Source organism: Puma concolor, chromosome B4 (assembly GCF_028749965.1).
Source record: "Puma concolor isolate L17-30 chromosome B4, mPumCon1.1.hap2, whole genome shotgun sequence".
Lineage (NCBI taxonomy): Eukaryota > Metazoa > Chordata > Mammalia > Carnivora > Felidae > Puma > Puma concolor.
In genome coordinates, this window is record NC_141673.1 from 68,826,193 (window position 1) to 68,970,371 (window position 144,179).

Here is a 144,179-nt window from a genome sequence, read left to right on the forward strand (position 1 = left end):
CAATAGATGAAAAATATGTTGTGGGGCCCTATAATTTGCAAGAATATAATTAAGCTGTTATTGTTTAAATATGCTAGGTAAAGCTGGAGTCAATTTATTGGTAATATACTTTTGAGGCTTAAGCAGGTGCCAATGCCCTGGGAAGCCAACGGTTCCGAGTTTGCCAAAGCCCAGTGGGGAGGGATGAAGGACTCTCGAGAATCTAATGAGGACACAGTTGTGTTGTTTTTAATCTAAAAATCTATCCTGTCACTTAACGGTCCTGAAGACCCAGATTGGCTATTAGTACGGTCACTGTGAAGAGAAGATATTTCTGCAAAAGGAGATCGTTGCTGGCCATGTTAAAAAGAGAACGATGACTAACAGAGTCTAAAGAAAAGGGATTTGCTTTTTGAAAGCAAGTATGTGACACACATGGCCAGCTTACAATCAAGTTCTGGCACTTGAATCTGGAAACCTTCAAAGCAAAAAGTATGCACAGTTCTGCTCTTGTTAACACGTTCCCCCCGACCCCTTTCCTGCAACACTTCTTCCTAATCTTCAGCAGGCTTTCCAGCCCCCTACCCAGCTCCGTCTCCTTTCTGAGCAAATGACCTTGGCTCCTACCCTTCAGTGAAAGCAGTAGCACTCAGGGCCCAACCCTCCCAGAGTCCCAACTTTTGCACTGACGTAAATAGGTGAGTAATTATTTGCTTAATGTCTGCACATCTCCCCTGCCCAGTGGCAAGCGCCCTGAGATCAGGGATGGAGCCTGTTCACCAGTGTGGCCAGCACATGGTCCGCCTGGGGCTCAAAAGGTATCTGTTGAATGAATGCATGAGTGAATGAATGAATGAACACACTTCCTTCCCCCTCATTTATCAGTTTTTGTTTTAAAAACAAAAGTTGTGCTTTTTCCATAATACATCCTCGTGGTAAAAACCAAACCAAACCAAACCAAAACAAAACACGCCAGAATGGTACAGAATCAGACTGAAGAGAAGGCTGAAGTCACCCTCCTGGGGAAATTCCTCTGGCTCCCTCCCCACCTCCCCGCCAGCCTCAAAGCTCACCTTCCCCTGCACCCAGATTTCATCCTCTTGATGTGAGCTCCCCCAGGAAACCCTTCTCCTCCACGTGGACGAGTCAGGGAGTGGGGCTTGGCAGGGCCTTTCCTCAGGGTGGCCAAGAGTTGCAACAGCTGAGGGTGAAGGCAAGTAGTGCGGCCAAGGGGAACAGTGGCCGGGCGCCAGGGAAGCTAAATCAGTCATCAGATCTTGAGGGTGAGAGCAGGCTAAAGAAAATAAGAGGCAAAGCAAAAGGTCAGGGCAATGCAGCAGGAGGTCAAGAATGTAAGTGCAAGCAGAGGCCAAGGGAGAGGGTCCAGGGCCATACGGATGAATGGAGGAGGGAGACCAAGAATGCATTTTCTTTTACTTTGGGGTGTACCACGGGGTTGACGACGGCAGGCCTGGCATTCTGATGCCTCTTTAGAACTGCAACCTATTCATTATCCTCTCTTTCTCCAGGCCACTGTTTCCAATTCCTTTCTCAGGCTGTAACGATGCCACGCCTCCTCACCTAAAAACAAAATAAACAAAAAACCCCTCTCTCAACCCTGCCACCCCTTCAAACTACCCCACCCGGTCTCTCCTCTGCCAATTCGGGACACATTTCTTGAAAGAATCTCCCTGCCTGTATTCCTCTCCGCCCACTCACCGCCCAGCTCAGTTGTTTCTGCCTCCCGCACCCCCGCTTTGGTGAAAACTGGGCTTTGCCAAAGTCATCCTTGACCTTCGTATGGCTATCATTAGATACAGAGAATGTGGTTTTGTTGCCATCCGAACTGCTCTTTGGAGCTCTGACCACCGCCTCCTCATTTGGCCTCTCTGACCTACCCCAGCCTCCCCGCCCCACCTCCCCACCCTACTCTCCTGGTTCCGCTTCTCTGTCTCTAGCTCATCCTTTCCTTTGTGAGGCTCTCCACTCATTTTTGTCTATAGCTGCCTATGGACATCAGGTAACACTGCGTGATAGACAGCCGGCTGTGGGTGTCGGCCCATCCTAGATCCGTTAACACGGTGAAGCTGCTCAAGCACCCGGCCTGGAAACGAAACCTCTTCTGCATTATTGTCCAGGATTGATTGCCCTCCACCGATTTTCAATCCTTTATTCCCACATCGGCTCGCCACCTCCTTTTTCTTACAAGAAAGCATTCTTTCCGTCATTTTGTCATCTTATTATGGTTTCCATTCACTGAGCATTTGCTATTAGGGTGTTTCACTCTCACTAATTGATGCATTAAGTTGTTTCTTTAGTCTGCAAATATTTACCTACTCTTACTATGGTACAGGCGCTGTGGATGTATCATTTCTAGTGATTACAACTCACTTAGAAGATAGCATATTGTCGCTTGAGAGGCTGACACTGAGGCTAGCATTTGTCACTCCTGGCTGATGCCCCAAGAACACTCAAGAGGTACAACAGGAATTTGGATTCACAGCTCTTTACATTTCGCTAAGATACCAAAAATTAATAGTCTATCTCTCATCAAGCATCTTATGCCAGGAGCTTTTCTCTCCTTTATCTTATTATACAAGTGGTATCATTAGCTTATGGCCTGATGTTATTTTTGAAACACCTCATTTATTTTTTTTTTTAATTTTTAATGTTTATTTATATTTGACAAAGAGAGAGACAGGGTGCAAGTGGGGGAGGGACAAAGAGGGAGAGTGGGAGACACAGAATCCGACCCAGGCTCCAGGCTCCAAGCTGTCAGCACAGAGCCTGACGCAGGGCTCGAACTCACGGACTTCAGATCATGACCTGAGACTAAGTCAGACGCGTAACCCACTGAGCCACCCGGGTGCCCCTTGATGTAATTTTTGGAACAGAGGAAGGAGAGATCATAGCAATGGACACCCTGACTGCCACAACATTATTATCGGCATTATCATGCTTGTTTCCGCATGGTCCCAACGAGGCTACCTATAAATCACATAGCTTGAGATTCACTTATTTATTCACGTCCTCACAGATCTTACAATATATTTGTAGGGGATGGAGAGGTGAGAAGATCAATTTTAATCAAATAAACAAGAGAGCATATTATTATATCTGAGAAAAGTCCCAGGAGGAAAAGATACAAACAGACATTAAAGAAACTTGACTCGGATTGGGGGGGGTGGGGTCAGGGAAGTTTCCTAAGGACATAACATGTGAGTTGAGATCTAAGTGATAAACAGAAGTTAACCCCATAAATTGGTGAGTACTTCATAAGGAGGGAACAACAGCACATGCAGAGGCTGTGGGTAGAAGAATAGGCATATTGCTCTCTCTCTCTTTTTTATGTTTATTTATTTCTGAGAGCTTGCGTGCTAGCAGGGGAGGGGGCAGAGAGAGTGGGGGGATGGGGAATCCAAAGTGGCCTCTGTCCTGACAGCAGAGCCCATTGCCAGGATGGAACTCATGAGCTGTGAGATCATGACCTGAGCCAAAGTGGACACTTGACCAACTGAGCCACCCGGATGCCCCTAGGCATATTGCTTTCACGGCCTAGTTGCTGGGGCATAGAGTGAGGGTCACAGAAGAGGCTGAGAGGAGTAGCCTGGGCCGGACTACCCTGACCACGCAGCATTCTTTTTCATCTTAAGAATCAAAGTCCAGGGGTGCCTGGGTGGTGCAGTCGGTTAAGCGTCCGACTTCAGCCAGGTCACGATCTCACGGTCCGTGAGTTCGAGCCCCGCGTTGGGCTCTGGGCTGATGGCTCAGGGCCTGGAGCCTGTTTCCGATTCTGTGTCTCCCTCTCTCTCTGCCCCTCCCCCGTTCATGCTCTGTCTCTCTCTGTCCCAAAAATAAATAAACGTTGAAAAAAAAAAGAATCAAAGTCCAGCAGGATGGGGTCTTACCAGATTTGTGTTCTGAAAATCTTCCTCTGGCTGCTGTGTGGAGAACCTGCTGGAGGCCCCAGGAAAGAAAGAGGATAGTTGGGAAGCTATTGCTACAGTGAGAGCAGGAGATGACACCTTAGACTAGCGTGGTGGTCACAGAGGAAGAGAGAAGTCCGTAAGTGTAATACCTATTTGAGGAGGCAGAATCAGTAGGACGTGCTGACAGAGTTAGAGAAGTAACGAAGAATAAAGCGCCACAGTTATGTAGGTGTCCGAGATGCCTAATCGCATGAATGATGGTGCCATCCACTGAGATGGGGAAGAGCAGTTGGAGGACATCACGGGTTTGCTGGGTTATGTTAAGATGGAAGGGTCTGTGGCACAACAAGGTGACCTCTGGATGTACAAGTCTGGAATTCCAAAGAGAGACCTGGGTTGAAGATAGGAAGTAAGGAGTCATCGGTGGAGTAATCAAGCCACGGCGTGCAGGAGACAGGCAGGAGGGGCTGCGGGATGAGAAAAGGTTAGGATGGAAACAGCCAGAATCCACCATCCAAAGGACTCACTTTCCCGTCATTTAAAAGAAAAACATTCTCTGAAGAAACTTAGCTACTTCTTAAAATAAAATTTCTCTTAACCAAATTTTAAAACACTAACATAAGTAAGAAGGTTACAAAAAAGAAAGGAAACCCTGCACCTATCTGGTCCCAAATGAATCCGTAATGTTTTATTTATTTAAAAAAAAACCCCAAAGCATGCAAGATATTGACATTTGTTTAAGTCGAACAATGGTTGCTTGTTATATGTCTCCATAATTTTCATAGGAATGAAATATTCCATAATGAAACAAAAACAGTAACAGTGAAATTGTTCCAGGAAATAAAGCCGAAGCCAATAAAAATTCAGGCCAGAAATTAAATACAAGAAGCAGGTAAGGGAAAATAAAGGATTAGAGATATGGCCAAGAAGCCCCTTGGCCTCAGTAGGAAAGGTGTTGGCCTAACCCAAGAAGATGTGCCCTGAAAGATTCTGCTGATACGTGTGTAGGAATTTCCAACATTATAGAGACCATAACACATAAAATCTTGGTTCTGTTTACATTTCAGGATAATGGGAAGCAAGAAGTTGGCCAATACTATTTGTTTGGGCTGCACATAAAAGTCATTAGTGTGTTTCATGAATAGATGGTACTTTTGTGAGCCCTGTGTATGCAAGAATATACTTAAAATTTGGAAGCGAACTACGTCTGAAATAAGACTAGTGATTTATAAGTGATCTCTAATCAGAAATGACTTTGGTCGTATGATAGGACAATGAACCACTGTCCCCCTCACCTATATCACCTACTACCACAACCACCACCATCTCCACTACCCCCAAGAAAAGGTAAGGGAGGATTGTAGAAGTATATCACCTTTAAAAACTTACTCTGGCCTTTATATTAAGGGATATATGGCTCAGTAATGAACCTCTTCTCACAGTACCTAAATGACTACAAACCCCATTGTTTTGGGAAACTATGCTTGAGAGATGTGGAGACAATTAGAAAAAGAAAGAGGCATAGCCGTAACTCTCAAGGGTGGTGTTATTTCAAAAGCAACTGGGTATGGAGTGCTGTGCCTAGTCCCAATTTTTCTACTGTACTCCATGTTGTCAACCCTACCTTGGACCATCCTGTTGGACTCGCCCCCATGGGGTGACTCTAGTAGTAGATAACTCAGACTTAGGAAAATGATTAATGATGACTGGGTCCCCTGAACTACCTGCTGGGGAAAGGGAAGGTCCCTAGGGTGAGGGCAATCCCTGGAGTATTGAAGGGACAGCTGTACCATCGACATTTGAAGAAGGGAGCCCTCCTCCATGCTTCATGGGCCTGAGGTGGAAGATCTGTTACTCATCGTGTGATGGCTATGAAAGGTTTGATTTCTAGAGGAATCTTTTATTTCAAAAAATCACAGTTAGCATATAGTTGTTTTCCCTTTATATGCTCTAGCTCCCTTTTACTTTCGCCAAGACTTCAGCAAAATCTGATTAGTCCACGTAACTGTGAGTAGTGACGTTGTAGCGGGGCAAAAGAGGATAGCCCCAAATGGAAGTGTTTCTTCACTTTTGGTAACGGGTTGAATAGTGTCCTACAATAACTCATGCCCCCCTGGAGATTCATCATGTGATCTCATTTGGAGTAAACCTTTGCAGGTATACCTAAGGCAAAGATCTTTAGAGGAGATTACCCTGGATAAGGTGTGCCTTCAATCCAGTGACTAGTGTCCTTTATAACAGACGGGAAGGAGGAAAACATACAGATGAAGAGAAACGCCTATGTGAAGACAGAGGCAGAGATTAGAGAGACCCATTAGCCAGGAACAGCAAGCATGGCCCACAGGCCTCAGAAGCTAGGAGCGGGCGTGGAATTCATTCCAGAAGGAACCAACCCTGCTGAAACCTTGATGCGAGACCTCCAGGCTCCTGAACTGTGAAAGAGTAAATTGCTGCTGTTTTAAGCAACCTGCTTTGAGACCATTTGTTAGAACAGGCCTAACTACCTGCTCCACAAATGAAATGAAACTACCACACCTCCACAAATGCCCTGGCGAGGGTGGCAACATTTGTTTGAGAGTGACTGGGGTCCTTGAGTTTCGGGCTGTAAAGAGCAGGAAAGCAGGCAGTGGCCTGGGACCGAGAGCAGAGGACGACAGAGGAACCAGTGGAAAGTGAGCAGCCAAGGAGACTGCTTAGAATGGACATAAGTGAACTCCCCCCACTTGCCCACCATGCTGGAAGGAGGGGAGCCAAAGGGACCAGGGATACCTGATGCTTGAGCTCTATCAGAATCCTCTTCAGGTACAGGAGTGTCCCTGATGTCCTCGACTCCTCCTCTCTTCTGACGACCTTCAGACTTCATGCACAGTGGGGCCATGCATCTCAATATGTCCACGTTCGTGTCGTTCTGACGATTACAAATGACGTGGGCTAAAGCAAGCTTAAATTCCTATTAAGGGCACACAAAATGTCTTGGGTCTTGCCAGAGGATGAACTGTCAAGTGAAGCCCCGTTTTTCTCATTTAAAACAAAAAAAACAGCTTTAAAAACAACAACAAAAACAAAACAGCTTTACTGCGATAATTCACCTATCATGCAATTCACTTAAAGTATACCATTTCATGGGTCTTAGGATACTCACACATTTGTGCAGCAATTACCACAATTTTAGAGCATTTTCATCCCTGCCAAAAGAAACCTCCCCACCATATCCGTAACCCCCACCCCCATCCACAGCTGTCCCCTCACCCTCGCTTTCTCTCTTTTCTGGTTGTGGATGGCCAAGCAGACAGCCCTGAGGGTAGGTGGCAGCCGCCCTTAAGAAGAAGGCAGCTTTAGCATAAACCTCATACTGCAGGAGGCAACACGGAGACACAGAAAGCTTTTCAAATCAAAGGAGCCAATTATTTAAGCCAATCTGAATTGCATTTTCTGTCACTTGTATGTAGCTAAAAGCATCTTCACTGATATAATGACTAATGATGAAAAGGGACGAAACATAGTAAAAAAGACGCAAGATTTGGATTTCTTGTTTGGCAACTCTTTTTTTTTTTTTTTTTAAGTAGGCTTCACGCCCAGCGCGAGACCCAACGTGGGCCTTGAACTCATGACCCTGACATCAAGACTGAGCTGAGATCAAGAGTCAGATGCTTAACTGAGTCAGCCACCCAGGCGCCCTTGGCAACTATTTCTGATTGTCTGCCAAGGGCCGAGCACTTTACACGCATACTCTGGCCGCTTACTATCAATGTGACGTTAGGCGAGTCCTACCCTTTTGTACCTCTGCTTCCCCGGCTCCAAAGGAAGGGATAATGGGAAGGGAGGGAATGGACTTAATTATTTTTAAAAGCCTCTTCTTGCTCTGTTGTGTAGACTTCATTTCAAAAATGAATAATATCACCCCTCAAACATTGTTAATTCAGTCATCCATTCGTTAACTGAAAATAATTGGAAATCTGCAATGTACTGAGATTAAAAGGATACATAAGACACGGTCCCTGATCCTAATGAGTCCATAGTTATTAGGGAGATAGATATGGAAGCAACTAACTGTAATGAGTGCCACGAGTGATATTAAAGATGGAAGTCACGAAGCTTGGTGGCGTCTCCGAAGGGAGTGCGGGTCAGGAAAGGTTGCAAAGAGTACTGCAGCGCTCAGTACTCAGTACTCAGTACTCAGTACTGCAGATGAGTAACAAGTTTAGAGGCAGAAGGTGGGAAAGACAGCAAGCTATTTTTATAGATGTAAATGATGTACATAATATGAATATATATTACACGAACATATCTAATATAAATATAGATAAGAGACAGAATAGATTTAGAGAAAAGACTTAATTAAAAATGCAAATGTGAGAAAGTATTGGGAATCAATGACAGCAATAGGAACAGTAATATTAGAAGACCTAATGTTTACTGAGTATTTACTACATCAGGCACTATTTTATTCCATTTTAGGTACTGTCTTTTTCTCCCCTCACATAACCTCATGAAATACACCACCATTCCCCTAATTTTACTAAGGGAAGCACAGGGAAGTAAAGTCACTTGCTCAGTTAGAAAGTGGTGGCACCAGGCTACAAGCCCGGGGGGGGGGGGTACCCAGAACCCCTGCAGTGCGCAGGTATTCACGTAGGATTCCCCCAATGAAAGACAGGCAGACACCGGAGGGGAAGATTCTTTTTAAAAGTTTTTTTTTAATTATTATTACATTTCTTTATTTTTGAGAGGCAGAGAAAGACAGAGTGCGAGTGGGAGAGGGCCAGAGTGAGAGGGAGACACAGAATCCGAAGCAGGCTCCAGGCTCTGAGCTGTCAGCGCAGAGCCCGACGCGGGGCTCGAACCCACGAACCGTGAGATCATGACCTGAGCCGAAGTCGGACGCTCAACCGACTGAGCCACCCAGGCACCCCTGAAAGATTCTTTTTAAACTAATAAGGTGTATTTGATCCAACAACCAACGAAGGAAGAGTAGTATTTAGAAATAGTTGGAATGTGATGGGGTAAATAATATTGAAAGGATAATATCAAAGGCATAGGCCAGAGATGATAGAGGCACTGATGAATTCTCCTGGTGCAATGTGCTGTGTGAGCCTTGTAACATGGGACCTGGAATATGGGACAATAGAGCTTTTATCTCATGAGGCAGCGTCAGAGCAGGGTGGACAACATGCAAAGTGCTTGCCCTGGTGCCCAGCACATAGGAAACAGCCAGTGAACAACTATAGGTTTATAGAAGTTCTTGCTACAGGATGCTCTTCAGTAAAATCAGCAGATTTAATGAGAGAATGTACAGAAAAAGCCCTTTGGGGAAGGATACAGTGCTCTTCAGAGACGGTTTCATTACTATGACTGATTAAGTGGCACTTACAAACTAGAAATCTTGTTTTCCACAGGTGTTCATTCACTTCATTTATCAACAGAAGCAAGTCTCTCTTTTGCAGTCGTGAATTTTCTCCTTCTAACTTGGCAATCACTAATTGTAGCATCAAGATGTTTTCAGATGTAGCTCCATTGTCAAGTCACTAAGCAACCGATTAACTATACCTGAACTATTTTTTTATTTAAAATTTTTTTTTAGTTTATTTAGTTTTGAGAGAGAGAGAGGGAGAGAAAGCAGGGGAGGGGCAGAGAGAGAGGGAGGCACAGAATTCGAAGCAGGCTGCAGGCCCTGAGCTGTCAGCACAGAGCCCGACGCGGGGCTCGAACTCATGAACCGTGAGATCATGACCTGAGCCGAAGTCAGCACTTAACCGACTGAGCCACCCAGGCACCCCACATACCTGAACTATTTTAAATAAACCTGTCCGGTGAAGACACATTCTGGTAAGTGCCCCTCAAGGAGTAAGAAAAAAATATTCCTCTAAATTGAAACCCAAATTCTTACATTTTTGCAATGAAATATTGTTCTGTGGGACTCTGGTCCAATGGGAGAGATTCCTCTGGGGTCTATGTTAACCTTTCGTCTGTCAGCAAAACCACGCTGCCGTGAGTTTCCATCTTTCATGATTCTTTAAGACTCAGGTGTTATAGACTGAACGTGTTTCCCCAAAATTCATCTGTTGAAATCCTAACCCACAATGTGATGATAATCACCTTGATGATTATGACCTCATAAATGGAATTAGTGCCCTTATAAAAGGGACCCCAGAGAGTTCACAAGCCCTATTTCTGCCTTAAGAGATCACACCGAGGAGTGGGCAGTCTGCGACCAGAAGAGGGGCCTCTGCTGACACCTTGACCTCAGACTATAAATCTCAGAAATAAATTTCTAGTGTTCACAAGCCATCCAGGCTGCGGCACTTTGGTATAGAAGCCTGCATGAAGGCGTCAGGTTAGGACACCTCTCACTCCCTCCTCCCCCAGGTGACATTCAGGGTCTGGTTCTGGGCATACACCTTAAACTTAGCACGCCTTGGAACCTTGAGATGTTGCCAAAAAACCCTGTCATTTCTATTTTCACTTATGAAGAGCAGCTGCTTTATAGAGAGAATAAAGTTAATTTGCAAAACCCTTGCCCATTTTTAATAACAAAAAGGAATGCAAAAAAGAACGTAGAGGATAGCACATAACTAAGTAGAAACAGATGGTAGTGAAAACAATGTCACTCTAGAGGAACTTAAAAAAAAATTTTAATTATTTTGTTGGTAATTTGTGTTATGGAAATTAGAATAACAAAGTTTTTAATGTGAAATTAAGCAAAAAGACAAATTCACCCAATGTCTCTTTCTGCATGTCTAATACATAAAGTCATTAGAACTTAACATCCTAAAAATTATGGTTTTTCATTCATAAATATTCATAAATATTTATTGCCTATTTATCCTAAGATACAGTGTTGGATGTACCACCATATAAGCCTAAATTGAATAGAGGACAAATAATACTATCTGATATGATACAATGTACGACATGTAATGTAATACATAACATGTTATAGCATTTGTTACATAATGTATATTATGTTATTTACATGATATATACATATATACACTCATATACATTTATACATATGTATTACATATTATATACATATGTACATATATATGTATATATGTGTAAATGCAATCTATCAAAGTAACAGAAGGAGCTGGTTCCTTTCTTTTAAAGTGCCCCAGTCACTTCCAAGTAGGTCCAAGGGGACACCTCACACGTTTCCACAGACCAATCACTGTGGTCTGCCTCAGTCAACATCCTGTTCCTCCTTTCCTCCCCTGGTACCCACTCCACCATAGGTGTTCAAGGAGCCATTTGGAAAGCTCAGAGGTCATCCTGGCCCACATTCACAGTGTGGAATGAATACCAGTGTCTCTCAGGGCCCAGATTTGCAGGGGTAGTGGTGGAAAGAAGGGACTTCTCTGTTCCTTGGGTCCTGGGCAGGAACAGAGACCACACCAGCCCCCCTGTCCTCCTCCTCCTCTAGCTCAGCCTCTAGCCCTTAGGCCATAAAAGCCTCCCCTCCACACACATACATGTTAATGGCAGGAAATGGGACAAGGGGCAGGATGGAAGAAGGAGCTGGGACCTGGAAGCTTCCAGATTGATAGCAACCAAGCCCAAACCATGACTTTATCAACTGCTGAACCCATGCTTGGGATATGTTTCAGCACGGGAGAAAATAAAAGAGTTAATACCTATCCTTATCAAACTATTCCAAAACATACAAGAGGAAGGAGAACTTACACATTCATTCTATGAGGCCAGCATTGCCCTGATACCAAAACCAGGTAAAGACACCACTAAAAGTAAGAACTACAGGCCAATATCCCTGATGAACATGGATGCAACAATTCTCAACAACATACTAGCAAGCTGAATTCACCAATACGTTAAAAATATCATTCGCCATGATCAAGTGGGATTTATTCCCGGGATACAAGTGTGGTCCATTATCTGCAAATCAATTGGTGTGATGCATCATATCATATCAATAAAAGAAAGAATAAGAACCATATGATCATTTCAATAGAGACAGAAAAAAGTATTTGATAAAGTACAACACCCACTCATGTAAAAATCCCCGACAAAGTAAGTTTAGAGGGAACATACCTCAACATAGTAAAGGCTATATATGAAAAACCTACAGCTAATCTCATCCTCAATGGGAAAACCTGGGAGCATTTCCTTTATGGTCAGGAACAAGGCAAAGATGTCCACTCTCCCTACTTTTATTCAACGTAGCACTAGAAAGTCCTAGCCACAGCAATTAGCCAGTAAAAAGAAATAAAAGGCATCCAAATCAGTAAGGAAGAAGTAAAACTCTCACTATTTGCAGGTGATATGATACTATATATAGAAAACCCCAAAGACTCCACCAAAAAATGGTTAGAACTGATACACGAATTCAGCAAAGTTGCAGGATACAAAATCAATGTACAGAAATCTGTTGCATTTCTATACACCAATAATGAAGCAGCAGAAAGGGAAATCAAGGAATCAATCCCAATTGCACAAAAAATAAGATATTTAGGAATAATTCTAACCAAAGAAATGAAAGATCTATACTCTGAAAACTATAAGTCACTGATGAAAGAAACTGAAGGTGACACAAAGAAATGGAAAGACATTCCATGTTCATGGATTGGAAGAACAAATATTGTTAAAATGTCTGTACTACCCAAAGTGATCTTTGGTACACAATTAATGCAACCCCTGTCAAAATACCAACAGCATTTTTCACAAAGCTAGAACAAACAATCATAATGTTCATATTTGGCTATCCCAAATAGGCAAAGTAATATTGAAAAAGAGAAGCAAAGCTGGGGGCATCACAATTCTGGATTTCAAGTAATAGTTACAAAGCTGTAATCATCAAAATAGCATGGCACTGGCACAAAAATTGACATATAGATCAATAGAACAGAATAGAAAATCCAGAAATAAACCCCTAATTATAGGGTCAATTAATCTGTGGCAAGCAAGAAAGAATAGCCAATGGGAAAAAGACAGTCTCTTCAACAAGTCATGTCGGAAAAAATGGTCAGCTACATGCAAAAGAATGAAACTGGACCACTTTCTTACACCATACACAAAAATAAATTTAAAATGGATAAAAGGCCTAAATGTGAGACCTGAAACCATAAAAATTCTAGAGGAGAACACAGGCAGCCATCTCTTTGATATCAGCCATAGCAACTTCTTACTAGATGTGTCCTGAGGCAAGGGTATTAAAAGCAAAAAGAAACTTAAACTATTGGGACTACATCAAAATAAAAAACTTCTGCACAGTGAAGGAGACTGTCAACAAAACTAAAAGGCAACCTATGGAATGGGAGAAGATATTTGCAAATGACATATCCAAAAAGGGTTAGTATCCAAAATATACAAAGAACTTATAAAACTCAACACACACACACACACACACACACACACACACACACACACACAATCCAATTAAAAATGGGCAGAAGACACGAATAGACATTTTCCCAAAGAAGACATCCAGATGGCTAACAGACACACGAAAAGATGCTCAACATCACTCATCGTCAGGGAAATGCAAATCAAAACTACAATGAGATACCACCTCACACCTGTCAGAATGGCTAAAACCAAGAACAAAGGAAACAACAGGTGTTGGTGAGGATGTGGGGAAAGGGGAACTCTCTTTCACTGTCGGTAGGAATGCAAACTGGTACAGCCACTGTGGAAAACAGAATGGAGGTTCCTCAAAAAGTTAAAAATAGAACTACCCTACAATCCAGCAATCACACTACTGGGCATTTACCCAAAGAATACAAAAATATTAATTCAAAGGGATACATGCACCCCTTTATTTATAGTATCAGCATTATTTACAATAGCCAAGGTATGGAAGCAGCTGAAGTATCCATCGACTGATGAATGGATAAAGAAGTTTATAACATACATTATACACACACACACACACACACACACACACACACACACACACACACATATATACACCCACACGCATATATATTTAAGAAACAAAACAAACAAGCAAAGGGAAAAAATAAAGGAAAGACAAATTAAGAAACAGACTCTTGGGGTGCCTAGGTGGCACAGTTGTTTAAGCATCCAACTCTTGCTTTCGGCTCAGGTCATGATCTCATAGTTCATGGGTTCGAACCCCACATCAGGCTCTGCACTGGCAGCACAGAGTCTGCTTGGGATTCTCTTTCCCTCTCTCTCCGCCTCTCCCCTGGTCTCTCTCTCTCACTCTCTCTCAAAATAAATAAACAAACATTTAAAAAGAAGAAGAAAGAAATAGACTCTTAATTATAGAGAACAAACTTATGATCACCAGAGGGGAAATGGGTGGGATTAGGTGATGGGAATTAAAGAATAAAAACAAAACACCCACAAAACTCAGAACCTGGGATTGAGGTGTGACTTTGTCCTTTACACATTAAATATTGCAGAATATTGCAACACATCTTTCCTAACATACTACATGCTGCAATATGTCAACATAAGTTGAAGCAGAAATGCAGGGAATGACTGTAAATCTCACTGCCAAACTGACTTTACCATTTTTGTTTAAGGTGTAAAGGAACTCCTGTTTCTCTTTCTGTAAATGGAGGTACTCAATGTCCCATGTTTGGGGTTTGTTCCTTACTGACTCACTCAGATGCCCCCTCCAGTTTATAGTCAGACTTTTTATAAGAACCAGAACCTTTTTTCCTCGTGAACTCTTCGTGGCAAGTTGAACTAACAGATCCCTCCCTCTCCCGCCTCAATCATTAGCAGAGGGTCCTGTATCAAAAAGATTCCATCAGGCTAGATCATTCCTTCCAGACAGCAAAGGGAGAGGCCACTGACAACTAACGTACTATGAGGTTTACTGCAATGCGGCTGAATCAAAAGCACTGTATTGCGGGTGGGATGAGATTTTTTATTCTTCCTAAAGAATCAAGCAAAAGGAAAAGTAACTCTGGTCATCCCTAGGTGAGTAAAGCACGTCTCTGAGACGTGTTGATTCACAGGGGACCAAGAAACAGACCGGCCCACCCATGGCTCTTACTGGCAGGGGGACAGAACTGGAATCAGAATCCCACATTATCTCATTTTGGAGAGAGGAGCTTGTCTGCTTCTGGAGAGGAGTCCTTCTCGCTACCCGAGATGGATCTGCCCCTCCGCTCTCTCAAGCGCACCAGTTCAAACGCGGGCATGGGCTTCGCATGGGCATACAAATATGGTAAAGTGACTACTGTCTTAAGAAACAAAAACTTTCCTCACACTCATCCTCAAGAGTCATTTCCTCAGGGAAGTCTTTCCCTGCCCCCAGTGCAGTCTCTGTCGTTTTATATTTATTTGTGTCACACGTTGAGTAAAACGTTTTCTCTTGCCAAATTATAAACTCCACAGGGATTATGTCTGTTTGGCTCACAGTTCTGTCCCTAGCACCCAGCACCAAGGGGGGCACCCAATAAATGTCCACTAAATCAGAAGATGAGCAGATACAGACAGGACTGGGTTTTCTGAGGGAGGAGACGGAGTCACCAGGATTGAATGGAGGGCTCTCTGTGCACAGGCAGAAGCCAGAGGGGAGGAGTGTCTCCAGTGAAGGCAGCAGTGGAGAAGCTTTGTGTCAGGGCCTTCCTCTGTACAGTCAAATTTGTCAAAACTTCAGCCTTCAAACTTCCACTTCGGAATACTCTTCTGAGATGTGCCTCACTCTTCAGAATTTAACATGTCTACATAGTCCTGTGTTTGTGGCTGTTGAGTGCTGGCCAGGTAGGGCTGCCTCAAAGGGAAAGGCCCAGACCTCCTACTTTGCTGAGAGTCTCATCAGAGAAGGGACTGGAAGGGCACTGCCCCACTGGGAAGAATGGAAGGAAGAACCCTCCCTTGGTCAGTGGCCTTACATGCAGTGACACAGAAGATGATCTCAATATTGAGTCTTAATGTCCCATGTAGGTCAGGAATATCCTCCTTCCAGAATGACATAAGATAGGTCCTCAGTAACGCCAAATTTTAAGACCAATAATTTCCAAAGTCATCTTCATGGTGGTATTTTAATTGGAAATGCTTTTTGATAAAAGCCCATTCTTTCAGTAAATTATTACTCAACTTTTCAACTTCTCGAAAACAAAAACAAGGGAAGCATCAATGGATTTACCCCTCCGTTCATTTATTTATTCAGCAAATACATCTTGACAAAACAGCTACAGAACTTACAGTCTCAAGAGGAACCGTGCAAACAACCTATTCTTCAATGAGAAAGAATGAAGCAATACTACAGCATTGGGATGGCCAGATGCTAGAGGCCAATGCAGAAATCAGCACATAATTCTGACCTCTTTCACACCATCTCTCTCTTTCATTTGAGCACCACAAGTTCAATGCTTTCATGGAACTTTGCAAGTTTTGTTTTATTTCAGATTCAGTCTTCTGAAAATTAGGAAGTAGATTAATAATAGTTTCCTGCCATCCATCTCTTCAGAAGGCAAATAGGACACTGGAGTTTTGTTGTGGAGACAAGGGAATAAAAGAACACCCACAAGCTATTCGTTTGTAGAATGTAGATCACACAGGACGCGAGGATCAAATAGTCTGCCCTTTTGTACTAGGGATGAGCAAACAGGCCCAGGGGAATAGAATAAAATTCTGGGGTAATTATAAGAATTCTTCACTGACAAATGATATGACTGTTATCAGCACTTTCCATTTGAAAAGGGGTATGTGGTATGACGTAATTAAACTTTTTAAAATAATTCTATGAATAGGTACAAAGTGTTATCCCCAATCACAGATGAGAAAACTGAAGGATAGAGAGGCTGATAACTTGCCTAATTATCGTACAACTAACTAATAACTAGTTATTAGCTAGTAAGTGTCAGAGCTGGAATTCAAACCTAGGGAATCTGGTTCCAGAAATCAGACACCAAGTGTTTGGGGTGCCTGGGTGGCTTAGTTGGTTAAGCGTCTGACTCTTGATTTGGGCCCAGGTCATGATCTCACTGTTTCATGAGTCTGAGTCCCACATCAGGCTCTGCATCAACAGCATGGAGGCTGTTTGGGATTCTCCCTCTCCCTCTCTCTCTCTCTCTGCCCCTCCTTCACTCTCTCTCTCAGAATAAACTTAAAAACAACAACAACAACAACAACAAGTGTTTAATTTCTTTAACTTCACATGTTCTGTCTCTTTTAAATTTGGAATTTGTGCATATATTTTTGTACATGTGTATATTGGACTTTTGTACATATATTTGTACATATAAATGTATTTAATGTGGTAAGTCTCATTAGACATGTCTGGGTTTTGGTGATAAGTCCTCTCATCTGATTTTCCCAGATAAAGCAAATACGAAGTGAAGACTGACATGACTAAGTTACTAACTCTTGGAGGAATGTCACAAAGGGTAAAATTTGCTTTTAGAGTAATTTGATATCATTTTCTCAAAGCTGTCATGCTACTGTGTTACCTGGCAACATCAAATCAATGTCGATCTCTGCTCAAACACCAGTTGTGCAAAACATGTCAGCATCGCTGGTAGCCTGGCAGATTTAATCATTGTCTCTCTGAGCACCAAAATTATAGTTGGACACCTAATCATCGTGCCTCTCGACTTTGGAGAAAAAAACAAACAGAAAAGATACAAATTATCATTAGGGACAAATAACAGGTGATTTTACTTAATAACTCTGAAATAGACAGTGTTTGTTACAATATGCAAATCACAGGGCATCTTTCATTCATTCTCTCACTCGTTCGACCTCTAGCGACTGAGTACCTAGGTGTCCAATGCAATGGAAATGCCATGAACACAGATAAGAATGAGGTTGGCTGCTGAGGAACTCAAAGTCTAATGGGGCCAAATAATGTATTATGATCTATCTCTGGAGCCCAAATGAGGGCAAGTTTAATCATGGCACAGAATGAGGAGAGCTTTGGAGTCACGTATACCTGAGTCCTAATTCGGATTCTGCCTCTCGCAAGCCACTTAACTCAGACTCAGTCAGAGAGTTTTCTCATCTGAAAAGTGGGGATAAAAACATCCACCTCACAGGGTGGTTGGAAGTACTAAATGCCATGCCCAAACATGCTGGTTCTCTTTTTCTACCCTTCTTCGAACTCTATCCCACTCCCACCCCATGTCCCCAACCTACCAAGAGAAAAGAGAACTGGAGGAGTTGAGAAGGGTTTCATTCACTTAAGTGACGACATTGAACAGTGAGTAAAAGTGAAGTTGACAGGCAGAGCCAGTGGCAAGGGATTCCAGAAAGTGGGCATAGCGCACTCAAAAGCTCTAAGGCATGGAAAACCATGGTATTGGTGCTGGGGGGTGGGGGGCAGTAAGTGGTTTAGAATCAGGGCTGTGTAGACAGGTATAGTTGATTGGTGCTTTGAGTGTCAAGTTGGAAAAGGAAGGTGGTGTGTTTGGTAAATACAACTGGTTGGGTGTCCGCCTGTAATGCCATTTCCAAAGGCTGACTTCCCTGGGGCTGGGGTCGAATGCTGACCACACAATGCACAATTCTCTCTGAGCTGCCCATGTGCAAATATGGGCTCTGCTCTCCCTGTCACCTCCTGGATGGGACCTTGAGTCTGGTCCCTAACATCCCAATATTGGCCACTAGACTTGGGTCTTCTAGGATCCTAGATCTAGTTTGATATTTCATTTTGAGATCCAGATGCTAGTTGTTTCATCAAGTGCGAAACTGAGATGGTAAGTGATCTATTCAGGTATCTTCTTCCTAGAGCCAGTAAGAAATAGTAGCTCATTTAGAGAGCATAACACTAAAAAGAAACTCAACCACAAATATAATTCCTGGTATTACTCAGTGTTTCACATAAATAAAATTCAAATTCATATAAAATAATGTCATTATAAAGACATTAGAATTTACAAAGGCTCATGCAATTATGCTAAAGAGATCATTGCTTTTATAGTAATTATTTTCAAAATCATAATAGTTTTGCTAAGCATGCCATTTAGGGTTGACTACATTGTAGGCAGGAAAACAGTTATCAGTCTTAGAAAAGAAAATGCTCAGAAGTAAAGGGAGGTGAGCTGTGGGAGATATTGAATTTGAAGCCAGTGGTTCATATTCCAGTCTGTCAATTATTAGCTCTGTGTCTTTGGACAAATCACTTAACCTCATTTCCCTTTCTCACTGAATGGGGAAAATAATACTTAGCTTATTTTAGTATCAAGTGCCATAATATACATTAAGGTGCTTCATAACGTAAAGTCAGTTTAGAATCATAATAATTATTAATTGGAAAAACAATCCATATTAAAAGTCTACTATCAAAGAAAAAAAGTTTATACGCGTCTACTAAAGTCGCCGCTATCAAACTTCTCAACAATAGTCTATAAACCAAGGAAATTTAGAGTCTTGCCACGGGGTGTTTGGATAATAACTGTGTTCTATTTCCTTCCTCGGGCATTCATGTGTGCTAAAATTTGGCAATGGGTATACTCTGGATCATGAGACCTGAGAGATATTCCCCCCAAAGGGCTCTAGTCATGGAAAAATACTGCATGCTCCATCCCAACCTAGAGAGACTGATTAAAACTTCTGAGGAATCCCACAAGAACTTTCACCACAATGTTTTCGAAACTTATGGGAGCAGAGAACTCTGTTTTCAAGTATTAATTTTGGTTCAAAAGAATATATTTGGGGAGTATTTCCCCATATAGACTTTTCTTAAAAATGAAAGAATTCCCGGGGCGCCTGGGTGGCGCAGTCGGTTAAGCGTCCGACTTCAGCCAGGTCACGATCTCGCGGTCCGTGAGTTCGAGCCCCGCGTCGGGCTCTGGGCTGATGGCTCAGAGCCTGGAGCCTGTTTCCAGTTCTGTGTCTCCCTCTCTCTCTGCCCCTCCCCCGTTCATGCTCTGTCTCTCTCTGTCCCAAAAATAAATAAACGTTGAAAAAAAAAATTAAAAAAAAAAAAAAGAAAGAATTCCCAACAAAACCAATAACATTCTTAGGTCAATATGATTTCAGAGCAGAGAGTTTCCATCGAGTGAGCTTTGTCCAAATGGTACTAAATGCTATCTGCCGTGTAAGTTTTTCTTGATTGCAAACATTTCATTTGTCTCCATCACTAGGTGAGTTTTTAGTGTTGTCTGCAAATAACAAGTCAGGAAAACAATGTGCCAAGAAATGTTCTCCATTTTTCAGGAGACTGAGTCACCAAGAACTTAAGTGACTTGGCCAAGGTCACATAGCTTGTAGGCGGTGGCTCTGAGATTTAAACCTAAGCTAACTGCTCCAGAGCCAGTGAATGATTTGACGACAAATCAGAATGTGTTTTACACTGTGGTCCTGCAGGTGTATTCATGTCGCTGGCGAGGGCTGCTTCTCATTGTCTCCAAGACTGGTTGAGAACAGACCTCGGAAGATTGGCAGGAAGATTCAACAGAGCCGTCAGTGGCTCAAGGTTTGGATTGTATCAGGGAAGATAAAGCGTTGTCAGTTGTCTCGTACCATCCAGAAGTCGCTTTGAGCTCTTCGTAGACTCTGATGATGGACCGTAGCTACAAGAGACGACACACTTGGGCCTTGTTCAGCACTGCACCGATTCACAGCTGAAGGCAGCTCGTTTTACCTCAACCCACACCTGACATTAAGAGTTTATATAGGTGGCTAACCCATAGGACTCCAGCAAATTCGGCAATGAAACACCATTTTTTATCTTTTCTGTACTGAGATATGGATGCCAAGAACTGAATAAGAAGCAGTTCATTACAAAGTCGAGCAGTGATACAAACTAGTATCTGCCTTACAATTGCGTGATGCCGTCTTCATCTGGTTGTCTCTGAAAAGGCCTGTCATTTTAGAAACCTTAGGCAGAGAGAAATGTACGTCCGTCTTGATCTCCCACTAACCCTCTCTCAAGCCTACCAATTTTGACAGTTCAGTAGCTTTACAAATTATGCTTATGTTTATTAAATAAGAATCAGCGGAAAGTGTGGTAGTAAAAAGATAATGTAGTTTCAACAAGTTTAAAGGGACCTGAAAATTATTCTGATGTATTCAAATTTCCCGGAATGGAAATTTCTTGTTATGACAAACTAAGGAGGTATACTAGGTGGGCGATCAGGTGGGCGATCATCAGCTTTCATAAAACAAGGATTTTTCTAGATACTGATTTTTATGTATGTTTCGTGTCCAACACGGCAACCCCAGTGAAGGTATTTGCTGCATTATCCTTCTGTTGAATTTGCATTGTTGCGCGGTTTTAGTACAATTCGATGTGTCTGGCCAGGTCAGAAAGCAATTTGTGATGCCTCGTGAGTTTGCTGCACTGTGGAGTCAGATCGCCATTGAAGAATATCTTTTTCCCCAAAGAATGACACATGAGTACGAAAATAAACACAGGGCTATGAACAAATGGGTTACAGAGGCCTTCTTTGAAATAAGAATTTTGCTTACCATCAGAAAATGGCTTTCACGTGAACGGTTTTCCTTGAAATGGCAGGTTAATGCCTTTAGTGAAGAGAATTAAAATTATAGTGCTATTTATCATATCCTAATTCCCTCTCCATATATACTGAGGGTTATGCTTAAATTGAAATCCCAGAAAAGAAATTGCCATGAAGATCGCCACTCATAGTTAAATGCTACCAAGCTACCCCACCCCCCCCCCCCCCCCCCCCCCGCTTCACTGATGCATGAAGGGGCTTTAATGGTGACTGACGGGTTTTTCATTTATACCCCTTCCTCCATTTTCCCCCCCTTTTACGTCAGGCTCAGGTTCGACATCCCCAAACCTGGAGGCAGTTTAGGGACACCTACCCGAAAGACTTTTTTCCTGACTTCGAAGGGAAAATCAACATGCATTTCTGCATGTAGGGCAGACTCAACAAATGCAACCTTGACTATTGAGGAGACTTCATTACAAAACCACAAACAACCAAACAACAACCGCGAAAACCCGAACTCACACCAAGGTATTCTCCGCTGTCAGGGACCCAGAGAGAAGGGAGCAGGGGCCAGCGGCTCCCAGGCTTCACTCTTGCGGGACAGCTGGACAACTCAGCCCACCTGGGAGGATGCTTCTGTTTACATCTCAGGTTGCCGCCTGGCGATTGGTGGCTGGGCTGGAAGGGAGGGTCCTCAGGAAAGGCGACACTGGGGATGCTGCCCCCTATCACATGATGGAAATTTCCACTCTTTAGAAAGGCGAAAAGAAAAGAAAGGAGGGTCTCTCAATCCACCCTTTTCCGATACTTCCCCCGGATCCCAATCGGCAGAAGTAGAAAACGACACAGGTGAGTGACACTTTTCTAATCTCTGCTAGACTTAGAGACTTGTCAGTGTGCGAACTGGTGGCTGGATCCCAGCCGGTGTTGGTGTGGGTGCGCGTGTGTGATTGCGCGCACAGGGACACGCACGCGTGTGTGGTCCGTTTGCTCAGCCTTCTGGGGCTTAGGTTAGGCATTGCGGCTCTTCGTAACTTGTTTGTTGATTGACCCTAATTCTTCTTAGGTTTTCTAAAGGATCATGCTTTGGGTGGGTTATTGCAGGCTAATGACCGATTGACTAGAAATTAAGTAAACCAGGGCATACAGAGGTAAAGGGAACTAGCTGGGAAGGCTCGTGTGTGTGGCTCTCTTTGCAAGAGAGGTGGCGGTTCCAAGGTAGCCCATTCCCAGCAGGCGGGAGGGGTGGCTGGGGCTTGCCCCCCCCCCCCCCGGATTTCCTAGGCCCTTGGGATTTCCAGTTGGGTGTCCAGCGACCGCCTTCCACAGCGGTGGCCCTGCCACCAGCCTCGCTCGAGTCGAGTCGGCTTGCGATCAGTGCTGGCAAGTGCTACCCAAGTCGCGGGGCCGGGGCCGGTGTCCTCAGGGCGGGGACATTGGGTGCTGGACCTAAAATAGACCCGTTGTCCCTGACAGCTGGGCTGCCTGGGCCAGGCCAGCACGGTTCCCTTGGTGGGGGGCTGTGGCCCCAGGAGGAGTCCCGAGAGTGTCTCCTTGAGGGGAGGAGGAAGGCGAGAGCCTTGCTGGGTCTGGGGGCCCTGACTGCGGGCGGCAGCGGCGGATTCGAACACTGAGGCCGAAGTTCCGACGGAGGTGTCCAGCGCCCGCTCCAGGGGACCGGGAAGCCCGGGGCGCACTGGAGTGAAGGGAGGAGAGGTGCAGAAACGCGGAGCGCGAAAGGCGAGTGGAATCGAGGGGACGTCGAGGGGACATCAGAGAGAGGGGTGAAGGCGAGAGGAGATAAGAGGCCAGAGCCCCGGAGAGCGTGAGGGTTGGAGGGAAAATGGAGAAAAGAGAATGAATGAGAAGAGCGAAGGGAGCGCACACGCAGGGAGCTCCTGGGGGTGACCTGGGAGCCTCGGAGTCCGGAGTCCGGAGTCCGAGAGAGGAGAGAGGTGACCGCGGGGACGAGCGGGCTGTGTGCTGGGAGCGGCACGGGGAGTGGCTTTTCACAGGCAGTGGCACCGGTGGGCGCCGCGCCCCGGCCGCTGGCAGGGGTGGAGGTGCCGAGGCACGCGGTGCACCCCTCGGGGCCCCCAGCTTCTCTTAGCGATCCAGCAAGGACAGGTAGGGAGAACGCCCCTCCGGTGCCGTGAGCACCGGGAGATGCGTACCCGCCTGCTGACTTGGTCAGAGAAAGCGATAAACTAGGAAGCCCAGCCTGGGAGGCTTGGTGGCTGGTGTGCCAGGGTGGCACCGGGCAGTGACGGCGCAGTAGTTGGGTCCTTGAGAGACTCGGCGAGGACCTAGAGATCCCGAGCCTCAGTTCTAAGCCGAGCGTTTAGAGACCTGGTCCTGGTTTCACCAGAGGACAGAGTGTGTCTGGAAGTCAATTTCTCAGGGCAAAAGTGCATCTCTACCTGTCTCCGGGCATCTTACACCCTGAGAAAAGAGGCAAAGGGGTAGCTGTGGCCCTGAAGGTATAAGCAGACCCTGGCCGCCCAGGCGCGTCCCACAGACACCTATTCGCCAGGGGCCCCTCCCCACTCCTCCCCCCACCCCGAGTTCCTGGGCCGGCTTTCTTTGTTATGCATTTGGGAGCGGTGCAGCTTCTCACCCCTGGGGAAGGAAGGAGAGTTGGCCTGTTTCCCAGTTTACTGCTTTCTTATATTCGTATTTGCTTCCCGGCAGCGCAGACACAGTCATTATGACTGAATTGTCTTACGTTGTAAAAAGAACACGCTATGCCTGGATCACAATCTCCAGGGCCCGGTAGCTAGGGCTCTACTTTGGGTTTGGTTCAACTTCGGTTATAGCCTTTTATAGAACTTAATTTGGGGGTGAAGTGGGGGGGATAAGCCCCACTGCAAACAAGTCCCTAAGGAGTCATCGAGGTTGGTAGACTCTCTCACTTGGACCACAAGAAGTGTGTGTGCGTGCACGTGCATGTGCACATGTGTATGTAGCTTCGCAAATGCTAACACATGAAATCTACAGAAAATCCACAGTCTGGGTAGAAGTTTGTTAAGGACAGAGAAACTGAAGACTATGTGAACTTTGCCAAATTATTGAATGCCATGTGTTCAGAGACAGAAAGCTTTTATTGGGCTGATTCTGTCACAAAACACTAAAACGAAGGGAGGAGATTGGTGTAAGGGGACAAACAGTTTTCAAGGCTGCAGGGATGGGTGAGTATGTAATGCAAGGTGCTCCAAGGAGGCTAGTCTGTACTGGATTAGTGATGACAATGACTTACACATATATATCCGTTATTATATTTATTCTGTTTTGCTTCTTTTATGTGAAGTCCTCATAACCACCTTAGGAAATAGACTCTATTATTATACTCATTTTAAAGAGCAAGATTGGGACATATACAGTGCAGGGAACATAGAACCTCTTTGGAAGTCCTGTTTGGGCAATTACTTGTTCTTAAATCTAAACGAACAGCTCTCTTTCACTTTGGACTTTATCAGGGGCAGAACTGGACAGGTGACTTTCAGAGACCCAAAGCTGGCTGTTTGGCCTGTTACAGACCAAACCGATGCTAAGAAAGCCAAGGCATGATCATAACAGCTATAGACTGAATCTTCGCGGGCCCAGAACTAGATTTTTTCAATAAGTGACATTTGAGAAATGCATAGTATGCCTGTGGTTACCTGTCAGTTTATCAAATGCTGGGGACGAGCATGATAAATACAGCTGCTGTGGACTTCTGTGTTAAATGTTTTTCTTCTTTCATGTCATTGCCATTGTTTATTTCCTCAGTGTTTTTCAGGCATCTGTTTCTTTTTCTTCCCCCTTGTCTTTTGTACTGACTTACTAATATTTTCTAACTATTGTTAAAAACAAAAAAACACCAAGAAGGGCTTCATTTAATTTTTACTCTCCAAAGCAATGACTTCTATGAAAAAAAAAAAAATCAAAGGAATAATGGGGTTTATGGCTACTTATATATTTTTGATATCTATCAAAATAGTACAGTTTGTTTTTTTTTTTTTTTTTTGAACTTGCTTCATGTATCACCTGAAGTTATCCTCCTTGCCACAACTGCCCTGGGGACACCTTGTAGGAAGGGTAAGGGGTCGGAGTAGGGGAGAGAGAAAGAAAGGAGAGGAGAACTCTGTTAAGAGCCAGACTTTTATAGCTAAGTCCTTATGTTCCAAATGTGAATCACCTTTAATCTTCACACAGACTTCCATGGTATAGGTGTTTGTTATCTCCAGTTTACAGAGGAGGAAACTGAAGCTCATAGAAATGGAGGAAAGAGCCAAGGGTCACCCAGCTGGTAAGTGACAGTGCTGGCATCAGAACTAAGTCCCTTCCGTGCCTGAGTTCCTGCCTCCATTTGAGCCAGCACAAAGAAAGAGGACTAGGAAAACCAAAACTTAAGGAAAAAAGAGGTTTAGAAAGATGTTGCACAATAGGGTAGGATATGCACGATGGGAGAAATGAACTGCCAATTCCCTTTTGTATGACTGCTAACCTTCTTCCGGTCCTCCTTCTCCCATTTTTGTAATGACTTAATTCCATTCGTTCATTCCACAGTCACTGAGTATCATTACCTTCCAGTAACCCTGTTAAGGAGTTTCTTTTATCCCTGTTTCCCTAACACCTACCACAGTCCCGGGCAAATGTGCCCAAGAGATGTTTGTTGAATAAATGAATTAGTCTAGTCAAGGAAAGAATAAGCAAGCAAACAGTCACACTAACAGCATGTTGATGGCCAGGAAAAATTCAGATTGGAGTATGGCACCTCTGAAGCTGGCTTAGGGAGGGGGCCAGAGAACATTTCAAGACTAGGTAACACCTGAGCTAGGTTATGAAGTAGAAATAAAAGTTAGGCAGGCAAAGAAGTGAAGGAAGTGGGAGAAGATTCTCAACAGAGACCAGCCTGAAGGGAGAAAGGAGAAAGTGTGAGCCACTTAGGGAACTTAGGAGTTCAGTACTGGGAAGTGGAACATGTAAGGGAAGAGGCTGGGAGGGAGGAGTGTCCTGTGAGGTCCTCACTCATTCTGTCTGCAGGGGTCCCAAAGCTCTGCCTTGCCCTTGCATTTCAGAAGTGAACCGTCCTAACAAGGAACAAAATGACTGAATACAGGAATTGGCAACACATTTTATTATTTTATCATTTGATTATGGTCATATAATAGAGAATGATAATTTTTTAGACTCCTTATAATGTTATGGTTTGAAACACTGTGCTCAAATGGGAAGACCAGACTTTGGTGTCCTCTGTATGGGAAAATCAATTATTTTTCTAGCTCTTGAGGGGATATTCCATTTTAACAAAGATACAATTTACACAATCACAAAAAACTATTTCCAAACAAATGCTTTTCTGTGTTTTTCTGACGGGGAGGGGTAGCTGGGGAGGATTTGTCTCCTTATTTTAGTTTTTAGTGGTTTTATTTATTTTACTGTGTTGCAGAAGAGTCTGGAAGGAAAAATGTATTAAAAAAAAAAAAACAAAGTGAGATAGGGAACGGAATGATGTCAACCTCCAACTCCAAAATAGATGTTTATGCCAGTTTAGATTCTGGCTTTTGATAACAGATTTGGAGAATTTAACTCCCACAGTCTCTTGCTTCGTTAGGGATCTTTTATGCTAGTTTTTCATCCCAGGCTCAGAGGTCTGCCTGCCTCTTCACCATTTCCACACTTGTAAAATACTGTTACTCAAACTCTTCTTATTTGGAAGGGAATTCAAAGGGTAAATGAAATCTACAAATAATCCAAAATCTAATTTCAGTTAATACATTAAATCCTCGACTTTTTAGCATTATATCCCTGGGCAAATTTTTTTAATCTTTTTGAGCTTCTCTTCAACTACAAAATTGAGATCATAATAGCACCTACCTCATGGGATTGTTATGAGGATTAAATGAGTTAACACATGTAAAATGCTTAGACTAATGCCTGACTCATAGTGAGCACTCAATATGGGATTGCTATTATTGTTAATGTTATTTATTCTGCCACCCAAAGCATTATTTGAAATGCTAACAAATGTCTATATGTTCTTTGACCATGTGTTTTCCTCTGTCATAACTAAAATGAAGGAAGCAGAAGAGAGGAAATGAAAAAAGGATAAATAATACACAGGATGGTCCAGCCCAGAATAACATCACTCCCTGCATAATAAGATTGAAATGTTCCCTTATTTCCTGTTGGCTATTTGCCCCTATTTCTCCTGATAAATCTCATGTGTATCCGTCATCAAAATGAACATCATCTCCAATTCCCTTGTTTTCTCTCATTTTTGTCTCCATGGTGCCTCACACAGTGCCTGGCACAAACAAATACTCATGCATGTCTGCTGAAGAAAGGAAGGAAGGAAAACAGGGGAGGGGCAGGAAGAGAGGGAGATACAGAATTGGAAGCAGGCTCCAGGCTCTGAACTGTCAGCGCAGAGCCCGAAGCGGGGTTCGAACTCAGCAACCGTGAGATCATGACCTAAGCCAAAGTCGGCCGCTTAACTGACTGAGCCACCCAAGCACCTCAAAACAATTTATTCTTCAAGCAAGCATGTTTTCACTGAAATATTAAAGGCTTTTGCAAAGTGAATTTGTGCCTTACTGACCGTCAATGTAAATCTTTTTAAATAAATTACTTATTCAGTGTGCATTATTGCACACCATTAAGCATGCAGGCAGGGAATCAGGGCGTGTGGAAAGGAATCCCTGCTCCATCATACAGCTGGGCTTCCTGGATTCAGATCTTGGTTCTATCATCTGGATGTGCTGGCTTCCAGTTTGGCTCTCCCGCTTTCTACCTGAGTGGCCCAGATAGAGCTAGTTACTTAACCTCACGGCTTCATTCTCTTCCTCTATAAAATGAGGGAAACGTTTACTACTTCATAACGATTTCATGAGGATAAAACAATTATATGTGGCACATGGTGAAATTTAGGAGTGTTTGTTAAGCAGCTAAAGAGACTAGTTTTCGAATTCGATGTAATACTAATACCAGCCTTATAGAATTCGGGTGATGATACTGCACGGCACATAATAAATGGTAATGTTACCATTACTATTGCTATTATGGCAAATCTTTATTTCTGTGTTTCTGCTATGAGGAGTTGGGGCCCTGACGTGGCTTTTCCATTTTTTGGTCCATTGAAAATCATATTGATTCTGCCTTCTGTTTCAGGGTAACTTTTCCTCCCCACCCACCCTGTGTTTGTCCTGTCATTTTGCCTTGCGTCATTCATGCGCTTTTCACACTGCATACTCCTCAGGACAAGGACTTTGCTCTTTGTTTTGGCATAATTTTATACCACTGGGTACACTCATGGCACTATAAAAATGTTAAAGAAAAAAAAAGAAAAAAAAAGATGTAATCCCCCCAAGAGGCAACTTTGGCCATCAGCTGGTCGGGCCACCGCTGTGTCTGCAGTGTTGCTACTCGGAGTGTGGAGTGTGCTGTCCAGAGCATCTCTGGCAGTGGCCGGTGGCTTATGGGCGACGCGTGTCCTGCTCAGCCACCGCCCGTTTGCGCGCTGGGAGCATGAGCTGGGTCGCGGCGCCAGGGAGGACCGCAGGAGGCCACCACGTCAGGGACAGGCGCTGCTCACGACTTTGCCTGCTTTTGCTGAGACTTCACTAGAGAAACCAGGCGAGTGAGGGAGATGGACTTGGAAAGAGAAGTAGAAAAAAAAAAAAAAACTGAAAAAGGAGGGGAGAGGGAGGGCAGCCCTTTCTGGTTTTTAAGAAAGGTTTCCTGCATGCGACATGGGGCTACCCATGCTATAGTCTTATTTTCTGGAATTTCTCCAAATGGGAGGAATGTGGTACATAGATGCCGAATGTTCTTATGAACTGTATGATCAAACTGATCTTGATTGTTAAAGTGGTCTAACTAAAAACATTCGTGTTTCCAACCTTGCTTCATGAATGCCTGAAAAGCAATCCTATGCTTCACAGCACGGCATAAATGGAGCGATTTTATTATAGTCCAGAGAACACATTTCATCACTGTGTTACTCCTTTGTGGTTTTTGAAGCAATTCTTTAGAAACAGCACACTTAAAAAAAATCCGACACTTTTTGGCATGTGTCACGACGCTGTATGTCATTATACTTGCTGTACAGAGGAGTCCATGCTGTTGGTGGACTTCCATACATTTAAGCTTCTTATTTTGAAGTCATTATAGAGTCACAGGAAGTTGTAAAGGTAGCACAGGGAGGCCCCATACACCTTTGACCCAGTTTCCTCCAATGGTTACATCTGACAACTTCCGGGCAATATCAAAACCAGGAAATCGATGTTGGTACAATATGTGTGTACAATATGTATAGTCTCCGTGTCATTTTATCATGTGGACAGATTTGTGCAGCCACCGCCAGAAACAAAACCTAGAACTTCCATTACCCGGATGACCTCCCTTGTGTGACTCCTTTATAGCCATACTCACCTCCTTCTCCCTTTCCCTGACAATGAGATGTTTCCCATCTCCCTATTTTAATTGTTTTGAGAACGTCACATAAGCAGAATCATAGGATATGTGATCTTTTTGCAGTTGATTTTTTTTTTTTTTTCATTCAGCATACCATTCCTGAGATCTATTCAAGTTGTTGTGTCAATAGTTGGGTCCTTTTCGTTGTGAAGTAGTATTCCGGCTGCTTCACCATATTTGGTGGCGAGTTGTCTTCTCAAACGATAGACTTGTCTAGAACACCAGTTGGATTAAAGGGATACTGAGGGTACTTGGGGAAAGTGTGAGGACAAATTTGGATAAGTTTTTTACTTCAAAATGACATGTGTGTGTTATAGGGCAAAAGGATGTATAAACTACATTTTTATTTAAAACAGGGAGACTGGCCAACTGGAAAGGAGAAAAGGAATATGGCAGAAAAAAAACTATGAATTTAGACAATAAGATATAAAACATGGCACTTTTTAAGATTTCTACACCGATAGGATTATGTGTTCTGTGCCTTTAGCATTAGTTAGGATAACTCTGGTTTCTTGAAGCTAATTTTAAAAATGCTTCTGCAGTAGGGATTTCCCTGCCAGTCTGTGCTCAGTCACATAGCTGAGAACTCAGGGGGCATGGCTGGAAATGACTGAGTGGCTCTCCAGTTTGACAGGGGTCGCTGAGAGTCAAAATAGCATCTTTAGCCCCAGGGCATCTATCAAGGGTCCTGAGACTGTCAGCATTATACTCTTCTGGGCATTCACCCCATCTACCAGTGGGGGGAGCATCTCCCAGAGTTCACTTAAGTCAGGTGTTTTTGGTTTTTTGTTTTTGTTTTTTAATGTTTCTTTTATTTTTGACAGAGAGAGAGAGAGGGAGAGAGAAAGAGAGAATGAGAGAGCACAAGTGGGAGAGGGTCAGAGAGAGAGAGGGAGATACAATCCAAAGCAGGCTCCAGGCTCTGAACTGTCAGCACAGAGCCCGATGCTGGGCTTGAACCCACAAACTGCGAGATCATGACAAGAGCGGAAGTAGGACGTTCAACCACTGAGCCACCCAGGTTGCCCTCTAAGTCAGGTTTTGAAACAAGGATGTTCTTCTGCACCTGAACACCCAGAAGCATCGGGAACCTGGACTCCAACAGCTGTAACTAGCTCAGGGAAGTGCAGCACTTCTGAATAGTACTTAGAAGAGTTAGGCTTACACCACCCCCCCTTTAGTTGGCACCTAAAGTTCTCTCCCCCCACCCTGTCCTCCCCAAACAGTGGAGGGAACAAATTATCTACCAGCATCTGAAAGTATAAATACCCATTTGTGTTTTTAGAATTTCACACTTTTCACAGACATATTGTCATTTCACAAAATAACAGTCTAGAGCCCTGACTAGATCCAAGTCTAACTGAAGGCATCATGCTAAGTCACCAATTTAATGATTTCTGTTACCAGAAACATATTCCTTATTCCAAACTCTGCCAGAGGATAGAGGGTAGGTACAGGATGCTGGTTCCAAAGCATAAACATATATGGACTGTCACAGCTAAAATAATTTAGAACTCCTTTTATAGGCACATCTGCTCTCCTGAATCTTTCAAAATGGGACAGAATCTTTGTACCATCTATGTAATTTATTTTATTTTGTGTGAATGTTAGATACCTCACATCGCTTTGCAGGCTGTTCTGCTGGGTTACATCTCCTTTATGTGGACCCTAAGGTCCCACAGCCTGTGGTAGGACAGAATGCAGCCTAGCAATCTTGAGGGAGTGAACACTCTGCTGTAAGTCAGGAGACTGAAGAAAAGGCTTGCTGAATTTTGTTCACCTCTCTTGCTATTATGCTATTACTTATTTTTTTTTTATTTTTTTTAACGTTTATTTACTTTTGAGACAGAGAGAGACAGAGCATGAACGGGGGAGGGTCAGAGAGAGAGAGTGAGACACAGAATCTGAAGCAGGCTCCAGGCTCTGGGCTGTCAGCACAGACCCGACACGGGGCTCGAACTCACGAGCCGTGAGATCATGACCTGAGCTGAAGCCGGACGCTTAACTGACTAAGCCACCCAGGTGCCCCGGTATTACTTATTTAACTAATGATGACAGTCCTTCCAAGGGTGTGATGCGAAATGCAGACATAGGCTATGGTTCCCAACATTGCGGACTTTGGTTTTTTTAAGGGATAACTGAGGGGGTTTGTTTGTTTCTTAAACTCTTTCTTTAAAGCGAAAAAAAACCCAGAGCTTTTCTGAAAGAAAATAGAAATGCCTCATGTACTATATCAGTGTAGACAAAACCCAAACAGCTATACAATTACTTTTGAACAATTCTGTAATGCTAGAGCAGTATCCACACTTTACAGAATGACACCAAATATAATGGTTTACATTATTCTTTATACCAGAATTCCGTAAAGTTCAAACTCCTTAATGTGGCCGTCAAGGTCAACCTCAGCCAGACTCTACACAAACACTCCATGTGAGCTACAGTAGACTCCAATTGTCTTGGTATTACTGGGGCCAAACTTCTGATCCCATTTCTCCTGCCTGGAACCACCCTCCTCTCTCTGGAGTCATACCATTATTCCTCCATGAAACCTGTTCCATTTGTCCCAGTTCCCACGCTGAGCCCTCCAGTTCAGTTCCAGGTCTTGAAGACAGGTATCCTGTTATGAATAGTGTCCAACAAAAAAGTAGGTACCCAGTAGTGATGAAATGTTGTCAGGAGCTGGGCTCTGCAGTCAGATGTGGGGGGTGGGGGTGAGTCCCGGCTCAGTCACCTGTTCACCAGCTTTGGTCTCTGGGTAAATTACCCAGTCTTCTTGAGCATCGGTTGCCTTACATGTAAAATGGGGATAATAATACTACCTACCTCAAAGGTTAGGGTATTACTGATTTGATACATGTAACATGCTTAGCATAGGGCTGGCTGTCATCGATATGATTACTAATGAGAACTTTAAAAATGAGATTTCAGACTTTACAAAATTAACAGGCTTATGGTCTGAGTGGAGGATGCAGACTAGAAAACTTGGTAGTTCAGGCTTCTCTGTGTCTCTCAACCCTACCTGCTGTCATAGGAAGGGACAGGGTCCCTTTATGCCTATCAAGGAAGGCAATCTCTAATCCCCACCCACTAAGATGGGACTCAAACAGAGTGAAGCAGAGAGATTCTTTCCTTCTTAGATCTAACATAAATATGTGCGGCTTGGCACCGATTTGATTTTTAGTAAGAAGTGATCAAATGATGAGTAAATTTCTATGAAGGGAACAAATAGTAGATGTTGACTTCAAAGAGTAGTGAAAGTAGTCATCCATCCTCGAAGCTATTACCAATACAATCTGTAGCCTTAGAAAAGTGAAAAGTTCGATGAATTAACCGGTTGTTGAATCTGCATAATGCCAAATTAGTAGGTTTTCTGATATTCCCTTACAAACTGGTTGATATTTCACTGAAGCGTAGGTTCAGTCCAATCAAGGGCATAATCATTAGTGCACTCTGTGTTCACGGGTTTCTAAACAAACCCTTTTTGTGTCTTGAATTACAGATCTAAAAATGATGGGTTCAGACCACAGCATGCAATTACAAACAGAATGGGGATACTTTAAATAAATAGCAAAGTAGATTAGTTTGGGATGGGGGGGGGAAGTCACATACAGATTCTGATTTTATCTTGTTCTTGGGGCCATACCTTAAATACTACTTTTCGCCAAGTGATAGACACTCTATGTGTACAAGTACTGCAAATAACAACCCCCCAACCCCGAAGATGTCCACAAAAATTTGGTGAGGTGCACATGTACACATGGATATTTATAAATTTCACAGGCGTAGAAAAGAAAAATTCTGTTCAAAAGTCTCATTTGTTGGGGTGCCTGTGTAGCTCAACCGGTTGAGCATCCAACTCTTGATTGATTTCAGCTAAGTCATGATCTCATGGTCTGTGAGATCAAGCCCCACCTAGCGATTCTGTCTCTCCCTCTCTCTCCCCACTTGCTCTCTCTCTCTCAAAAGAAATAAATATAAAAACAAGTTTCATTTGTTTAGCTAAGGAGATAGAAAAACTCTTACATAATTAGCGCAGTGTTCTGGTTCAGATGAAGTTATACCTGTCATGGATTGTCAATTTTCAAAAAATCAGAATACAGCAAGACCCATTTTAAAATTAGAATTTTACTCCACATGATTTAATCTTTTGTTGACGTCATCAATAATGGCAAAACTCAAAAATGCTAGGTAATAGGAATTTCTGGTTAGTTGAGGAATTTAGAGTATCTTCCTTCTGCTTTCAACCTTTTGGTAGGAATACCAAGAAAAACATATGGAAAAGTTCTAAACTAGGAAACGTAAACCTTTTTAATATGGTTTCTAATATATTCCGAAGTAGAATATGGACAATGATACTGCATCTTTGCAAAACTTCAACAGTTATTAATACTTGTCTGTTATATTTCATCCATACCCATATCTTTCCTCCCTGCTACCCTTACCACAACCATTACTACATTATTTCCAAGAGAATCCAAGTCACCAAATAATTTGATCCATACATGATTCAATATGTATCTCACAAAGATAAGTCTTGAAGAATAACCAAATCATCACACCTCAAATAAGCCATTTTTTTATTATTACCAAATTTCCAAGCAGTGTTCATATATGTCTGATTGTCTCTTTATTTTACCCCTAGTTTGTTTGAATCAGAATCGAAATGGGGTTCACACACTCTTTGGTTGACATGGATTAAAAGAGGTTTAAGAGACAGACATAAGTTCAGCCAATCCTCATCTCTTTTCTCACTTGCAATTTATTGGATGGTAAAACCAAGTCATTTGTCCTATGAAATTTCCCATACTCTGAATTTTGTTGATTTCCAAAACTTTTAAAATGTCATCCTCAAGTTTTAATAGTCTGCCTTCTTTAAATCTAACCCTCATAAAATTGCTTCTCTCTCTTTTAAAATGTTTATTTATTTTGAGAGAGAGAGAGAGAGTGAGCGGGGTGGGGGGGACAGAGAGAGGGAGAGAGAGAATCCCAAGCAGCCTCCACAGCACCGTCAGCACAGAGCCCAACATAGGGCTCAAAATCATGAAGAATGAGATCATGACCTGAGCTGAAATCAAGAGTCGGATGCTCAACCAACTGAGCCACCCAGGCACCCCTAAATTGCTTCTCTTTTAAAGAAAAATTATACCTTGTCATTCTTTGCCTGTTTCTTTGAGGATCCTCCAGCCTACATTTTGCCTAATTTTGTCCAAATATCCTTCATTTTAATGCCTATGATTTACCTAACACTTCTTCCTGATAGAACCTGTCCAACCTGGAATGCCCTTAGGTCAGATTTCAAAATGTGTACTGGCCTCCTCACCCAGGTGCTTACTCAGCTTTCTCTGTATTGTCTCAAGACATCACCAGTAAACACTAGGTTGCTTTGAATTTAAAAATCATGCCACATGACTGCTTTTTAAAAAGTCCTTTTTGATTATGACATATACAAGTATATTTACTAGGAAATTATGTATTTGGGATTTGCTTTAAAATCATAGGGGAGTAAGAGTGGTGGTTTGGATGTAGGAAGACTGCCACGGTTGATAACTGTTCAAGCTAGATAGTGCATCTGTGACGTTTCACTACATTATCCTATCGACATTTGTATAAACTTGAGGTTTTCCATAATAAATGACATATACTATATTACCCAAGCTAAATAATGAAACAGTTTAGGGGCCTATGTTGTAACACCTTTGCTAAAAATCATCAAAAAGATCGTGCCTAAGGGGGCGCCTGGGTGGTTCAGTCAGTAAAGCGTTCAACTCTTGATATCCGCTCAGGTCATGATCTCACAGTCGTGAGTTCAAGTCCTACATCAGGCTCATGCTGCACATGGAGCCTGCTTGGGATTCTCTCCCCCTTTGCCCTTCACCTCCTTTCTCTCTCTCTCTCTCTCTCTCTCAAAATAAATAACATTAAAAAAATTGTGCCTAAGGAACATGCACTTGCTTATCCTATTCTGGAAGTCTGGTTTGCCTAAAAACAAATCAGTTTTAAAGTAAAATGAAATCATCATATAAGTAATATTTAAATAAAATGGGGACATGGTTTGGAATGATTTGAAACAGGACTCATGCAGAGGTGCTTCATAGGTTTTGTGGTCTGTCTTAAGACTCTGGTGTGGTAGAACTCACTGACGTGCCCCTGGAGCCTACTAATAGCTAACGAAAGACTCCCAGAAGAGGAGTGAACCAACCTATTTGATTATCCCATAAAAAAGATTCTAGGATAGATTATGAAGGTCACACTACCTCTCCCTGCTACTATGCTAGAGGAACGTGCAGGTCCTATTTTCCAAGGTGAAAAGTCAAACACAAACCTTTTCAAAAACCTATCAGCTTTTAACTTTAGTCGGATTTCTCTTTATTTTGTTCAATTGTTGAAAAGAGAATTTAGCACCTTATGCTTACATTAGTCATATATACTAGGAAATGCCTTTTAAAGGGCATATAGCCTTTATCAATAATTTTCTGTTAATTAAATGTAATACAAGTGAAATAATTTATGATGGCATTTATTATTTTTTTAAATTTACATCCAAGGGTAATTTTTAACTGTAATCAGCCATGCAACTACAAAACTCTCGTATATAGGGACCTGCTTCATTACATCTTTTCTGAAGTTGCATGAATTTAATCCCATATGGTATATACGAATTCCCAGTCAGTCCGGTTGAGAATAATTAAGGGAAAGAGTAAGAACTGAGGCTGAAAGTGGAAAGGAAAGGAAAACGGATGCACAGTAAGAAGAAATGCTTTTGTGTGAAGGCTTGGAACACATAAGTGGAACATAGGTCCTAGGGTAAGGCTTGCTGGGTTCTCACTTTGAGGGGAGGGAGCTACAAGCAGTGTGAAGGGGGGCTGGCAGTGTGTGTTCATGACTCAGGTTAGAAATACCTGCTCCGAGAGACAGAAGAATAGGCTTCAGAAATATCTACTCCTCTAGGCCTAGTATGTTACTGAAAGGCTTCCAGAAGTTTCTCCATCTCAAGCATCTGTGTTAATCCTGTTTCTGGGCCCACACTGAGAGATAGCAAGCAGGAGACAATGCCTCTAATCCGTAAGATCAGAAAGACATTAGACATTTTATTAGAATGAGGTCATACACTGAAAACGTACCCTGGTATATGTAGATTTATATACACCAAAGCAGTGGGAGTTTGCAATTGTTGGAACCCTGGGAGAGGCCCTAGAGACATTTTCATGAACAAAAGGTCACAAGTCTAAATTTAATTATCCTTATGATTACCAATTTAAAATACACAATAATATCATTGGTAACACTTTTACTTTTATGAGTATAAAAATATTACACAGAGTCACACGGGCTTGGCTTGACCCTAATCCCAAACTATATCTTCTCTGTAAGCTATTAAGTTACCCGACCTGGAATTCTCTTGTCACAGACTAAGAATTTGATCCTCTCGGCGGGTGAGAGGTTATTCTGCACTCAGATCCCCCAATGCCTCTGAGCTGTCACTTCTTACATAGTCACTTTTTGAAACATTTTTAATCAGAATTGAAATAAAAAGCCAATCATAATTCATCCAGCAGAATTATTATTTATGTATCCATTTCTGAATTTGCAGATTTGTAAACATTTTCAGTTTGGCAAAAGACTTAGGAAAACAATTCCGTAGCCCATGAGTACATTTTTATTACTCCTTTATTCTCCACCAAAATTAGTTGAGAAAAATAAATTAGGGAGCACACTTCTGAGTAGGGAAAGGACAGAAATAGTCAAGCGGGATGGGCTTCAAATTCCACGGGACTTTGGTCACCAAATACACTAATTGAGGCCAAAAGAAGGCCCAGTCATTTGCCCATCAGCCGTAAAACAAATAATTTTCTCACAATAAATAAAGAAATGTTTTACATTTGCTCCTTAGAAATTGTTTGGGGTTCTTTTTGGATTTTGTGGGTTTCACTTTTAACAAACTCAAACTTGTATAGAAACTAGCAGACAAAATAAAAATAAGGCATATTTATATGTCATGCGTTTAATAAAATGATAGTCATTAGCCCAAACTCTTACACTGCTGTGGTTGTGTCTTCTTTGCCAGAGTCCCTATTATGCAGCCCAATCTACTAAACCTTTAAGATTCTTTTTGAGGAAAAAAAAAGTAATGAAAAGTACTTAGGAATATTCTAAGTGTTTCTCAGTATTATCATGGTCTCCTATGAAAATATCACTGCATACATTTCCATTTTGCCAAATATCTAAACTATCTGTACATCTAACATACTTTTTTGAATGTTCCTTTAATAAAAAAAAAAAAGCTCTCCTTATTGTAGAAACACATATAAGCTTTGTGTTGCAGTGGTTGCTATGACAAGTCTGTATATTTTATTAAATACCAGACCAGAGCAAACAGACGTTGCAACAGAGGTGGTGCTAGGGGCATCAAGACCTTGTCAGCATGTCTGTTATAAATATATATTTTTTCAGGGTTTCCTACATGTGAAATGTTAACTCTGTAACAAGTTAACACAAGACAACAAATGCTATTGCCCAAGTGGCTGAATGTTTTAAGGGGCCCTAAAATAGGAAAGAAAATGAAGCCATTTCTTCTGGAGATCTGTGAATATTATAAATAACAAAAGTTTGGAGACCATTCCTGAAATGGCCAGTAGGCCTAGAAATTCAACTTGCCAACTGGTTTTCAGCCAAGAATACCGACTAAAATTTTTCAATTGCGGTTTGTACATGACCATTATTCTTCTGAATCAAAAATAATCTCCTGCTTAAGAGTAGGTTCTCATAAAAATTTTAAGGACCTAGGCTATTTTATGTGGTTCACTGATTTAAAAATATACACCACCAACAATAAATAATATTTATTTAGTCCTTACTGTATCTCAGGTCCTATTCTCAGCTCCTTACATGTTATTATCTTACTTGGGGAAACATAAAGCATACGTATGCCTTCTTTAATCAGTTACTGTTCTGTGCAAAAATAAGGAAGGAACTAAAAAATAAAAAGAGGTCTTAATTTACCCATCTACCTAAGACATAAAGTGAGGGCATCTCCATAAGATTCACAGAGTCAGAGGGGGAGACAGATGCCCTCTGAATACCAAGAACCCTTGAAAAACTGTTTTCTTCCCCCATCTAGTCAATGCAGGCATCCTCTCTTATGTATCAGTTGTGCCAATTATCCTCAAATGATTTCAGTGACCACAACATGGAATAACTGATGGTGGTTAGATGAGATAATGCAGTGCTTTAAAAGAAAATCCTTTCCTAAACATTTTAGGTGAAAATGCATGTGCCACAAAGCCATACGACCTCATCTTTTTCTGCATACTAAAAGTGAATCTGCTTATACACCTAAATATTCCTCTTGGGGATATCAAAACATCTGTGACCACGTATATAATAAAAACTGAGTGCTTTTATTTGCTGAAATCCCAGGAAAAAGAATAAACAGAGCCCTCAGTTTTTCACTCCAGCTGGAATGATTCAGCTTATTGAGGTCATCATGAGGAGATTTCTCTAAGACATCTGAAAATGTGTTTCATCTTTTTGCCACATATTTCTCAATCCTTATATTAGTGTAATAAAAATAAGTTGTGTCGGATATTTAAGAAATATTTAAATAATGTTTCTTGTGATCCAAAACCTGACCAGAACACACTGAGTACAATCCTAGGGAGTCTTTCAACAATTCACTCTGGCCTCCTCATTTTCTCTTCTGTTTCATTACGTAGCTCTTGCTCCTATTGTTTCTCTTCTTAAAGGGGCATTGGCAGTGACAATGGCGCATGGGAGTGATACAAACATTGTGTACTTAACAATTGCCCCAGGAAAACCAGTGTATACATTGGGCTGTAACTAATTCAGCAGATTTGTTTTGTTATCTTACCACCAAATAGTGGGGCTGACTCTTTTTTTTTTAACTAAGTTTACCTTTTACCTTAAAACTTTTTTTTTTGTTTTTTTAAATGTTTATTTATTTTTGAAAGCAAGAGAGGCTGAGCATGAGCCCGGGAGAGGCAGAGAGCGAGGGAGGCAACAGAATCTGAGGCAGGCTCCAGGCTCTGAGCTGTCAGCACAGAGCCCAACACGGGTCTTGAACTCATGAACCGTGAGATCATGACCTGAGCCGAAGTCGGACGCTTAACCAACTGAGCCCCCCAGGTGCCTCCCTTATGACATTTAAACTGGGTTGTTGAGACCATGAATCTTAGTAGTCTGGGTAGGTACTACCATAATGACACCTAACGATGCCTAAAGACATCTATAGTCATGTAATAAATATACTTCAATATTACTGTTTTGGAGGACAACAGGGACTTGTTCATGTCAGTATATTCACACTGGTGTGAAAACAGCTCAATATGTCAGCAACTGGAAGAGCAACTGTCTGTTTTTTTTTTTTTTAACGTTTACTTATTTTTGAGAAAGAAAGGGGGGAGGGGCAGAGAAAGAGGGAGATAGAGGATCTGAAGTGGGCTCTGCGCTGACAGCCTGATGCGGGGCTCGAACTCACAAAGCATGAAATCATGCCCTGAGCTGAAGTCGGACCTTTAACTGACTAATCCACCCAGGCGCCCAAAGAGCAACTATCTGAAAGGGGAAGAGGTAGAAAGGAAGTAAAATACCAGCGTACACATCACCAACTTCCATCAGCAGCACACGGTTATTCACATTCATACCCATACCACCTAATGGGTAAAAAAAAAAAAAAAAAAAAAATCAACAACAACAAAAAAACCTGGTATGTTTCCCAATAGTGTAAGAATATTTTATAAGAACACTAAAGATTGTAATCAAATGTTATTTTTTTTTTTATAAATTTTTTTTTCAACGTTTATTTCTTTTTGGGACAGAGAGAGACAGAGCATGAATGGGGGAGGGGCAGAGAGAGAGGGAGACACAGAATCGGAAACAGGCTCCAGGCTCCGAGCCATCAGCCCAGAGCCCGACGCGGGGCTCGAACTCACGGACCGCGAGATCGTGACCTGGCTGAAGTCGGACGCTCAACCGACTGCGCCACCCAGGCGCCTCTCAAATGTTATTTTTAATGTCTATAAAGCATTCTGTATGAAAACACCTGCAGGTATGCTTTCCCATTTCTAACAGACCGAATTAAACTGGAACTCATACAGGATTTGACAGCACAGTCTCAAAGACTTCAGTTCAAATTCTGAGCAGTTGTATCCAGGTTAGCCTCAAATTAACGAGAAGGAACCTATGTGCCTGCTTGTAAGACTTGTTTGTGTTGAAGAGATGTAAAGATGGAAGTGATGGGGTCCTGTTTGATCAAGAAGCTGCCTCAGAGAGCCCTTCACGTTGCCTGCTTGCTTAGCCATGCACTGATTGATAATGATGAAAAGGATCTTGCAGCTGAATCAAGTGACAATGATTGGATCAGAATTATAGCTGAGGAGAGTAGAAATTATAGTTGAGAATTCGTAGAAATTAGTATTAAAACTAATACTAGTATTAGTATTAAATAGGTATTAAAATTAGTAGTAGTATTAGAATTAGTAAAAATGCCCAGCAAGATCTCAAATCCCAGAGTATAAGCAAAATGTAGGTCACTTCCTTTGGCATTTGGAAAATGTGTTCTCGGTATATCTGTGGGTCTTCATGTTTTGTTGGTGTCACCAAAAAAATAAAAAATAAATAAATAACCCAAAGCCGAGCCAAGCCAACCCTCTCCCTCACCCAAATCTACCAGTACATTTACATGTTTAAACACTGGCTCTGAGGACAGGTTCAGGGGTAAATATGTACCATGGGGCTGTTCAGCTTCACAGGTTGGTTAATGTTAAACAAACATATTGCAAATCATGTCTTATTACGAGGTTGTTTTCTGAGATTCCACGGGTCAGGGTCAAAACCTGCCATTTTCTAGCTTTTCGACAGGGCTAATCAATAGTGTAACAAGTGGAATAACGGTCTAATTAAACAGTGACAATACACTTCCAAAGCAAAGGTGTCGAAACTATTTTATGATCAATCAATTTTGCTAATGTCCTATTGCCCTTATAAACAGCAAAAAAGAAAAAAAAACACATCTACCTTTTACATTTATAATGATTAAATATCCATTATCTCATTTACCTCTCACAGTAACCTGGGATAATGGTTTCTGTTAGACCAGTTTGAAAGAGAAAATTGAATTCCAGAATATTTACGTGACTTTATCTGCTTATTCAACAAAGATGTATTAGGTGGGTGATACTGGGTTTTGAAGTCAGAGACAATTCTTTAAAGACACAAATACATAATGTTTACCATGTGCCACTCTTGTAAATTCTCTACAAATATGAACTTAGTTATTCCTCATAACAGCAGTGTAAGGCAGGCACTATCATAACCTCCTCTTTACAGATGAAGGGCCTGAGGCAGGGAAGTGGCCAACTTGCCCCAAGTCCGACAGCTAATAAGTGACAGAAATTGGATTTAAATCCAGGCATTCAAGCCCCAGAATCTATACTAGTTGACCCTGTGCTATGCTGAATAAGGCACAGCATCTGCTCCCAAGGACTTTCAAAGTCTAAAAGGGCAGACATGTAGACAAACGTGTCAGTACAGTTCGTAGGAAGCAGAGGGCGCGGAGGAGGGATGGTTAACTCTAACTTGTCCAGAAGCTCTCAGCTGGCAGGCGGCAGAATGGGAATCAGATCCAAATCCATGAATTTGGACTCTAGAGTCCGTGTGCTCTCCATTTCATAGAGCAGGCCCATATTTGATAAAAGGGTTTAGAATGACAATAAGAAAGCAATGCGCTCATAGGAACATAGGATGTGAACCAAAGGATAAAGACCATGCTTCTCTAAATAGGAAAAAGAAAGCACTGTGGTTCCAAACAGATTTAAGATACAGGTATACAGATCTCCCTCTCATCATCTGTGTAATACATACATGTATAATACATATAACACATAATTTAATATATATGTAGATACCAGCAGAACTCTCAAGTATATCAAATCAACTGCAAAATTCCTCAGTTATTCTAAGGCTTGCAGTCAGTCAGAAAAAACAACAACAACAACAGATATTCTACTCGAAAGTAGGAGAAAGGCCTAAAGACATGGAGACAGTGATGAGCATCATTCTGGGCATATAATAGATATTCAGTGATTACTGGCTGACTGATTGATTTACTGAAAACAAGCAAGAAAAAGAAAAAAGACTAGAGATGATGCATTCTGTTGCTCACCTTTTAACCTTGCTGAAAATTTTGATGAGAATTAGGTAAATTGAAACATTTAGAATCAGGATTTCATGTCAACATACCAATTTTATGATGAACAGGTCTCTATTGGACAACCATTCTGATATTTCTTTGACCACTGTATAAGCATGGCTACCAACTATTTACATTTCTACGTTTTGTAGTCCAAGCAGTGGCAAAAAGAACTCCACAGGAAATAAATATTTGGCCAGTTTGTAGGTGTACTTCTAAGTGTATTTTTGGCACATAGTAGGTCCCCAATAAATGATAATGTGAAGTTCATTTGCTCTTCCCAATGGTCCTGTTATTATCCCAAGAATTATATACTTTTTATAAATGAGAAAATGAAGACCCAGAGAGTTTACCAATTTGTTGATAGTTCCCATAGCTAGTGAATGATGGAACTAGAACTTGAACCCAGATTTCCTGAATTGCAAATGTCAAGTGCTAGCATAACAAAGGAAGAAGAACTTGTTCAGCCATTCAGATCCTTTTGGGTGTCAAAAACTTTCTCCAGGTAGACTGCAAGGGATGAATAGGGATCCTTTCAAGACAAAAATGTGAAGCTCTTTTCAGGCCTCCTATGAAAAAACTAATGTTAAAAGTCTTATGCAAGATTCAAAGGAAGTGCCATCAGCTTTAAAACTTAAGAGCACAAGCACAATTATTTGAATCTATGTGATTATCTTATGCACATGTAAATATCAGATCACCCATAATTAAGAAGTATCAGTCTTTAAGCTGTTATTTATCATACTACTCTAGGTGCTATAAAAAGGAATTTGAATATAGATGCTTACAAATTAAGATACCAATATTACTGGATAAATTACTCATAATTATGCATCAATCTTTACTTCGATGTATTTTAAAATAATTAAGTTTAGATGTGTTGAACCTTAGATTCTATATTTAAAAATAACCTTCAAATAACTAGGAAAGAATAGAAAGAGTCAAGATTTCTATAGTTAAAACTTCAATTTCTGTAAGACTTGTAATTAGCTCCTTTCTCGTGTATTTTACATGATATGAAGCAAAATACCTATAAACCTAAACTTTTCTGTTCTTAGCCAAATTATATGATAACAACCCTGATGGTCTAAACACAAAGCAGAGGCCCCAGCCCACCTGAACACTTTCTCCAAGAATATAATGCAGGCAAGAATTGCCCCAGGCTACCCTAGTGGGGGGTGTGTGTTTCCTGTTTGCAATCTTTATTATCACAATATCTAACACATTTTCTTCACGTATCTGAAGTGTTCACACTGTTCGGCTGCTCTTTTTTATAAGCTCATTTGAACAAAACAACAACAACAGAAAGACAAGGCACCCAAAGCCTAGTGAGATCCCACTTCCCACCTGCTACCTCTCCCATCGCTTGCCTCCCAGCTTGCTGCTTCTTGCCTCCTTTGCCTTTGCTCATGCTGTCCCTGCGCTGGTGGTCTGCTCCCCATCCCTCGGATCCTGGCCAGCTCCTGTTTATTCTTTTAGTCTGAGCCCAGCTGTCATCTCCAGGAAGTCCTGTCCATCTTTCTCAAACTGAGTTGGGTGCCACACTTATCCTTCCCCTCAGTTCTTACAGGCATCTCACCTACTACCTTACAGTGGCCTGACCTACATAAGCAGTGGATTCCCTTGAGAGTCCAGGGCTTCAGAGACTGGATCTTCATTTTTTATTGTCTCTATTGCCTTAGCCCCTCCCCCAAAGTCTGGTTCATAGGTGTTCAATAGTGAGTGAGTAGATGAAGATAACTCCTTCCACTGCAATAGAAATTGACTATCTCACAGCATTATGCTAGAAATAGTGATGTCCATTTTTCTCCACAATATTTTGAGATCTATTAGCGTACCTCCTGTTGGTGAGGAAAAAGCAATCCTTCCTTTCAAACACACTGGACATGTATAACTTTGTCTTGACTCTAAATAACTCATAAGTGCCCATTCAGAATCGAAGATTTTTCAAGAGGGTTGATTATTGCTGGTCAAGCACCCAAAATACCCTCACCAGAAATAGGCATTTATTCGGGATAAAGAATTGTTACAAAACCTAGGAGAGGAACTCTTTATATTGTTTTTGTCTTTAATACACGTTTATTGTTTTTCTTATGGTGAAAGTAATCCATAATTTTTAAAGATTATTTGCAAACATTGATGAGAAAGAGATTATCCATGTTTCCCCAATTGGGAGATAACCACTATTCGTATTTTGATAGGTGTTCTTTCAGGCATTTTTCTTTTGAATCTGTTTGTGTACATATATGTAAGTTTAAAAACACAGGGATCATATTACTGTTAGATTTTGTGATTTGCTTTTAAAACCTATAGTTACAATTTTTGCATACCTTTATTATTCCTCGAATATTCTTTGAACACATGACTGGTAATTATTGCTTTATATTCTGGGAAGGCAGTTCTCTATAAAAGGACTAATGCATATAATATGAGCATTCGCTTTACCCCACCTTACCATTGGCTCTGAGAAGAACAACTCAGGAACTATTGCATTTTAACATATCACAGGATCCATCAATTGAAATAATTATTACAATGTTTCCTGTTGCAACCTCATATATAAGTTCCAAAGAAAGGTTTTGGACGCACAGATTGAAATCATTGTCCTTAACAGAGACTTTCCTTAATTCAACATTTATACAGTGCCTATTATAACCCAAGCATAGGCTAAAATTAATCAAGGTTAAGCAAGCAAAAGAAGTTGTTTACAACTAAACTGGCTGTCTAGACATACTTGAACCCATCCCCAAACCTCCTAAACCATCTGACTGAATGTCCCCCCTCTGCTGCTGTCCTGCTAAGTAAGGTCAAGACATTTACTTTACCTGAATCAATTTTCCTATATTTAAAGAAAGATTGATGCTACCAACTTTACACCCAGCTTTCCAGGAATTATAATTCCTCATTCAAGCCACCCACAAAGTACAAAAAAACCCAGGTAGTCTTACTGCCGTTGGGCACTGGTAACCCTTGTAGCAGAGAGGATGAGTGTATCAGTCTGTAAGGCCCTGCAAAGAGCTCTGAGCCCGTGGCCCTGCCCTGGAGTTGCTGACAGCCCAGCAGGAGAGATGAACATTCCTGGCAGAAACCTGCACCTCATTTACTGCACAGACCTGATGCAGGAAATCCTCCGTGAGAGACTCAGTTCCGTGAGAACTGTCATTGTCAACTGTGACAGATCTCACTCTGCTCAGATTACTTTGAAAAACAGTTTGTGGTAGACATGCACACTTTATTTCAACATTGAGGCCAGCCTGACCATATCGCTTGTTAACAGGGACACTGATTCCTTTACAGCACAAGTTCATGTCCTCACCTTTTGGGAGCCCCCTTCCCATTAAAGATCCCATTGAGTGTTCTTCTGCCTCCTTACAGCCTATTGGGTCAAGCTCAAGATACTGTTGGGAGTCCAAGTTCAGGCAAGACGGCACCAGGTTTACAATCTCCAATCAATGATAAAATTACAAAATCAAAATGTCTAGAAAATGTTGTGGTAGAGAATTTGCTTTTAAAGGAAAGGGGTGGATGGGAATATAAAGGAGAGCAATGGAACTTACTGTGCTGTGGCCCCAAAGAATAATTTTTAAACCCTCAATTGTTCTTCATTAGAAAGGCAGTCAACTCAAGCTCCCATTGTGTTAATACTGCATTCTGTACAAAGAACTGAGATGAACAAGGTGATTTAGCTGCAAGTGTTGTTATCATTATAGTTCGACATCACCTTCCTTCCCAGGGCTGATTCCTCAAGCAGGCATTGTAAAGGGTAGGAATCATTCTTCAAAGCAAACTTTTAAAAGCTCTAATTTAGCATTTAGAATTTCGGTATATTATTTTAAATCGTAACCAGCCATAAGCCTCACAGACCTTGTTATCTTTTACCCCGACAGATCTGCTTAGGCAGAAGTTGGAATGAACTTTTGATACTGTTTTCTTTGCATCATTTCAATGTGGGATCAAAAAATAAAGATTGACAAGAATTTGAGTTGCTGAAAAGACAAATGGCAGAGAGCAAAAATAACAACATGAGCTGTCTTCTAACTAGATTTTTTGTTTTTTGTTTTTGTTTTTTGGGGTTTTTTTTGTTTTTTTATTTTTGTTTTTTGTTTGTTTCATTTTGTTTTTTGGTTTTTGTTTTTGTTTTTTGGTCAGCTGAGGCTAAAAGGAATCTTCTATTTAGGTCTGTGGCAAAGTCTCTTAAATTTGTCAACCTGCTCCAAACTTGTTTGCTAATTTTGCAACATAGTAGTTGACTATGCAAACATTTCCAAAACATTCCATTGTATAACTGTAAAGGTGCTGTAGGCTGGGTTGAAAAGAGGGGCAGGCCATCAACTAAGTAACTTTCTCAGAATGCATGGGTCATTGCATTTTTCTTGGTCAGGGAGTTTTTAGAGCAGAAAAGCAAGGTCTCTTCCAGGGGCGTGGGCTGGGAAGTCCTTTGAGGTCTCTTATTTGAGTGTTTCCAGTTTCTGAAGGTATCCCCAAATGAGGCTATTGAAAGTCATTTGTATTGTATGTTTGTTTAGGTGTTAATTTGCTAAATAGACACGTTGATAATGTACTACATTTAATAAGCCTGTTTTGGGCTTTAAGTAAATTTTTAAATATATTTGGAGCCTTAAAAAATGGAAGTGGCCTAAGATTCGATGGATATCTGACAGGCTGTGCTGAAGGAGGATTAGACAAACATTAATCTTTAGTTCTTTTTTTTTAAGTTTATTTATTTATTTTTCAGAGAGAGAGTGAGAGTGAGGAAGAGAGGGCCAGAGAGAGGGGGAGAGAGAGAACCCCAAGCAGGCTCCAAGCTGTCAGTGCAGAGCCCGATGTGGGGCTTAATCTCACAAACCATGAGATCATGACCTGAACCTAAATTAGGAGTCGGATGCTTAACCGACTGAGCCACCCAGGCACCCCTTAATCTTTAGCTCTGTGTCTACAATTAATTTGGCATGTGGCTCTTTGGGGGTATTCCGTTTTATCTGCCTTTATTCTGTATTTTTTATTCTGTGAGTTGAGGTTAATAACTATAAAACCATAGAAAAAGACACCTACAGCAATACCTAAGCCTTCATCATTCTGCAAGTGATACAAAGACTATTGTAGCTCAAGTATATACACAGTCAACTCACCTTCGGGATCATAGAATTATGTTATTTGAATTATTTAGGAAGATTTCTGTAACATTTCTGTACGGAATTTTTTTTCTTTCATTTTTTCTTGTGTCCATATTGAGAGATAAAATGAAGAATTTGGAGTGCCAAAGCATGACATCAAAAAAAAAAAAAAAAATCACAAATTCTCTTCAACACTGTAAGCCTGAAAATGAAAATCCAGAGGGCAAAAACTACATCAAAAAGAAATAATCAAGATCTTGTTTCTGACTGCAGTTGTCCTAGTGTCTATTTTTAAGAATGACTTGGTAAATCAGGTAGACATTTACCCACAATACGATAGGAAATAGTTGGATTAATGTAAGTGCCCATATTTGGAAGCACTAATATTGACTGTAGGATGATGGACATATAGTCTCGGGACTTGATCTACTTTATTAGATTTTGAGTTTATGAAGCTAAAGGCTGAAAATGATAAAAAAAAAAAAAAAAAGTAGCTTCTTGGAAAATAAGGCATCACAAAAAGAACGTAGTTCTTTTCTGCTCTAAAAGAGTGTCACTTTTTTAGCAAGGTTAAAAAGAAAGACGAGAAAAAAGGTAGGTGACCTAAAGAGAAGTTAAAACAGGAGCAAAGAAAAGGAAGGGAATGCAGGTACAGACATGATACAAAATTATTAAAAATTAGGTAATTTGGTTTCTTCTTAGTCAATACTGTTTCTACCCTCTTCTGCCAGTTTGGCTATAATCAGATCATATTTCCAAGTATTATTTTGTCCCATGACTAAAATTAGAAATTTGGGTGCAGTTCTGATGAGAACAAGAGGTTATCTTTCTCAGTGTCATTGCAAAATGCCATGATGGTCGGGCTAAGGCATTTTTTTTAATTGTTGACTCATTTTGACTTGATCCAGCTGGAACTTTCTGAGGACAGCACTGAAAGTGGAAATTTTAAACAAGATAATCAGTGATTTTAAATATAAGCAAGAAAAGTTTTAATTCAATGTATAGGTAGGATCTGAACTTATTTTGAGCCAACAATTTTGTACGTTCAATAGATAACATATTGGGATATAAGCTCTAAGACCTTCTCTGTACTATCTGAAAATGATAGCCACAGATGGATGGATGAGGTGCCAAAATGGATGCGTTATCACCATGTATTCTCCTCCTGTATATAAAGAAATATGAAGATTGTATTGCAAGTTTCTTGTTTTTCATAGGATAGTCACATAAAATTCATGGCATGTATGGTGAGCTAGTAAAAGTGATAAATCGGAACAGTAGTATAAGAAAGAGTCAAACCACCAGTGACCTTGGTTTAAATCCTTTCCATCTGCCTTTTCTTCTGCCATTATCCTCAGATAGGTAAATATCACCAAAGCCAAACTATCATTCAACCTCCTCACTGACCTCCATGTCCCTGCCTCCATCTCCTCCTTCTTCCTACCTGCCTCCCCTTCCTGCTGATTTTATAATTTTTTTTTCAGAAGCCTTCAAGAGATCCTTATCATTAAAATTCTGAGCTTCTTTTACAGTCTGGACTATTCCATTCTATGTTTTTTTTTGGTTTTTTTGGGGGTTTTTTTTGCCAGAACACGCTTTAGTCTGTTTACAGTTTTCACCCAGGATGCCTTTCCTTTTTCTTTCTACCTATTGGGATCTCATGTGGACTTTGAAGGTCCTCCTCAAAGTCCATGGGCTCCATAACTCCTTCTTGGATGGTTTCAGCCCCAGGGGACTCTTCATCTTCTGGAGTCCTGTGCAATTATGCTGACATTAACTGTGTTATAGTCTGGGAAGTCAGGTATCCCTTTATGTGGTCATATCTTATCCCTTGGGTCCCCTTTCTCCTTAACCCATGTACCAAGTCTTCTATATCTGCTCCTGGTAACACTTACATGAATTCCTTTTATGAAGGATCAGTTAAAGTGTTTGTCATCTTCTTGCCCAGACTTGCTTCATTTTTCACTACCCACAGATTTTTCATTGTATTCACTTTTTAAAGTCGGTACATATTCTGGTTCATTACCTCTTCCTAGAGTGGTACTGGAGCCAAATCAGAGACTAAATGAATATGTTGCATTTGCCATGCTTTAAAAATCAAAATAGCAAAGACCTATTACCAAATGTATATAAAATTACATCACGTATGATTTTAAGAAATATGTAGAACATGAAACTATAGCGTTAAGTCTGTTTTCCTGATGAAAGGCAAGTTACGATGAGTTTCATCAAAAGCAGACTATATGTTTTTTCATTAATTGAAATACCTAAACATGTCAAAAATTGAGGGAAGAAAATAGTCAAACAAGCTCCTAAGCTGTTTTAATTCAGCTAACTTTTATCAAATTAATTTTCATATGTATATATTTGAGTTTTAAGTCAGTGTTAGCAAAGTTTGTGATAAGAATTTTGCAATTAGAATAGATTCAGAAGAAATATAGACCTCTCTTATGTGTGTTTTTTATTTTAATCTGATATGCTAGTTTACTATAATTTAGCATATTTGAAGAAGATCTGAATTATAAATGAAATCTAAACTAAAATTTTAAGAGAGGAAAACTTTAGTGATTTATACATTTATCTCTATCCTTTTTAATATGAAGATACCATGGAATGAAATTCACATATTAGATTTTTTTTCAGCTGACCCACTATGAAATGGAATGTTACTAGAATACAGATATTTAATCTTCTAACAATTAGTGCAGGTTTTTGCTTGTTTAATCTTATACTCATCTGGTAACTTTGCAAAAAGAAAAATCTTAAGTTGGAAAGATCACAGTTTAAACAATGGAAGTGCTTTGAAAAGGAATAGTCTTTAAATTTTTCTGAAGTTGAAGTTAATATATTTGTTATAATTTTTCCCTAGACCACAATAATTTTCACAAAAAAACAAATCTACAGAGTGATTTTGAAAAATAAAGAACAAGCTAACTAAGACACAAATACAAGCCAAGATACCATATTAAAGTTAATAGACCAAATGGGCATATTTGAAAAGGAAATTAGAAAGGGGTGAATGGACATTTTACTTAAGCTGCTGCAGGGCACTAACTATTAAGAATTTCTTACTCAAAGAACAATGCTTAGTTGTGTTTTTATAGAAATAGAGAGCTGACCCATGTGTTGTAATCTAACATTTCTTCTGATTGGTCATCAGATTGTTCACTCATGTCATAAATATTTAAAAGGCAAAGAACCCTGAATTCTGGATTGATTTTTAATCTTTTTTTCACCTCACTCCGATATGTGTAATTGATACATTTTCATAACAGAACAAATTATATGCCAACACACTTTGACTTTCTCTAATTTGTGGAAAGCCAAATAGATTTCTTTGAAAAGGAGGAAATGTTCATTTAGAAGTTCTTTACAAACTCCAAACAGGGGTGCCTGGAGAACTTATTTGGTTGAGCGTCCAACTCTTGATTTCTGCTCAGATCATGATCTCAGGGTCGGAGGAGCCTGCTTAAGAGTCTCTTTCTCTCTCTCCTTCTGCCCCTCTCTCCCACTCGTGTTCTCTCTAAACATTTTTTTTTTTAAATAAAAAACTCCAAATAGCATTGTGCTTATTCAGCACAGTGCCTTTGGAATGGTAACAGTGGTAGACAGAGCTTACAATTTTCAATCTTGCGGTGCCTTAAGTAAGTTGGTGCCATTTGGAAGTGTCTGTCATTCTATAAAATTTCCTCCGAATAAGCCAGAAATTCAAATATATTTGAATATATATCCCCTATACCTAATATTTTCTATGCATTCTGATTATAATGCTTCAGTCAACAATCAGACTCCATAACTATTATTATTGTATTATTATGCTTTGGCTTCAGTTCATACACCTAGAAACATCAATTTTCCAAAAGCTTTATCAACCAACTTATATCATCTTCATACAGAATGAGAGCAGTCAAGATAAAACTTTCAGTAAATGAGTATTTTGCTGTATAAAAGCCAAAATTCTACAAACAAATAGAAATTGGTGTAACTGATGTTTAATCCAAATGTACAACAGTCAACTGAGTTAGCTGCCTCTTTTTTTTTTTTTTTTTTTTTTTTGAGAGCTGACGCAAGTTGGACAGAGGGAGACGTTGGGGCAAGGTGGTGGTGGTCTGATTGGCCTGTCTCATTCACGCCCACTGGTCTTTAAATCATTGTCTAGAGCCCCAAAGGTTCATATAAGTCAACACTGTCGCAGGGGTCTGCCATTTCAAACAATTCCAGAAAGATCGCACAGGACTGGATAAATAATTAAGGTAAAGTTCTTTTTACATGAATAGTTGCAGTGTTAAGATAATGCTTCCCTTCTTCTTTTTATGGTGTTGATTATTTATTACAAATCAAATGTTTGAAAATAGTACTTGGGCAATTCTTTTCTCATTTAAAAAAGATAAAATTGGAATTATTTACCCACATCTTGACTGCAGCTTTCTTTTGCAGATAATTTTAGGTTTGAGCATAAAATTAGGACAGTGGATAATAGAAAAGAGAAAAAAGGGTTAGGTAACAAGTATTTAGTTATTTACATCTCCTGGTTAACCACTGAGTAAAGAGTTGACATAATTTGTCTTAGTAAAATTATAAGGTTTTAGAAGTACATTCCAAATGCTGTAACATTAAAGATTTTCCTTGTCTTGAAAACAAAAATGCCCACAAAAACCAATGAAAGGAGGAACATCCCATGACTGCAGCAGGTATCAATGGCTAAGAGTTTGGACTGCACCATTGGTAAATGCAAAAGACACAGTTGTGTTTTACCTTGCTTCTTATGTGTCCATTTTAATGAAGGAGTATTTTTAGAGCAAATTTACTAAAAGAAACTGGAAAAGTGAATAGAATATAAGAATATATATGAGAATAAGAATAGAAACATAGCTTTAGATTTTGAAAGACTAGAATCAATTATCTAAAAATAAAGCTATATTCCTCAAATTTATCAATCAGATGGGGGGAAATTCTCCATGGATTTAAGTATCTGCATATTTTGGGTATCTTGCTGAACATAAAGTAAGGGTCTCACCTAAATTCCCAGGTGGTCGCAAAGAGTGTTTCCTAACTCATGGAAAAAAGTATTTAAACTGATGATATATATCACATTCATGGTCAGTTGGCTGAAAGTTTGATTTTTGACACACTGAAGAAATTTAGGTGTGTTTTCTAGAAAAGACTACCATTTATTTTATAGGCCAAGACCCTCCAGTTGTTCAGATTTATATTTAGGTGATGTTTTCGGATTTTCTTGAAAGTCTATTTTTCTACTCCTATGAAGTATATCAGTAAGATTTAAGTACTGAGAAATGCAGTTTTGAGGACTAAATTCTTGTGTTTTCTATAACCATGTTTTAATATGAGTTGCTTTAGAAAAAGTAAAATAAATTATTTTTAAAAAGTCCCTCTGAGGGTAATCTAGTATCTATTATAAAGCATGTTGACATCTTAGAATTTATTGTATCCACAATTCAGGTTCTGAAATATCATGCTTTAATACATGAAGCATACAGAATTCACTCTGATATATCATATGGGACAGATCTTTCTACATTTCTGGAAACTACTGTTTGAGGAAATAGGAACTGAAACTTATGCACGAATATAAGAGGCTTCTTCATGTTTAAGATGATAGAGAACCTCTGTTACCATCCAAGAACAGAGCTAGAAATGCTATTTTGCTTATAAAATATAAGAAAATAACATTTAACATATTCAGATTTTATAAATTGTCCTTTATATGATTCAAATGACTGCTTTATGCTTATATCAGCAAGCATTTAATCTTCTTACAAAAGGAAAAGATCTCAACATAGGGTTATTTCTTTTAACTTTTCTAGTTCTCCCCAGGTACTATTTCTAAGCTATGGCTGAGTAGAGGAAAGGAATGGAAATGTTAAAATATTAGCACCAGCAATAGAAGTAGTCAAGTAAACAGTTTTGCTGCCATTGGCAGTTTCTTTTCTAAGAGGTACCTCAGACTGAATGATACCAAATGCTTTTGTGGAAGCTAATTTCTGTGAAAAATCATGCCACAGACTAACAGGCCATCTGACTGTCAATATGTGACCAGAAAGACACCGTCGGGGAAACTGTTTAAAAGAATCTAATATAAAGGTAATGTTAGATTGACTCCATTGTTAACGCTGTATTCATTTACCTAAGGTACATTTGGGGTGTGGATTTAAGTCCATTGCTTGGATGCAAAGATCATTTGGCTCTTAGAAGTTGTATGACCAGCTACTTCCCACTTGCTCAACCAAAGGGTAAATGAGATGTCAGGCTATCTGCTACCTAAACCTAGATTTCAGGGTAGATTCATCAGAACTTGGCATGAAAGACTAGACAGACTGGATGGTGGGAAATGCTCTGCCAGTGCTAGCTTCCTTTTCCCTTTCCCTTATCAGGTAAAATAAATGTTTACAGTCACTAGGAAAGGTCATAACTTTTGCCTCTTGACTCAAGGACAGTTTGGCTTCCCAGATTTGAGGTCTTTCTTTGACGTTGAACTACATAAGTAACACACAAGTTTGCTTTTCTGAGAATCTTCCAGCCTGCATTTTTTGGGCACCTATTCAAACAAGGCACAATGTTTAGGAACTAGAATTTGGATATAAGGAATAAGCTATGATGACATTTAAGATAGCACTTAATAAATGTGAAAAAACAAAGCCTTCTAATAGTAATAGTATCCTAAATACCTTCATTTCAAGTTCTGATTTTGTATCTTCATGAATGAGTGAAGCAACAATGCAGATGACCACCGCCCCCCCTGGAATGTTTAGTCCATTTCTGCAAGGTCTCTGTATCACAGAGAAACTTCCCTTCATTGAGGAGCAAAGCTAGACTACAGAAAGTTCTGTCAAACCAAATTTGATTTTTCTTTTAGAATAATTTTGAACATTCTTTGTGCCACGATGCTGTTCTTTCTCGTGATGACCAGAGGGAAACACTTCCCACTTTGAAATATTAACCTGTAAAGGGGGAGCAAGAATGCATACTTGTAACTAGGAAGGAGAGCATATACAGTTGCAATGGCCTTAGGAGGATATGATACGAGGCACGGTGCCACATGTGCTGGGAATACGTAGGTTCCCCGCGCTGTTCCCACTTTCATGAAGCTCGCCACTTAGTGGAACAGACGGTTCTTTATCAAAGAATCACATAAAACGTAAGTGCAAAGTGTGATAAGTAGGTGAAGGAAAGGAGACCCTGCCACAAGAGCATATAACAGGGATCTGGGTTAGCTGGCAGGCCTCTCTGACCACATTTAAAGATTTCCAGATTCTTTTAACTTCGGGAGACACCTGGGTTTAAGAATGTGGGAAAGAACATTCCAGGTGGAAAGAACAGCATGTTAAAAGGTCCCGAGGTGGCAAGGAGAAATGAAAAAGGCCCAGGGAGTGAAGGGAGGTGCCGTTCAGTTTGGGCCTAAAGAGCAACACGTGTGTTCAAGTAGGCAGATCTCTGTAACGTAGTAGGAAATTTGACTTGATTCTAAAGAGTAATGAAAAAAATCGTTCGGTTTTTTTTTTTAATTTTGAAAGAAGGACTGATAGGACTTGGTGATAGATTGGACATGGATAGAAAGATTCAGGATAGAGAATGAGAGGTGTCAATACCTATAGCCAGATTCTTCCTGTGAGCAATTGGGTTAATGACAGTGCTGTGTACTGAGATGGGGGCAGGAGAATCTGTGTCTATGAACATTTTATTCTATTTTAATGTCACATATAATGTACCATATATAGTATATTACATATATTATATTTTTCAATCAGGGTGTATGCCAATATCATTCTTTTCTGGTCTGCCCATGCAATGATTCATTGATTGTTTGAGAAGTAGCTATTTAGAGAAAAAGTGAAAATGTAAATTATGTTTTAATAGTTCAAAATCTGTTTTTTCTACTAAACAGTTCATCAGCTACAGCAATTCTGTCTTATTCGTGCTTTATCTTTCAGAGTTTCTGGCCCACATTTCATTCTCAATATTTGTTGAATGAATAAATACCATCTGTAAAATACTTCCACACTGAAGTATAATCATGTTAGTAAATTTCAATAATTATGCGCTGAGTGTTTCAAAGTATGTACTTTCTGCTACAGGCACATGATGCAGAATATTTAGTTTCTCATGTTCTAATTCTTTTTAAATTTTGCTCTTGGCTGTTTCCTCGAGTGGCCAGTTATACAATCTTTAGAGCTAAAGATATGAGATAGGAAGATGTGTTCCAGCTTTTATGAGAAGATATCCCTTCGCCAGGACCAAAATCAGGATTAGGGGCCAAAATCTTAAACCACTAATTCATACTTCATGGGCTATATTATGTCATCTTCAAAAGAGAATGTAATGATTTATATATGGTACAAACAGCATGAGATTAAGTCTCGATTCCCATATTTTTAAGGATACCTACCTTGCTTACATTTTTTCTGAGTTTGGAGAACTCTAAAGTCCTCTTTTATGAAAACTGTAGATATACATGTAAGATGCTATGTATGTTGGCATGCTGGTAAAAATAGCAATTAAATTCTGATTATTAAAAGAAAGAACAGGAATTTACTACTACTCCGTGCCAAACTTTGATGAGCATGATATCTCCTAAATCCTGATAGCACTGCTTTGTGGTAAATAATATTACCCTCATTTTACATACGGGAAGACGGAAATGTCAGAAGTTAGTTAATTCGGCCAAGATTTATGCCCGGTTATATTTATCATCAGAGCCAGAGTTTCTGATCCTTGTTAATAGATAGGAAGCTCTATAACAGTGTCGGCATGTGGTAAGCTGCCACATTTTATATACTTTTTTATATCAGGTTAGCTTAATATGAATAAAATCAGTGAGGTTCCTTTGAATAAATATGCAATGAAATGGAATTTAACTGAAGCCCCCAGGCCTACTGCCACATATATTCTGGGAACCCCCTAGAGGGGTTGACTAAAGCACAGAATACAGTGCATTCCAGGTACCGTGACTCAGCTGTGCAAACAGCCTGAGGCGGTAGAGAACCTGTTGAGTTCCCGCAACTGCACCAGGGCTAATGAAGCTAGAACACACTGAGGTGGGGAGGAGAGGGGACCAGAAAAGAGGGTGAACCCTGTAGAACCATGTTGAGAATTTAGATTTTCTCCTAAGAACAAGGGGAGGACAGGAAAGGGTTTTAAGCAAATAAATATGATCTGGGTTTTGTTTTTAAAAGGTCACTCTGGTTGTTGTGTGAAAAGCAAATTGCCGGAGAAGAGAGGCAAGAGAGGGTTCAAGGACAGGGATTAGGACTGTTACAGGTGACAGCAGAAGAAATGATGGTAGCTTGGACACGACTGATGGAGGCAGAAATAGAGAGTGGTAGACTAACTTGAGAAATACTCTGACTAGGTGTAAAATCAACCAGACTTTATAAAGGACCGGATGTGGGGGGTAAGGTAGGAAAACTTTTAAGAGAAGACTCATGCTTCCGGTTTGAGTAACTTGATAAATGGTAACGATATTCTCTGGTTAGGAAACATCGGAAGAAGAGGACACTGTTACAAGTTAGATTTGGGTCACATGGAATTTAAACTGCCTTTGCGATACCCAAGTATATACATCAGTTAGGACACTGGACATGTGCAGCTGGAGAGAAGAGAGGCCTGGATAAGGATGTCACTTGAGCAGTCCTTGGGATATGAAGTCTTGCGAGCAGATTGGAAGACTGGGGGGTTTAGGACCTAATATTGAGAAATTTAAGCAACGAAGTGTTAAGCAAAATACTGTTTAAAAGAAAAAAACCAAGGAGTTCCAAAAAATATCAGTGTCATTAATAAACACAAGTTTGGAAGCATTCTTCAAAGGCAGAGAGCAGATATTTTTCACTGGAAAAGTCTGTGAAAGAGAGAAGGAAGCCAGGGTAAACCAAGTTAAGTGGGCTTTTTTTCCCCAGAATAAGCCTGGCAGCAGCTCCAAGTTAAATCAACGTATACGAAGAGAAGGTGTGGATCACTGGCAACCACTGACCAGGGGGTCACCAAGGAACCTCAATCTGGACATTTTAGCCCATTTGGGCTGCCGCCTTCGCTCAAAGGATAAGGCTGTGATCTAGGGCCTTTACAGAAAACACTAGGGCCTCCACAGCAGACAGAGAGGAGTTACAAGCAGGAATGGAAGCTCCATCCACGAGGAAAACACATGACAGCATTTTGCTCCCACAGAAACCTCTCCTAGAGTGCCCCCGTGTCTGGGAGCGGGGTTCTCAGGGGATGCTCCATACACAGACATCTGCAGAGAAGCCACTTACAGGATCTACAAGAGAGCAACCCATCGATGAAACCTGCAAGATTTTTTTTTTTTTCAACGTTTTTTATTTCTTTTTGGGACAGAGAGAGACAGAGCATGAACGGGGGAGGGGCAGAGAGAGAGGGAGACACAGAATCGGAAACAGGCTCCAGGCTCCGAGCCATCAGCCCAGAGCCCGACGCGGGGCTCGAACTCACGGACCGTGAGATCGTGACCTGGCTGAAGTCGGACGCTTAACCGACTGCGCCACCCAGGCACCCCAAAACCTGCAAGATTTAAGAGCAACCTCAAGTACTACCTAAGTTAACCCACATCCTCTTCATTCACAAAGATAGACAACCTAAGGTCACTAAGAATTTAAGGAAAACCAGCAAGCAAGAGAAGGACCAAGTTGGGGCGCCTGGGTGGCGCAGTCGGTTAGGTGTCCGACTTCAGCCAGGTCACGATCTCGCGGTCCGTGAGTTCGAGCCCCGCGTCCGGCTCTGGGCTGATGGCTCAGAGCCTGGAGCCTGTTTCTGATTGTCTCCCTCTCTCTCTGCCCCTCCCCCGTTCATGCTCTGTCTCTCTCTGTCCCAAAAATAAATAAACGTTGAAAAAAAAATTAAAAAAAAAAAAAAAAGAGAAGGACCAAGTTGAACAAACAGAATTAACTCCAGAAAAAAAAAAATACACAAATTTAAGGAGCAAAAGAAGCTTTTGAAAACTTCCAATCAATGTCCTTAGAAAGATTTGAGGAAATATTGCATCTGTAAAACAAACATAAAAAGATAGGATGAAAAAAAGAGGGAGAAGTTCAAAACCAAGTTATTATAAACTCAAAACATGACTGTGAAAAATAGTGGACAGGTCAAAAAGTAAAATAGGGGCGCCTGGGTGGCTCAGTCGGTTGGGCATCTGACTGTGGCTCAGGTCATGATCTCACAGTTTGTGGGTTCGAGCCCTGCTATGGGCTCTGTGCTGACACCTTGGAGCCTGGAGCCTGCTTCAGATTCTGTGTCTCCTTCTCTCTCTGCCTCTTACCTACTTGCACTCTGTCTATCTGTCTCTGTCACTCTCAAAATAAACATTAAAAAATTAAATTAAAAATAAATAAAATAGATATAGCTTAAAAGTAATGTGTGTTATACAATAGAATACTACTCAGCCATAAAAAGAATGAAATCTTGTCATTTGCAAGGACATGGAGGGAGCTAGGGAGTATCATGCTAAGAGAAATAAGTCAGTCAGAGAAAGTCACATGATTTCACTCATATGTGGAATTTAAGAAACAAAACAAACGAGCAAAGGAGGAGAAAGAAGAAAGCAAACCAAGAAACAGACTTAACTATAGAGAACAAACTGATGGTTATCAGAGCAGTAGTGGTGGGGGCATGGGTGAAACAGGTGATGGGGATGAAGGAGTGCACTTGTGATGAGCACCAGGTATTGTACGGAAGTGTTGAATCACTAAATTCTGCACCTGAAACTAATATTTACACTGTAGGTTAACTCACTGGGATTTAAATAAAAACTTAACAAAATAAACTGTTTTTCTACTTAATACTCCTTCAGACCAAGTCTGAGGGCAAAGCCAAGTCATTTTTCCAATGTGAAACAGCTCAGAAATTCTGTTTACAAACATGGACACACTGTGTAAGAGGAGTCAATCAAGGTGGATTCCAGCACAATGCAAAATGAACTGAAGAAAGAAGATAGAATGGTGTTCAGAGGACATTGGCAGCTGAGTGAGACCCCGAGGGTGGAGGAGGAGACCATTCAGAAAGTAACAGTGATGAAAAATTCGCTTTCAAAGTTTTAATCACAGAGGACTTCTATATCATTTATCATGCTGTCAAATAGACCACTGGTTCTTTGGAGCATAGTATGAACACAATCATAATGTTGTAAATGCCGATTGTTGGTTTTTAGTGTTCAAAACAACCTACAGAAAATTACGAGACTTAGTTGTTTTACAGAATAATATGAAAGTATTATGAATCTCAATATTATAAAAAGCATTTCATTAACCAGAACAATTAGAAGTGCGTGAGAGGATGGATAGAAAGAAGTACGCTAATTTCCTCATCTGTCACATGCACGAGTCTAGAATTGATAAACCATCTCAGAGGTTTTAGTGAATAATTTAGAAGGACTAACTTTATATAAAGAACTAAAAATAGAAACGGTCATTAATGATTCTTGCTCTCAAGCAAAACTGGTCTGTGTGATGGGTGAGAAACTTTTTTACTCATTTAATACAAGTTTCTATTTTTTTCTTTAACCATACGCATGTGTTCCATTCTTTGACTTTTATAATTTTTCATTTGTTATTATACACACACACACACACACACACACTACCTCATGTTCATGAATATATTCATTTTTATTCCTTTTACTTAAAATACATACACTATGTGTTTTGTTTTGTTTTTTTCCTTAATCCTGAGAGCTACTATCTTTTTTTTGGTTCTGGACAATTCTCTGCCATTATGTCTTTCTATTTTGTTTCTCCCTGGCCTTACATGTTTCTCATATTAGGAGGGCTATTAGATTATGTTAAATTTCGGGGCACCTGGGTGGCTCAGTTGGTTGAGCGTCTGACTTCGGCTCAGGTCCTGATCTCACGGTCCGTGAGTTTGAGCCCCGCGTCGGGCTCTGTGCTGACAGCTCAGAACCTGGAGCCTGCTTCTGATTCTGTGTCTCCCTCTCTCTCTGACCCTCTCCCCGTTCATGTTCTGTCTCTCTCTGTCTCAAAAATAAATAAACGTTGAAAAAAAATTTAAAAAAAAGAATATGTTAAATTTCTTATTCTTGCTTCCCCCCACCATGTCCCTTAACTTTGTATTTGTCTTTCTTTACCTATTTGTGATATAATTTGAGTGATTTCCATGGACCTATCTTCCAGTTTCATGACTCTCCCTTCAGCTGAGTTCTCTTTATTTCAATGATTTTTTTTTTTTTTTTTTTTTTAGAATTCCTTTTCGGCTCTTTTTCAAATAAGCCTGATCTTTTACAATGTTCTTATTTTATGAATTTTGTTTCTTATTTTGAATCTTCCTATTACTTTTTATTATGTTGTAAAGTCTCTTTTAAGTTGCTTTGCCATCTCAGGGGCGCCTGGGTGGCTCAGTCAGTTAAGCATCCGACTTTCGGCTCAGGTCCTGATCTCACGGTCTGTGAGTTTGAGCCCCACATTGGGTTCTGTGCTGACAGCTCAGAGCCTGGAGCCTGCTTCAGATTCTGTGTCTCCTTCTCTCTCTGTCCCTTCCCTGCTCGTGCTCTGTCTCTCTTTCTGTCTCAAAAATAAACATGAAAAACAATTTTTTTAATTAAAAAAGAAATAAGTAAATTGCTTTGCCATCTCTAGTTACTTAAGTATGAATCTTATATCTTATGCTTACTGATGTTCTTCCTGAGTTTTCATGTGGCTTTTGTAATTTAGGGTTGTGAACTCGTCAAGTGTTCCTTCCACAGATGTGCTACTAGCGCACTGGATTGCAGAGGCATTTCCATGTGGTTGTTTTATATCTGTCAGGGGACTTGTGGATTTCATGAGTTCGAGCAATTTTTATGTTAGTTTCTGTGCTCGGGATTTTCTTACCAAACAGGTAGTGCACATTTGAGAACACCTTCCAAGAGTGATAGTATTTCTCCCACTATAACAGTTAAAGAATGGACTGATTCTAATAGTAAAAACTTAAGAAATTGTGTCAACAACATATGATGGATTCACAGTTTTTTGTTTTTTTTTAAACACAATGCCAGTCCACCCCTTTTTATGTTACTATGAAAATGAGGTTAAAAAAAAAGAAAAGAAAAGAAAAGTGCTGGGATTCAAAGCATTAAAGGCAGAGTAGAACCTAAAAGCTGAGTCTCTTTGTTGTTAAAATGCATTTTAATTTTTATATGGATATTGACTGATGCTTACTCAAAGATCTTGGCTTCATGATCCAAGTGCCTGGAAAGCAGCTCCCTTAGCATGATCCTCCTATCCTGTGTTGCCTGTTATCAAGCATTTTGGTGATGTTAATTCTTTCATGCCCAATTAGCAAATTCAAGCAGACCATTAGATTCTGCTTTGTTAGGTCTTTGTCAACAATTCACTTTTCCTTTCTTTTAAACCATGCAATTTGCTTACAAATAGAAAAGCTTCTTCAAGATCACAGCCAGGTGTTATTTTTTTTCTTCCCACAGTGAATAGTAAAACACTTGCCATGTTGATATACATAGGCACTCTATAAATATCTGCTGATTGAGCAATTTATTAATGATTTTCCTTCGTTTCTTTGATTTTCCTTTTTTTGTATTGGGTAAAGGAAACTTGCCAGACATATTTATATGACAGTTTCAGGAGTTTACTTTCTTTCCATGTTTTTATAGAGACAATACACAAAGTAGGTGATTCTATATTCATTTATCTAGTCAAAGAAAATTACAATGGTTTATTTTGTGTTCCGCTCACAGAACAGAGTGTTCTGAACATCAGCCCAAAGAGGAAGAACCTTAAGCTGAAGGTACAGCCTACTGTTTACACTGAAGGAGCTTGTGTGTGGACAAGAAGCGCTGACAGCTGAAATGGATCCCATGGAACTGAGAAATGTCAACATCGAACCTGATGATGAGAGCATCAGTGGAGAAAGTGTTCAAGATGGCTACACTGGGATGGGAAATTCAGAAAAGGCAGCAATGAGCAGGTATGGGGTTAAAGATGACCAGGTTCCATGGAAAAATGAGAGGTTTGTGGATGTGAGAAACAATGTTTTTCAATTCATTACCTATTTGAGAGATAACAATGACATCGATGTTAACACATCAACTTTCTGATCCTAAAGTATTCATTATTACATCATTATTCTGTGTCTCTGATTTAGACTGTGTGTGACTAATTCAGAATTGAAGTTATAGCATTCTTGTGTCATTAATATAGGATACTTCCAGTTATATTAGCCTACCATTTCTTTTACCTCTTGGACTATTTTCTCTGATACCTCTTCCTTTGACTGCCCCTTAAATGCTGCTGCATCTCCAGAATTTTGTAGGGATTCTTTGGTCACTAAAAGTGTCCTGTGGGCAAGCTCATTCACAACTATCACGGTCTCACCCACTGAACGCATGCCACGTCTTGGGCCTGTTAGACATCTCCACTTCCTTTCAGATCGTTATACCCAACTGTGTGCTACACATCTGTACGGGGTGTCTCACATGTCAGAATTGATACCATTCATCCTTCAAGACACAGCTCAAAGTCAGAACTCTTATGAAGTCCGGAGGTGGAAGTGACCACCTGCTCCTTTGTGTGCCCTCTCTCGTCATTATACTGCTACAACAGGCTAATGGCTTCTGTGGCCCCAGCACAAATCACACGGCCTGGAATGTGATAGGTGCACAATAGCCATTTGATAAAGTAAACTAACTCCTCACCATATGGTATATAACATGAATGATGCACGACTTAAGACACTTAGAAGGAAATTTTTGACCAAATCTCGGCCTGAGGTAGAGAATATCCTTAGACAAGGACAGCTCATTTCATTTCACAACATCCAGGAAAGCCACAGGAGGAAGCACTGTTCTTCCTCCATGGAGCCAGTGGAGTAAACTTTCGTGCTGTTGGACCAGAGAGGCCACAGACATGCAAATCGTGGTGTTTTCTAGGTTGAGCAACCCTTGAGAACGCATGATGTGGCAGAACACAGGGCTCTGGAATCTGTAGAGTGGATATCTGAGTTTGGAGACGATGTGTATCTTCCGGAAGCCTCAGTGAAAAATGCAGAATGACAAACCAGCACCTACCATTCTCGGGGTGAAGTGAATACCTGAAAGATCGCTGATACTCAGTAAACCTTGTTTCTTTGTCCTCCACTTTGTCACCCTTAGTAAACTGATCAACTCTGATGGCTCTTGTTTCTGAGAAAGATGAGCATAGATGTGATCTCTGCAGAGGTGGCCGAGCTGAAGGGGATGCCCTCCCGAGAACAGTCCTACAGGGTCATTCGATTTGGGCTCTGAAAGCCATAATGGAAAGAGCAGGAATGCTTTTGTTAAAACTGTATAGAGTGTTCTGGGCCACTTACAGTGCCTTAGCTTTTAACTCCTGACTCAAACATCATTTTGCAATTTTACAATCACTCTTAAAAGATGGGTTTTGCTTACATTTGGTTTGGATTGTTCCCCTAAATATGTTTAATTTCCCAATTCATTTATTTGAAATCATTATACTTATGTTTTCAATACAGGCTGGGTTCAGTATCAAAACATTTAAGACGTTCAAAACATTTCTCATATATTTTATCCAATATTGTCATGTGTTATTATAATTCATCACATGCCAAAATAAAAACTTACAAACGACTCAAGAAAGAAACTCTTACTTACTTTTACATTTTACATTTTACAAACTACTCCTGGACTAAAGGATTCTAATGTATTGATTAAGGTAAAAAAAAAAAAAAAAAAAAGAATGTTGGCATTCCAGAGTTTAAATCTAGATGACACTTTTGCTTTATAATCCTTAGGCCTGCTTTAGGCTCCATTTCATCTTATTGTCTGTTTCCAACTATGAGCATTATGTACCAGTCTCCACGCAGCAAGTATATTAACTACCGACGATTAAAATAAAGCACCAAAAGGGAGCAGGGGGTTGCGGGGGTTAGTGCGGGGATGAAAGAAAGCAGCATCTGAGGGCACAACGCTCCCTATAAGAAATAGGAGGATGCCAGGAAATGTTCCTAACTTATGCACAGGAAGCATCTGGAAAAGCACATAAAGCTTAGTAATTTTGTCAGCTGGTCCTGCATACACTTTACGTTGTTCCACATTCTCAAAAAGGAACCTGGTTGTCCCTCTTGCTCGCAAGATATTTTCAGGATTAGCTTCTATTACAGAGGATAACTTGTACAGATCGCCTATAATTATTAGTCAAGCCTTTTGGAAACGTGGTGGTAGTAGATCTATATCCTCAAAACCCCTGGCAGACAACTGGGGGACCTGTACAGGAAGGCAATGTGCAGTTGCCAGCCTCTGCCCAAGTAGCCCACAATCACCACGGTGTTCACAGATCGTGACATTTTAAGGTCCTGCTTCCTTCCCGGCTCTTCCAATTTCATGGGTGTCTTTAATGCTTTTCTTCCTTTCTCATCGTCTAATAAGCCAAATGTATTTCCAGAGCAGTTAAAATCCTCACACTCAGACACAAAAACCAAACACGACACAGAGCTACCACTGAACTACATTCCAGCACGGGATAGCTGAATATACAGGTGGAGCAAAAAAAAAAAAAAAAAAAGGAAAAAATACCAGCTACAGGGCCCTGCCTGGGGCTGCAGGGCACCATGGAAGATCCTAGACTTGGAGCCTAGTGGGTGTAGGCATGGTACTTCCCTTTTCTGAGCCATGGTCACCTCATCCTCAGAGTAGGGGCGTGAAAGTTCCTCTCACAGGGATATTCGAGCATCGACTGAGTTGAAGATCACAGGCCTAGGCCCTTAGCAAATATCTACTGAATTGAGAGAATCATCTGATTATGGTGGGGCAGGAGTTGAGAAAACTCAGTCACTGCTCCGGTACCCTCTCTTTGTGAGGGCCCTAAATGGAAACCGCATTAACTGTCATTCTCTTTCTTGCGGAGTTAACGTGGGAAGAAGAAATGTGGCTTAAAAAAAGATGCCAACTGAAAAAATTTTCTCCTTTCCTAACTTCGTCTCTCCTTCCCAAATTACATTCATAAGTGGAGGGCAGTTGTTGGTCCGGGAGGACCACTGATATGAAGAGAAGGGGGGAAGGAAGAGAAGGAAGAGAAGGGGGGAAAAGGTTTCAGCGCCTTGTTTTTCCTCCCTGATCCAGTTACTTAGGTCACCCGAAACAAATACAATTCAGAGCATTTACTTAGATGTTTTTACTTTATTTCTTTTTTTTATGTGCATTCAGTCAATTTACTAACGAAGATGCTGAAAGTCAGAAATTCCTGACAAATGGATTTTTGGGGGAAAAGAAGCTGGCAGATTACGATGATGAACATGTAAGTGAATCTCTGCTTTCAGGCAGTAAACAGGACTTGAGGGTGTCTGATCTACCTAGGTCTCTGTGGGAAAACAATGTGACTGAAATTTTCCAAGCCTTGATCAGCACATTCTCTGTTTATTCAGGCCCTTACTGGAATAAGGACTTGTTTTTCCTGTTCGCCATATGGCTACATAAATCATTTATGAAATTCATTTGTTTTTTGGAGAAATCATTCTAACCCAAATGTAGTCTGCAATCATACATGCTTTCCTTTCTTTATGTTACTCAGCCTGTATTTTTTATTTTTACTGAGATCCTTGCTAAAACCAAGCATTCCATTCCATTGAAAATTACATGCTTTTACTGAAGTAACAGCTTTTGTTCACTGTGATTTTATCTTAGTCTTCAATTTTGAACCATAATCTCCTCCAGCAAAGATAATGTGAGAATAAGAATAATTTGAAAAAGGTCACCCTTTTGGCAAATATTTGCTTCAAACGTGCCCCTTTTTCTTTAAGCATCCTGGAACCACCTCCTTTGGAATGTCTTCATTCAACCTGAGTAATGCTATCATGGGAAGTGGGATCTTGGGCCTTTCCTATGCCATGGCCAACACGGGGATCATACTTTTTATGTAAGTATTTGGTTCAAAGCCCATGCACACCTGGTGTTCTTTCAGTTAACAACCTCAAGTCTGATCTTTGTGAACAATAATGCTCTGAGAAAGTATTAGCATATTCTTGGGCTTATAGACAGAACAGCAACCTGAGGAATGATCAGAGCATACTAATCCTGGTGCTTGTTCAACCAACTGCCCCTAACCAAATGGCAGAAAGTATATGTGCTCAACCACCCAGAGTGCTGGAACAGCCCTACCAGTCCATAGAAAGCAATTCACAAAGTGATTCACCGTAAAAAGATCTTTCCCAGAAGCAGATCTGGCTTTATCACACTCTTAGGAAAGATCCCATTCCAATCCAGGCCTACAGATCCCTGCATGCTCCGATCTCTTCTTGTGCCCATCCCCTACGCCCCCTAAATGCCTGATACGATGGGCACACTGGCCTTCTCTCCATCCCAGAAGTTGCCATATTCCTTCTCACCACAGGGCCTTTGCACATGGTCCTAGTATCCTTTTCCCTTTCTTCCTCATCTAGTTAACTCCTCATAGCACATCTCCCCCTCCCCCTCATCGATACCTTCCCTGACTTCCATGACTGGGACAAACACTCCCCACAGTTTTAATATTTTAGTGCAGTTGTCTGATATATTTGGTTAGTGTCTATCTTCTTCCTTGCTAGACTATAATCTCCAGAGGATCGAGCCATTGTCTGTTTTCACCCACCAGATGTCTGTATCCCCAAGACCTAGCATAGTGCTTGGCATAGAAATATTTGCAGAGTAGCCAAAATGTATTCCTAGACCTATGTACTTGGTCAAATGCTGCCTAAGGACAGCAGCGCCACATAGCTGACCTGGAGGATGGATATCACATCATCTATGACAGACGGCCACAGGTGTTTGTGTACCTTACGTACAGCCTGGTATTTTCCAAGACACAGTTGGCAGTAGTGAAATTCTTCACAGGAATAAAGTCTAATATTAGTCAGGCATCTGTGTGAATGCAGATTGCCACCCCTAATGCAATGCCAGGGTGTTAAATAACTGTCTAAGAATGCAATGCTTATATTATATATAAATATATGCTATTTATGTTTTGAACATCATTTGTGATTATCTAATCACACAGCTATTTGAGGGCTAAGGATCAGGCAGGACTATAAATATTTATATTGTGTTAGTGCTTTGGCCTGTTTTAGGTAAAACATTTTTTAGCTGAATGGATTTTTATGTCAACCACTCTTTATGTCATGTTTGAAATAAAGGGGTTTTTTTTAATTCTCTGAATCTTAATGGCTTAGAGATGTGTTCGTATACATAGTCGTATACTTCTGTAATGTACGCTATCTCTAAGACTGCCTTCTCCTTAGTAATTACACATGCCATTACAATCAGAAGTTATCATCGCTTACTGATGAACAGAAATAAGAAACTCTTCCCCCGATCCTAGGGCCACAAGATTATTTTCAAGGAAGAAGAATATTCCACTTTTAAAACCGACAGCCTCGGGGCGCCTGGGTGGCGCAGTCGGTTAAGCGTCCGACTTCAGCTCAGGTCACGATCTCGCGGTCCAGGAGTTCGAGCCCCGCGTCGGGCTCTGGGCTGATGGCTCAGAGCCTGGAGCCTGCTTCCGATTCTGTGTCTCCCTCTCTCTCTGCCCCTCCCCTGTTCATGCTCTGTCTCTCTCTGTCTCAAAAACGTTAAAAAAAATTAAAAAAATAAAATAAAATAAAATAAAACCGACAGCCTCATTTCAGGCCTAAACAACATTTAACAGATTAAGATGTCCAGAGCAATTAAACTGTTATACATGATGGGGTATGTTCTGTGTATCCAAGTGGCACAGACTGAATGCAGCCGTCTCCCTTAATTCTCAACAAGTGACACAGGATTTCATTGGTTTTACTTTTAGTATTTTTGGCCAAAGCAAGTATATGTCTAGAATACAGGGAATGCTCATTATTTTTCCAGGAAACAAAATTATGCCATCTGAATCGCATCTTTAAAAACAGGGAAGTTCACAGGGCATATGGAAAATTTTACGAATAAGTCATTGATTACAGTTCCGGTAAACAGACTTTGTGGAAAGCAAGAGCACAATATAGCTAGTTAGAAACACTTGAAACTCGTGGCCCAAATGTACATTTGCAAAGTTGACTTCATCAGGAATTACCAAAGAATTAGATCAATTGTGGCAAAATGTTTATTGTTGTGTAAAATAAAGAATAAGGGTTTTTTGTTGTTGTTGTTGTTTTGTTCTTTAGGTTTTAGGTAAAGGTTAGTATTGTTCCTTTATTTATTATATAGGTGCTTCTATCCATGCTCTTATTTCTGCTTTCCAAATCTTGTTTTTGGAGAAACACTGATCACTGTATAAGAATCCCTATGTGCCTGTGGACACGTGGAGGAGGCTGAACCAGAAAGAATTCTTTCTGAACACATATAAAGGCATTTTCCTGCACCCTATACTTCCTTCCCTTTTTTTCTATTTTACAGGCAATTGCCTGAGCTGTGGCTCACAAGTATCTTGCCATCTAACATGCAGGATCAGTAGTGGAGTTTAGACTCTGCATGCTTTGGTGTCTGTATTTCTAGATTTTACATTAAAATTTAGCCAGGCCGTCAAATAGCCCTTAAATTATAAATGTGGCTGAGACTATCACACACACCTGATGTACATATACCCATATGCTGAGTAAGTAGGCATAGTGTTTGCTAATTTTGCTGTACATTCAGCATCTAAGTTATAAACCAGATTCCACTAGGGGAAAGGTTAGGAACTTCTGGTGGTACATTTTAGCACATAAAATATAGCAAATTCCCGTTGTGTGACAGGAAAGGGTATGTGTAGAGTTCTGAAAAGAATTTCTCAGCTTCCCCCTAATCCACATACTTTTGGAAGGTTAATGACTGAAAGGGCCCATGTGATAATTTATTATAATATCTAACATGAGTTGTGTCTTCTTGATTATAGACATTTACATTTATTTTCTACTCTCTATTCCCTTCCTAGAATCATGCTGCTTGCGGTAGCAATATTATCCCTGTACTCAGTTCACCTTTTATTAAAGACCGCCAAGGAAGGAGGTATGCTACCCCTTAAGTCCAAGACGTCCTATTTTGATTCTTGTTAAAGGTATTTCAGTCGATAGCTCTAGAACTGGAGGATGATTTTAGTTAATTTCACATTGCATTTTCTCTGACCCCAATGACACGGCCTCTCAATGTTTTTAGTAATTTGGGCAGCTCAGGGAAGTGAAAGGCAACTGGCTCAGGTTTAAGCCAAATAGAAAAAAGGAGCCTTGATGGATGACAGAAATAACAGTTCTGACGTGCTGCACAGAGCTAAGATGAATGAAGCCATTGCTTCTTGTCTGGAGAACATGTAACATATTTGGTATTGGCTTTTGAGATTGCATCTTTTGGGTTTATAATTTCTGTGTGGTGTTTATGTACACATTTGAGACTCCAGTGTGCAATTATAGAAATATTTTAGTCATTAAAACAATCCTTTTAGGGGCGCCTGGGTGGCTCAGTCGGTTAAGCGTCTGACTCTTGATTTCAGCTCAGGTCATGATCTCACGATTCATGAGATCGAGCCCTGTGCATGGAACCTGCTTAATATTCTCTCTCTCTCCTTCTGCCCCTCTTCCTCTCTCTCTCAAACAAACAAACAATCCTTTTAAAAAGTGTTTTATTTTTTATTATAGGGTCTTTAATATATGAAAAACTAGGGGAAAAGGCATTTGGATGGCCTGGGAAAATCGGAGCTTTTGTTTCCATTACAATGCAGAACATTGGAGGTAAGGGCATATAGCTTTCCCTACCACTTACACTTTCGAGAGAATGTTCAATAAATAAGAAAACTCTTACAGCAATGAACAAGCACCTTAAATACAGAAAAACAGCTGCTTTACATTCAGAAATTTAAAAGACAAGAAGATTGTTAAGTAGATTTACTGTTCCTTAATCAAAAATAACAATATCTAAGAAAATATTATATAAGATCCCACCAAATGTATTCTAGAAGTATAGAACAAAACCTCTTGATATCAAATGCTATCATGGCCTTAATTTTACTTAAGAAAAATTAAAGCATTAGTGCTTATTTCATTGTTGGAACAGTTGAGGTTTCCTACGTATGATGGGGTTTATTTCGTCAAACTGAAAATTAAGTATCTGAGGGGTATATCCAAGTATGGGGTATCCTTCAGATAACCTGTACAGAACCAGCCCATTGGAGTGTGTCCCAAGAAATTGTGCCAAAGCAGAAATTCGGCTAGACATCAGAAGCATTATGATAAAACCACAAATCCTTGGTTCTACAGATTCTTATAATTCCTACTAAATTATAATTTCCAGAGCCTAGAAATATGCATTTGTAATAGTGTTCCAGGTGATATGTTTGCCCACCAGCTTCACTGGTCCCGTGGAGTCTTTGACCCCCAGAAGGCATCCAGACCCATTTTCCTATGTCCTACTGTCTATGTCCTCTTGCTTGGCCTGGAAGCTATCATCACACAGCAGCACTTCTTTCCTCACCTCTCCTGTCCCCAAACCTGCCATTCTATTCTTTTCTTTCTTCTCTCAATGAATACCAGCAACATCCAGTTTCTTAAGCCAGGAATCTTACATATCATCCTAAACTTCTCCCTGTCTCCCTAACCCTGAATGTCCAAATACCACCTCCTGTCCAGTCCATTATCTTACCTGCCTTGTGAAGCTCTCCTCTCTTTCTAGTCTCTCCCCCATAGTTCAGGTGATCGTTGTTTCTGCTCAGACTCTTGAATTAGCCTTCTAACTGGGCTTCCTGCCTTGAGTTTCTCCTGCTCTGATCTCCAGATCAGATTCAAATCTAGTGTTGCTTCTCACACACATAAAATTCTTTAGCATGCCCTCATTATTTTCAGGGTAGAGTTTAAACTCCTTGGTCTGACATAGAAGGGTCTTCATCTGCCTATTTTTCTGATACCTTTCCTATCACCCCCATATCTACCTAGCTACCTAGCTTCTATATGTCCTGTCATACCATAACAAACCATATTCAGTTCCCCTTTCGTAGGCCTGCCACCCTAACACACACACACACACACACACACACACACACACACACACACACACACTCGTTCTGTTTGCTCCCATGACTTCTCCAGATTATTAGGTACTAGTTCCCCTGGGCTCCCTTGCGCCCCCATTTATATATATCTGATATGTTACTGTATTTAAAAAATATTTTAAAACCATTGAGTAGAGAATAGACTTTTAGAGTCTGATGCACCCAAATGTGAGTCTGTTTCTGCCACTGTGACTTTACTCCAGTGAGTCTAATTTGTCCATCTATGAGAATGGGAGTATTATTCCATCTCACAAGGTCATTTTGAGGATGAAATCAGACAACATATGGCACATAATGAGGGTTCAGTACATCCTTTCCTCCCCAGTTCTCAGATTCAATGTCACTGGAGCCCTCCTGATTTTTTTTTAAATGGGCATAATTATAAGACAAATACATACTAACTGTGAAAAACTGGAACATGACATAAATACATAAATTATAAAGAGATGTTTATATAAGTCACCCTTAGAAATAACTACTTCAGTAATTTCTCTATGCAAAATTTAATAAGTATATTGTTACTGTTAAAATGGATCATCTTATAACACGGATTTGCAGCTTCCTTTTTTCTTTACCTGACAATATGCCTTGAATGTATTTGCATATTCTTTTTAATGGCTCTGAATTTTCCATTGTACAAATGTACCATAATTGGTTTACTGAATCCCTTATTGACATTGTAATAGTGAAAAACTGGAAACCATACAAACAATTGCTACAATAAATAAATGTGCACGGCAATCTTGCAAGGAGGTAACCCTTCTTAATAAAATCACTGGAGGGGCGCCTGGGTCACTTAGTTGGTTAAGCCTGAGTTCAAGCTCCTTATCGGGCTCTGTGCTGACACCTTGGAGCCTGGAGCCTGCTTCAGATTCTGTGTCTCCCTATCTGTCCCTCCCCTGCTTGCACTCTGTCTCTCTCTCAAAAATAAACATTAAAATGTTTTTTTTCATTAAAAGAAAAATAATAAAGTCACTGGAGTTATCTAGGATTTCCCAAATTCAGCAATTCCTTTAGTAACCTTTATCCAATTCTAACTGCTCCTGCTAAAGGACAGTCGGTAAGCAGATGAATAAAATCCAGGCATACCTTCGTGATTTGTATTTATTTCTTTTCATATTTGTATATATTAAGATCACAGCTCCGGGTAGAATTTGGCAGGAATTCCAGGATTGTTTCATTCATTTTACTGGGTTTGGGCCACAAGCATAGAAGCTCCCCATCCCCACCAAATAGACCGCTTTACATTTGGTTCAAATTTTTAGCCTTTTCAAGACTTAAAACATCAAGCATTTCATAGTATCACCTCATAGCTGATCTAATTTATTTGTTTGAATAACTGAAATACCCTGACACATATCTGGCCCTAAACCCCAAGGGCTGGGGGACAACCACAACATCTGTGGCTCAAAGTGTAGCTACTAAGTAATGTAATAAACTATAAAATGGTCTCTCAAGATGCACACACATGAAGGAAGCATGGCTTTAAGGCGCTAACACAAAATTTCATATACCATTCCTGAAAATGCTCTCACTTTGGTTACTCTGTGTGATTAGTAGTTATTTTAGCCTAAGGGAAATCACTTGTATTTCTGTATTTAGCAATTCCACATTTAGAACATTTAACTTTCTCAATCCCCTGAAAAATTAACATTTACCACAGATGTTTCAACATTAGCAGAATAATGTTGACATTACCCAGACAGGTCTGGATCATTCTAAATTTTCGAAGACCAAACACATTAACAGTGGTGACATCACTGAAAGTCAGCAATTAATAGCTCTAAAATTGAATGGTACCTCACTGAGCCAGTTAATCAGAAATATCTCCTCTGTTTACGCACCATAAGATTTAGCTTTAGCCAAGGTCTTTGTAAAGATTAACCAAATAATATTTACAGAAGACACATCAGGTATTGTAAAAATCATTTCACTTCACAATAGAGGAGAAACACTGGCCTGGGGATCGGGGATCTTCTATTTTGGATGTGGTCTGTCGTTTTCAATCTGTGTGATCTTGGGTATGTCATCTAAGCTTTCAAACCTTTATGGCCTCAGCTGTGGAATGAAGATAACATACATCTTGCTGATTTACAAGGCTTTTCAGCTGATCAAATGGAGTGAAGTGCAGTACTAAACAACACAGGGAGTTATTATCACCATTATTACTTGTTTGAGGTTAAGTATTTTGAAACTACTAATAGCACAATTTGCAACCTAGAAATCTGCTTTACGTGTCTGTGAGCAAAACTTCACCAGAAGGATGGAGCACACACACTTTTTTTTTTTTTAACAATGCAAAACCCATCAGTTTTATTTTTAAGTTAATAAAATGTACTTTTATTTTTAAATGCTTTCAATGTTTATTTACTTTTGAAAGCGAGACAGAGTGTGAGCAGGGGAGGGGCAGAGATAGAGGCAGACACAGAATCTGAAGCAGGCTCCAGGCTCTGAGCTGTCAGCACAGAGCTGGATGTGGGGCTCGAACCATGAACCATGAGATCATGACCTGAGCAGAAGCCAGATGCTTAACGGACTGAGCCACCCAGGTGCCCCAAAATGTATTTTATTTTTAATTTACTGGACCATGTGTCAAATTAGCATTCTACTTCACGGAGTGGATGGACTTAGAAAAGATGTTGCATAAATCCCTATAACTTTTGGCAAGATTATATGTTATGCATATGTATACATACATCTTTTTCCAGGGAGAGGGTTTATAGATTATATCAGATTTTCAGAACAGTACATGATCACACGTGGATCATTTGTCAAGATGCTCAAGAGCTTTTGCCACTTGGTATAATTTCTTATTTGGTCAAGAAGAGACTGGGATATAGAGAAGAGAAAATTCACTGACAAAAGTGGGAAAGCTATCATCACTTTCATTCTTTTATCAATCCAGTCAGCCTCCAGTTTAGACAATTAGTGGTCTGAGGCTTTGGGTGCCCATCAGGGAGGTTACAGAGGACTAGACTAGCGCCCACCCGGGGAAGCCAGAGTGACATATAATCTACACAGCACCGCCCTACAGTTCTGCCCTCTCTCCTCTGGCTGATGCCTGTTGTTGCCAGGCCCCTGCCCAAATGATGAACACAAAAACAGGCACACTTAGTACAGGCCATCATGACGTCTAACTGATGGAACAACTTTACTAAAAACCTCAGAGCTGGATTAAAAACAGAATCAGCATTGATACTGTCAGCAAAGGTCCATGTGCAAGAGCCAGAGGGCCAAATACCTATTTTTGAAAAGAACTCGGAAGCAGTACAAGATATACTGGGTGGCTTTTCTTTCTGTTCAGGGGATCAGATGCACATCTGACGGGAAGACTGAATGTCCCAAAGGCCAGGACTTCTCACAACTTGCCTGTGACTTTAGTGCTATGTGCACCACTAAGCTGTCACGTTTTCCATTTTAGCAATGTCAAGCTACCTCTTTATCATTAAATATGAGCTACCTGAAGTAATCAGAGCATTCATGGGACTTGAAGAAAATACTGGGTATGTCTTATGTTCTCTCTACAACATCCTTTGGCTGATTCTACTTGGTCTTTTCTGATCCTAATATTCTTGACGCTCTTTCCCTTGTAGAGAATGGTACCTCAATGGCAACTACCTCGTCATATTTGTGTCTGTTGGAATCATTCTTCCACTTTCTCTTCTTAAAAATTTAGGTAAAGTCACCTTTAGTTTTTATTTTCATTTCCTATTCCAATAGGTAAGTCAATTGTAGATACTGTATTCACCTTACAGAATTTCTCTGATAACTTTTAGGTTACCTTGGTTACACCAGTGGATTTTCTCTTACCTGCATGGTGTTTTTTGTCAGTGTGGTAAGTGATTTATTGACATGATCCTTGTAGGTTGGTGAGCATGAGGCACATAGTCCCTGAATTAGTGTCCTCATTTTTGTTCAAGCAATTCACTAGCATGAAATACTTCTTGCATCACAAGCCATTTTCTTATATTCTAATTTGGAATGAGAAAAGAACAGTCATGATTTTACAAATAGTTGAGTTAGAATGTCAAGGCCATTGCTAATAGTATGTTCTAAGCACACTGGATATATATTTGGACAAAAGGAACCCTTCAAGCAGTAACATGATAATGATCTAGTATTTAGAAAGGTGGAGGAAGACGTGAAGAGTCCCAGAAATCAATGAGCTATAGAATTATTCATGTCTACATCAGTCAGCCATTTTCTCCTACACATTCCACCCATGAAAAGAGGGTAATCCCAGTGGAATTAAAGAAGAGATCTTTCTCCCCATTGCCCCCACTCCCTGCCAAAAAGGGAAACTTTTGTAATATCCTGGATGCCAAAATGTATACAGCATTTCCCCAAAAAAGGCAAAAGAAGATGGGAAATTTTTTGATAATCCATATTAATTTGAAGAAATAAAAGATATGAAATGTAGCAAGGAAATGATCATCTTTATCACAGAAGAATATGGATGATTCTTAGAGGAGATTCGTGCAAAATACTGTTCTATTGATTCCCAGGGACAACCATCCTTCCAACTCTTTCCTTAGAGCAGAGGCTAGAGAGTCTCCATTGTCTATTAGCCTAAAGGGCATCTTCAGCAGAGGCCCCTCACCACTACCCCATAAGCTATATAAATGGATTTTTGTTTCACTGTTCTCGTCAAAAAGATGATTTTTTTTTTTTTAATGGCTGGGCCTAGGTGATTTACAAGAAATTCCAAATACCCTGCCCTCTGCCTGTTCTGGATCACAATGTTGGAAATCTGACATTCAACAATACACTTCCAGTGCACATGGTAATATTACCTAACAACTCTGAGATTAATGGCGTGAACTTCATGATGGATTACACCCACCAAAATCCTGCAGGGCTAGATGAGAACCAGGCCAAGGGCTCTCTTCATGGCAGTGGAGTAGAGTATGAAGCACACAGTGATGACAAGTGTCAACCCAAATACTTTGTGTTCAACTCCCGGGTAAGTGATGAGCCTACCAAAATGGCTGAGTCTTCATTTTATAAGCTGAGATGGCTTGGGATTGCCATCTGTGTTGAAAAGCTACACATGCGTTGTTGTCTTTGTTTTTCAGACGGCCTACGCAATTCCCATCCTAGCATTTGCTTTTGTGTGCCACCCTGAGGTCCTTCCCATATACAGTGAACTTAAAGAGTAAGGCAGCCATCATTTTAACATTCTAACTTGTTTTGAAAATGTGCTCATATGTTCAGAGGTGCTTTATACAAAAGCATGGTTAATGGCTTTCTCTTCAGAGAAGGTTTGTGGTACATACCACTCATCAGTAACGTATTTTAACCAAAAAGGTATGAATTAGCCCCCTCCCTACACTACCGTATCTGCTTCCTTCTCTCCCATTTCTTCATCCTAATGGTCCGCAAGACGAATTTAGGTCAGGGGGAGGAAGAGCCAATGGCTAGAAGAATTTTGGCAGGAATGAGAAATTTGAATTTGAAATTTGCTAGGAATGATGTCACCTCAGCTATAAATGACCGCACCCATGAAGACCAAAAATTATGGCTAAGGTGACCTTGCAAAGCCATTGATGTCACTTGTGCTCTGTCTTTAACCCTTGTCTAGAAGACATTCACCACAGGGATGTGCCAAAACCTGGCCTTCATTGTCTTATCTGTACAATGGAGACAATGGCTAGACAATCTTGTTTCTTCTAGCTGAAATTCTAGGATTCGTTTGTAGTCTTTTCCCTTTGAGGCTGTTGACATCTACTTAGGTATGTAGGGTGTCTGAGCCCTCTAGCACTGCTTTCCCCTTTACCTTTAGAGAAAGGTGGCCTATAGTAATTCTCACTTTATTTAATCCGGATATCAGTAACCTCACTCTTTATTCTCAGTACATAGCAATATTTGCTTCACAAATTCTGATTTAACTTATAAAAAATTTGGGGAACACTTTCAATTATTTTCACTTTACTTGGAAATCACATGCGGCATTTACTCTACACTTGACCTTAACCGAAGATCAAGAAGTGATAGCAGTTACTCCAGAAGCCTGGCAATTGACTTTAAGCAGCTGGGTGCCCTCCAGAATGGTTTCCAGGCACTTCTAGGCTCTCTTGTGGTCTGGACTCATGCAAGTTGTGCTTTGCTGATTCTAGTAGGTTTGTGTCCTCCCACATGAAATATGAATCCCATCTCACTATGAAGTATGAAAGCTTTCTACATTAGCAGACAGTTGGATCTTTGTGTTAATTACATTCTTGCGTACTCAGTAGACAAGTATATTTATCAACACAAAATAAACCAGTCTTCTTCTAGGAAAATAGTTGTCTCTAAGACTGACAAGAGTAGTAGTTAAGAAAAATGGAAACAAATCCCCCACAGCTCTCTAGGACAAGTTTAAAGAAGCTATGTTTCTGTATGAGATATGTGGTTTTATAATAGTACACAGGCATACATTCTTTCACTATTTTAGAAATTTTTTTACTAAAAAAATGATAATAAAAAAAAAAAAAAACACTGAGCTTTTTTTTTCATTTCAGTCGGTCCCGGAGGAAGATGCAAACAGTGTCAAATATTTCCATCACGGGAATGCTCATCATGTACCTGCTTGCTGCCCTCTTTGGTTACCTAACCTTCTATGGTAGGTCACTCTGTCAAAGTCATTCTCTTTGTGCAAATCCTAGTTGGACTGATCATTAACCCGGGTAGGTATAATTCTTTTAATTACCCTCTATAAGCAGCATGATCTATAGTCCATGTAGTCAACTAACATGCTATTTTAGCCTTGTCACTTGACCTGAGAAAATGGGACCTGAACCAGTCTAGCTAACAAGTTACAACAATTTGTGAATTCATACATGTTTAAATGAACAGCCCTCAAATCTACATTATTTTCCTTACGGGATAGATTATATTTCCTTGACTTTGACTTCTTAGGCCATCTCATGCTAGAAGCAATCACAGTGAATCCAATCGTATGTTGCAAAGCTTTCTTGGTGGAATAACTAACTACTAAGCAAATGGTAGGGAAAGTGCAAAGTCCTTGAGTTGGAACCTGCTTCTTGTTTGCCAGTCAAGTGGGATCTGGGGGCTTGGAGCATTAGGTAAATTTTCTGGCTTATCCCATTCTATTCTGTTATAGTGAACAGTTTCCTGAGAAAAGACGACATGACAGAGTTCCACTCAATCTGGGAGTGCACTACCAAAAACAAAAAAAGTTACTATGGACACATTAGATTATGCCTAAAACAATTTCTCTATGGCATCTTAATGGACACAAAAGTAGGATTGTTATTGCACTCCACTGAAGCATAGCCTAATAGACAAATTTCAGGGACTTAAACATTGACCTATTATCACTAATCAGTGTAATCAACATAAATAAACCTTTTGTTTAAACTGATCTTTTTAGTTGTTTTTTTCTTCTGATTCACTAAATTAAATTGATTACTAGACAAATTGTGAAGGAAAAGACTGGGGAGGGAGCACCATTTACTTGGGTTTTTTTTCTATTTGACTAATAGTTGGCTATTAACCAAGCATTCACTTTAGATTGGGCATTAACTGCTTGTTGGTTGTGAATTAATAAAAGTTAGATCAATACCACCGAAGGTATTTTTACCCCGTTTTATCTGATTTGGAGGGGCGTAGGGAGAAAAATCCAACTACATCTGATTCTATAAGCATCTCCACGTCATTTGTGTCTGGAATTCTGAGTGAATAAGCTTTCCAGGAGCATGGCACCTTAATCTTAGATCAGTATTCATTGGGAGACCCTGTTAAGATCATGCTAATTCATCCTTGAATGTTACTTATACTGATTCTAATGAGTTTCATAAGATAAGCTTGAAAAATCCCCGGAAGTATCTGTATTGGTATCATGATAGAGTCATAATTATTGAACTTGAAAAAATATTAAAAATCATTTTGTCATAAGGTTTCCATACTAGATTCAGAGAAGCTGCATCAAGGCTCACTTAGCAGGTGGGAATAGAGGGGGGAGTGGGCAGGATGTAAGGGACAGGCTGGTGGGGACTTGGACCTTTCATCCCCTTCAACCAGAGCACCTCAGCTTCCCGTCTCTTGTGAGGCTTCTGTACAAACTGAGATAGACTTATCACGAAGCAAATGAGCCAGAAAGGCATCTTCACAATTTTATTCTAGCTTCTTGAACTTCATAAGCTTCACTGGCCCCCTTGTCCATTTGAAGAAAGATCAACACAACTAATAAATAAGCTCAAAGATAGGATAAAAACAGGTGTCTAGATTCCCAGACCTGGGTGTTTTTTTCCGTTGTACTGTGTTCCCTTTGTAAAATGTTGCTTTTGGTAATCAATACTGACTTGGAAACACCAAACTGGACCCATTCTCTTCTTCTTTGTAGGAGAAGTTGAAGACGAATTACTTCATGCTTATAGCAAAGTATATACATTTGACACCCCTCTCCTCATGGTACGCCTGGCAGTCCTTGTGGCAGTGACACTAACTGTGCCCATTGTCCTGTTCCCAGTAAGTACCTGAAGCTTTGATGGAAGAATCCTGCTTAATCTCCTAGCTTAGATATGTTCCAATTTGACATGGATTTAATTATGTGAGTTTGCATTTGTAATGCCTGAAGACGTTATTTTCACACAGCATTTTGGAGCCATTTAAGATGGACAATTTAATACGTAGATTCAACAAATATTTTTTGATGTTAAACACCTTTTAAAAAGTCTTTATTTTGGGAGAGAGAGAGAGAGAGCGAGAGCGAGAGCGAGAGCGAGAGCGAGAGCGAGAGAGAGAGAGAATCCCAAGCAGATTCCATGCGACCAGCACAGAGCCCAATGCGGGGCTCGATCTCATGAACCATGACATTGTGACCTGAGCCAATATCAAAGGTCAGATGCTTAACTGACTGAGGCACCCAGGCACCTCAAATGTTAAACACTTTGAAAATATAGGAGGAAAACTATAATCACAAAATTTCTATTTATTTTCCAACTTTATTGAGGTCAAAGTTTTTTGTTAAACTTCAATTCAAAAAGCAGATCTTGGGTTTCTATCTTGTGGATTAGTAGAAATGAGTAGGAGTTCATAGAACTTCTGGAACTTAAAAGGCAAAAACTACATTACTTTTCAATTTGTTGCATTTTCACCAGTTCTGAAGGTATTTAAATTTCCCCTACAGTTTTGTTGCAGTCACATTCAAATGTTACCTTATTTAATCTGATTCCTTGAAGACCAATGAGAAGGGGAATTTTATTAAGTAAATTACTTACTAGAACTAAATCTCTTGAAAAATAGCTATATTTTCCACTGTATATCTTTTCTACTATCCGTAACACTGAAACATGCCCTCGACTAGACTCATACTGGGATCACCCCTTCTTGGCATTTGCCTTTGGCATCACTTGTCCTGGGATCACAGAGCAGGGCTGGTTGAAGAGATTTGGGCTGCGTGAGTTAAAAACACCACCTATGGACAAACACAGGTCTGCATTCTCCTGCCAACTCTTCTCCTTTCATAAATACTCAATTTACTCATTCATTAAGGGGAGCAAATAAGCGACCTAGTAACCAGCACCATCCTGTACAGAATGTTCCATACAGGGCCCAGCATATAAGGACTACTCATATAATGACACTGTGGTCACTTTAAATGCAGCTTGTGTGCTGAAATATTTTTTAACACATTCCTTTTTCATGAGTGCATGAAATCAGATCCTTATTACTAGGAGGGCTAATATTTTACTCCTAAATAATATCTTGCCTCACATATGTCTGAAAGTATTTCAAATGACATGCATACAGCTTTAGCCTAAAATCAGCTCCATCATGGGTACGAGGCAGAAGACAGCTATTGACAGAAAGTGTACCATAAGGTAAAATTTCTAAGCAAACAGTGTCTCTGAGGAACCAAAGTTGAAAGCCCTTTTTGTGTGTAAAGAGCTAATTTTTGGCACACAGTAGGTATTCACATCATTATCGAGTCAAAGCATTTTATAGAAGAAATTTGTTATGTGGCTCTGTATTGCTTTATTCATAAGCCCTAAATATAGCACCTTGAGGTCATGGTCTCGGGAGATTAATGGACTTGCCTGTGGTCATGCAGTTAGTCACAGTTGATTAATGCACCGCTCACAGAAGGACACTGATGGCTGAGGTCAAGATAAAGGAAGTGGAAGTCACACTGATGGTCATTTTACCTCAACATTTAAAATCCAGATCTCCCCATAGAAGTTCTTTCTCTTGTGACAGGGCACGGATATAAATTTGACCATCAGGAACAGTAGTGGTTTGGAAATGTCTCCCATTAGAGGCCCCTTAGAATCAAAATGGATCATGGGAACCAAAATTTCAAAAAATAACTTATCCTGAAGTATTTGTACCCAACGTTAGCATTTACGAAACATGTTGCACATAATTCTGTCTTTGACCCTACAACATTATTACATGGAGATAATCTGCGTAGGTGTCCACCTTCTCCCCTGGTTTAAAAGTCTTAAAGGTTAGGAATGGGCACAGTGACTGGTGCAGGAGAAGTTTGATAACAATCGCCCAGAAAAATAGTCTCCAAATGAATCTTGCCTTTTGAGATGTGTAAACTGCTTTTTCTAGCAATAGCATAAGCTGTTCGCCCTGCCAACATTTGCCACGAACTTTAGTTCAGGTCAGGAGCTGGGCTAAATGAATTAAGTGTCCATGGGTACAATGCAGAACATAAAAGTAAACATGGAGGACAAAAAAGTCTCCTCGTCCCAGTCAAACCCACAAGACTACCTTCAGACACTTTCTCCCTAAAGTGAGAGAAGTTATTAGTGATGTGTTTGTTTCTTATGATTTAGAGCCATGATTTCCAACATGTCAAACGCTGAGCCATGCACAGCAGGGTTCTCCCGGTAGTTTTTTTGAATTAAGAAACTCTTGACCAATAAAGAAGTTTATTTACTTGGCTTTGATATCCCCATATACAAGTAATCAAAAACAAACAAAACCTAATCTGGATTAAAATCTCTCGATTTTAGGCATAATTGTATATTCCACTTCTTTCAACAGAGGATAATAGGCTCTTTTTCTTAGGAGCCCAAGAAGACACAATAAGGAAGGGCGTTGCTGTTATTGGTTGACTAGATGGATTTTCCTTTGATTACTCTATTTATTATCTTATTTTCTGCAGTTAGGCTAGTTTTTTCCATAATAAAAGACATATTGAGTGCAGAAATGATTATTGAACAGATGAATAAATGAAGTGAATTACTTTTTTTACTGGTAGCTCAACATTTGTTTCTATTGTTGGGGGTGGGGGTTTTATGGGAGGGTGGTCTATTATGGGACTACACCTCCTTCCCAAAGACTATTAATTCCATTTTCAGCTTGTACTCCCCTTTATGCAGTAAAGTTCACCCATTAACATGAAAAACAGAAAACCAGATCATCCTAAGGAGTTTATCAAGAACACACAGACTCACATTCCATTTGCCATACCTTAAAAAAAAAAAAAAAAAAAATCACATCTCAGATTTTCTAGCTACTTCTTTTATTCTGTGATGGTGAAATCATTTTTCCCCACATATGTTGCCAGCAGATCTGTTTTGAATCATATGCAGATATAGGCATAGAAATATGGCAAATGTTGCTGTGAACTGGAATAGAGTAGTGGTCCACAGATATTTCCAACACTCCTACCCTAAGCAGTCTTACAAAATGAAACTGATTCGCTTCTAAACAATAAGATTGATTTTTTTTAAGAGTTCAGCCCTAAGGTTCCCACTTTTTACTCTGCCTCCCAGTGGGTCCCCGGATTAGAACATAGCACCTCCTATTCTGAATACTCTCTCTGGAAATAACAGATGTTTTCTCTAGAGCTGCAAAGGACCTTTCTGGAATCCTTCTGGGTCAGAGGGCATGGCTGTTGCTAAGGACTTCCCCACCCACAGCATCTGACCCACATTTCCAGGTTCTTATCAGTTTGTGTCAGTGGAGAAAAGGCACTTAGATAAGTGGAACAGCAGGCAGTGCTTTGTGGGTAACACGCCAGAGTTGCCTCAGTCCTGACATAGGTAAATAGAACTGTTCAGAACCTATTGATCCAGGCTCACCTCTCAAGGCAGCATTTTAACATAGAATGACCGGCAAGTTTTCTTCTATTCTTTTCCACCACCACCAGCCCCCTACTATCTCCCTGCTTGCCCTATGATCCTTTCTAGGAATGCTTTGGCAATTCTACATGCTTTCAGTTCTGTTTGGGATTTTGTTTTTCTTTATTTGCTGTGAGGAGCAAGCTTTCACCATTTATTCCAATGATGATTCCTGTAAACCTTCTGTACTCTTACATCACCAAGCCAAACCTTAGTCTTTCTGGGAGCCATGAGACCTTAGGAAACCACATTCACATTCAGGGGAACTGCACTTAGAGGTTTACCTCTAACTCAGCTTATGGAATAGAGTATTCCTTTAACAAAAGACCAAAAACAAAAACAAAAAAAAACAAAAAACAAAAAAACTCACATATATAAGTCCTCTGCCTGGAAATAACCTGTATTCTACTTGTTTATTCTGTAAATTTCGCACTTTCAGACAAGTAAATCTTAAGCCATAAGGATGTACCATGGAAAGCTTATGTTGAAGCCTAATAAGACTGGTTTGGACAATATCCAATAAGCATGGAGTGTGGATCATAATGTAGAATTAATGGACAGCTGGGGAAAATGTAATCAAGGCATTTGCTTTCTTCAGCCTACTTTTCAGAGCGAATTTCATAATTTTCACTAATCCAATTTTTAAAATCCTTTACAAAGTCACTCTTAAACCATTTCCAGAGACTATCTGGTTTGCCATTCTGGAAATGAAATTGCTTTTGAAACCTAAACAGATGGCTTTAATTTTGGTGGACCAGTATGAAAGGAATGTCACATTAGACACTACAAGCAATTCGGCTCAAAGTTTTCGCCGTTCATACATGTGTTTCAAAAATGTATTTTACATTTTTGCTTTTACATGAGTTCCCATCTCTCCACCAGTAAGAGACTTCAGAAGTAAAATTTTAAGTGGAAAATCAATGCCAGCATTTCTAAAAATGTGAAGTCCGAGCTTAACTGGAGTGTTCCCTTATTGAAAAGCCAATAGAATAATGCCACTGAGTCAAAAGTGTCCTCTAAAAGATTCTAAAGATGAGAGTATTTTCTACTTTGTTAAGCTGTTCAAACATGCAGGGCATTCCCTCCACCCACAAGGATCTTTTTATTATCCAGTTATAGCACAGTAACTTGAAAGACTGCTACAAATGGAACCTCTCTTGACCCTTCACCTACTTATTGTAGCTGCTGAAATAGGGCTGAAGTCTGTCAAGGCTCCCGAAGGGTGGGAAGGGATTCATGCTGTTCAACTTAATTCAACATGTATTGAGTGCCTGCTGTGTGCAAGACACCAAACGAGAAACTCTGAGGAATGCTAAAATTACCAGGTCCTATTCTTTGCGTTTTGTGTGCATTTATAATCTGTAATTGGGAACGGAGGGCAAAAGGGCAAAAAGAAATACAAAGAGTATCATTTTAAAAAACATTATGTGGCAAAATAAGCATTATATACTAAATACGATGCCAAGTTTTTAAAAAAAACCCAGATTTGGAAAAATCACAAAGAGTGCAAATCAATTCAGTGCTTGCCCTTAATACTTAATCCTGTTTGACAACACACGTTTAGAAATCAATAAGGGTTGGGGCGCCTGGGTGGCGCAGTCGGTTAAGCGTCCGACTTCAGCCAGGTCACGATCTCGCGGTCCGTGAGTTCGAGCCCCGCGTCGGGCTCTGGGCTGATGGCTCAGAGCCTGGAGCCTGTTTCCGATTCTGTGTCTCCCTCTCTCTCTGCCCCTCGCCCGTTCATGCTCTGTCTCTCTCTGTCCCAAAAATAAATAAACGTTGAAAAAAAAAAAAAAAAAAGAAATCAATAAGGGTTTTACTGTGTCCCTGAAGTCTTACCTGTTATTTTCTTTGAAATAACTTTTAAGAAAAAATTCTGAAAGCTGAGAAAGTGAGCACAAGGAAAATAACTATCTCAAAGAAATATCAGCATCAAGGCTGCACAACAATATCAACATACTTTTTTTTCTTTAATGGTTAGTTTTGAGAGCATGCAAGCAGAGGAGGGGCAGAAAGAGAGGGAGACAGAGGATCCAAAATGGGCTCTGCACTGACAGCAGAGAGCCTGATGCAGAGCTCAAACTCACAAGCTATGATGAGATCATGACCTGAGCTGAAGTCAGGGCTCAGGTGCCCCAATATCAACATACTTAATAACTGAACTGTACACTTAAAAATAGTTAAGATAGTTAACATTATGAATATTTTACCACATTAATGAAATTTTGAAAAACAAATCAGCATCAAGATCTTTTCTGGGAGAAAAAGGAAAAACACAAAGTGCTTTAGAGTGACAAGAATATTTGAAATAGTAGACGAAAATCAAAAACAAATTAGTAACCTTGCCTTTGAACTTTCTTGTTGCAGATTCGTACATCAGTGACCACACTCTTATTTCCCAAAAGACCCTTCAGTTGGATAAGACATTTCTTGATTGCAGCCATACTTCTTGCACTTAATAATGTTCTGGTCATCCTTGTACCCACTATAAAATATATCTTTGGATTCATAGGTAAGTTTGAGAAAGGCTTTTATTTAATCAGCTCAAGTGGATACCTCCTTAAGTGGCAGACGGGGAGCTGGTGGAGGGGAAGTCAAGGATCCCTGCTCCATCTTTGACTCATGGGATTCTTGTGAGCCCAGCCGGGCCACCTGGTCACCTCCCCTCCCTCCCAGGTGACTCTGGAAGTTAATCACAGGATCAGAAAATGCCAACAGTAAAAGCTACCTTATAGGTCATCTAGTCCAGCTGCCTTTTCTGACAGAAATGGAGCCCCACAGAAGTCAAGTCATATACAGTTCCCCACTTCCCCTCCATCCAAAAGTAGAACATTATATGAAATCTTTTGTAAGCCTTGATGGCATAAAGCTACGAAGAAACTATGATTCATTCATATGGAAGCATTTTTGAGCATCCCAGACACAAAAGATAACCGCTCTTGGACTCTTCTGATAACTTATGACACAATATTGCTAACAAATGCAGAAAATAAATCGACCTAAAACACAGATATTCACAACGGTTCAAAAGCCATGGCAACTTAATGCCGAGATGGAGTGTAGTCCCCAGGGAAGAGACCTGGAGACACCTCTCTCGCTGCTCAGGGGGCGCTGCCTCCATAATGTTCACTGCAAAACAAATTCTGGGCGCAACTTTCACCTTTTAATTTTTTTCCCCATAAAGACAGAAATCTTCTTTGGATTTCTTTGAGTTAGGGAAGGTAGGTGCTAACATAGGTCCTTCCTAAAAGTGAAGTGGCATAACATGAACTTTTGCAAAGTGGGGAATACCTGTATCTTGGACTATTGCAGGATTTGAATTTAGGTCTTAACTCTGCATCAAAAAGTAAGGAAGACACAGTCTACCTATAGGATGCTTTCTCGAGTCTGTCAGTATCAGCTGAGCATTGATGGCCATCTTTGGAGGTGGAGAAGGTTGGTCTTGTAAAGCAGATTTCCTTAACTGTGTGGCCCATTAATATAGTTTTCATCTGCTGATTTGAGGGATTACTCAAATTTTAAATACAATATAACATTTTTTGGATTAGGTGTCAGCAACTTGAAAAGTTGGAAGTGGATAAGAAGGATGCATGATGAGTTCAGCTTCCTTAGTATGTGTTTCTATTGTCAGTTTCCTATATAAATTTTTAAGTCAGCCTTTTTTTGTTTACTATATGTTAAGTGTACTTAGGTTACAACTATGATGTTAGGTATATTTTAATTTTCTTGATAAACATTTGAATAAGCAACCAAGACAAGTTTATAGTACTTTCAGTGCTAAGATTAGGGTAGCATTAAGACTTTTAAAGTGCATGACCTTGAGTCTCTGCCTTGCTGAGTAAGACATTGACCTGTCCTGTGTTTATCCCCTCAGGGGCTTCTTCTGCCACTATGCTGATCTTCATACTTCCAGCAGTGTTTTACCTTAAACTTGTCAAGAAAGAACCTCTTAGGTCACCACAAAAGGTTGGGGTAAGTAAGGCTTGCAATCTCCCCTGTTATAAGTTGCTCTTTAACTGAGAGTAAACCGAAAATATACAATTCAAAAAGATTGACCAAGAACTGAAAATCAGAGATGGGCTGGAACTTTAGTGGAGAGAAAGGAGGGTAGATCTCTGGTACTGAGATGATTCCAGGATTTCTTCCCGTCATAAATCAAGAATCTTGTGTTAAGTCCTTTCTACCCATCAAACACTAAGAGTTTTCCCACAGGCATATATGGATACCAGTTTCCACCACCAAGATTGTAGCACTATCCACAGGAAATTATGTGGGAAGGAATGAGGCTCCCTGACAGTGTTATGAAATAACTGAAACATTTTAGTCATATTTTTTAGGTTAGGAAGGCCAAAAGAAAAGATGCTGCCTGGTTTCCCCCCTCCATAGTACCTTGGAGTGGACTCAGATCCAGAACAAAACCATCGTTTTCCAGTTAACCTCTTTAGATATAAAATTTAATTTTATTAAGCGAGAGCATATTTCTTTTCCAAAATGATGTTATAGAAACACATGCCAGGGGCGCCTGGGTGGCGCAGTCGGTTAAGCGTCCGACTTCAGCCAGGTCACCATCTCGCGGTCCGGGAGTTCAAGCCCCGCGTCAGGCTCTGGGCTGATGGCTCGGAGCCTGGAGCCTGTTTCCGATTCTGTGTCTCCCTCTCTCTCTGCCCCTCCCCCGTTCATGCTCTGTCTCTCTCTGTCCCAAAAATAAATAAACGTTGAAAGTGCTGCTGTAAACATTGGCATGATATTAAAAAAAAAAAAAAAGAAAGAAAGAAACACATGCCAGAGTGAATTGTTTTTCATTGTTTTTCTAATTATTTCTTTAATGTTTATTTTTGAGAGAGACAGAGACAGAGACAGAGCGTCAGCAGGGGAGGGGCAGAGAGAGAGGGAGACACACAATCTGAAGCAGGCTCCAGGCTCTGAGCTGTCAGCACAGAGCCCGACATAGGGGTCAAACCCACAAACTGCAAGATCATGACCTGGGCCAAAGTCAGATGCTCAACCCACTGAGCCACCCAGGCTCCCCTTGTTTTTCTAATTATCAAATAGTCATTGACAATATTCAAGTATATCTTCCATTTAAGGCTTAAAAGCAGTGCCTCTTACTAAGTTATGCTGAATGTTGCCTGAGAGTCATTCACTCCTCAGGACTGTTCAGGGACTTCAGGACAGTTTGGTATCCAAAGCTCCTCCCAACATCTCCTCCCCACCCCGGCCCCCGAATTCCTAGCCTCTCCAGTCTATTTTGCTTGGACTTTTACAGAAGGGTGACCATGGCAAATTATTTATCCTGTTTGTGACCCATTCTGAGTTTGATGTAAAAATGAGTAAAATTGTCCCCTGATCCTTTCTAGTGAAAAACTTCACCTGTTGCTTCCTCATAGATTGAATGAGGTGGTTGATCCCAGTGATGATAATATATAAGGCCCCTTCTAGTGTTTTACACACACACACACACACACACACACACACACACACACACACACACACACGTTTTTAAAGGAATATGTAACATAGATTAGGCTTTTGTTTTTATCTGTTTACTTTGTAAATTTAATCCTGTCCTATAGACTATAATATGCCCTTCACCTGAAAGATTGTGAGCACACTCAATGTCATTGTATCTTTTTCTGTCACTTGTTTTTTTTAATGATTACAGAGTATTCCATCATTTTGATGTAACAAATCAACCATTTATCTATTTTGAAGACTTAGATTAAATCTCTCCACTGTATTCACCCTCTTTCCTCAACTTGGCTTCTAAATTCACTGAACTGCTAGGCATAGACATCTGAGCCATAAGAATAATACAATTCAATATGCCAATCAGATTGCTGTCTTGGGTAAACAATTTCTAAGAGCAAACTGTGCTAAATATGGTTTCTGTGTTCCCTAACAAGCTCTCTGATTTACAGGCTTTAATTTTCCTTGTGGTTGGAATCATCTTCATGATTGGAAGCATGGCACTCATTATAATTGACTGGATTTACAACCCTCCAAATTCCAAGCATCACTAACCCAAAGAAAAATACCTTTTCTATTGGAAATGGTTGCAAATTATGCTGCAAAAGACATTTGAGTTCTATTGATTGGAATGTTATTCATAGGAAATAACGGGAAGATTCCAAAGATGTTTATAGTAACATCACCAGGCACCTGTGGAAGAAAAAAAAGCATCATTTTTGTCAAGAATGGCTGTTTATAGGTTTAAAACCTGCGGTGCACATTTCTACCCAGGTTTTCCTAAAACAGTGTGAGAGGATGCATTTTTGCTGTTGCACAAGCAGAATAAGGGTAGCTGCATGGAATGGTCATCAGATAATACCTTTTCCCCTCCCCCTCAAATTACCAAATACTTGTATTCTCAGAACATCCAACAAAAATGCCCTGGTGGCAAAGCTATCACCGCTTAATGCCTTCCCCCAATCCAGCACCAAATACTCTAGGTCTATTTAATAACAGAGGCAAAAGCCATGTCTTAGGAACTGTCCCTTTAAGGTACATGAATGATCAGACAGCCAGCTAGAACATCTTATTGTCAACAGTGAAGGAATATTTGCCCATTTGTTTGTGACACTGAATTAATGAATTCTTCATTCAATAGATTTTTGGTAAATGTTAAAGACATCTTATTAAACACAGGCATATCTCGTTTCTTGTGCTTTGTTGTGCTTAGCACTGAGGTTTTTTGCGGGTTTTTTTCCCTGTTGGTTTTTTGTTTGTTTGTTTCTTTGTTTGTTTGTTTGTTTTTTTACAAATTGGTTCATGACAACCTTGCGTGGAGCATCATTTTTCCAACAGCATTTGCTCACTTTGTGCCTCTGTCACATTTTGGTAATTCTCATAGTATTTCAAACTTTTTCATTATTATATTTGTTATGGTGATCTATGATCAGTGATTAAGACTTGCTGAAAGCTCAGATACGGTTAGCACTTTTTAGCAATTTTTTAATTAAGGTATGTACATTTTTTTAGACAATACTGTTGCACACTTAGTACACTATAGCATAAGCATAACTTTTATATACACTGGGAAGCCAAAAAATCTATCTGACTTGCTTTATTGTAATACTCGCTTTACTGTGATTGTCCGGAACCAAACCTGCAATATCTCCGAGGTATGCCTACATGTCTTATCAACTGTCCCTGAAAGGTACATACATGAAAGATCAGACACCAGTACACCTTACTGTCAACAGTAAAGGAATGTTTCGCCTCTTCTGTTTGGGACACTGGAGTGCCTTCTTCGTTCAATTTTTTTTATGTATAAATATTAAAACATCTTCTAAACAGAGAGAGGGGCTTTAAATTATAGAGCAACAACAAAAATAATGCTTATTGCTCAACTGCCTGTTCTGGAAGCATTTGTTCTTCAATATTATTCCTAGTCCTCTTGTCACGCTTTTTTGTCACTGAACAATGCTCTCCCTCTCGTCTTCCATTGTCATTCACAATTTTTAGATAGACCACGATTCATGTGGAGCTACATTACCCAGTATTGTTTGATACATTTTTATTTGATAAACATTCAGTGCAGGAAACTGTGATTGCTATATGTGTATGTATATAATCTTATTCTGTAGTCATCAGAATTTTGATGTATGGTACATTTGATTTTTATTTTTTACATGTGTAGTTTTCTCTCTTCACAGTCAAAACGTTTATGTTATTGAGGGTAGGGCAGGGAATTATGTTGATAAACTCAAAAATCCATTTGTATGTATCTGCCTGTTGGGGATATTTTAAATTTGAAACCTAAGTTATATATAGTTCAGTAATGCTCTTCAATGTTTACAAAAACAACAATCATCTACAAGAAAATAAGTTCCTTGTTTGCAAATAATTGTCAGTACCAAAGTCGTTCTTCTAACTAAGCATGTCTAAAATAGGATTTAGTTCATTTTAGCTTGCACAGGAGTCTGACATTCATTTGCCATTTAATGCAATGTTGAATGGTTCTCCATAAAAGTGCTAACACTACAGAGATGCAAACTGGTATTCTTGCTCCCTTCAACAACATGCTCACATAAAATGGATTTAAAAACTAGCACTTGCTGCCCAGAATTTCTAGACTTTGCCACTTCCTCCCCCCCTAAATCGGTAGGAAGAACATTTATTGTAGATTTTTATGTTTTAGTCAAGCCAAGTATGAAATACAAGTATCAGCTAAGTATAATATTAAATCATATTTCAATAGGGTTTTTTGTATTGTGCCTTAAGAAAACGTACATTTGTTTTATATATTATTTTCTAGAGGCATAATACTGTCAAATGGTGCACTTTGTTATGGAAACTGAGCATTACTAGACACTATCATAACTTTGGAGTCACTATTATCGGAAAATACTTGCCAAATAGCATCTTCAAGATAGGTTTCTATTAACGGTCACCTAGAGAGTGTGTCAAAATAAGAAAATGGAAAAAGTTACCTTCTGAGTGTTAAAGGTTTAATCTGAATGTATTTAAATATAAAGATGAAGACTGATTCAAAAATTGGGGAAGTATCCAATCTGTATTAGTCTGAATACTTTACCTTTGAAATTACGAACTTGAAAATATCAACGTCTGTAATTATACAGATATTCAAGAGCAATACTACAGTGCCAAATAATAAAGCACCATTTTTTTCTCATGGCAATTTTCAGGATTGGAGCTCACATAGACTGCAGGGCAGGCTTACATATGGTATCTTGTACTGGTTAATTTAACCCCATTTATAAACAGATGAAAGTTTTATTTTCTTATTTCATTTATAAGATGGTTCAATGTACTGGGAGGCTTTTTTTTTATTACAGAAAGTGTATATTGGTATATAATAAATGAACTTTTCAAATGACTGATTTGATTTTCTTTCTACTGTTGAAGGCTATAAATTATTTGTACATGAGAAAAATTTTTAAGTCTAAATATTGTCTTCTACTGGTATATGTTCCATTTCCATCGTTAGTCTTGACATAACTAAAATTTGTAGCTGTCAAAACATAGTTGCCATCTTATTTTGGTAAAATACACAGCTAATCCTGAAGTTTGTTTTAGGTTTTTATTTAAGTAATCTCTACACTCCTCACAAGGCTTGAACTCACAATCCTGAGATCAAGAGTCACACGCTCTTCCCACTGGAGAAGCCAGGCATCCCCTAAATCATTTTTATTTATGTCATCACATACATATCTCCTAGAATGAGTCTCTATATAGTTAATCAGGAGGAATTCATTTGTGATGGAAGAAGAATAAAAGAAATATGAAGATTAGTAAAATAGAGACATGGAAGGTTTGGAGAAGGGAAAGAAACACGGGAGTGCAGCAGATTGGGTAGAAATGGACAATTGCTGGGATATCAGGTCAAACGCTAAGTTGAGTGCTGGACTTTCTAAGAAACTTCCAAATAGTTCTCCAAGGTGTTTCCACCATTTTCATTTTCATCAAGAATATATACAAGCCCCAGTTGCTCTACAGCCTTGCCCACATTTGGCATTGTATTTTGTAGCCTTTCAAGTGGGTGTGGAATTGTATTTTTTTTTTTAAGTTTATTTATTTTTGAGAGAGAGGATCCCAAGCAGTTCCATGCTGGTAGCACGGAGCCTGACACAGGACTTGAACTCACAAACCATGAGATCAGGACCTGAGCTGAAATCAAGAGTCATACCCTTAACTGACTGAGCCACCCAGGTGCCCCATGAAATGGTATCTCATTTCCATTTCCTTGCTGACTAGTGTTGGAAATTTTTCATGTGTTCACTGGCCACTCATGTTTCCTTTTGTGAAGTGCCTGCTCAAATCTTTTGTCCATTTTAAGAGTTAAGTTGTTTGTCTTTTTATTGTGGATTTGTCAGTTCTTTATATATTCTGGACACATGTCCTTTGTCAGATGGCAATGCATTTTCTCAGTCTAGGACAAGCCTACTCATTTACCTAAAGGTATCTTAATTATATCTTTCTGGGGCCATGTCTGTATAGCTTACTAGAATAATTCCTGTCTTACTAGAGTAAAGTTAGTTAGGATGGTATTGTTATAATTAACATTTAGATTTTCAAATTTGGAGAGGAAGTCTTCTTCTCTTTTTCAGGCAGAGCATAATCTGTTTTCTTGCCTTCTAGTGAGCTTTATTGAATGTATACTAATGTAGTTTTTTTTTTTATAGATAATTGACTAATTGCTAAGTCACTTTGACTCTAGGTTAGGAGACCCAGTACTACTGAGATAGACCCAGGACATCAAAAACCCTTCCTGGCTACTTGTAATCAAGTTCATTAGCTTTCTCTTGTTACAGGCATATACAGATGAAACAGGAGAAATTACTTCATGTGCAGGAGCAGTCTGCAGGGCGTCTGCTTCTATGGCATGTGATGGTCTTTTCCCAAGAAAATATTGGGTACTAATTATCCAATAGACCATATTGAAGAAACTGATTGAAAAAAGAAAATTAGCTCAGACCCTTCCTTCATATCATACACCAAAAGTGGAAAAAGTCAGTAAGTAAGGCAAAAACCTAAGCAGCGACATTTTAGGAAGAATGACCTGACAGCTGCCCAGGGAAGTAAGACACAGTGGAGGAAATTACAAGGGCAATGATGGATCATGGGACTATACAGTAGTGCATTAAAGAGCAATTTAGAAAACACCAGTTACTGGGGTGCCTGGGTGGCTCAGTCAGTTAAGTGACCAACTTCAGCTCAGGTCATGATCTTACGGTTGGTGAGTTTCAGCCCCGTATCAAGCTCGCTGCTGTCAGCACGGAGCCCTCTTTGGATGCTCTGTCTCCCTCTCTCTGTCCTTCCCTACTTGTGCGCTCTCTTTCAAAAATAAATCAACATTAAAAAAAAAAAAATACCAGCCAGTATCAAATACAAACCAATATACCCTTAATGTATGAAGACATAAAAAAAACAAGGATGGGCACCCAGGTGGCTTAGTTAGCTAAGTGGCCCGACTCTTGGTTTCAGCTCAGGTCATGATCTCGTGGTTCATGAGTTCGAGCCTAGCATTGGTCTCCCCACTGACAGAGCAGAGCCTGTTTAGGATTTTCTCCCTCTCCCTTTCTTTCTGTTCCTCTGCCATGCTCTCTCTCTCAAAATAAACCTAAAAAAAAAAAAGGAAACTAAGAATCTAATAGAACAATGGGCAATGGACATGAAATCACAGAAGAAAAATGGTGAATGAGTGTAAGTCATTTGACCTATGAGTCAAAAACAAGGAAAAACACAAATATAATTGTTTTGTCTGTCACATTACTAAAATAAGAAAAATTAATCCTTTGTGCTGGTGAGTGCGGGGAGTTGAACACTCATTCAATGGTGGTGGCAGAAATCCTGGCTTGGCTTATCTGGAAAGCATGCTGGCAACGCTTAAAGATCCCTAAGGATGTTTGTAGTGGGCAGACAGACCCCAAAAGATCTAATCCCATGAGCCCTTAATATCAGAGAACTTTCTTCAGCTGAAATCAGAAAGATTCAAAGCATGAGAGGGACCTCAAACTGCCACTGCTGCTTAAAGACAGAAGAGACCATGTGGAAACATAAGGAAATGAATTCTGCCAACAACTTAAATGAGCCAAGAAAATGGTTCTCCTGAGTCTCCAAATAGAAGCCCAGGGCACCAATGCTTTGATTTGAAGTTTGTGAGACCCCAAGCACAGAACTCTGCCTAGCTAGCCAGACTTCTGACCCACAGATCTAGCAGATAGTAAAATGAGGCTTGTTTTAAGTTGCTAAGTTTGTGACAATTTGTTACAGCAACAGGAAACTAGGAAATACAATAATGTTCGTGTCTTTGGATCCACTAACTCTTCTAGGAAACTATTCTGAGGAAGAAATCAGAGAAGTGAATTGACTTCTGTCTACCAATGTATTCTTTCAACATATAATGGGCTACATTTTTGAAACACTCCAAAAGCCCAAAACTGTGGAATGATTTAATAAATTCTAGTAGCTTCACAGCCTGGAATAGGACATAGTCATTAAAAATGCTTTTGAATCATTACCAACAAAATGAGAAACTATGGTATAAAGTGAAAAAAAAAAGAATGCATGCTTCATTATACCAGTTTTACATATTAAAATTCATGGAATAGAATAGAAATAGGAAAACAGAAATAGACATATGTGTTAAGAGTAGATATGATAGATAGCAAGATAAGTGAGGTTATTCTTCAACCTAGATTTCTGTTATTTTCTAAATTTTCTACAGAGACCATTCCTTTTACAGTTATGAAAACCTCAGAGAAACATTTTTTTGTCAATTTAGATTTTCTGGAAATAACTAAAACATGCTGCCAATTTTTATGTTTTCAGCTGAGTCTAAAGGCAGAATTGGAGAATACAATTCACGATTGGGGGAACAGTCACGGATGACTGAAGCAGAAGTAGAAAGGATGGGGCAGACCCTCGCCAGAGGTGAGGCATGGGAAGGACATAAAGAAAACAGTATAGCATAGCCAGTAGGCCAGGAGTTCAGTCCCAGATCCATGGTTTGGGAAAGTCATTCAATTTTACTGAGCTTCAGTTTTTTCATTTCTGTTGGTGTAATTTCTACATAATGCAATTCCCAAGATGATTTAGCTTAGAGTCATAAGAGACTCTTAATGATACAGAACAAACTGAGGGGTTTGGAGGGTAGGGGTGGTGGGCTAAGTGGGTGATGGGCATTAAGGAGGGCACTTGTTGGGATGCACACTGGGTGTTGTATATAGTGGATGAATCACTAAGTTCTACTCCTGAAACCAACACAATACTATGTGTTAACCAACTTGAATTTAAATAAAATCTTAGAAGAAAAAAAAGTAAAACTAATTACGTGTGTGTGTGTGTGTACATGTGTGTGTGTGTATATGTACATACATATGATCCCATGGAGTCTCTAAGGGGAGTACCCAAGTCAAGCTTGGGGAGTGAAGAGTACTCCGATTTCTGGCATCAGATGCCTGTTAATCCTGGCAGTTGAATCCTAAAGGACACACTGAAGTTATCAGATAAAAGATGAGAAGCAGAACAGCACAGACAAAAAAAATGATTGCTCCCATTGACTCCCCACTCCACACAGACACATGTATGCATACACCTTCCACATACTCTGTATTAGATTCCTTTTGCTGCTATAAACAAATTACCATAGTCTTAGTGACTTTAAAGAACACATTTTATCATCTTATAGGCGGCTCCAGCAGGGATCAGTAGAAGCCCCAGCAAAAATCATAAACCAAGCAGACCAAGTAAAACAAAGATTCTTAAAACTAAACTGATAAGCACTACAGCCACAAAGTAGGTCAAGACCTGTGTGTCAAATCTGAACAGAGTGGCTGCCTGCTACAGTAAAAGATTTTAATAGAATGTTTGATACGCAATTGAAAATCACCCACCACACCAAGAACCAAGAAAATTACAGCTTGAATAAGATGATGAACTGATGCCAACACAGAGATGAATCAGATGTTCAAATTACCTAGCAAGATTTTTTAATTGTTTTTAATGTTTGTTTTTGAGAGACAGAAAGACAGAGCATGAGCAGGGGAGGGGCAGAGAAAGAGAGGGAGACACAGAACCTGAAGCAGGCTCCAGGCTCTGAGCTGTCAGCACAGAGCCCAATGCGGGGCTGGAACTCATGAACCACAAAATCACGACCTGAGCCAAAGTCTGACGCTTAACCTACTGAGCCACCCGAGCAGCCCTCCTAACAAGAATTTTAAAGTAGCCATTCTAAAAATACTTCAATGTTAATTATAAATTCTCTTAAAACAAAAAAAATAGAACATTCCAGCAAAAAAACTGAAGTCTATAAAAATAATTAGAAATTACAAATGGAAAAATATAACAGAAATTTAAAGAAAAATTCATGGGCGCCTGGGTGGCTCAGCTGGTTGGGAGTCTGACTTCCCCTCAGGTCATGATCTCGCAGTCTGAGTTCGAGGCCTGCGTCGGGCTCTGGGCTGACCGCTCAGAGCCTACAGCCTGATTCAGATTCTGCGTCTCCTTCTCTCTCTCTGCCCTTCCCCCCTTATGCTCTTTCTAGCTCTCAAAAATGAATAAACATTTAAAAAAATTCTTTTTAAATAAAGAAAAATTCGTTGGGTGTGCTCAGTAGAATGGAGATAGAGAATAGAATCAGCATACCTGAGTAAATATAAATAGAATTCATCCAATTTGAAAAAAAAAAAAAAAAAAAGAGGAAGGAGACTAGAAAAAGAAACAATAGAACAGAACTCGGCTATTGACCTCTGTGACAAAAAATGTCACATACATTTTTGTATTAACAGAGTCCCAGAACATTTGCATTATCAGAGTCCCAGAAAGAAAAGAGATAGATTAAAGCTAAAAGACAATTTGAAGAAATAATGGCTGAGGGACTTCCCAAATTTGGTGAGAGATGCCAAGCTATATACTTTAAAACCTCAGTGAATTCCCAAAAGGAAAATCCAAAGAAATCCACGCAAATACTTGTCAAATACTTGAAAGCATCCTGAGAGGAACACGTTACCTATAGGGGAACACTTATTTAAGGTCTGAGGATTTCTTATCAAAACACGTGGAGGTCACAAAGAACTGGCACATTTTCAAGTGCTGACAGAAAAGAAGTTTCAACGTAAACTCTGTATCAAGCAAAACTAGCTTTCAGGAAGAAAGGGGAAACAGCATTCTCAGAAAAAGGAAAATTAAGTGAATGGCAGCAAAGAATGCAGCAAAGAATGTTCTTCAAACGGAAAATACGGGATAAAAAAAGAAACATTAGACAATTAGAAAAGAGCAGAGGAAAGACCAGAAATACGGATACATGCAGCAGACCATTCTTTTCTTCACAAGCTTCATCAATAATTTTTGCTTCAATCAGAAAACGTATCATCTAATACTCAAGGCAATGATTTTTTAAGTGGAGAATGCAAAAAAGACTTAAACAGAAATGAGGTTTTCACAATTTGCTGCTGGTGGCAAAATGTTACCAGTAGACTGTGATAAGTCACTCATGTATGCTACAATAGCCAGAGCAGCCGCTATAAGAACTATACAAAGATTCACTCAGAAACACCATAAGTAAAGGTGAATTTCTCAAAAATATTTCAGTAATCCACTGGAAGCCAAGAAAAGAGAAACAGGAATGAGAATCAGAAAAAAAAAAAAAAATAAAGACAATAAAATGGCAACTTAGGCAATAACAACAAATGCCTTAAATGTAAGTGGTTGAAGTACATTAATCAAAAAAAAAAAAAAAAGTTAAAAGAATGAATAGGGGCACCTGGGTGGCTCAGTCAGTTAAGCAGAGGACTCTTGATTTTGGCTCAGATCATGATTTCACAGCTTGTGAGATCAAGCCCCATGTCAGGCTCTACACTGACGGCACGGAGCCTGCTTAGGATTCATTCATTCTCTCTCTCTCTCTCTCTCTCTCTCTCTCTCTCTGCCTCTCCCCTGCTCATGAGCTCTCAAGACAAGTAAATAACCTTAAGACACATAATAAATGAGTAAAAATCATGACCCAACTACATGCTAAGAAACTCACTTCTAATTCATTGACACAGGTAAGTTGGAAGTAAAAAGGAGTAAAAAGATACACATTAAAAAAAAAAAAATCACCCAGAAAAGTAGGCATGGCTATATTCATGTGCTAAAATAGACTTCAAAGAAAAGTTATTAGAGACAAAAAGGTGTTCCTTTGCCTCTGCCACGTACATAATAAAAAGATCGATCCAGCAGAAGACCTACCAATCCTAAATTTGTACACACACACCAAAGAGCAGAGCCTCAAAATACATGAAGTGAAAACTGACCAGAGAAAGATGAATCTACAATTATAGATGCAGACTTCCCCACCCATCTCTCAGAAACCGATAGAACTACTACACAGAAAATCAGCAAAGATATAGAAAATCCAAACAATATAATCAAAAGGTTCTGATGCACACAGAACACTCCACCAGCAGCAGCACACTGCAGTTTTTTTTCCCCAAAGTATGCATGAAACATTTACCAACAGATCGTATCCTGGGTCATAAAACAAACCCTCAAATTAAAGAGAAGTGATATCACACAGAGTGCATTTTCTGACCATGATGGAATCAACTAGCAACTACTAGCAGAAAGGTATGGAAGTCAAATAACACTTCTGTATAATCTTTGGGTCAAAGTATCACAGGAAAATTAAGTACATAGAACTGAATAAAAATTAAAAGAAACATATCAAAATATGTAGGATGCATCTAAGGTGGTGCTGAGAGAAATTTGTAGTGCTAAGTTATATTAGAAATGAAGGGAGGTCTCAAATCTCTAAGTTCCCATGGTAAAAACCTAGAAAGAGAACAAAATAAACCAAATGGAAGCGAAAGGAATTTACTTAAAATTTTTTTTAATCTTTATTTTTGAGAGAGAGAGAGAGACAGAGAGAGAGAGAGAGAGAGACAGAGAGAGAGAGAGAACGCACGGGGGAGGGGTAGAGAGAGAGGGAGACACAGAATCTGAAACAGGCTCCAGGCTCTGAGCTGTCAGCACAGAGCCCAAACAACTGAGCCACCTAGGCATCCCAGAAGGAAGTTAATAAACATAAGTGAAACCAAAAACAGGAAAATAAGGAAAAAAGAAAAAAGTGAAACAAAAGCGGGCTCTTTGGAAAACTCCAAGTTGATAATCCTCTAGCAAGACTGATGAAGATTTTTAAAAAATTTTTTTTAACCTTTTTATTTATTTTTGAGACAGAGAGAGACAGAGAATGTATGGGGGAGAGTCAGAGAGAGAGAGGGAGACACAGAATCTGAAACAGGCTCCAGGCTCCAAGCTGTCAGCACAGAGCCCAATGCAGGGCTCGAACTCACGGACCGCGAGATCACGACCTGAGCCGAAGTCAGGCACTTAACCGACTGAGCCACCCAGGTGCCCCAAGACTGATGAAGATTTAAGAAAAGCAAGCATTAAGTCTCAGTTGGCATTTTTCCTCTTCTATTGGTACATGAAATAATGGTGCATCTTAATGTAAGAATATCTTTAATACTTTCTGTGAAGGAAAAAAAAAACCAACAACCTTATTAACATTCTTTGATGCAAAGAGATGGGTTCAGTTCCCCCCCCCTCCCCCATCTGGAGATTCTATCCATAGTAGTACAGAGTGTTATGGTTACCATCACCACGTGCCACGTTAGTTCCAGAATGGTTGTATGCGTACGTATTGCCTGCATGCGTGTGGTCTGGATGGGTGCAGGCCAGACCAGACGAAGGTTACAAGAGGTGACCAAATAAAACATGAACTCAACTGTCATCTGCGTTTTTCCAGATCAGCCTAATTTTGGTCAAACTGGGTAGCTTAATGGACTCATAGGAAAATATAGCTATTTTACCAAAGGGAAATTGAGACCAGGAACCGAAGGGTAATAGCAAAATGACCTCCACATTGCAACTGGCCTTCTTGGTCTGAGTCCCAGGTCTGGTTCAGGCAGCGTGTAGCTCTAACAATAAGGTTCCTAGACAGCAAGCTTTATGCTTAGTTTGACATTAAGTGTACGTGTCACTAAGCTGGAGTTTTCCCACCAGCCCGGGGAGGTGCAGGGAGAAAGACAGAAACCTGATTCTTCCCTGTTCGTCATGGCTCAGCCTCCCTGGCACTGGATCCTAGAGCATTTTATCAGGGTCATTTGTGAATAAGCTATTCAAGAATGATTATTTTACGGTCAGGTTCTTGGTATTATCTTTCTCAAAAGGAAAACTTGACTGTTCTCCAGATAGTGATGGGCATATTTGTTTTATTACTGCCAGCTTTGTAACTTAAAATTTTGGAAGATCACCAGGTTTTTACTTGGTAAGAGATTGTCTAAACCTGGTCTCCAGCCCAACTTCTGTTCCCAGATGGTTAATCAGCATTTCTTTCAACCTATGCAATTCAAAGAGAACTAAAACCACTTGCAGCTTTGCATTTAGCTCTTTTCCTAAAGGTATACACCTTGGCCAGCCACTGAGGGCCAGCCATTGCTAGAGGCGGAGAGCTGCTGCTGAGATGGCAGTCCTCTCACTGTGCAAGAAAATGAAAAGAAAATGGACTATTTCAAACAATTCACCTGTGAAGGATATTCATCACATGGTTCACTTTCTAATTAGATCATGTTATGAAATGAAGCACCGTTTGGTAGAGCTTTATGAAAGTATTTTCCTCCTTGTTTAGTAGACCCAGGGATGTACCACAATTGGCTAACATGGCCTTCAAGAGCCATATCTCTATAATTCCATTCGGTGAGATCATGTTGGTAGCATGACATTAATGGGAAATCTTTACACCATGAAAATTGGCAAATACTGCAAGTCAGGGGGAGGGGGTTCCTTTTAGTTCAGTTTTGTTTTATTGGTAAAATCAGTCTTTAAACACTTAGCAGCACACGCTTTTTAGATCCCTCTGCAGTCCTCCTGTAGCACCTTCCTTTTATCGTACTTAACACATCTTACACTTGCCAGTTCTTCGTCTCTACAAACCACCAGACTACAGCATCTATAAGGGGAGATTCTGCCCATCTTGCTCACTACTGGTACATCTAGTACCTTGCATAGTATCCAGCTACACTGTCGTCAGCAAATATTTTGGAATGGATGACTTCTTGTTGTTCCCCTCCTCCTGTATATCTGACATGGCCAATAACATAACCGTGGCCCAGAAAAGAATGTGGTTAAAGACACTTCTATTCCAGGCAATGAACCCCTCTTCAGAAGCTCAGAGCCAGGCTCTGGGCAGCATCTGTGAATGGAGAGCTCAGTCCCTCCAGGGTGACAATACCCTTTAATCCCCAGCCAGCTTTTAAGAGGGTGGAAGACGGGCGCCTGGGTGGCGCAGTCGGTTAAGCGTCCGACTTCAGCCAGGTCACGATCTCGCGGTCCGTGAGTTCGAGCCCCGCGTCGGGCTCTGGGCTGATGGCTCAGAGCCTGGAGCCTGTTTCCGATTCTGTGTCTCCCTCTCTCTCTGCCCCTCCCCCGTTCATGCTCTGTCTCTCTCTGTCCCAAAAATAAATAAACGTTGAAAAAAAAAAATTTAAGAGGGTGGAAGAGGTGCAGCACTTAGAAAACTATGAAGTGAGACTCAAAAGCAAGGTTCTGGAAAACACTTCTCCCACTGATTAATGCCTGAACTTGCCCTAAGAGATAAATTATTTCTTGCCATGACCAAAGAGATATAAATAACTGTCCTGTTAGAATGCTGTATCTGTTTTAAATTCTCAATTAAAGTAGAAGAATCCTATAAAATTTTCCTTTAAAAGTAAGCTTTGATATAGGAGCAGGAAAAGGAGCCAAGAGCCAAAGGATGTTAATTGGCCAAAACAAGGGAAGGGAAATGGTGTGTAGTCTACAAAGATGGTTGCCATAAATCCTACCACCACCAACTCTACCCATGTGCTTGCCACTTGCCCCATTAAGAAATGAGGTTCTCTTGAATCTGGGCTGGTCCTGAGAGTTGCTCTGACCAAGAGCATGTAGTTGAAATGATCTTATACCTGTTCTCTACGAGGCCTGGAAGCTTCTACTTTCACATTCCCAGCGGGAGTTGGTATTACGAGCTTGCTGTGTATCTTTCCAGACTTTGCCCATGCATTTTTTTTTTACCATGGATAAAAATATAAAATTGTTTTGTCACTTTTAAATATAAGTTTATATACTATGTTCTATAACTTTATTAGCATATTTTTTTAGAGTTTATTTATTTTGAGAGAGAGAGGTTGAGAACATGGAAGGGGGCTGAGGGAGAGAGAGAGAATCCCAAGCAGGCCCCACACTGTCAGCGTGGAACCCACTGCAGGACTCGAGCCCATGAACTGGGAGATCATGACCTGAGCTGAAACCCGGAGTCGATCACTTCACCGACTGAGCCACCCAGGCTCCCCAGCATGATTTTTAAAATTTTTGTTGATTCATATAGATTTGAATTTATTGCCTTAACTACAGTAACTCCATTGCTTAATATAGTATGTTTATTACACTATTTCTGGAGTCACAGTCATTTGTTTGTAATTTAGTCATTCCAAAAAGACTGTAGATCATAGTTCATTACTGATATACGTAAGCCAGGCCAAAGATCACATACAACTTTAATACAAACTGTCAAATTATTCTCCAAAATAACTATCAATTTATTCTCTCACTGGTAGTATATTATAGTATTCACCTCCTTATAATTTGATAACTCCTTAATACTATCATTATTTAATAGTTGTCTTTATGATGGGGAAATACAGAACTTTGTTGTTTTAATTAACAAATTTTATACATATTTAGAGATATGTTTATAGCCACTGTTTCATCACTGGGAATTTGCTTGTGTTCTTTACCCTTTTCTATTAGAATATTTTTTCTATTAATCTGTATTAACAGTTTCTTATACACACTGTGCTGATGTGAGTTTAAAATGACCTGGTCATAACCTGTCAAAACTGAAACAGGAAGAAATAGAAAATTTGAACAGACTGATTACCAGCAATGAAATCAGAATCAAAAACTCCCAAAAAACAAAAGTCCAGGACCAGACATCTTCACAGGGGAATTCTACCAATGATTTAAAGAGTTAATACCTATTCTTCTCAAATTATTACAAAAAATACAAGAGGAAGGAAAACTTCCAGATTTGTTCTATGAGGCCAGCATTACTCTGATACCAAAACCAGATAAAGACACCACAAGAAAACAGACAAAAACAAAAACAAAACAAAAACACTATCGGACAATATCTCATGAATATAGATGCAAAAATCCTCAACAAAGTATTAGCAAACCAAATCCAATGATACATTAAAAAAAAAAAAAAAAAAAAAAAAAAACCTTGATCAAGTGGAATTTATTCCTGGGATGCAAAGGTGGTTCAATATTCACAGAACATGACAAGTCACATCAATAAGAGAAAGAATAAAAATCATGATCATTTCAGTAGAGGCAAAAGCATTTGACAAAGTACAATACCCATTCATGATAAAAACCCTCTGCAAAGTAGGTCTGGAGGGAATACACCTTTTCACATGATAAAGGTCTCATGTGAAAAATCCACAGCCCTCATCATACCCAGTGGAGAAAAACAGAGCTTTTCCTTTAAGGTTAGGAAAAAGACAAGGATGCCCTCTCTCACCATTTTTATTCAACATAGTACTGGAAGTCCTAGCAACAGCAATTAGACAAAAGAAGTAAAAGGCATCCAAATTGGTCAGAAAGTAAAACTCAGTATTTTCAAATGACATGATACTACATTAGAAAACCCAAAAGACTCCACCAAAAAACTACTAGAATAGAAGAATTCAGTAAAGTCACAGGATACAAAATGAATGTACAGAAATCTGCTGCATTTCTATCCACTAATAATGAAGGAGCAGAAAGTGAAATTAAGAAAATACCATTTACAAATACACCAAAAACAATAAAACATTCAGGAATAAACTTAACCAAGGAGGTAAGATTAAAGAAATAAAAAGCATCCAAATCTGTAAGAAAGAAGTAAAACTCTCACTACTTGAAGATGACATGATACTATATATAGAAAACCTGAAAGACTCCACCAAAAAAATGGCTAAAACTAATACACGGATTCAGTAAAGTTGTAGGATACAAAAATCATACACCAATAATGAATGAAGCAGCAGAAAGGGAAATTAAGCAATCAACCCCATTTATAATTGCACCAAAAATAAGATACCTAGGAATAAACCTAAACAAAAAAGTGAAAGATCTATACTCTGAGAACTATAAAACACTGATGAAGTAAACTGAAGACAACAGAAAGAAATGGAAAGACATTCCATATTCATGGATTGGAAGAATATTGTTAAAATGTCTATACCACCCAAAAGCAATTTACAGATTTAGTGCAATCCCTATCAAAATGCCAATATGAAACTAGAACAAACAACCCTAAACTTTGTATGGAACCACTAAAGACCTCAACTAGCCAGAGCCATCTTGAAAAAGAAAAGCAAACCTGGAGGTGTCACAATTCCAGATTTCAAATTTATTACAAAGAGCTGGTAATTAAAACAGTGTGGGGCTGGCATAAAAATAAACCCATGGATCAGTGGAATAGAAGACCCAGAAATAAACCCATAATTATATGGTCAATTAATTTGACAAAAGAGGCAAGAATATGCAATTGGAAAAAGTCTTTTCAACAAATGGTGTTGTGGAAAACTGAACAGCCACATGTGAAATAATGAAAACTGGACCACTTTCTTATACCATACACAAAAATAAACTCAAAAATGGATTAAAGACCTAAAAATTTGAGACCTGAAACCATAAAAATTCTTGAAGAGATTACAGGCAGTAATATCTGTCATGGGCTGTACCAACATGTTTCTAGTTATGTCTGAGGCAAGAGAAATAACAAAAATAAGCTATTGGGACAACATCAAAAAAACTTCTGCACAGCAAAGGAAACAATCTACAAAACTAAAAGGAAACCTACTGAATGGGAGAAGGTATTTTCAAATGACATATCTGATAAAGGGTTAGCATGCAAAATATATAAAGAACTGAAACATTTCAATACAAAAAAAAAATCCAATTTAAAAATGGTCAGAGGACATGAACAGACATTTCTCCCAAGAAAACATCCAGATTTCCAGCAGACATATGAAGAGATGATCATCACTCATCGTAAGGGAAATGCAAAAAAAAACAAAAAACAAAAAACAAAAAACAAAAAAACAAAAACTGAGAGGTCACCTCACATCTGTCAGAATGGCTAAACAACAGGCATTGGTAAGGATGTGAATAAAGGGGAACCGTCTTGCACTGCTGGTGAGAATGCAAACTGGTGTAGCTACTCTGGAAAACAGTATGGAATTTCTTAAAAAATTAAAAATCGAACTACCCTACAATCCCTGGGCATCTGGGTGGTTCAGTTGGTTAAGTGACCAACTCTTGATCAGCTCAGGTCATGATCTTGCATTTCATAACATAGAGCCCTATGTCAGGCTCTGCACTGACAGTGCAGGGCCTGCTTGGGGTTCTCACTCTCCCTTTCTCCCAAAATAAATGAATATTTAAAAAAATAACTACTCTACAATCCAGTAGTTGCATTACTGGGTATCTACCCCCAAAACAGAAAAAACACTAAGTCAAAGGGATACATATTCCCTTATGTTTACAGCAGCCTTATTTACAATAGCCGAATTATGGAAGCAGCCCAAGTGTCCATCAAGAGATGAATGGAAAGATGTGGTATATATATATGTATGTATATATATAATTGCAATCTAGGATTTTGTTAATTTAAAAATCCATTCTATCTGTATTTTCTTTGTTGTAACTAAAGTAAGGATTTTGACAGTTAACAGAAATGACTTGCACAAAGTCTTCTGAATGCAGGTATCTTAACACAGGTAGTAATTTAGTCACCTGATTTGATTACAAATGAGAATATATTTAAGAATATAATGAGAAGATAGGACAGAAAACCATGTAAGCAACACCCTTCTGAAATAAAAATTTAAAAAGTAACATCTTATTTTTTTAATGTTTATTTTGAGAGAGAGGCCAGAAGTGTGAGAGGAGGGAGGGACAGAGAAATAGAGACACTGAATCCAAAGCAGGTTCTAGGCTGTGAGCTGTCAGTCAGCACAGAGGCTGATGTGGGGCTTGAACCCACAAACTGTGAGATCATGACCTGAGCTGAAGGTGGATGCTTAGCCTATGGAGCCACCCATGCACCCCAAAATGTTAATTATTTAAACAGTTTGTCCTGAGATTTTAAAAATTATGTAAGGAAAATCTCCCTTCCAAAGAAAATTGCAGCTTAAGATTTTGTATATTGTTTTTGTTCTCACTATCTCACAAATGATAACATCAGTATTTCCAAATTTTCGTATGTTAGTTCATTTGGAATTTTGATATCTTATAATTTCTCCCTAATACTTAGTGTGGTGCTATTACTATGAAATAGGAAGCACATGCCGAGAAGAGCAGCCTAAAGAGTTATCGGGCAATATCGTTTTCTAAGTTTAGCTTTTAGAAAAGTTAGGTGACTGCAGATGGAAGAAAAACAGGTCAAAGCAATTTTTTTTTCTGATTTCAATGTTTATTAAGCACAGAATCAAAACAAATTTTGCATGTGCATGATCAAAGTTCTCCAAAGTAAAATGTCGGAGTCAAGACAGCAGGGTCAAAATGCAGATGTAAAAATAGCAAGATCAAGTCATCTATTCATTTTTTTTTTTTTAAGTTTTCATTTTAAACTCAGTTAGTTAACATACAATGTTTTATTATTAGTTTCCGGTGTACAATATAGTGACTCAACACTTCCATACAACACCCAGGGCTTATCACAAGTGTACTCTTTAATCCCCATCACCTATTTAGCCCATCCCCAATCCACCTCCCCTCTGGTAACCATCAGTTTGTTCTCTACAGTTAGGAGTGTTTCTTGGTTTGTCTCTTTTTCCCCTTTGCTCCTTTGTTGTTCCTTAAATTCCACGTATGAGTGAAATCATGTGGTACATGTGTTTCTCTGACTGACGTATTTTACCTAGCATCATACTCTCTATCTCCATCCAGGTCATGGCAAATGGCAAGATTTCATTCTTTTTTATGGCTGAATAATATTCCGTTGTGTATATATGCACCACCTCTTTATCCATTCATCAACTGATGGACACTTGGGGTGCTTCCAAAATCCAGTTATTATAAGTAAGACTGCAATAAACATAGTGTTGCATGTATCCCTTTGAATTAGTGTTTTTGTATTCTTTGGGTAAATACCCAGTAGTGCAATTGCAGGATCATGGTTAGTTCTATTTAATTTTTTTTTTTTTTGAGGAACCTCCATACTGTTTTCCACAATAGCTGTACCAGTTTGCATTCCCACCAACAGTGCATGAGTGTTCCTTTTTCTCCACATCCTCACCAACACCTGTTCAAAACAATTTGTTGATTTCATCATGATTAATACCTACCTTGTATATATTTAGCTTTTCACAGCACATTCACATATACAATATACCCTTCAAAACACTTGTAATTTCATGAACTACATACCGGATTCCACAAGAAATTTGTTTTCCATGCATTCTTTGACTTCCTGAAAGAGTTTTGTAGGAATATGATCTACCAATTAAACTTGTATTGCTGAATCTCTAAATGTGCCCCTCACCATCAGAACATGATTCTGATGTAACAATTAGCATCTGACCTCTTGGCATCACACGTGCCCACCCTGTCCGTCAGAAGCCCCAAAGATGCAAAACTCTCTGCCATCCTTGCTTCTGTGAAAACCTGCAGCTAAACTAGGGTCTGATTCTAGTCATTTATAGCTATGGCTAAATTTAAGCCAATCGTTTCCTTCTTCCTGGAGTAGTTACACACACTGCTTCTGTCAAACTGAGATTTAAAGCTCTGATTTTTTTTATTATGGTAAGAAATCTAACAAACTCTACCATCTTAACCATTTTTTTAAGATTATAGCCTTCACTATAAGCACCTTGTTGTAGGACAGATCTCTAGGACCTCATCTTGCAAAACTGAAACTCTGTACCCACTGAACAACCCTTTCCCCTTCCCCACAGTCCCTTAGCAACCACCATTCTACTTTGTTTTTAAGCATTTCATACTTTAGATACTACTTCAGATATAAGAGGAGTTATGTAGTATGTATCTTTATGACTGGCTTATTTCACTCCTAATGTCCTCAAGGTTCATCCGTGTTGTAGCATATGATAGGATGTCTTTCAACATGCATTAGGAATTAGAAAACTTATAAAAGATAATTAGAAAGTGGTAAGTGGAAGCACCTTAAGAGGTGCTTTATGGGGCGCCTGGGTGGCGCAGTCGCTTAAGCGTCCGACTTCAGCCAGGTCACGATCTCGCGGTCCGGGAGTTCGAGCCCCGCGTCAGGCCCTGGGCTGATGGCTCAGAGCCTGGAGCCTGTTTCCGATTCTGTGTCTCCCTCTCTCTCTGCCCCTCCCCCGTTCATGCTCTGTCTCTCTCTGTCCCAAAAATAAATAAACATTGAAAAAAAAAAAAATTAAAAAAAAAAAAAAAAAGAGGTGCTTTATGGTCAATTTTATCAACCGGGAAGTCCACACAGTTCAGACTCGGCAAACCTTCCATGGGCTTAGAGTAGTTGGTGAATTGGTATTCCTTAAAGCTCAAAATGGATGGACTACTTATTGCTGTCTCCAAAATATCAGAACAAAAATCCATAAAAGCACTAGAAAACCAGGGGCGCCTGGGTGGCGCAGTCGGTTAAGCGTCCGACTTCAGCCAGGTCACGATCTCACGGTCCGGGAGTTCGAGCCCCGCGTCAGGCTCTGGGCTGATGGCTCAGAGCCTGGAGCCTGTTTCTGATTCTGTGTCTCCCTCTCTCTCTGCCCCTCCCCCGTTCATGCTCTGTCTCTCTCTGTCCCAAAAATAAATAAATGTTGAAAAAAAAAATTTTTAATAAAAAATAAAAAATAAAAAAATTTAAAAAAGCACTAGAAAACCAGAGGCCATGTCATTAGCAGACCAAAATACTAAGGAATTTCTGTATGAATGATACAAAGCAAATGGACTTGGTTACTGGCAAAACCAAACAGTGTGCAGGAATCTACCTTCCAAACAGTTGCCTATGGCATTTGCCCCTTAGGGCCTCTTCTTAGGACTGTAGACCTAAGAATACCTCTCAAAATAAGTGAGTTTACTTCTAGGGAATGCCTAGCACGAGCCCTGGAGGTGGAAAGAGAAGTAGGGTAAGGTCCTAGATCACTGCCAGCCTCTATGCACATGGAGCCCCAAGCCCCAAAGATGGGCTTCTGCAGGCTTCACACAAACCCACCCAATATGGATTCAGGCCCCAGTATTTGAGGGGAGAAAAAAAAGTCAATAAATGGACCAAGTAGAGGAACTGTCCTCAAGGAAAGCACTATTAATGCAAGAAAACTAAAATCTTAAACTTAAAGAAGTGTCTGCCAATTTAAGAAAATCATTGCCATTAAATGAGAAAGGAACAGTAGGAAATTTAAAGCATGACAACACTGAATAACTTTCAGAAGCTAAAATTCTGGTTGCTAGAATGAAAGTTGAGTAGAAGGACCGAATAGAAGACTACAGACGACGGGAGGTGTCTTAGGCAATCTGGAAGCTTGAGCTAAGGACTTTCCCCAAGAACACCATTCAAAAATAACGAAAAACTATGAAAGGAGTTAATACACATGGAGCTATATCCAGACATCTAATATTTATCCAATAAGTGAACAGAGCATGGAGGGGGAAAAAAAAGAAATAATGGAAGAAATTTCCATATGCTAAAGAAGTACATGTACGTTCAGATTGAAATGGCCCACCATGTGCTTTATGCAAATGTTAAAAAACACGTTTTGGTGATTTTTATGAATTCCAAGGATAAAAACGTTACAAACTTTTAAAACCAGAAAAAGGGTAGAAGGGAAGGAAAAATTACAAAGGACTTAGAATGAAACTGGCACCAGACTTCTGACTAGCAAGTTGAAAAGCTAGAAAATCATGAAGGAATTGCCAAAATATTCTGAGGGGAAAGGATTTGGAAACTTTTCCCAGGCAAATTAGCATTCAAGTATGAAGGCAAAATGAAGATAATTTTGAACATGCAAGCAATTTAGAGATTTTGCCACCCACATAACCTTCTGAAAATATTACTCAAAATAAAAATGTAATCCAAGAATGGGAAGGAGATAGGACACAAGAAATAGAACAGGAATAGAAGAATTGAACAAGTAACCAGTAAAGCATATAATTGGTACAAATAAATTCTTGTAGGGTGGCCGTAATATGTATTGTAATTGTTGAGCAAAGTGTCCCAAGATAGAAAATGTAACTTAACAATGTGGAACGGTAGTTGCAGCAGCAGCAGCAGGTAGGAGATGGAGCGGACTGGGGAGGGCAGAAAGGAGCTAATCGATGCCAATGCTCTTGAACAGTTTTAAGGGAAGGCTAGAAGGGGAGCATACAGTGCTTAGAAAGGTATAGATTAGCGGGAAGGAGGGGGGCCCCATTGTCACTGAAGATTCCATTAAGTTCCCAATTCAACTAGCATGAATGCCGACTATTTATCAGGCCTCCAGGAACTCTGTAGGGCAAGAGCAGATCTGTGTATCCTGAGTAGCTTTTTCCTGACCTCTTACTTGTTTAAGAATAAGTTGTCCTGGGGCGCCTGGGTGGCGCAGTCGGTTGAGCGTCCGACTTCAGCCAGGTCACGATCTCGCGGTCCGTGAGTTCGAGCCCCGCGTCAGGCTCTGGGCTGATGGCTCAGAGCCTGGAGCCTGTTTCCGATTCTGTGTCTCCCTCTCTCTCTGCCCCTCCCCCGTTCATGCTCTCTCTCTGTCCCAAAAATAAATAAATGTTGGAAAAAAAAAATTAAAAAAAAAAAAAAAGAAAGAATAAGTTGTCCATAAAGCTTATCCAAATCTAGATATGCTTGAGATTGAATGGGACTATGAACTGGATCAATGCAGTACAATATGCAGGACTGTCCTGGAAAGTGAAGATATATAGTCATCCTACCTGTAAGGTAGTCATCGGTCAGTTACACTGACTAGGCTGGATAGGGTATGCTCAGGTTGGAGAAAACAGCTGGATCCTTCCTTGGCAGCAAATTATGGGTTTTTATCAGTGTTGTTGATGAACTTGCATTCCAACCTATGCACTCTATGTAAGGGACAGTTTGCAAACATCAGGATCTGTTCTTGAATCAAGCTCTGCCACAATGTTTATTCCCAAAGTAAATCTAACAAAAGACACCACATTTGAGGTCTGTTGCAACCCTTGTTTAAAATGATCATTTCCTGAGGTGCCTGGGTGGCTCCATCGGTTAAGCACCCAACTTCAGCTCAGGTCATGATCTTGCAGTTCGTGGGTTCAAGCCCTGCATCGGGCTCTGTGCTGACAGCTCGGAGCCTGGAGCCTGCTTTGGATGCTGTGTCTCCCTCTCTCTCTGCCCCTCCCCTGCTCATGCGCTCTCAAAAATGAATATTAAACACAATTTTTGAATGATCATTTCCTCACATTCCAAAACTGAGAGGCAGAGGTTGTAAATGCTCCTTTCAAGGGACTTAAGAGATAATTATTGCTATCTCAGAGGTGGAGAGTTCTGCAGTATCCATATGGGCTGGTCATAGCGAAGGAAAATATAAGGAAGCGTGTGTAGACAAAAAGACCACCAAACAGCCTTATTAAACCCTGCTTGAAGTGCAGGAAAACAAAGCAGCTAATAGCTGTAAGGGCCCCAGGTGAGCCAGAATCAGGGTTTCCTGACTTGCATCCTGCAAATCTTAAATAACACCTTTACAAGCAAGGCTTTCCCGGATATGGTCTTCCCAGGATTGGGGCTCTGAATGCAGGTTCCAGTACATCCTCTCAGATTTTAAAGTGTTCTATGTCAGTGTACCCCTTTCTGTCTTCAAGGCCCTTAAAAAGACACATTTAAGATAAAATTAAAATTGTCCAAAATATAAACATATGTGATGAATAGGTGTGTAATTCCCTTTCAATTATTTCTGGATTCTTCTGGAAAGCCAGTATCCAGTCTTTTTTTTTTTTTTTTTTTTAAGTTTATTTTGAGAGAGAGCACAGGTGCATGCACAAGCAGAGGAAGGGCAGAGAGAGAGAATCCTCAGCAGGATCTGATGCAGGGCTCAAACCCATGAACCATGAGATCATGACCTGAGCCAAAACCAACTGTTGGACACTTAACCGACTGAGCCACCCAGGCACCACCAATATCCAATCTTATTAAGCAGAAGTACAAGCAAGTGTGATACCACGTGTTAAGAGAAATCCAAAATTGAGCATGTACAACTGGGTTGTTTTTATTTATAATACTTAGGTTGAACCACATGAAATTAGACCTGATGCTCAGCATTAGTTTGTTCTCTACAGCAAATATGGGGGGTGGGGGCTGGGACTTTGCCATAGTAACGCTGAATCATCCTCCAGTGTTCCTCTCCAGAGCAAGATTTTGTACAAAATAGGTCCATCTTGGATCGCAGCCAAAGTGATTTAATTCCTGAAGTTTTAAAAGAACATCACTATAAGGCAAGGTGGGCCCCAAAGTATGCCTAAGGTAGGTCCATTTTTTAGTTAGTAAATAAAAGTACTTCAAACAATGCTTACTATGTGCCTGGAATTGTTTTAAATGCTTTACAAATATTAACTCACTATGGTGAAGTCAAAGACTTTAAGAATATAAAGTGCTTTTAATAATGTAAAAAACCTTATTTTTAAAGGCAGGCAAGGGAGACAAAGAGGGAAGAGAAGAGCAAGAAAGAGAGGAAACCAGGAAATTAACAAAGATGAGGAAAGAAAGTGGAATTTTTCACTGGGAAATTGAGGTAATTGATGCCCCTTCCAGCACTGGTATTTTGGGAAAGCCGTTTTTAAGAGCACAACACTGGTAGCAGGAAGAAAACAAAGGTGCGTTTCTACTCTGGCCTGAAGCAGCCTCAGATTCCCCCCATCCTGGAGTCTGCCTTCCCCCATTGTTGAGCAATGCCAGACCAACAATAAAAACAGCGTGAATTGAGCATTATCCATGTTACTGGCACGTTTCCAAGCAGATCACGTGCATTTTAGCAGATAAATTCCTTCATCTCTATTCCCTTACAGAGGATGCTGAGGCCATTGGGCAACAGATACACTCTGTGAGTCAGGAAATAGAAGATGAAAAGTGAAAAACTACATTTCCCTGATTCCTTTATAGTTCAGCCAGTCATAGAGCTTAGGCCAAGCAGATACACCTGCATGAAATTTGGAAGCTTCAAATGCTAGGGTATCTACAAAGATAGAAGTTGTGCTCTATTAACTTCTTTTGGAAATCACTGCCACGAGGGTGTTTCGGTATCAGACCTAGAAGAAGCTGGTTCTTTGGAGTATCCCTAGCTTTACGGGGTTGAGAGGTAAGGAGCAGAGGACTCATTCACCCAGTCCACATCATGGCAGAAGTCAGGAGCGAGACGGTTTCTAGAACCGGCAGTTGTGGAGGCAGCTTCCGAGTTCCCCAGCTTCCTAATAATGACAGAGCATAAGCTCAATCACTTCGTAGACCAATTCTGCAGTACCATTTTGGGAGCTTGCCTAGAGCCTGTTTCTTCCTCTTTGAAAGTTTTATAAGCATCTAATCCCCGAACCGAAGCTCTCCTTAAACTGGCTCGAGTGGGTTCTGTTGTCTACCACTGGATCCTCATTGAGGTACCTTGACTGACTGGAACTGGTTATCTGAGTTGGTTGGGTTACACAGTAGTGAAGATTCATTTGCCATTAAGGAATAGAATACTTGTAATTCACAACTGGCAGTGGCAAAATAGCTACTTAAGCCATCCTAGCCATACGGAGAAAGTGCCTATGAAAGAGATTTTGGCATATGGGGCCTACCTCCACATCACAGTAGGAGAATCACAAGAAATAGAGGAGTGCTGGGCATTAAATGCTTTTACCTACGCTTCAGAACTTGAAGAAAATTGAGGCTTAGTGTCAACTTTTAGATAAAGACAGAATCATGGAGTTTCTCGCATTTTCTAAAAAAAAATCTTATGAATGACATAGCTGGATAAAATATAACACATCGATCGACAGAATACAACAGATCGATCAACTGGCAGACTACATTAGCAGATCGATTGGTCCATAAATGGATCCATAAACAGATAAAAATCAGAGTGTCATTGTGCAGGGTGGGGAAGTAAATTTTCTAGTGTATTTTATGTGAAACAGCACTGACTGAGAAAGAGTGGAGCCATAAGAATTAGAATGGTAACGTTTGGGAGGAATAAGGATTCTGAGTTATCCAAACTCTATTAATCACCCTGTGAGAGCAGAGTTACTGCTGAAAGTTGTTCCTGCTTGAAGTCTCCTCAGGTTCCATCAATTCCACCTCTCATTGCCTTCAGACTTTTAATTATAGCCCAGCATTCCCCAGGAGACCAATTAGAAAGTCAAATCCAGGAGAAGAACACTCAAATGCCAAAAAAATTACATAATTAGCTTTACATATTGCTACATAACATACCGACCCAAAACTTTGCAGCTTAAAGTAACAAAAGTTTTATATAGCTCATGAGTCTGGTTATCAAGTCGGGCTGAGAAGTCCTGGGTGGTCCTTCTGATCTGGGTCAGGATCAGCTCTTCATGTCTGAGTTCACTCATGTCTGGGATCTTAAGTAGATGGCAGTGCACTGTTCATATGGTCTCTAATTCACCAACAGGCTTGCTTAGGTTTGCCCAAAGGTTTTGGGATGGTTTCCACTGCTTGGGTTTGCAGAAGCTGCAAACCTTCGTGAAGCCCAAATTCAGAACTTGAGTAATGTTGCCTTCTCCACATTCTGTTGGTTAAAGCTGGTCAGAAGCCTGTCAAGAAGTGGAGAAATAGATTCCACTTTTTTGAAAAAAAATTTTTAGTGTTTGTTTTTGAGAGAGAGAGGGAGAGGACAGAGCGTGAGTGGGGGAGGAGCAAAGAGAGAGGGAGACACAGAATCTGAAGCAGGCTCCAGGCTCTGAGCTGTTAGCACAGAGCCCGACGCGGGGCTTGAACTCACAAACTGAGATCATGACCTGAGCCAAAGTTGGCCGCTTAACCGACTGAGCCACGCAGGTGCCCCAGATTCCACTTCTTGATGGAAATGGGGCAAATAATTTGTAGGCCTTTTTTTTTTTTTTTTTCAACGTTCATTTATTTTTGGGACAGAGAGAGACAGAGCATGAACGGGGGAGGGGCAGAGAGAGAGGGAGACACAGAATCGGAAACAGGCTCCAGGCTCCGAGCCGTCAGCCCAGAGCCCGACGCGGGGCTCGAACTCATGGACCGCGAGATCGTGACCTGGCTGAAGTCGGACGCTCAACCGACTGCGCCACCCAGGCGCCCCTGTAGGCCTTTTTAAAACTAGCATATGTTTACGGTGACAAGTGACAATCAAACTAAGCTGGCAAAAAATAAGGAAATGGATTCTGATGGTGCTAGAGCAGACCAAGAGAGGGTGTAGATCTATACTTTTTCTTTTGGAGCATTTGTTTCACATAAGCAGCATGGAATGAGCAGAAAGCATCAGATAGTCTGAGAAGACAAACAGCTTTCAGGAGTCTCACTTGTTGAAAAAACAAAATTCAGGACCCACAAAAGTAAGAGGCTGTTATAAACTTCATGTTTCTAGGTAGACTATTATACAGCTAAATGTAGGAGCAAGAGTGAACCAGAAATAAACAGGTTTCTACAAATGGTGAAATCCACCTTCAAGTCAGATCTATACTTGACTGCATAGAGGTAATCTACCCTGTTCTGTCTGCCAGAAGAAAATTAAGTTCTCTTGGGAGGAAAAAAGACCTCATCCCAAATCTTCATGGTTTTTCATATTGTTCAACATTCAACTTAAAAAGTTATTAGGCATGTTAACAGAAAGGAACAAGAAAAAAACCCAGAAACAAATCTACAGATGATCTAGATGTGATTATCAAGTTATATTTTAAGAAGATGAGGAGTTTCTCCAAATAAGTGGAGTCTATTTAAAAGAAAAAAAAAAAAACAAAGGAAATGGAACTGTAAATAAACTTAAAAATTCAAGAATTCTTTAACCACAGCTAGTCATAGCAACAGACAGGATTAGTGAACTGCAAGATAGATTAAGAGAAAAATTACAAACTGAAGCATAATATTGCAGGTCAGATTCCTTAGGAAGCAGACTCTAAAACGGAGAGTAGAATTCAGAAATTTTTAGGGGAGAGCTCTTTGGGATAAACATTTGGAGGGAAGTAAAGAAAGTGAAGGGCAGAGAGAAAAACCGCATCTCAATAGTCAGCCAATTTCACGGGAAACGCTCAAGCAAGGGGGCAACTGGGCCCATCTTTTATACTCCTGCATTGATCAGTCATTTGATAGGCTGGTCCCAGGATGAGGGCATGGACTTCAGGGAGGTGGTTAGCTTCAGCTGAATTAAATTCCTGGAAAGAACCAACACGTGAGAATTGTCAGCACCAACATACCCCGCAGTTGGGAAAACAAGCCTCTCAATCAATCGTAGCTGGGAAAGGTGAGTGTGATGCAGTGCAGCAACTAAAACATAAGAAGATGGGCACCTGGGCGGCTCGTTCGGTTAAGCATCCGACTCTTGATTTCAGCTCAGGTCATGATCTCACAGTTTGTGGGTTCAAGCCCCATGTCAGGCTCTGCACTGACAACATGTTGCCTGCCTGGGATTCTCTGTCTCCCTCTCTCTCTGTCCCCCACCCCCGCTTGCACTCTCTCTCTCTCTCAAAAATAAATAAACATTAAAATAAATAAAACACAAGGACAGAAAAAAAGGTTTAAACAAACAGAAAATATATTTGTAAGACAGAGATGGGATATGATGAAAGGGCCTAAGACACATATAATTGGAACCCAGAAAAAGAATGGGACAGAAGGAATATTTGAGATTTTTCTAAAACTGACCAAAGATATCAAATCACATATTTTAAAATCCTATGAATCCAGGAAAACCACACCTAGGCACATCATAATCAGATTGCTGAAAAACAAATTTAAAGCAGCCAGGATAAAAGACACATTACCTTCAAAGGAACAACAATAAGTCTGAGAGCCGATTTATCAGTAGAAACAATGGAATTGAGAAGACAAAGAATATGTTCAAAGTGTTGAAAATAAGTAACTGCCACACAAACTGAAGAAAATACTATTTTAAAAAACTACACACAACCTGAAGAAAATACTGTTTTATAAAATTAAATTGAAACAAAGACATTTTTTGGACAAAAACTGAAAGCATTTGTTGCCAGTAGATCCTTTACTAAAAGAAACACTAAGAGACTTTTTAAGCAGAAGAAAAATAACCCAAGATGGAAGCACAGAAATGAAGAATGAAGAGCATTAGGAGTAAATCTAAGTCAATGTTATTTCTACAAAAACTGATAATATTGTCTTAAGGGGATTAGCATATGTGTAGAATAAAAATACAGGAATAACATAAAGAATAAGAAGGGTGAACAAAGTTGAACAGTTCTCTGGTTCTTGCATTACCCAAAAAGTAAAAGTGACAAGTTATATTAGTCTGCAGTCAGTCAAGAATGCATGGTGTAATCTCTAGGGCAAGCTGTAGAAGAATAGTATTAGAGTATGTAATTAACAAAATAATGAAGCAGAAAAGTGGAATAAAAAAATTTGATTAATCCAAAGGAAGTTAAAAGTAGAGAAAAATAGAACAGGTGGGTCAGATAAACACAAGTAGTAAGACAGTCATTATAAACTTAAATATATTAGTAATTATAATAAATATAAATAGAACAAATAGTTTGACTAAAAGACAAAAATTGTCAGACCCAATTTCAAAAACCCACAAATACATGCTGGTTATAGGAGATACATTTTTTGAGAGAGAGAGAAAAAGAGTGAGAGAGAAAAAAACACAGTGGGGATGAGGGGTAGAGTGAGAGAGAGAAATAGAGAGAGAATCCCAAGCAGGCCCCATGCTCAGTTTGGAGCCTGATGTGGGGCTTGATCCCATGACCCTGGGATCATGACCTGAGACGAAATCAACTGACTACACCACCCAAGTGCCCCTAAGAAATACAATTTAAATATAAGAACAAAGAAAGAATAAGATTAAACAGAATGGAAAAGTATACACCATACAAACACTAACCAAAATCCTGGTAAGTCTTAACTATTATCAGAAGGATAGTATTTAAGAGAACAATCATTACAAAAGATAAAAGGGGCATTTATTCATATCAAAGCGGTTAATTGACTGTAACACATAAAATACTAAACCTGTAATCATCTAATAACTTAGCTTCAAAATACATACAGCAAAAACTTATAAAACTAAAAGAAAATTTACATAATCCATAAATATAATGGAAGAATTTAGCCTGTATCTCCAAGTAACTGATACAATAATCAGATTAAAAAATTGTAAGGATGGGGGGTGGGAGGGAGGGGAGGGTGGGTGATGGGTATTGAGGAGGGCACCTTTTGGGATGAGCACTGGGTGTTATATGGAAACCAATTTGACAATAAATTTCATATATTGAAAAAAAATAAAATAATGATTAAAAAAATTGTAAGGATATAGACAATTTGAATAACATGCTTAACAAACTTTTCCTAATCTACACATACAGAACTCTGCACCAACAGTTTCAGAATATACCTACTTTGCAATTGTCTATGGAATAGTTACCTTAATTACTCACAGACCTCAAACAATTTTAAATATTGAAGTCATACAAAGTATGCTCTAAACACAGTGGAATTAAGCTCAAAAACAATACAAAAATAGAAGTTAAAAATCTCCAACTGCTCAGAAATTAACTACAAATCAAGGAAGGTATAAAAGTAGAAAATGAAAATATTTTAACTTTTTAAAATTTTAATGTTTTTAATTACTTATAAATTTATAAATAATTTATTAATTATAAATTATTAATATTTTAATAATTTTTTAATATTTAAAGGTTAATAAAAATATGGCAAATCAAAATATGTGGGATATTGCTAAAGCTGTGCTTGTAAGAAAAGTTATTGTGTTAAATGCAGATATACCTAAAGGAAGTAAAGATGAAGAAGAAGAATAAAAAGCAAAAATTGTTAAGATAGAAAACTGGTACATTATAGAAATACTCAAGAAATTCAAAGGTGGATCTTTGCAAAGACTAATGAAAAGAATAAATTCCTAAGAAGACTAATCAAGTATAAAGAGAAAAAAAGTGCAAATACAATATCAGAAATGGAAAAGAAACATCACTATGGATCCTACTGATATTGAAATGATAATGAAAAGTTCTAAATAACTTTATGTTAATATATTTGAAAATGTAGATGAATTAGACCAATTCCTTGAAAAACGATATTGAAAACTTAAACAATTTTATGTTTATTAAAGATGTTGAAACTGTAACTTAAAACCTTCCCACCAAGAAAACTCTCCACCCAGATAGATTTACTCATGAATTCTTCCAAACATTTTAGGAAGCAACAACAATTGATTTTATGTAGTTTTTCAGAGCATAGAGAAAGAATATTTACCAGCTTGTATTATAGGACCATATAACCTGGACATTAAACCTGGGTATGGACATAAAAAGAAAGGGAAATTATGGATTAGTATTTTTACAATAATATAGATACAAAAACCTCGAATGAAATATTAAGAAATGAAATTCTGGAGTGCCTGGGTGTCTCAGTCAGTTAGGTGTCTGACTGTGGCTCAGGTGATGATCTCACGGCTCATGAGTTCAAGCCCCACTTAGGGCTCTGTGCTGACAGCTCAGAGCCTGGAGCCTGCTTCAGATTCTGTCTCCCTCTCTCTCTGCCCCTCCCCTGCCTGCACTCTCTCTCTACTTCAAAAATAAATAAACATTAAAAAAAATTTTAATGAAATTCTGAAATGTGAAGGAAAAGAAAATATATAATGACCAAGTTGAGATTGTTCCAAGAATTGGAAGTTGGTTTACCATTCCAGATTCAATCAATGTGTCTCACTTACTTTAACAGAAAAAAGTAGAAACAGCATGTGATCAACTTGAAAGATGCAGAAAAGCACTTAATAAAATGCAACACTCTTCTATGATAAACTTTTAGCAAATTAGGACTCAAAAGGAAATTCATATTCTGATAAAGAGGATTATAAAAACTGTATAGCATATATCATACTTAATGGTAATAATTTTCAAGTCAGAGAATATATTTTAAATACACATATCTGACAAAGGACTCATATCCAGAATATATAATGACCTCCACAGCTATAAGGAAAAGGCATGTAATCCAACTTTTAAAAATGGGCAGAAGACTTGAACAGGCATTTCACAATAGGGAATATTGAAATGGCCGGTACACGTGAAAAGACGATCAAGTTATTAGACATCAAGGAAATACAAATTAAATCCACAATATGTTACCAGCAGATATCTATCAGAAAGAAGAGCTAAAGAAGGAGGAGAAAGTGGAGGAGGTGGAGGAAAAGGAGATAGGAGGGAGGAGATATAGAAGGAGAAGAAGGATAAGGAGGGGAAAGGAGGAGGAAGAGGAAGATGGAGGGAAGAGAAGGAAAATGAAGGAGGAAGGGAAGGAAAAAGAAAGAGGAAGAGGAAGAAAAGTAGACCAGGAAGACTGAGAAAGAAGTGGGAGAAGAAGAAATGCACACGTTATGGATGCCGTCAGCAACTGGAACTCTGATGGTACTGCAGATGGGCATGTAAATCGGTACAACTGCTTTGGCAAACTGTCTGGCATCATCTTTTTAAGCTGAATATACATACACCATATGATCCAGTAATTCCACTCATAAGACTATACAACAGAAAAGTGTACATATACTTACCAAAAGACTCTCACAAGAATACACTTTTACCATTTACAGCACCATTCACAAAAGCCCCAGACTAAAAACATCACAAATATCCATCAACAGAAAAATGGCTAAAAAACTGTGGTATATTTGTACAATGGAAGAGCACAGTAATGAGAATAAATAACCTACCACTACATACAAACTCACAGATCAATCTCACAAATTTAATACTGAGCATAAGAAGCCAGACACAAAAGAATGCATTAATAGAATTCAAGATGAGGCAAAACTAATCTATGTTGATAGAAGCCAGGATACTGGTTGCCTTGAAAGGGGTAGGCAGGCACTGCGAGAGGGCTTCTGGAGTCCTGGGAGTGTTCTGTTTTTTTCATCTGGTTGCTGATTACAGTTTATGTAAATTCAATAAACTCTACACTTAGTATTTTGCTTCTTTATAGATCCGTTATTTCAAATTTAAAATTAAATGTGTTTAAATTAAACACGTTTAAAATTAAATATGTTTCCTTATAAAATATATAAAAATTATTGATTTTCTATATATTCACAAACTTTAATCAGTTTTTTAACATTACCTATTTTCAGCATCATGTCTGGCTATTTTTTCTAGAATGTATCTTTTTAACTATGGTGTTTACAAAAATTAAAATGCCTACAATTTTCCTCAAATTTATATTTTATGGGTATTAAGTGTTAAATTATTGATGCTTTAAAATAATCCTGTTCTGTATATTTTCTCTACCTGATAAAATCTCTCTCTACTGAAGTACCTGGTAAGCTCAGAGCAAATTCTGCTAAATTTGGGATACTCTTAAGTCAATACTTTTATATTGAAGTATGCAAATTTAGAAGCCCAGATATTTTCTCAGAAAATATCTCTTGGCCTGCCTTCAGGATCTATTTCTTTGATGAATATTTTTACAGGACAGAACTTGTCAATTAAATTTATGATTCTTCTGAACGTTTTGCCAAATTTAGATACTGGAAAATAATTTTTATTAAAATATGATTAGTCAATCTCAGAGCTTTGTAGTTCCCCTAGGTTCAGTCATTGGGGATTGTCCCCTGCCCCTCCTTCTCGCTGAGGTGGCATCTATATTGGGGTTCATGTACCATCATGGCATGAGGGTAGACATCTAGTCTTTAATCATCTGTCCACAGCCATCTGCCCAGTCACAACCATGGTCATTGTCCCACTTCCTTGCTGGCAGCTTCTAAGCAGTCACATTCTTGGTGATTTGGAGACATACCATCCTCTGATGTCTTTTGATGACATCCCCTTGCAACTGATAGAACAACTTTAGGTCTGCCAGTTGGCCTGTAGCTATTTTTTGTGCCTATTTTTTATAGACAAATTCTGCTCTCCTTCTAACTCCTTTGTCTTATACAATGGGTTGCAGGAAACCCACTGGGGCTGCCTCATACCCGTCCAACCCTGCTCCCATGTTTCTGTCCCTAAGTCTATGGTCATGGGATGCTCCTGAATGAATACTTCCCAGGGTTCTAGACAGGAAACAGAGCATGTGTCCCCTCTACTCAAGGCTTCTCACGTTTTAGAGAGTTGTTCTAGTTTTTGTCTTTTCCCCCATGTTAGAGCTAACCACAAGGCAGGGGAGCAGGGCATACCACACTTGTTTAGAGATCTTCACCATCATCCTGCTCTCTGCTTCTACTCTAAGTTTTCCCCTAACTCTTAAGACCCCACCCTGTAGGGCGCAGAAGGGCTAATGAACAGAGTCTGCAGGTTTAATAGGATAGGCTTTATGACACTTAAATACCAAGGATTTAATGCATTTATCCTCTGACTCTGCTGGGCTGACATCCGCTCAGGACAACGGAAGCCTGTGGTCCAGCCCCAAGAGGGGCATGTCACAGGATAAACAAATAACCTAAATAACAAAAACCACATGGATGAATACGATCCTGCCATAGTAGGCAGCCATTCCCTTTACAGCACTTGTTACAGGACAGCAAAGTCTTCTTAGCTCAACACTTGGAGTAAACTTTGCATGTGCATATGCAGAGCCTAAAATCTTTCTGCTCAATAGTAATAACCCTGTTAAAAGTAAACATCGGCTTTGGTAGAGTACAGTAGAGTGCACACAGGAAAGGACAACAGAACTGGATGATGAATAGGCCACCAGACAATAGCAGAATTTTTAAAAATTCATTCCTTATATAGAACAGCGTTTCTCAACTAGGGCCCCTGGACTCATGGGGGTCTGTAAGTACAGTTTCAATGGCCTATGTGTCCCCTGCAGAAATTTTTTAAGTCTATATTTCCCTTTTGATAATAATCTTTAAAAATACTATCAACTTTGGGGCACCTGGATGACTCAGTTGGTTGAGTGTCTGACTTTGGCTCAGGTTATGATCTCCCGGTTTGTGAGTCTGAGCCCCACATTGGGCACTCTGCTGTCAGCGCACGGCCCGCTTTGAATCCTCTGTCTCCCTCTCTCTCTCCTCCTCCCCTGCTCCTGCGCTCTCTCGCTCTCGCTCTCTCTCTCTCTCAAAAATGAGTAACTATTAAAAAATACTATCAATATAAAAAATACTATCAACATATTAGTAATCATCTAGACAACCATGTTATCCTCAAATGATATTACCATGCAATTTTAGCTCCAGCACCTGCATTTGTGTTTACAGTAGCTCAAAGGAGTCACTTTATGGGACCACACAGCCAGACCTTAGGTGTGCTAATATCAAAACAGAAATGACTGACTACCCCTTATTCTCAATTACACTCACGTTGAATTATTTTACCAGTTATGAACGTGCAAGTTCTCTTTTGAATGATAGTTTTCAATTAAAAGATTTTTCCAATAGCATGCAATTTTGATTTCACGTATTAGTTACTAATGAGATTGATTTGACAACTTGAAACAACCTCCTGCCACCAAGTAATATAATGGACTATTCTAAAGATTAAGACTAGTTGTAAAAAACGGCAGTTGAGGATTTAATGCATAGATGAGGCATTTCTGCTAAATGAAAGCCAAATGATGTCACTGCGTACCTTATGAGAAAACTTTTTCATACTTTGGATGAAGAAAAGGGATGAGAGATTTGAGTCATCCCTTGGCACAAGACAGCTTAGGTACAGCAAACTCAGAAGACCCAAACAACACTGCATTCACATTTCAAACTGCAACTTAGCCAAAGAAAACAATTATCCAATACACTGAAATAATATTGTTAATTTTGATTATTATGGTTTTTATTTACGGTTTGTTGATTTTTAGTATATAAATTTTGTTTTCACATTTGTACTTCTTCTAACTAGTTCTTCTTTTTTGCATGTATAAGAAACATTAAGATAAAAACAATTTGAGTTCCCAAAAATAAACCTTCACACACACACACACACACACACACACACACACACACACACAAAATCCAGGTCCAATGTTCCCACCTGTGAACTCTTCCAAATATTATAGAAGAAATAACAGTCCTTTATACAAACTATTCCAGAGAAGAGAAAAAGAATATGCATTCTCAACTCATTTTCTGAGGCCAGGATAACTCTGACACCAAAAACTGTCCAGAATGTTACAATAAAGAAAAAAAAAACTGCAAATCAATCTCTCTCAGGAACAAAGATGGAAAACTTCTCCATCTCTAAAATACTAGCAAATTGAATAAAAGGAGACTTTTCACTGGAGTTTGTGAATCATTGATCTACAGAGGAATTATTCATTAATAGAACAGCACTATATGGCATTTATTGTTAACATAAGTACTTTTAATGAAAAAAATTATTTCAGAGTCAATAGCCGCATTTTCCCAGTAAGCATGTCATTTTTTATTTGAAAAACACTCTGATAGGACATGGTTCTGGAAAGTGGAGGTGTGACACAAAGAGAAAGCTAATTGCTGTGAATAATGAAGAAAAAAGAGTTGGTGTTCCTTTGGCAGCACAGGAAAGAGAACATGAGGAGACTAGACTAACAAGGAAGGGAGACGAAGATGGTGAAGCCCAAAGAGAGGAAGAGCTCAGGAACCGGGCATGTAGGACAAAGCAGGAACACGTTCCTGGAAATGGGAATGTCCAGTGGACTTTTGAAAGCAGAGGTGGCTGATAGTCTGTGGTGAGTTGTGGGGCTGTGCGACAAGCCCTCACTCTACTATCCTCAAAGCCTCAGATAAAATTCTTCCAACTTGCCTTGTGATGGAGATACTTTGGGGAAATCTAGGACAAGGGGCTGTGTTCTACATTTGGACCCACAGGTAGAAAAAGGAACAGGCACAGGAGGTGAGAAAGAAAGTGAAGGTTTAATAAGCAAGAGCTGCTGGAATCTACATGAATCTGGGGGAGGTGCTAAAGATAGGATCTTTGGTCACTTTAATATTAATATCAAGAACAAAATGACTCTTTGGGATGATGACATTTGGGTTAAATATATATGAGAACAATACCAATATGTATTGAGTTCTTACTATGTACCAGGCAGTTTTTCTGAGCCCTTCACGTGTATTAACCTATTTAATTCTTACAATAACTGTATAACTAACTAAAATCCTTACTTCCACTATACAGTTGAGGGTTAGCTAACTTGCCCAAGATCACACAACTTTTACACGCAGAGTTGGCATTTGAACCCAGGGGGTTGATTTAACAGACCTTGTGTTCTTCCCTGTCTCAAAAGTGTTTCCTACCTTACCCAGTACATTGGAGCAAGTAGGCTTAAGCTGTTACATCTACATCATCTCCTCACACCTCCTGCTGCTCCTATAGTTTGCATTTCAGGTGGTGACAACACTATCTACCCAGCCACCCTACAGAAAGAGGAATCATCCTTGATCACACACCAATCCTCAATCAATTACCCACATTTTCCAGTACATGCCAAACACTTCTCAGATTTGTCACCACCTCATCATTCCTTGTAACGCTGACTCAGGGTGCCCTTATCATCTTTCAGAAAATGATCACAATAGTTTTCTCTTGGTCCTGCTGCATCCACTTCTTCACCCTCTTGAAACTGATCACTCCCACATGCAGCCTTTTTGATCAATCTCAAATCCAACCACATCATGCTGCCTTATCTTCCCTGTGCTCTTCTGTATAGGATAAAATGTTAAGCTAACCACCTCCTTTTCTTCCTCCAATACTTAATTGGCAATTGTATCATCAGGTTTATGCATTTTAAAGGCATTCCTATTTTCAGCCATCTGGAATTAGGACAAGACAAAGAGGGCTGGCAACTTGAAGCTCTTTTGCAGCCCCTGAATGGCAGGATCATCGTTATGGCACTCAGCCTCCGGCTTCAAAATAGAGAATAAAAAGCAACAGGAATTGAAGAGAGAAGTATTTATTTTTATTTTTTTGAAATCAAGATCCAGTCATGGTGGAACAGACATGGTGCCTTGGGCTCCATATCTAATTACTTATACAGCTGGCACACAACAAACCCAGGCTAATTAGACATACTTAAGTAAAAACATGGCATGTGATAAAAGAAAATTAACAAATTATTTTCTTTTGCAGACACCATGTAATATTCAAGTTAATGTTGCTGTTCTGGTGTTTTCATATATTCTGGCCCCTTTGGGGTTAGGATGTCTCTTTGTTCCTGAGCTGGTTCACACATGCCTGTGTAGTCTCAAGTTGTGCTAGATGCACGCTATTGGAGTGAACACTGCATATTTTGGAAATTTGTCATGTCTGAAAGCAGGAGCTTCCTCTTTCTGGTGGACTGAGGCAGGTACTTGCTTGTTTCAGTTCACTTCTTCCTTCCCAAAAGGCTTAGCAACTCAAGGAAACTGACAGCTCATTATTTCAGAACTTGGAAGAAGTGTTGGGATTGGCATGCACGAGCCTGTCTTCCCCATGAAGACTGCCTCCCTGATCTTCAATTCAATGTCATTCAATTATACAAATATTTATTAATTGACTTCGGTACAAAGGATCAGGCTGGGTACCCCAAGGAGGAAAAGGAGCAGGACACAATTTCTGCTGTAAGAAGTCTTGTTATAGGGGCAGTAAACAAACACCTGTACTGTAAGGTATGGCAAAGAGTCCTGAGAAACACACAAAGTGCTCCTGTGGGAGGGACAGGAAAAGAGAGGACAGGCTTAGTGTCTGTGGCACTGCTGTGCACAGTGCTGGGGACAGCGCAGCTCTGCCCTTCACTAGCTGAGGAGAGAACTCAACTCAAAGCCTTTTCTTATTATCCCATGACAAAAATTTAGATTGAGGACTAAACATCTTTTATGTGACTGTCCTCAGTGCAGCACCCAAAAGATAGAAGGAACTTAGCAAATGTTGTTCCCTTTTTCTTTGCCAGTATCTTTGAGATAGATTCTCCCCTAAATGGGTATGAGATTTACAGGCAGGGGTTGGGGCATGGAGATAAGCTTTTTAGGCACAGGAAAGATCGTGAGAGGACACAGAGGTGGGGGAAATGAATGTTGTTGAGAAAAGGGTGAATGTTCGCCAGTTTTACTCATAGGAAGTAAAGAGATGGACTTGGAAAAGGAAGTTCGGGCGTTACTGAAGGGGCAGCAATACCTGGAGAGGCAGGGCGGTGCGGTGGTTAGGCCTGGGTTTGGGAGCCACATTTGTTTAGTTCCAGTCCTGGCTCTGCCACACCTATTCACTGTGTGACCTGGAGCAAGCTATCAGCTCTCTGCGCCTCTGTTCCTCCACCTATAAAATGGAGTTAATACGAGTGCTTTTGCCATATTCCTGTTCTGTGGATTAAAAGGGTTAAAATTTGTGAAACAAACAGAAATGTGCCTGGCACATAATAAATACCAAATAAGCACTAACTAGCTCTTATTATTAGCAGGCTGAAATATTCATCATGAAGTGTCATAGCCAGAAGGCATGCTACAAGTGCTAACCAAGCAGAGGAAATTTAATCTGTTTTTATAAGATAAATGGGCCTTTCTGATCTGAGAAACAGCTCTGCCTTTTTACCTGGTTGAGGTGATATAGAGGTTTCTTAGCAAATGATAAAGAATAGGTATGAACTGTCCCCTAGGATTTCCTATTCTTTAGCTGATACCTGTAGCTCCTCAACTCCATGAGGTTCCCTAATTCCACTCCTGTAGGGAGATAGACAGCTGCCCCCCACCCCTGGAATGTCCTACCAATAGAAAACATGTCCCCTTATGGCTTGCTGGTGATAGAAGCACCATGTTGGATGGAAAGATGACTAAGTGGCCAGTGGCTAGCTTGAGGAATGATCGATCAAGTTTGGAGAAACTAAAAGCCTCACCTTCACAAAGAAACTAAGGGAACCCTGGGTTCAGAGATTAGAGACCAGCCTGGACAAGCACCAGCTCCTGATCTCTGTGTGGCTGTGCTCCAGAGGCTGAATGGAGGAGCCACCCAAAGAGGGATGTTCTGAAAGCCCTGGGTGGCCCCTGCGCCTCCCTCCCCCAGACCTTATCTTTAACTGGCAGGCATATTTGTGGGGTAGCATTATGTCCTTTGGACTAAGAACACGTCTTGCCTCTTGAGTAAGGAACAGGTGGTTGGAATTAATACTTTTGTTTTCAAAAAACCTAGTAAGTGAAAAATTCAATCCACATGGCTTTGAGAAGAGAAATTATATCCAAAAACCAGGACCTGGGGAGCCTGGGTGACTCAGTTGGTTAAGCTTCCAACTCTTGATTTTGGCTCAGGTCATGATCTCAAGATTCATAAGATCAAGTCCCGTGTTGGGCTCTGCACTGCCAGCATGGAGCCTGCTTGGGATTATCTCTCTCCCTCTCTCTCTACCCTTCCCTTGCTCCCACTCTCTTGCTCTCTCTTGCTCTCTCTCTCTCTCTCTAAGATAAACTTTAAAACAACAACAGCAACAGAAACCAGGACCTAATCCCTCAATCCCTCAACAAAAGGAAGAAATTAGAAGGGGAATCACTCATTTGCACCAGGGTGTGTGTGTGTGTGAGTGTGTGTGTGTGTGTGTGTGTGTGTGTGTTTACACTATAACCATAATGAAGTAGATGAGAGTGAATTCCAAAAGTTCAAAATAGGCATAAGGTACAAGACTTAGTGAAGAAACGTGTAATCCAAGGAAGTTTGGAGTCTCCTGCCTTCCTAATGTTACAAGCTTAAAAGTGGATTTATTAGTGAGGGGAACAAACACTTTTAAACTCTGATGCTGAGCCACCTGAACTTGAGTGTTTGCTGATAAGGGGAGTACTGAGAAATGCTAGCTATCCAGGACCTGGAGACCTTGAGGTTCCATAGGAATTCGCAGCTCCCTCCTGCTGTGGAAAAGACACCACTAGTCCAGAGATCACTATGTCCTTTGCAAGCTGGGTTCAGGTGCATCCCTATCCACTGGGAAACAGGGGCCTTCAGTCCCAGCCAATTCATTGTTAACAATCCACAAAGAATTCCTAGGTCATTCCACAAGCCCCATCCCTGGAGCCCACACACTGGAGAACAAGTTTTTATCAGGAAGGGAGAGTCTAAGCTGTGCTCTGATTCCAACAGCAATGGAAGGGGAGATTGAGGAGGAGAATCCATCAGCTGTCGCAGCATCATTCAGACACTCATGTAAGCTGCACCCACTTTGCTCTGGATATTCGAGATGGCAAACAGTCCAAAAGCCATATCCTCACATCCTCAGAAAACAGTTAAATATACTTTGCAACGTTTGGCCGAGAGGGACTAAGCTCAAGTTTAACGGTCACACACAAGAAAAAGTGGATTTAGTTAGTATAATTCCTGATAATAATTACTAAATTTTACCTCAACATAAAAGCAAATGAAAACATAATGAGAGCTGCCCAGCAGTAGATCGAAGTATTGGCCTTCAGAAGAGTGAGTTCCCTATCACTGGAGGTATTAAAGCCCAGACTGGGGGCCATCTGTCAGCTATTGTGTAGATGTGATTTCTGTAATGGGAGATGGCTGAAGTAAACAAAGAAGGCTTATCTTTGACCAACTCTCACCAAGGCTGTTTTTGCTCTTTCAATGACCCAAGCTCTTCCATTGCTTTAATCTTGCTTCATAGAACCCTAGAATTAGAGTTTTGCTTTGGTTTTTCAAGTTCTAAAAAGGACCTTAGAGACCATATGGATCAAGCTTGTCTCATTTTACTGATGAAGAGCTTGAGGTGCAACTGCTAGTTGTCATCTTACACGGTCGGTAAGTGGTAAAACAGGGACATGAACCCATGACCTGAAGTCCTATGGTGGTTTCCCATCTGGCCTCCTTCCATCCATTATCTTCCTAATACTATTAATCCTACACATATGCCAGATTGATATTTCTAAAATATAGCTCTGATTATGTCATTACTGTATTAAACTACTTCAAAAGCTCCTGTGTTCTTTAACACAATACTTACAATTATTTATAATGGCATTTAAGACTCAACTTTCTTGGTTTTATTTCCAATTCCAATCCCTCAACCCAGTTCTTCATATACATCAAGATGTTAAATGTGTATTGATGCTATAAACATTGGGGTACAAGTGCCCCTATGCATCAGCACTCCTGTATCCCTTGGACTGGAGAGTGTTATGCTAAGTGAAGTAAGTCAGGCAGAGAAAGACAGATACCATATGTTTTCACTCTTATGTGTATCCTGAGAAACTTAACAGAAGTCCAGGGGGGAGGGGAAGGAAAGAAAAAAAAAGGTTAGAGAGGGAGAGAGTCAAAGCATAAGAGACTCTTAAAAACTGAGAGCAAACTGAGGGTTGATGGGGGGTGGGAGGGAGGGTAGAGTGGGTGATGGGCATTGAGGAGGGCACCTTTTGGGATGAGCACTGGATGTTGTATGGAAACCAATTTGACAATAAATTTCATATATTGAAAAAATAAAATAAAATAAAATAAAATAAAATAAAATAAAATAAAATAAAATAAAATAAAATACAAGTTTCCTACCCTCATTAAACACAGCTTCTGAGATGGCTGATTGACAAAGACTAAATAACTTTTAGAGGTATTGTTTACCTCTGGGACTTTATAGCCATTTCTAAGTTAGAGGTAGTAGATAATAACAGGGTTCAGAACACACTACCCCCAAATATGGCACTCTGGCATATAGAATATTTTAAGCTGAAGGAGTCTGAGTAAAAGGCAGAAGCAGGGAGGTCTCTCTTAACCGCCCCCCCAACCCTTCTCTGCTGAAGTAGGTCATAAGATCTTCATGTGAGAGGTGCCCTCCCTATACCCAAAGGAAAGGAGTATCCTTATGTCCAAGACAGGGACACTAAGAAGAATCCAAACAGACCTTGCTAAGCTTTCCCCAGTTTGCTACCCTCAGCTCATACTCTTGGGCTTATCATATCTTTCCATTCTTCATCAAACCTAGCATTAAAAAAAAAAATGTGTATTGAATGCAATTGGCTTTGGAGAAAACAGTTTTACTTCTCAGACTATTTCTTGCCATATTTCTCCTTTGTAGGATTTACTGATCATCTGGTTGTTGAGAAGCATGTGACAGACCTCAGATTTTTTTTTTAAATGCTGGTTTTCAGGAAAATTAGCACAAGATACCATGGAGCGAGTTTTGACCAATATTGCACTGAGGAAGCTTCACATGAAAGTCTGTAAAATGTGGCAGGGGAAAAAAATCTAGTCACAGCCCATTTCCAAGAATTTCTTAATAATTCATCTTTATTTCACCATAATAATAAATCAGAGCTTTTAAAATGTGCCTTCCAAATACCAGTTTCTCAGAATTCATTCTGCAGTTATGCGAGAGTATGTGCCTTCACAAGATCAACGCCAGCATCTTTAGTATTTTAAGAGAAAAGATCAAGCCTCCTGAATGCATTTAAAAGCCAAGTAGAAAAGACTCCTGCAAAAACATTTAAGACATCTGTCATTCTGGACTTTAATACAAGTGACACAGTAAAATGTACTGAATCACAATTTTAATCTGAATTCATGACCATGATAACTTTGACTCTCAAGCACTTTTACAAGCCAGCATTTCCATTAATGATTGACAATCTCTACAGTCTCCAACTTTCATGTCAAATAAGCCAGGATCCTACTCCTTTGAGGATGAAAAACAGAATGACTTGTGATAGATCTATTATTTGCCAAAGCGTGTTAAGTTAGCTTTCTTTGCTGCTTAATGACTTACTACCCAAACTTAGCTTAAAAACATCTACTAGATTTTCAGAGGATGATAAATCACATAAACAAAAAGAAAATCAAATAAACAAAAAGATCAGCAGACTACTGATCTTATAAAGGGCTTGGAGGATACATGAATTTCAAAGTTTGGTTGATTTTCAGAGTTATAAGTGAGTTGACATCACTTGTTGAATCATGGTTACTTTGACAAGACTTCTGTTGATTAGCTGGCCCACTCAGAGGTGTGCCTATTTGAGTGAATTCACTCCTGACTGATTTTTTCCATAGAAATAAGAGGCTCCTACTGAATGGTTGGGCTTACAAAAGTATGTTTAATGAGAAAGTTGTAGTTGATCTATTAAATGGATTCAAAATTGGTATGGTGGATATCTGTTTCCATGGTTACAGAAAAATTGCTCTCTTTATAAGAGTATGTGAAGTAGGAAACCTCAAAAATAACTTCCAATGACCCCTGCCTCCTGTTATCATGCCCTTGTTTACTTCCCTCTCCTAGAATGTGGGCTGGATTTAGTAACTCACTTCTAACAAATAGAGTGTGGCAGAAGTCATACAATGTCAATTCTAAGATTAGGTTATAAAAAAGACTATGGCTTCTGCCTTATGGGTCTTCTTTCACTTGCTTCCACTTGGATGTCTCACCTTGGCGGGGACTGAGCTGCCATGTTGTGAGCAGCTCTGTTGAGAGGCCCATGTGACAAGAAACTGATATGTGAGGACCTGAGGTTTGCCAAAAGACAAGTCAGTGAGCTTAGAAGTGGATTCTTCCCTAGCAGAGTTTTGAGATGACTGTCGTCTCAGCCCAACACCTAGACCTCAGTATCAAGTCAGAGGCACCCAGATAAGCTGTGCCCAACTCCTGACCTACAGAAACTGTGGGAAAACAGAGGTTTGTTGTGTTAAGCTGCTAAACTTGGGGATGGTTTATTATATAGCAGTAGAAGTCATACGGCATGGGAACTTTTTAAAATCTTTACTATTTAGTTATCATCATCAGTGAGTCAGCTCGGCAGTTCTTTTGATCTGGGCAAGTTCATTTTATCATCACTGGACTTTCTCATGCATCTGGGATAAGCTGGTGTATTTGATGGTGACTGAATCATCTTAGAGGGCTTCACTTGCATCTGATGGTTGGCAGGCCATTGTGTAGGCCTCTCTACTTCTTTTCCATGTTTCAGCAGGTTAGCTCTCAGGGTTCTAAACCCAGCAAGAAGGCAAGCCCTCGTATGCAAGTATTTTTCAAGTCTGTGTTTACATTAGGTTTGCTAATATTCCTTTGGCCAAAGAAGTCACATGACTAACCCATATTCAAAGGGTGAGGACAGAGACTAGCCCTTTAAAGGGAAAATCTGCAATGTCACATTACAAGAATGTGGCTGCAGTGAAGTGAAGGATTTGTGGTCACTTTAATAAAAAAACATGACAAAAATAACAGCAAATGGCACTTCCTCTTTTTTCTTCTATTTTACAAAGAAAAGAGGTGAACATCCCAAGTATTACTAAGTATTTATAAGTAAGCTGGAAAGATTTCACAGTTAAAGTTAAAAAGAATTATAAAGAAAGTTAAAGAAATTATAGGGCTGCTCTAAAAAGGAAGATTAAATGAGCAAAAACTATGTCATTTGGATAAGAAACAATAACTGGAGTTCCTATAAGTGTCTAAACATATAGTGTTCACAAAAATAAGAAAGCATATACATACATGATCCTGAAGCCACAAAAGTAAATCTCGACTAAACATCAAGAAACCCATCTTCCAAAGGGATTTGCTCCTGTTATTACAAAACAGCTCTCTTCCATTAATGAACTTTGGGAACTGCATTGCAATCACCCTCATTTTAGGAACACATGGCAAGTTTTCTGGATTCACATATAAGGTGATGTGTTGCCTCCACATTTGGAGCCTAAGACTATAGAAAGGATTCCAGTATAAATCATCCTTTAGATATTTATTTGATCTATTGATGTCTTTAGGTTCTCCCCCCAGTTGATCATATAATTTAGCAATACTGGAATTGCACAAGAAGCTCTACCCAGGGATCCAGATGCATAGGCCCATTCTAAATTATAATGAGTCATATCTATTTTTCAAGTTGCTACTGAGGCTCTCACATTTTTAGAGACTTATCTGTTTTCGTGTTCTAGGTTCTTGTCCAATCAGCAGGCAGCTCAAACTAGTTCTTAACAAACCATATCAACCATATCTTATTTGTCCACGCCAGCTTCTATCCTAACACAATGGCTTTTTCACATGTATTGTACTCATCATTGCAGAGAAAATTGGTTCCAAGCCCTTCAAAGTCCAACAATTGATCTTGAAGTTCACTATAAGAAAAAAGAACAAAATATACAATCATGGATCCCTTGCTTCTACCTCATAAAGGCACTTCTCTACTTTCATGTTTGTTGTACTAAAAAGTTGTCCAAAATTAAGAATGTTATATGGTTTACAACAAGGCTGAATTGCTAATGTAGTTTTATATAAGTGGTTATTGTAATGCCAATTACAATATTGGGTGACCAATTCCTTTTCAGAAAAATAGCTAAGTTCAATCCTAGTTCTGGGGAGACAACAATCAGATTAAACAGCTTCTGAGAAAATATAGCATATTATAAACATTAATGATGATACTTTATAATTTTTAAGTTAGTATTTATTTTGTCTGTGGATATACAGAGTGTCTTAAAGGTAGAGAAGGAAGAGGCGCATGGAATATTACCTAGAAATTTTAGGGGTTTTTAAATGTTCTCTTTTTATATCTGTATTATAGTAGAATCACTCTTAAAGGATTGCCCATATTAGAAGATCAAGACTATAAAAAAGCAGGGGCTCCTGGGTGTCTGACTCTAGATCTCAGCTCAGGTCATGATCTCATGGTTCATGAGATGGAGCCCTGCATCGGGCTCTGTGCTGACAGTGGGAACCTGCTTGGGATTCTCTCTCTCCCTCTCTCTCTAACCCTCCCCCCACTCACATGTGCACGTGCACTCTCACTCTCTATAAATACACATTTAAAAATATTTGTTAAGAATATAAAAAAGCAGATTTACATAAAGTCTGCCATAGACTAAATGGAGTTGAATTGCATATCATAGTAGTTATATTTTCTACATAATATATATTTTATGTAATTATGGTGTATTATATTTTCATGTGCTTTTTAATGCTAAAAGGGTTAAAGAAACTGGTAGAGGCTTATGTGATCAGAATTTTATGGTGGTTTCTTGTTCATCAATTCAGCATATTTGAAGTACCTTATCAAAGCCTTTAAATACCTTATCAAAGCCATAAAGCTAATATTATTATAGCAAATTAGAACTACAAAGGATTTGCTCATTTTTTTCTTCACAATAGCTATCCAATGTTTTATCAAAAAGCCAATTTTATAGAAGAAAGCTCTGATTCTCAGAGGGTTATTGCCAACCATCACCCAGCCAGTGCCTGGAATAATTAGAACCACACTCCAGTCTTCTGGCTCCAAACATATTCTTTCCACTTTATCACATATCTGTATCACATCTTTACCCCCCCCCCAATCTTCCATAAGCATTCTATTTCCCATATACAAATTCTATAAAAGCAGCACATGAGAAACACAATCTCTGTGAGAGATTCTGTCCCTCAGCAATTACAGAGCCCAGTGCACCTTCACAATTTAATTACTTGTTAATTAATTATACCAGTTGACATTTTGAGGGTAGGGGAAATCACAGATACTTATGAAATGCATCATCTTAATTAAACCCACACCCAAACAATAGTCAGAAAATTCCCTTGGTATGAGAGAAAGAAAGTATGCATACTTCTTTGTCTTAAATTCGTTATAAACATGTGCATACCTCTGTGGTTTATAGTCTCTTGAATATTCTTAGTAAAATTTCATGTTGTAAAGACTCTTATAATAATATGAAGGTATCTTTGCATTTGTGTAGTGTCTTACAGTTTGTAAAGCACTTTCAAGTGCATTATTTAATCTTCCCACCAAGCTGTGAGGCAAGCAGATGGCAATTGTCCCCATTTTATAGACATAAAACTGAAATTCAGAGAGGTTAAGATTCCCTTGAGTTAGAAACTCATAGGTACAGGAGGCAGCTCACCTCAGAATATTAGAGCTTGAAGTGCCTTCCTTAGATACTATGTAGGGCAGTATTTCCCAGTATATGCCCTGTGCTACACTGATCTTGTGAGATGCTCTATAAAAAGTGGTTGAGTGCTCCAGTAAATTTAAGAAACACAGCAGGGGTGCCTGGGTGGCGCAGTTGGTTAAGCGGCCGACTTCAGCCAGGTCACGATCTCGCGGTCCGTGAGTTCGAGCCCCGCGTCGGGCTCTGGGCTGATGGCTCAGAGCCTGGAGCCTGTTTCCGATTCTGTGTCTCCCTCTCTCTCTGCCCCTCCCCTGTTCATGCTCTGTCTCTCTCTGTCCCAAAAATAAATAAACGTTGAAAAAAAAAATTTTTTTAAAAAAAGAAACACAGCATATTATATTCCCTACTTGAGAATCACAATATATGTTGGCATTAAAAGGGGCTCTGAAAAGTATTGCAGTATATTTTTTAAGGTTAATTTTGTTCAACTCGGTGTTTCGCAAATTGACTTAATTAAAGAACCCGGTTGGAAAATGTTCACCTAGGGTAACCCCGCATTACAGAAATGAAATAGCTGATATTCAAAAATATAAAATTCTTATTTACGATCACACTATTACTTACATTAGAGTTAGAGGGAAAACTCAAATCTCCAAATTCAGATTCAATGTTCTTCCTAATGTCCGACATAACTTTTCTATACTTGAACGCTTAGTTTTCTATTCCAGGAAAAATAATTTGAGTGGTTTTTATACTCAAAATTAGATACATGTTTTGAATAAAAAATATTGTAAAAAAAAAAAAAGGAGGGAGAGACCACCCTTGGTTTTTAATTCACCTTTGTGCTATCAAAATAATCTTGTTAATGATACTAGCTGTCATTCTTGTGTGCCAGGATTATGAATAATTTTTAAAACTTTTAACAGACTTGCAAGTTAAATATTTTTACAGATGAAGACACTGAGACTCAGGAAATAAAATAACTTGAGGAAGATTATTCACTTATTAAAAGTAGGAGCCATGATTTAAAGTCCAGTCTATTGGACTTCAAACTTCTTCAAAAATAACATCCTGAGGGTCCCATTCTTTTGGAAGAGATCCTTGCAGCCTGACCACTCTCTTTCTTATACAATGACAACTGCAATGAATATTACAGAGTAGGCAAATTACACAGGCAGAAGCAAAACAATAAAACCTAGACATAGATTAAGCAGACTGGGAACAAGCAGTGTCTGAGAAAGAGAAAAGTAGGTAGTTGTAATTGCAGTAGATATGCTGCATTCTCTTTTTAATGCCTCCAATTCTGCACTAAATATTTTTAAATGTAAGACCAAAATCCAGAAGCACCCACTGGCCACTAATGGGGATTGTCACAGGATTAGAATTTCAGATCTAATGGGGCCTTCAAGGTCTTGGACACTTAATCAGGACTTGAACTCCATCTACAACATCCCAACAGCCTCCACTTGACCACCTCAGTGATTGGAGGACATTTTACCTCCTCTAGAGGGAGACCATTGTATTGGGCAACTCCAAATGAAGGAAGTCCTCTGACTGAATACCCATTTAGAGAAGTGTGCATTTCTGTCTTGTTTAAAGTACATCCCTAGAGTCTAGCAAGAGAGAATTCATCGCTAAGTATTTTTTTTTTTTTTAAATGACTGAATGGTACTGACATGAAATATTCCTTCTGGTAATGTTTGTCTTGTTATTCTAACTCTGTTCTCTATGCAAAAGGGAAATGATTCTCCCAGAAGGTATACAGCTGGGCAAGATTCCTAGGAAATAAAACAAAAATCTAGGTACCTCTTTAAAAAAAATTACATGTAATTCAAATGCCATAAATTCACCCTGTTAAAGTGTAAAATTCAATAGTTTTGAGTATATTCATAAAGCTGTGAAACCACCACCACTATCTAATTTCAGAACATATTTATCACTTCCCCCAAACCTCATACTTATTACCAGTTATTCTTCGTTCCCTCTTCCCCCTCAAACCCTGGCAACCACTTTCTGCCCTATGATTTTGCCTATTTTGGACATTCCATATAAATGGAATCATATAATATGTGGCCTTTTGTGTCTGACTTCTTTACTTAGCATATTTTTACAGCCCATCTACATTTTGGCATGTATCAAGAATTCATTCCATTTATTGTAAATAATTCATCACATGGATATGCCACATTTTGTTTATCCATCCATTAGTTAATGTGCATTAAGTTTGTCTCTACTTTTTGGCTATTAGGAAAAATGCCAATATGAACATTCATATACAAGTTTTGTGTGGATATATGTTTTCAATTTTCTTGGGAAGATAACTAGGATTGGAATTGCAAAGATATATGGTAACTTGATGTTTAAGATATATGGTAACTTGACGTTTAAGACATAAGGTAACTCAATGTTTAACATTTCAAAGAACTGTCCAACTATTTAACAAAGGAGCTGAATCATTTTATGATTCCATCAGTAATGTATGAGGGTTCCAATTACTCCAAATCTTCATCAACACTTGTTGCTTTCCATTTTATTGTTTGGGTTTTTTTTCCAAAAAATATTATAACCATTCTAATGTGTATAAAGTAGTACCTCATAGGATTTAGATATGCATTTCTCTAATGACTAATGATGTTGAACATCTTTTCATGTGCTTGTTGACAAACTGTATATCTTCTTTGGGGAAATGTCTATTCAAATCTTTTGCTTACTTTTTAAAATTGGGTTGTCTTTTGGGGTACCTGGATGGCTCAGTCGGTTGAGTGTCCGACTTTGGCCCAGGTCATGATCTCGCAGTCCGTGGGTTCGAGCCCCGCATCGGGCTCTGTGCTGACAGCTCGGAGCCCGGAGCCCGGAGCCTGTTTCAGATTTTGTGTCTCCCTCTCTCTCTGACCCTCCCCTGTTCATGCTCTGTCTCTCTCTGCCTCAAAAATAAATAAACATTAAAAAAAATTTTTAAATAAAATAAAATTGGGTTGTCTTTTTATTAAATTGAAAGAGTTCTTTATACATTTTAGATGTAAGTCCTATCAGATATATAATTTGCAATTCTATTACTAGTTTTTTTTTACTTTCTTAATGATATTCTTTGAAACACGTATGTTTTTTAATTTTGATGAAGTCCAGTTTATCAATTTTCTCTCATTGCTCCTGCTTTGGATATCAGATGTAAGAAACCACAGCCTAATCAAAGGCATGGAAATTTACTTTTATGTTTTCTTCTAAAAGTTTTATAATTTTATGTCATTAAATTAGGTATGTGACTCATTTTGAGTTAATTTTTATATATGGTATGAGGTAGGGTTCCAACTTCATTCTTTTGCATGTGCCTATTCAATTGTCCCATAACCATTTGTTAAAATTACCACCCCTTCCCCACTGAATTGTCTTGATGTCCTTGTCAAAAATTAATTGACCATAAATGTAAGTGTTTATTTATGGAATCTCAATTCTATTCCACTGATCTATATGTCTAACCTTATACAAATACCACACTATCTTGATTATTGTGGCTTTGTAATAATTTTGAAATTGAGAGCTTTCAAAACTTTGTTCTTTTTCAAAGTTGTTTTGACTATTCTTGGTCCCTTTCCATATGAATTTTACAACTTGTCAATTTCTACAAAACAGAACAAAAAGACGGCTGGAATTTGATAGAAATTACATTGAATTCGGACGCTTGGGTGGTTCAGTTGGTTAAGTGTCTGACTTCGGCTCAGGTCATGATTTCCCAGTTTGTGGGTTCAAGCCCTATGTTGGGCTCTGTGCTGACAGCTCAGAGCCTGGAGCCTGCTTCAAATTCTTTGTCTCCCTCTCTCTTTCTGCCCTCCTGTGCTTTCTCTCTCTCTTTCTCTCTCTCAAAAATAAACAAACATTTAAAATTTTTTAAAAAAAGAAATTACATTGAATCTGTAGATCAGTTTGGAAAGTATTATTATCTTAACAATATTAAGCATTTTGATCCATAAAGATGGTATGTCTTTCCATTTATTTAGGTCTTCTTTAATTTATTTCAACACAATTTTGTAGTTTTCAGTATTTAAGTCTTGCACTTCTTTTGTTAAATTTTAAATATTTTATTCTTTTTTATACTATTGCAAATGGAATTGTTTTCTTAATTTTATTTTCAGATTGCTCATTGTCACTGTATAGAAATACAACTTATTTTTGTACATTGATCTTGTATTCTGCAATCTTACTTAACTTGTTTATTATCTTTAATAGTTTTCTTGTGGATTTATAAGCATTTTACATATACAAGAAAATATCATCTGTGAAAAGAAATAGTTTTATTTCTTCCTTTCTAATCTGGAACCCTTTATTTCTTTTTCTTGAATAATTGCCCTTGGTAGAATATTCAGTACAATGTTGAATAGAAGGAATGAAAGCAGACATCTTTGTTTTGTTCCTGATATTAGGGGGAAGGCTTTTAGTCTTTCACCTTTAAGTATGTTAGCTGTGGGTTTTTTGTACATGCCCTTTATCATGTTAAGAAAGTTCCTTTCTCATGACATTCAAGACTGCCAACCGACACATGAAAAGATGCTGATCATCAGGGAAATGCAAATCAAAACTACAGTGAGACATCACCTCACACTTCTCAGGATGGCTAAAATCATCAACACAAGAAAAAAACAGGTGCTGGTGAGGATGTGGTAAAAGGGGAACACTTTTGCACTGTTGGTAGGAATGGAAACTGTTGTAGCCACTCTGAAAAACAGTATGGAGTTTCCTCAAAAAGCTAAAAATGGAACTATCTTACAATCCAGCAATTACACTACTAGGTATTTACCCAAAGGATACAAAAACACTAATTCAAAGGGATACATATTTATAGCAGCATTATCTACAACAGCCAAATTATAACAAGGGACCAAATGTCCATCAACTGATGAATGGACACACACACACACACACACACACACACACACACACACACACGCGCGCGCAACATGGAATATTACTCAGCCATAAAAAATGAAATCTTGCCATTTGTAACAACATGAATGGAGGTAAAGAGTATTATGCTAAGTGAAATAAGTCAGAGAAAGACAAATACCATATGATTTCACTCATATGTGGAATTTAAGAAACAAAACAAATAAGAAAAGGGGGGAAAAAGAGAGAAGCAAACAAAGAAAAAGACTCTTAATTACAAAGAACAAACTGATGATTACCAGAATGGAGGTGGGGAGGATGGATTTAATAGGTGATGGGGAATAAAGAGTGAACTTGTGATGAGCACTGGGTGCTGTACGGAAGTCCTGAATTATTATATTGTATACCTGAAACTAATATTACACTGTGTATTAACTAACTGGGATTTAAATAAAAACTTTAAAAAAAGAAACAAAGAAAGTTCCTTTCTAGTTCTAGTCTGTTGACTATATCATGAATGAGTACTGGATTGTGTTGAATGCTTTTGTTGAGCACTTGTTGAGATGCACTTGTTGAGATGATCATGTGTTTTCTGTCCTGTTTTCTATTAATTCGGTATATTACATTGATCAATTTTCATACGTTGAACCACTCCTCCATTCCTGGGATCAATTTCACTTGGCCATGGTGTATAATCCATTTTATACATTGTTATGTTTGATGTGCTAGTATTTTCAATATTTCAAAAGAAACATTGGTCTATTGTTTTCTTTTCTTAGGTTTTGGTACAAGAATAATAGAAGCATCATAGAATGAGTTGAGAAGTTTTCCCTCCTTGTCAAGTTTTTGGAAGAGTTCGTGGAAGTCAACTGTTAACTGTCTTTAAACATTTGGTAGAATTCACTAGTGAAGTCAGTTGAGCCCAAGTGTTTCTTTGTAGGAAGGTTTTTGCTTATTAATTCAATCTTTTTAATTAATAAAGGTTTATTCAGATTTTCTATTTCTCTTGAATCAGTTTGTATCTAAGAATCTGTTTATTTCATCTGTTAACTAATTTATAGGCATGTAATTATTCCCTTATAAAAATTTTTATTTCCATTGGTTGGAATGTTCCTGTTTTGATAGTGGGGAGGGACAGAGAGAGAGGGAGAATCCCAAGCAGGCTCTTCACTGTCAGCACAGAGCCCAACACAAGGCTCGAACTCACGAAACTGTGAGATCATGACCTGAGCTGAAATCAAGAGTCAGACGCTTAACCGACTGAGCCACCCAGGCACCCCTTGATACTGATTTATAGAGTCTTACTTCTTTTTATGTAGGTAAGTCTACACCAAGATTTGCCCATTTGGTTCATCTTTTCAAAGAAGCAATTTTTGGTTTTGTTGATTTTGTTCCCTTTCTCTATTGTTCTTCTGTTTCATTTATTTTTGCTCTAAACTTTAGTTTTTCCTTCTGTTCATTGTGGGTTTAGTTTACTCTTCTCTTTTTAGTTTCTTAAATTTGCAGGTTAAGGTATTTTTTCTTCTTCTTTTTCTTTTATAATATGGCATCTACAGTTATACTTTCCCTCTTCTCACTGCTTTAGCTATACCCTATAAGTTTTAGCACATTGTTTTCATTTTCATTCATCTCAAAGTATGTTCTAAGTTTTCTTGTAATATCTTCTCTAACTCATTAGCTGTTTGGTAGTGTATTGTCTAATTTACACATTATTGGTGAATTTCCTAAAGTTATTTTTGTTATTAATTTCTAATTTCATTGCACTGTGGTCAGAAACCATACTCAGTATGATTTTAACTTATTTGAATTCAT

General features: G+C 39.5%; 1 protein-coding gene and 1 long non-coding RNA gene across 4 annotated transcripts; one reads left to right on the forward strand and one right to left on the reverse strand.

Moving 5' to 3' along the window:
* Positions 1–1,393: 1,393 nt before the first annotated feature.
* LOC147579204 (uncharacterized) lies at positions 1,394–9,931 on the reverse strand. 2 transcript variants are annotated; one of them, XR_015253137.1, is made up of 3 exons: positions 9,796–9,931; positions 6,678–6,903; positions 1,394–1,560 (listed from the first exon to the last, which is right to left on the reverse strand). It is a non-coding gene; the product is annotated as an uncharacterized LOC147579204 (long non-coding RNA). The 2 variants fall into 2 exon arrangements; XR_015253138.1 differs by lacking the exon at positions 1,394–1,560 and adding an exon at positions 3,889–4,375.
* Positions 9,932–21,967: 12,036 nt separating this feature from the next.
* On the forward strand, positions 21,968–93,120 carry SLC38A4 (solute carrier family 38 member 4). Of its 2 annotated transcripts, none has more exons than XM_086713586.1 (16): positions 21,968–22,099; positions 62,739–62,968; positions 66,201–66,291; positions 66,794–66,909; positions 69,910–69,983; positions 70,607–70,699; positions 75,434–75,515; positions 75,606–75,688; positions 75,789–75,847; positions 76,700–76,975; positions 77,088–77,167; positions 78,513–78,613; positions 80,357–80,481; positions 86,460–86,604; positions 87,967–88,064; positions 90,011–93,120. In XM_086713586.1, the coding sequence occupies exons 2-16, from the start codon at positions 62,850–62,852 to the stop codon at positions 90,110–90,112; spliced, it is 1,644 nt and encodes a 547-aa protein (XP_086569712.1). In that variant the 5' UTR covers positions 21,968–22,099; positions 62,739–62,849; the 3' UTR covers positions 90,113–93,120. The 2 variants fall into 2 exon arrangements, with proteins under 2 accessions (XP_086569712.1, XP_025786039.1); XM_025930254.2 differs by lacking the exon at positions 21,968–22,099 and adding an exon at positions 52,127–52,281.
* The last annotated feature ends 51,059 nt before the right edge of the window (positions 93,121–144,179 follow it).

Excerpts from the sequence above, each read along its gene's own strand:
- SLC38A4 (XM_086713586.1), top strand. The coding sequence starts at position 62,850 with ATGGATCCCATGGAACTGAGAAATGTCAACATCGAACCTGATGATGAG. Across the intron at positions 76,976-77,087 it reads ACTTTGTGTTCAACTCCCGG|ACGGCCTACGCAATTCCCAT; the intron begins GTAAGTGATGAG and ends TTTGTTTTTCAG. Across the intron at positions 78,614-80,356 it reads TGGTTACCTAACCTTCTATG|GAGAAGTTGAAGACGAATTA; the intron begins GTAGGTCACTCT and ends TCTTCTTTGTAG.